This window comes from Mesoplodon mirus (genome assembly GCF_964341445.2).
Source record: "Mesoplodon mirus genome assembly, chromosome: 2".
NCBI lineage: Eukaryota > Metazoa > Chordata > Mammalia > Artiodactyla > Ziphiidae > Mesoplodon > Mesoplodon mirus.
Genome location: NC_138977.1, coordinates 123,573,332 through 123,713,229, shown reverse-complemented (window position 1 = coordinate 123,713,229; position 139,898 = coordinate 123,573,332). Strand labels below are relative to the sequence as shown.

Genomic DNA, 139,898 nt, shown 5'->3' with positions numbered 1-139,898 from the left:
TATCTGCTGCAGGGGTGACGGGGCCTGGACTGTGAGACCCGTGAAGATCCAGTATCTCAGCTCCAGTGAGGCTCTGAGCCCTGTGTCTGAGCAGTCCAGGCACACAGGCCTCCTGCTTCGTGTTCCTGCCTGCAAGGGCTGATGTGGATGTCAAGACGGACACCTTGGGATTCTGAGACCAGCTCTCCTGGGTGCCACCCGTCTGCTCTCACTCTGCTTGTGTCCAGCTGCTGGAATATCCCGGCCTCCTCATGAGCTGGTTCCACATGGAAAGGTTGCTGCTTCCATCTTGTCTTTGCAAGTTTGAAGTGGGAGGGGCCTAGGGCTCTGCCGTCATGGGTAACGCCAGAGGGGGAAGTCTCCTTTTGCTTTGTTTCTAAGATCACTTTCTGGTCTTGTCTTCAGAACATTTGCCATTTCTCTCTGTGTTGATTTTCTAGGGCTGCCATATCAAAGCACCACAGACTGGGTGGCTTGTACAACAGTTTATTGTCTCAGTTCTGGAGGCCAGAAGTCCAAGTTCAAGATGGTAGTAGGGTGGTTCCTTCTGAGGCTCTGAGTAGAATCTGTCCAGGCCTCTCCCCTCGCTCTGGTGGTTGCTGCAAACCTTTGGCCTCACCCTGATCTCTGCCCCCATCTTCACCCAGCCTTCTCTCTGTCCCAATATCTCTTTCCTCCTCTTATAAGGACACCAGTCATTGGATTAGGGCCCACCTTACTGACCTCATCTTAATTTGATTACCTGGAAAGCCCCCTCTCTCCAAATAAGGTCACATTTGAGGTACTGGGGGCACGAGTCAACCCATAACAGACTCTATTACCTGGAACTCAACGAATGACTCCCAAGTTCCATGTTTTTACTGAAGTCACCAGTGTGACCTGTCTCAAGAGGAACTCTGCGCTGGTGGGACACTTTCTCCCTGAACGCCCAAGGTCACATCCACACACTCACCAGGAGAGCCTTCTCAGGGCTGGCAGCTTGGCAGGGAGTGGGCCCTCCATGCGTTCCCCAGCCCCACACATCAGGGCGTAAGAAGCAGCCTTCAGGTAACGTGTTTCATCGAGTCTTAGCCAGCCTGCTGGACAGGCGATTTTTTATTCCCTCTTTATGATCAAGGAAACTGGGACCTGGTGGGGGGCGTGGAGAACAGCTGCCACAGCCCCCCTCTACCTCCCCACCCTGGGAGCACTTCATAGTCTGCAATCACCTTGAAGGTAGATGTCATTATTCTTCTCATCTTATGGCTGAAATCCTGAGTGTCACAGAAGTTATATAAGTTGTATGGCAGTTTTCAGTCTGGATAACAGTTATTGTAGGTATTTGTCCATTTCTGTTTCAAGTGCACCTGCGGGTGGTTTTGTTGAGCAGCCGTTTCTGGCCGTGCGTCCGGCTGGCAGCCGGGTGCTCTCCTTCAGCACCTCATCACAGTTTCCAGGCCCTGCGTTTGTGGACCACGACAAGATGCTGAGACTTTACTGACCAGGAAGCCTGAAGCCTGGGGTTGAGTGATGGGCACTGGGTAAGGCGCTGACCCTCAGCCTCAGAAGCATGCTTGGGCAGCGGGAGCTGTGGATGCAGCGTCCCTCCTGGTTGGTCCCAGCGTGAAATGACTTGGAACGGAGCACGGCTCCCACACATGGCCAGCACGAGTATTTCAATTGAATTCAAGGCCACAGACGCGGGGCCCCATGAAGAACACTTGTTTAATCAAAACGCTCGCTTCTGGCTCCTTACGGATGGGATGTGGTTTCCCCAAGCCCCACTGTTCCCTGGTCACGGCTTCCCCACCCAGGTGACTCTCCTGGGCCTCCTGTGCTCAGGCACGTGGCGGGCCCAGGCACAGGAGAAGGGAAGGGGAGCCAAGGCGGCCGGCACACACGCCCCGTGCACACACACACACGCGTGCGCGCGCACACACACACACGGCGTCTGCTAGTCCCAGGCCAGAAGGGGGGATGGAGGGAAGGACGCAGCGGGAGAGCCGGAGCAGACCTGCACTGCAGGAAGCAGGGATGCCCTCGCGGGCCACGCAGTCACATCTTGGGGCACGTGGGGGAGCCACAGAACTTTGTGGCTGGAGCCCCAGTGCCAGAAGATGGTGCTCGGGTACACCGGGACAGGGGTTGGGGCCAAACAGGAGCCGTGGGAAAGCACGACGCAGCTGCGGCGCTGGGCTGGGGGAGAATCGCTCAGTCTCAGTTGCACCTGTGAAGTCCCTGGCGCTTGCTTTTGCTACAAAATGAAACTGCGGGTGAAAGGGAGCCTAGAAAGGAACTTTAACTCTGCCTGGGATGGCCTGCTTCTGGGTGGTCCCTGGTGGAGTCCAAAGTCCGACTCAGAGTGTGAGAGCTGTCCAGGCCTTCTCCTGGATTGCCACATGGGGTCCCTGCCCTGTGCACCCCACCATCCAGCAGTGGGAATAGAAGCCCCTGCCCCTGCCCTTGTGAGCCCACAGTCTCCCACCTCTCCTGGCCTCGGCCCTCTGTCCCCCTATCTCCTCCAGGCCTTAGAGTTTGCTTCTCCCTTTTCTGGAATGCTCTTTTCCCAGATCTCTGCAGGGCTGCCCCTTCCCCGCATCAGGACACTGTGCCTTTCCCCTCCTCCGGGACCCCACTGAGCCCACCGTGGGCCCATCGTCTCCCAGGTTCTCCCCTCTGCGCAGCCCACTGGCATGGGGAAGCCAGCAGACCCTCAGCACACCAGCCCCAGTGGTGTGTAAGTGGGGAGCAGCCAGTGCTCCCCGATGCCGGGGAGAGCCTCGGAGCCCCTTTGTTCAACCAGAAGCTGGATCCCGAGGCCACTTCTCAATGCCCGCAGGAGAGACAGCTTTCCTGGGGGCGCCCACGTTGAGCCCTCAGGGACCCGCTAAACACAGGGAGAGTGAATGTCCCACAGCAACTGATGAGACCAGGGAGCATCGCTGGATGCCCGCACTGACCATTGTTTCATAAATTATGCAGGTATCTGAGCACCGGTTCAGAATAAAGACAAAGGATTTTTCTTGTCCTCGGAGAGAAAAGTAAAACATTAACTTCTGGCATTAGAAAAAATTCTCGCATTCCTCAAGAAGCCTGTGCTTCAGGGGCAACACCTCTGGTGACCTGGGGCGGGGGGGCTGGTCTCTGGAGCAACATATTCTGGTCTTCCTGGGCTCAGGGCCACGTTCTGCCGTCCGCAGAGTTAGGCTAAGTTCCCAGGACGTACTTTGGATACAAACGCGGGTCCAGCCCAAGAGCGAAGGGCTGGGGTTCCTCCAGTCCTTCCTTCTGGGTGGCGAGTCCTCCTGGGAGGGGGCTTCGCCGGGAGGTGGCAGCATAGCTGGCCGGGCGGGGTGGGCAGCTCTGTCCTAGTCCAGGCCCCCGCCTCCCCCGGTCTGTGGGGAGACGGGGATGAGCTTCTCTGGGCCTCTCGTCTGCCCGCCCAGCCCTGGTCTGCAGGCCAGTAGTTCCCTGAGGGTGATTCAGGGTCTTCAGAGCCATGTGCGAAGGCGCGGGTTGGGGAGCGGGCATGGAGGGCAGCAGAGGCGGCAGCCTGTGGCCTGGGTGACTCTGAGCAGTCCCGAGGATGGAGGGGGCAAGCGTGGGACAGGCACATTCGGAAGGCGGATCAGTCCTCCCACACCTCCGCCGTGGTTCCCACCTCGGATGCACGAGGGCGGGGGAGCAGATGCCCTGCCCTCAGGGAGCTGAAGGACGCCCAGACAGAAAGGTAAATCCTAGAGCAGGCACAGGATAAGGAGGAGAAAGTGGCCACAGGAAGAGCTGGGGAAGGCAGCAGAAACGGCAGTGCAACGGCCTGTGGCAGGTGGGAAGAAGGGCTGGAGCATGGGGGGTGGGGGAGGGAGGGGCGCCTGGCCGCGGAATGGAAGAGAGGCTGGGGGAGATGCAGGTGGCCCGGGCCCAGGGCTCTCTGACTGGCCCAGTGCGATGAGAAGCCTGCAGGCTTTGAGCAGGACTCAATGGAATCTGATTTCTGTTCTACCACTCACTGTGCTGCTCACAGGGATGGAGCGAGGCAGGTGACCCTGGGCTGGGGGCTGGGTGGGGGAGGGAGCAGGTATCAAGGGGCACCTCAGGTCTCAGCACTCGAGATGCTGAGACAGGACAGGAAGGGCTGGAGGAGCTGGTCCAGGCCACGTCAGGGGCTCTGTTCCCGGACAACGTTAACTCAGAAAATGAGAGGGGTGTGTGGGCAAGACACGCGCCCAGGTCCGGAATTTTCATCTTTCCCTTGTGACTGGTTTTGCGTCTGTGTTTAGGAAAGTTCTCTAAGAGATTTGCTGAATGCTCATTTACAACCCATTTTCTCATTTTCCCCATATGTTCTAATTAATCCAATTTGGGAGGTATTTTCACAGGTGAGTACCAACTGAGAATTTAAAAGCATTTGTTTTGCAAATAGACACCCAGTTCCCTATCACCCTTTATTGAAACCACCCACACTATCTCACTGATTATGGATTTTAAGGATATATAGATAACACAGTTGATTTCAGGATGGTCCATCATGTTTCACCAACCGTACCAACAGTTTAGTGCTACCCACTGCTGTCGTGTTTAATGATGTGCTTTTTACCTAAGAGGACAGTTACATCGCCCATCCTCAGGGTCACCTGACAGCGTTCCAACTCCCAGGACATCCCTGCTCTGGGGATCAGGTTCTCCCAGGGCTGGCCTTGGCCCTTCCCCATAACCGGATCACCTTGCCCTTGAGGCCTGGCTAGCTCCCACCCTGGAGAGCCCTCATGACCCTCGGGTGCCAGGTCCCCTCTGGACTTCTGGAATTAAGCACAGGTGCTGTCTTTGGGGCTGCGGCGGTGGTCAGACTGACACCCACTTCAGCCACACCTGGCCACCTCTCAGGGACCACCTGCACTGCCCCAGGCCCAGGGAAGTCCCTGCCGCTGGCTTTGGGAAGCTGTCCTGGGGGCTCCTGTGTAGGCCGCCCCGCCCAGCATAAGGGCGGGTTTTTCCAGAAAAACCCTCCGGGGTTTGCGCCGCTGCCTCCCCCGATCTTGCGGCCGGCCGGACACTTAAACCACCGGTGCCCAGGAGTCCGCTCGGCGGCCGGAGGGTAGGTGCGGGATGGGTGCGGCCGGAGGGTGAGGGTAAGGGGACGGTTCAGCCCAGCAGTTAAGGCCCAGGGGGTTCCAGGCAGGTGGGGCCTGGCAGGTTCAGAGCAGGTGCGTGTGCATGTGTAGGGCAAGTGGGGCCTTGGGGGTTCTCAGCAAGTGCGTGTGGTCATTCGGGCAGGAGGGGCCTGGTGTGTGCGCGCAGGTGACTGTGCGCTTGCCGGGAAGGTGCGGCCAGCGGGGGCGGGGGAGCCTAGCGGCCGGGCGGGGCGGGGCGGGCGGGCGCGGCTTGCAGCCGCCCGCGTGGTCCTGCGCGGCGCCCGCGCTTGGAAACAGGAGACCGCCGCGCCGGAAGCCCCGCCCGCGCGCGCGCCCTGTCCCCGCCCGGTGGAGCGGCTGCTGGCGCGGCGCGGCGGCTCGGCACGGCGGCGCCCGGGCGCAGGCGAGCGGGCGGAGCAGCGGACGGCGCTCAGGCCGCCCCACGCGCCGGGCTCGCGGCGGAGCGCTCCGGACTCGTCGGGGCCCGCGGCCGCCCGCGCCTTTCAATGGGCAGCTCGCACTTGCTCAACAAGGGCCTGCCGCTCGGTAAGGCCGCGCGCGCGCATTTCCGGCCGCGGGGGCGGGGCGGGGCGGGGCAGCGGGGGCGGGCGGGGCGGGCGCGGGCCCCGGCTTTGTGTGCGAGTGCGCGTGCGCGCCGGCGTCCGCGCGCCGGCGCCCGGGGGCGGGGCTGGGGGCGGGACCACGGGAGCGCTGTGCGTGTGCGCGTGCTGCTGCGTGCGCGTGCGCCGCCGCCCCGCCCGCGCAGGTGACACAAAGGGGCGCGGGGGCCTCGGGACCCCCGCAGCCGGGACCTCGCACTCGGTGCGCAATTCCCCCCGGCCCGTCCGTCCTTCGGGCCGGGCTGGCCAGGTCCCCGTTGACGGGGCCTCGCAGGGAGGCCGGGCGCGCCGGTGACCCCGCGTCCTTCGGGGCCGGACCTCGGACCGCAGCCTCGGACCCGAACCGGCCTCTCTGCGGGTCCGCGGCGCCCGGTCTTCCCGCAGTCGATCTTTACTCGTTTTTGAAATGAAATGACCGTTTTGAGATTTTTACTCGTTTTTGAAATGACCGAAGTGATGCGTCAGCTGGGAGGCGCGCCGTTCCCGCTCATCCGGCAGAGGTGGCGGCAGGGCGCCCTTTTCTGTATGAGTCCGTTTCCACCTGAGTAACGGGACAGGTGTGACCCACTTTTGTTTGTCCCCAGGCACCTGTGCCCTTCCTGTTTTGAAAGGTGTCAGGAACAGGCATTCTCCGTGCCCCGGGTAGCTCTGGGGGCCCCGAGCCTGGGGCTGGGGGGCGCAGGCCGGGCGGGGGGCGCCACGGGTGGTGTTGGTTTGCTGGCCGCTGCCCTACGCCCCCGTCAGGCCACTTCCGTGTCATGCCCACCTGTTTTTCCACCCTTGCACAGCCCCAGCTTCTCCGGGCTTCCAGCCACCGGGCTGGGGCCTCCTCGTGGTAGGGGCGCATCCTGTCGGCAGGGGAGGGGCCCCACCCTCAGCTTCCAACGCCACCACCCTGCCCCTGGCGCCTGCAGATCGGGGCCCCAGGCTCCGAGGCCTGTGGAGGGAGGAGCTGCCGTGGCACCTGAGCCGCGGGTTTGGACGGAGCTTCCTCTGTCTGGTGCCTGCCTGTCCCGGAAGGGTGCAGCGGCCCTGGGCTTGCCAGGAGGACGGCCTTTAGCTGGCAGCCTCTTAAGCCGGGAACCTGGCCGGGGCAGCCCCTTTCTGGTGATGCTCTTCTTCGTGGTTGGTTAGGACAGGTTTGCTCTCGGGAAGTGGGATGGGGTAGGTTTTCTTCCAGGTGCTCTAAGTTGAGTAGTCAAGAGGGTAAGCCCCTCACCCAGCTCCCACTTCTCTGGGTGGCTGGAGAGTTGGCTTGCACAAAGGGTATCCAGAGCCGGGACTGCCGGTCGTATCCCATGGGGGCGTCCTCCACCTCTCCAGCCCCCCCCCCCACTTTTCAAGTGGAGCAACTTTATTTCTATAAAAACATACACAGGCAAATAAATACTCAGGAGAAAGCCAGTTCCCAGCAGTGTGGACATCCGGGGTGCCCTGGGGGTCAGTGTAGCCTGTCTACTCTTGAATGGGGCAGCATCCTTCAGCCTCTGGGGCAGTGACCACAGCAGCCAAGAGCACAGAATTGTCCCTGGGGGAATCCCGGCTGAGCCCCTGACCAACACATGGTCATGGGCCCCTTACATGACTTCTCTGTGTCATGTCTGTAAAGTGGGGATGGAGCGTGTGAAGAGGTGAGATCACATGAGATCACATGAGTGAGTGTGTGCCAGGTGTTGGGGATGGAGGGACAGGGCCGGGGGCAGGGCTGAGGGACAGGGTCTCCACGCAGCAGCTGTGAAACATCACTCTGGAAGGTAGGAAGGTGACATTCCCTAAGTTACGGGTGGCATCACGATGAATCCGCCCCAACCTGCGTTCTTTTGACGTGGACAACGTTCTTGTTTCTGGGATTCTGAGCATCACGAAGGTAGCAGAACACATGCACATACGTGGGCGTAAATGAAGATGGTGAAAGAGGTGAACACGCGTGGGGAAGTCTTGGTGACGCATTCTCGCCTTTTGTCACAGTTTTTATCTAGCAGGTGTGTGGGGTGTCTTGGTTTCTGAGGAGTTGAGAAGTTGAGGCTGACTCTGGCCGGTGGTCCTGCTGGAGGTTTTACGCGGCCACGCGTTGCCTCCGGGAGCGCCCTGGCCTTGGCTGCAGGGGCTCAGCGCCCACCCCAGCCAGACTCTGCCTGGGGCAGCATGGCGGACCCCGGCCAGACGGCTGGGCTGCGGGGCAGCGGGGCGAGCTGGAGAAGGCTGGCTGCTGCTGGCTCTTCAGGCAGAGTGCGGGGCCGCCCGGGGTCCTCAGATTCCTATCTCAGGAGGTGGCTTTCCGGAGGGCGTGCCTGGTGGTCAAGCTGGAGGGCCGGTGCTGGCAGAGGGGCTGGCTTCACGCAGGAGGGTGGGGAGGTGGCAGGGGCAGCGGCCGCCAGCGGTGCCAAGGAGTTTGCCTTTCCTGCTGCTGAGCCGTGCGCGTGACAGGCCCCGGCTGCGGTGACTGGGGCTCTGCGGCGTGCGGGCCAGAGGCCTTGTGGAGCGAGGAGAGCACACCCTCGCCGTGGGCCCGGGGAGACGCCGTTGGACGGGCCGTAGGGCCAGGGCCCTGTCCGTGGCTGCCGCGTTTGGGGCCTGGGTTGGGGGGGCAGTTACTGGGGCTGGAGAGGAGCAGAGGCCGTTTTGGGGGCAAGTTCTGGGTGCGCTGAGCTTAAGATGTTCATCGGTGCTGCAGAAGGAGGCGAGAGCTGGCCCGGGACACTGACCCGGTGCTCAGGGCGTGGTGTGGCCGAGGGCCGGGTTCTCGGGAAGCCCGGGCTTCCTGCAGGCCCTGGTGCCAGGGATGCACTGTGATGGGTCTGGGGGGCTCAGCGACTTGGGTGAGCCCAGAGTGTGCCAGCTGCAGCCCCTGGACCCGCCGAGGGTAGCCCCACACTGGGGAGCCGTGGCCGAGGACACGTCTTAGGTGCGTGGGGGTGGAGTGGGGAGGGAAGGAGTGGCCGCCCGGCAGGAGGGCCACGCGGCCAGTGCGTGGAGCTGGGCAGGAGGGAGCGTGAAGACGGTGCCAGAGTGTCCACGTCCCCCCACGCAGCTCCCCGTCGTTGGCGTCTTCCCTTAGCGTGAATGCAAGTCGCAGCTTAAGTCCCCTTTCGTCCTTTCCTGTCCCCTCTTGTTCCCTCCCGTTCTGCCGTCCCCTCTTGTTGCTGGGTGGCGAGGCTCAAGGGAACCATCTGCCAGTCCTAGGGTCTGGGCGGGGTGTTAGGGCAGCCGCCTGCCGGGCCTTCATCAAGCGCCCTCCTGTTGGGCCCAAGCTGGGTGGTGGCTGGCACGGACGTCCACTTCGGCCCTGCAGGTCTGGCCACCGCCCGCTCCTGGCGTTTGCCCGGGAGCCGGGGCAGCCCAGGGCCGTGGCGCTGCCAGCTTTTGGCACGGGCTTCCTCTCTCGGCAGCCGCGCTGGCCCCTGCGTTCCCCTCCCCCCTTTACTGAGCCGCTGGGATGAGGGCACGCACTGCCTCTCCCCATGGCCGGCACCTGGCGCCTTTGTGACGTGGGATAGAGCCGTCTGTGCGTCAGGCTGGTCGTCAGAAATCCCTCCCTCCCCACGTACTCGCTGAGTGCCCGGAAGCCTGTCCTGGCAGAGCTCGTGTTCTGGCTGTATGGCCCCAGTGGTCAGCCGGCACCCACGTCCATCCCTGAGCAGAAATGGGGCAGGCGGGAGGGGACCAGGGAAGCTGGCTGGGGGTGGTGGGAGGAGGTGAGGCCCGGAGGAGAAGAGAGCCCGGGAGTGTCACGTGTTGGAAGTGTGGGGCTGTGGCCCCCGGCAGGTGCTCCCGGCAGCAGGTGCGGCCCCGCGGGCACACTCACCCCGACAGCACCTCCGCGTGGTGAGCAGGTGCGGGGAGAGCGGTGGGTGCTGGAGAGGGTCCACGTGAGGACAGGACGGGCCCTCCTGCGCCCAGAGCCCCGGGTCTGGGGCTGACCAGGGAGGGCGTCTGGACACCCGGGAACCTGGGGCCAGCCTCACACCATCGGGAGATGACCCGTCTGCTCCTCGGCTGTCCCATCGCTGAGGGGACAGAGTCTCCGCCCTGACAGGTGTCCTGGCTGCCAGCCACCCGCTCCCCAGGGTGGCCCCTCACCACGGTCACTGAGATCACCAAGGGGCTGGGGCCCTCCCTGTCGTATCTGGTCCCCAGAGTTTCTTTGCAAGGAGCTGGCCCTGCGTCCCACCCTCCTAGATGGGGTCCAGTTTCTGGTAAGGGGGAGGGGCAGGTGTGTCTGGAATCTGGCCGGGGGGCTTCCGGCCAGAACCCCATCCCTGCCACGCCCCCGACCACGAACCAAGCCCCTGGCTCACCTGGCGGGGGAGGAGTGCAGACCCTTGTGGCTCCCGAGAGACAGGCGGGTGAGCAGAGGGCCGGAGCCCCTGAGACTCGTCCAATCAGCGCAGGGTGGGGGGGGCCAGGCTGGCCGCACTGCACCCACCAGACGCGTGGGACATGGCCTGCGTGCCACCCCCAGGGTCCACGCCTGCTGGCCACAGGCCTTGCTCTCTCCAGCCATCCTTCACTCCCTCTTTAAACATGGGGCTGTTCCCCCGGAGAGCAGAAGGCCTTCTGTAGGTTCCCGTGCAGGGTGTTTGGGGCAGCGGTGGCTGTAGAAGGTGGTTTGGTGGCCCTGGGGTCCCTGGGGCTACTTGCTGGCCTGCTCTGGGCTTGACCATGACCCTCCCCTCCCCTGGCCTGACCTTGTCAACCCTTCAGCGCACCCCCTGCTGCCCTGTGCATCCAGAGGCTCTCCCATCGGTGTCTTGAGCAGTGAAGTCACTTACGGAGCTTCTGTTTGGCTTATTTCTAGAAACAAGGTGCACCTTAGTGTTTTCACCCATGAGCGTCCCCAGCACGAGCCCAGAAGCTTCCTGCGACTGTGGTCTTGCTGTTATTTCAAGCACAATTGGACGGTTGAATCCCTGTGTCTTGGCCACTGCTGGACGCTGCCGTCCTGCCCACAGAGCACTGGGGCTGGAGAGGGGAGAGCCAGACTCACCCTGTCTGTCTGCAGTGCCCACCAGAGGTCGCCTCCCGTCTGCACGTTGGGCCTGAGACCTGCCCAGGGCCCTCCGTTTGTCCAGGCTGGCCTCCGAGGCCCGCCAGCCGCTCCTCTGGGCGGGCACCCACCACCCCCACGGGGTAGCAGGGATGCATCTGGCTCCTTTTAGGCTGCTCAGCATTGGCAAAGCAAAGCTTCCTTTTGAGACCATTTTCACAAAAGGATTGGTGGGCGGTGGACACGGGAGAGCCCAGGGATCCAGGTTGTTTCACCAGGGCTGGGAAGACACAGTGCTGGGCCGCACTTGAGGCACGTGAGCCCCGGGCCCTCGGGGGACAGGGAACCGTCGGCATGTAGCGGGCGTGTAGGGACGCTGCTGACCGGTGGCACCGCGAGTGAGCCAGGGAAGGCCCGGCTGGGTGCTGTCCCGCTTTCCCAGTGCAGCTGGCCCTGGTTCCTCCAGGGTTTAGAGAGGGGACTGAAGAAAGCCTCGTGACCAGACGGCTGGCTGTGACTTCTCTGGGGTCCCCATCACCTGCACACACCGATATCCTCGTGTGTGGTTCCCGGGGACCCTCGGGTAGGAGGGCAGGGCACCCAGGTCGGCCCGACTCGGCTGTGCGGAGGTGACTGATGTGGTGCCTTGCCCAGTGCTGCCACTGCATCTTGGAATGAGCTTGGGGCCAACTTTGGAAGAGACGATGGGATCAGTGGGACCTGGGTTGCAGGTGTTGGAGGTCCTGGAGCGCGCTCTCCTGCCTCTGCCCGGTCGGGGCCACGGCGGGGGTGCCCACTTGCAGTCGGCAGCATCCATCCCGGCTGCAGTGTGGTCGGTCAGCGGGAGCGAGGCTGGGGCCCCAGAGCCGGCGAGGCTAGCGTCCTTGCCGCCCAGCCTAGGCACCCCACCCCCCGTCACTGTCCCCGAGCCCCTCTTGTGAGGATCAGGGTAGGAAGGTGAGGCTGGCCTCCAGGTCGGCCTGGAGTGAGAGGAGGGCCTGAGGACTGGCACTGAGGGTCCCTGAGGTTCTGGGGGTGTCATCCTGTCCTGGGGCCGCCCCCGGGGCCGTGTCTGGGGTGTGGGGTGACACCTGCTGCCTTACGGCTCGTTGAGTACGTTTTTCACCGGAGGAAGTCAGATCAAAGGAGCCTTCGCTGTTTGCAGCGTGGAAGCCTTTTGCTTTCTCATGTTTGGTGATTCCGGAGGAGCGTGGCTGCGTGGGGGGGGCCCCGGCGAGTCGCAGGAGCTCTGGTAGTGTGACCCCTCGGGCACGGAGTCCCTTCGCGGTGGGGCTGCTGTCCACGCTGCGTGACCCGGGAGGCGGAGCGGGTGCGGCGGGACGGGGACCGGGGCCGGGGCGTCATGACCCCCACCTGTGGGAGCGTGGGGGGCCTTGGCGCACGTGGCCGCATGGGGCTGAGAGGGGCCGAGACCGCCTGGGAGCCGGTGGTGAGGTCAGTTCGGGTGCTGGGCACCCACTGGGTGGCAGGCACTGAGGGCTGCCGACGGCCCGTGGCTGCAGGCTGCCCCCTGGCCCTGCTGCCCGTGTCCTGGGGTCGTGGGCTGTGCCTGGCTGGCTGGCTGGAGCTTTTTAGGAGCGGCTGGCCAGTTCCCGCAGCTGAGCCAGATCAGGGAGGACTCGGGTGTGCCCGAGGTTTGGGTCATGACCAGGTCGTCCTGCCCGCTGGGAAGGGCTGGGCAGCTCTCTGGAGAGGACTGCACCTGAATCTAACCCCGGTCCCGGGACACCGCCCGCGGGGCTTGCGGGTGGGATGCAGGAAGCATCCAGGTCAGGGTCTGTGTCCCGGGGCCCTTTCCCCCTGCGGCCTGTCAGAAGTCCAGTCACCTTGCCCCGTCATGGACCCAGGAAGCGATCGGCCCCATGAGATAGGAGCTTGCTGAACTGGCCACAGACCCGCTTTCTGGGCTGTCCTGTCCCCAGGCCTCCCAGCTAGTGCACGTGGTGGCATCCGGGCGGGGTCCCGGGTACGTGGCGGCGACCTTCAGGGTGAGCCTCTTGCCTCTGCGTCCGAGCTGTGGCCCCGCTGGTCACTCCCACGCAGGGCCGGGCCTGATTCCAGGTTGGTCCCAGCCCGGCAGCCACAGGCCTGGGGTCAAGGTGCAGGGAAGCCCCTCCTCCATGGACCTGAGGTTCGTGAGTCTAGTTGACCCTCAGTGGTGTTTAACGTGTCTCTTGTGTTTAATTTTTAGTCAGACTTTGACCCGGCGTGGGCTTCAGTGGTCGCCGTGGACAGGAGCCTAGGAGCTTTGGTTCGAGACAATTAAAGACGTGGGATGAGGATCCAGTGACAGGACGCGGTTCTGCAGGGGGATTCTGAAGATAGACGCTTTGAACAGTCGAATTCATGGTCGTGGAAGCCGAGCCCATATTAAGAGATGTCAGGTTGGTCGGGGCTCGGGAGAGTGAGGCCGCCCGAGGCTGGTGTCCCCGCGGCCGCAGAGGAGGCGCTGCTCCTGGGCTCCCTGCGTGTGGTGGGGTTAGGACAGGGGCGTCCCGAGTGGGCGAGTCGCCCGGGCCAGCGAGGCCTCGGTCGGGCCTCACGTTTGCCGTGGGGTTTGCTTCTGTCGAGGGTCTCGAGGGAGGGGCGCCTGGCCAGGCCACAGGTCGGCGCGGGGTCCCTCTGGATGTTCCCGTGGCCTCGCTGCAGTTGGGAGCCCTCCCGGTCGCGGTGTCTCCCATTGGGGGTTCCCGTCCTCTCTGACCGCTGGGCGCTTTAGACAAGGCTCTGCAAGCACCTTTCAGCTAAGACACCTTCGCAGACCCGGAGGGCTCGGTTTCTTGCAGTCGCGTGGATCAATGTTGGGCAAAGTTCCAGCTGAGCGAGGCTGGGAGTGGGCGTTTGTCACACGCTAAAATGAGTAACGTCTTTAAGTGAAACGCCGCTGTTCTCCCAGTGGAGCTGGAGAGACCAGGGCACCGTCTGCACAGGACCGCCACCGTCGCACCGCAGACAGAGGGGGCCTGGACGCTCTGCTCGTGACGTGGGGGGAGGTGACCAGGGAGGTCCTGTCCTTTGGACCCCACGCCAGGAGCCCTCCCGGCAGTCCTGGTGCCTTTGCCGCCTGTTCTGACGGCCGTGCGCTCTCGGGAGTGGTGGGCGCTGGCGGTCTCGTCCTGCACCCCGCGCGCCGGCTGCCACGTCCCAGGGCGAGCCTTGCGGGGCCGTGGTGAGGGGGCGGGCTGATGCGGCCACCGCTGTCTCGCGTGTCACCTGTGAAGCCCTCCCGTCTCCACCTGGGCCTCGTGTGGAAGGAGTGAGTTTTTAATCATTCTTCGCTGTCTCATTTTGGGAAGGTGAGGGGTTCTGGCCTTCTTCCGGTGTCCTAACCCTCTTCTACCTTTACACTGTTTCTTGCTTCTCAGACCTACAAGCAGAGGCGATGCTGGTGCTGGGTGGGTCCCTGTCGGGTTTTTGGGTGGCAACACCACAGCATCGAGTGGAAGAGAAGCATTGGGTGCGTCCCCGAGCCCGTCGTTCCAACCTGCGTGTCTGGACGTCAGCTGGAGCGCGGGGCTGCCTGGGGCCCTGCACCCCTGAGGCCCTGATCCGTGGAGGGGGGCAGTCACCACCGTCGGTGTCCACTCAGGCGGCAGTGAGCTGTGGCAAACACCAGTGTGTCTTCCTTCCTGATTTTTAACTTATTTTTGACAAAGATCCTCGTGGCTGGACACGTAGAATTGGAAGTCCTTGGGGTGGGCTGAGGTTTCAGCGGGGGCTGTGCTGCCGCAGGAAGCTGAGCATCCGGCCCTGTCGTTACAGGCGTCCGACCTCCGATCATGAACGGGCCCCTGCACCCCCGGCCCCTGGTGGCACTGCTGGACGGCCGGGACTGCACGGTGGAGATGCCCATCCTGAAGGACGTGGCCACAGTGGCCTTCTGTGACGCACAGTCTACACAGGAGATCCACGAGAAGGTACCACGGGTGGGGGCGGGGAGGTGGGGAGCCATGTCCTCGCCAGCACTGAGGCAGGTGTCCCAGGGTTCCTGCCGGAGTGGGCAGGTGCGGCGCTGCCCTCACCACCTGGCCTGTCGGGAGGCGGGGGTGGGACGTCTCCATTACAACCAGTTCTTTCCCAGAAAGTGGCGTCTGGGGATGTGGCTGCAGTGGACGGTGCTGGGGGCGGGCAGGCTGCATCTCCATCACCTGACGACTCAGGCCGCGGCAGTCTCCAGGACACCCCGAGCCTGTGCCACGTGGTTTGCAGCTCTCAGGTTCCCTGGGACAGGTAGTATGTTAATCTGGTTTCTGTTTGTAGTCACAGCCAACCGGGTACTTCAGAAGCACCTTTCCCCTGAGTCAGCTGAGGAAGCTGGACCAAGGTTTATAAAACCTAGGTGCTTCGGAGAGCCAACAGGGTCAGGAGAGGCCCAGATGCCGCAGGGGTGGACAGGTCCTGCCCGCTGGGCCGGCGCATCAGCTGTGCTGGAAGAGGTGGCTGAGAGGCCGGGGCGGCTCTGGCAGCCTCATGTGCTGGTGAGGTTGGAGCCCTGCTGGACCCTGGCTCTGGGCTGGACCCTCGGAGAAAGGACGAACTGGAACCAGATGCACCCTCACATGTCCACCCACCGGCCCAGCAACGTCCACATCAAGCCTTGAACTTGGGTTGTGGGTGACCCTGTGCCCTATGCTCAGGTGGCTGGCAAAAACAAGGGAGAACAGTACTCTTTACGGGAAGAGACCGTAGGCCTGGGCCCCAAGTTGTTTCTGCAAATCACCTCCTAGCACAATGTTCATCGCACAGTCGAAGATAACAAGATAGTAGGATAAGAAAGAACTGAGCGAAAACCAGCAGAGACAAAGGACTAGAGCGACCCACGGGGCTGGTGGGGTGTCTGCTGCTACAACCACAATGTGAAAACCAAGCCTGAGCACTTCAGAAGGAGCCGAGAGCAGAAGACGTGACGACAGCAGGCTTCGGGGGAGTTTTTAGAAGATCTAGGAGCTGAAACAGAGCAAAGCTGAAAGTGAGAACTCACTGGGCAGACTTGACAGCCACTTGGGTCAGTGGCAGGAGGGAGGCTTGGGGTGAGGGGGCCACGGTGGGGAGCCAGCCTCCAACAGAAGTCTCAGGGACTGAGGGGATGGGATGGGCCACGGGCAAAATTTGATGAGAAAAAGGCTGACGATGGTCCAGAGCCGAGGGAAGGGAGCAATAAGCGGGTGAGAAAAGTGTGGCAGCGTGCACGCCCAGGCGGCCCCTCCGGGAACTCGGGCTGGCAGTTTCCCAAAGCTGAGCAGGCTTGGGCCACCTGCCTGGCCGTCCCAGTGCTGGTATTTCTCCCAGAGAAGCAAAACACACGTCCGCTCAGAAACCTGCCCGCGAGCCCCCCAGCAGCTTTGTTCCTCGTGGCCGGAACCAGAGGGAACCAGGTGGTCTTCAGCCAGGGCATGGGTACCGAGGAGCCCCACTGGGCAAGAGAAGGAAGGGTGAGCCACGGGCACCGGCGTCGGCCGGGCCAGAGCAGCCAGCTCGTCAGGGTCACGTGCATTGTCACTCTGGCCAGCCACCATGACGGGGACAGCGAAGGAGACAGAGGTGCTGGGTTCAGGTGCTGCTAACACGGGTGTTTCTTTGTGGTGACGGCAGTCCTGCGTTCTGTGTCCTGTTGTGAGGCGGCTACTGGAACAGACTCACAGTGAAGTTACACAGAACAGCACACATGAGCAAGGACAAGATGGCCAAGGGGACGTGGGTGCACAGATGTACCTCACCGGGCACAAGCTCGTTGCCCACCACAGGGGCCGGGCCAGGGGACACGGGATCCCTCTCGTTGGCAGCTTCTTGTGAATCTTAAACTGTTTCAAACTAAAAAGATACTTTTTAAAAAAGCAGTAGTGGAATGAAAAAGAGATATACTGAGAGAAATTTTTAAAAATTGTAAGCAGTACTAAAACAAGTTTTGCCAGTAAATTTGAAAACTAAGACAAAACCTGTTTTTTTCCAGAACTGTGACTTACCAAAACTATTTCAACAAGTTAATATAAAACCCAGGGCTTCCCTGGTGGCGCAGTGGTTGAGAGCCTGCCTGCCAATGCAGGGGACACGGGTTCGAGCCCTGGTCTGGGAGGGTCCCACATTGCTGCGGAGCAACTAGGCCCGTGAGCCACAACTACTGAGCCTGCACATCTGGAGCCTGTGCTCCGCAACAAGAGAGGCCGCGATAGTGAGAGGCCCGCGCACTGTGATGAAGAGCGGCCCCCACTTGCCGCAACTGGAGAAAGCCCTCGCACAGAAACGAAGACCCAACACAGCCATAAATGAATGAATGAATGAATGAGTGTTAAAAAAACAAATAAGTTGACAGACCCCTGGGGAGGGGCATAGGGCCCTCAGAGCCCCACCCGACGGGCAGGCGGCGTCCCCCCCGAGCCCTATGCCTCCTGACACCCACGGGAAGCCACAGCCAAGGCCTTGCCTGCCAGAGAAAAACAGGTAGAAAAAGTGTCCTGGGGACAGAATTTTACGCTCCTGACAGAAGAGACGTTAGGACTGTGTAATTGGTGTCCTTAGGCCTGAGGTAACGCCTGATTGTACACCGAGCAGGATGCAGCGAGAAAGGAATCACAGGAGAACTAGAGGGAGCTCCTGGGAACTAAAATGGGAGCGGAAGATTTAAACTTTAATAGGAGCTCAGAAGACAGTCAAGGGAAGCCCAGAGGAAAGATGGAAGCGATGAGGAACGAGGAGAGATTCGCAGACTCCCCAGGGGTGCTGTGCTCAGCTGGCCAGTGCAGCCGCTCTCAGGAGCCTCCCGTTTCTCATCTGGGACAAGCACTTCCTTCCCCCCTCTTTGCTGCCAGGGGTGGCCAAATGACTAAGTCCAGCCAGGGAGAGGACAGCAGCCTTTGTGTGCAGAGCCACCTTCTCTTTCTGCTGGCTGGAAACCAGATGTGATGGCTGGAGCCTGGGCAGCCACCCAGACCACAAAAGGAAACCATGTGGAGCCAGGGGAGCCTGGTAATGGCAGGGCAGCAAGACCAGGAGCCCAGGACCGCGATGGCTCTGGAGCTGACACGGGGTCCGTGGACCGCCTGGCTGCAGGCTTTGGCCTAGAAGGGAAATATCAGCCTGTCTTCTGTGTCACATCTGATCAGGGGTTTCTACCTCCTCACAGCTGGTTGGATGTCCGTCCAACGTTATTTGAGCTTTAAAGAGGAGAGACTGACGTTTTCGTCACAACATGAGGAAAATTACCAAAGCTGAACGGAGGCTCCCATGCTCCTGCCACGAACCCAGGACGAATGTCGGGGGCCCTGCCATTCAGGATCCAGATTTCACCAGCGCCAGGGGTGGGGGACAAGAACCAGAGCAGCCCTAGCTGGGTGCGTCAAAGCTCCTGAGAGGAGGGGTTTAACCAGGCTCGCTCGCCCGCCCACACGTGGGGCCGGCGGAGGCGTTTCTCCCCTCCGCTGCTCTCTCTGAAGCTCCTCAGCGAAAGTCAGGTGCCCATGAGGTGGGGGCAGCCGTGGAAAAAAAGACCTGGGGTCCCGTTGAGGGGCCGGGCCAGGGTGGGAGTGACGCGGGGACGCGCCTGGGGTTCCAAGGGCACCAGCGGGGGCCTCGGAGTGAAGCGCCCAGTCCCAGGAGGGATGTGCCGAGGCCGGGTAAGACATGAAATAAAATCCAGGGAAAATGCAGAAACAGGCATTGTAGCCAGTGGTGGGGTGGCTCCCGGTCGGTGGGACCTGAGGACCCTGGAGGCAGAAAGGACGGGTCAGCCCATGAGCCCTGGGGATGCTGGCCGGCGCCCTCATGCGCACCCGCTGTCACCAAGAGTGAGGGGGCGTCTGCAGGGAGCGTGTTTGCCCCTGGTCAGGACAGAACCAAACGTGGGCAGTTCTGCAGAAAGCACGGGGTGGAAAGGAGGGGTCATCCGAGTACGAGGCAATCAAAACAATCTCCCTGCAAGAGAAATCACACAAAACAGGAAAATAGGGGGGCAAAGGAGACGTGTCTGCAATGCACATAACAGTCGGGGGGTGAACAGTTGAAATACTCAGACTTCTCAACCAACAGGAGAAAGACAAATCCCAGTAGAAAGTGGGCGAGGGAGGGGGTGTGTGGACAAAATAGCGACCGCGGAGCAGGTGACACTGCCCCCACCTCCAGGGACTAGCAGACACCCAGGGGCAGCCGGGCTGTCAGCTTGCAGGTCTGGGTGGCGCTCCAGCAGGCCTGTGAGATCCCGTCTGTGGTCTTCAGCCCGCTGTCCCTCCACCTGGGCCATCTGCCATAGGGAAATCCCTGGAGCCGTCTGGGAGTGTCACCCTTGGGGCCTCTGGCAGTTTTCACAGAACATGCCCATCTGGAAAGATAAGTCGCTGAGGGTGTGTGTGTGTGCGCGTGTGTGTGTGTGTGTGTGATGCTGGAAGAGGAGACTCGGGCCGAGGAGGTGCCCTGACGGGTGGCCTGCCTCTGGTGTGGTGCCCAGTGAGTACCCCTCAGGCCCTCTGCTCTGAGCTCCTGACCAGGTGGGCCGCATTACCCCCTGTGGACCTGAGGACACCAGGTCAGTGACTAGCTAGTTACACAGCAGGTAGAGGCTGGCAGCAGTGGACGCTGGGAGGTTGGTGCCATACCGGGGGTGTCACGGCCACTTTGCAACCAGGAAAGGGGACAGGAGCCAGCAGGAGCGTGGACCTGGAGTCTGGACAGGGCAGCGTGTTGCCCCTGAAGTGGTCTCATCCTGTAGCTGGTACAGGGTGGGCGCTGCTCTGAGAGGAGCCCGGGCTCCCCTCTGAGAACACTTCGCCTGGTACCCTGGGATTCGAGAGATGCTCAGTAGAAAAAGGACCAGGTGTGAAAAAAATAATTTACCCAGAAACGTACCTGGGTGACTGAGTCACACCCAGAAATGCAAATGAAAAGTAAAATAACAATTCCAGTTTGCATGTGTCAAACGGAGTATCTGGAAGTTGGGAATGCCTGGTACTGGGCGGTCGGTGCTGATGGGCAGACTGTGCCCCGGGGGCAGTGGCAGCAGGACTGGAGCCTGAAGAGGGTTTGCAGGGATCCACTCACTTCTCACCTCAAGGAAACAAGCAAACACGTGGGTTTTTGCTGCGGCACAGCCGGTGCTAGAAGCCACACAGTCTCTCCAGCTTTAGAAACGTTCAGACCATCGTGGACCATCCCTGCTTAAAAGTGCAGCCCGGGACACTTAAGGACCACAACTGGGGGCAATGCTCAGGAAAAAGCCGGCCCTGCGCATGCGCCTGAGTCGCAAGGACCACCTGCCCCGTCCCGCCTGCCCACAGCCCATCCGCACGCCCGTTGTAGCCAAGGGCCCTGTGGGCGTCCAGCCGATCCATCTGCCCCTGCGTCCGGGGCTGCCCCTCCCAGTGCTGGCAGGGATGTGTCCGTCTCTCTGGTTCTAGCACCCAGTTGTGCCGGACACCGCGGGCACCGACAGATCTCTGTCTACATGCAGCCTGCCCCCCGGCTCCTGCCCACCTGCCCCAGGGGGGCCCTCCTCACCAGCTCTTATCCACACAGCACAGGGCGGCCAGAGGGGCCTTCCGGGGGAACCGTCAGCCGAGCCCTCCCCTATCCCCTGCACCTCCCCGTGGCCTTCGCCATGTCCACTGCCCTGTCTCTTCCTGCCCACCCTCCCCATGTGCTCCCGGTTAATGCCCTCTGCCGCCGCGCTGCGGTCACACGCCGGGCCTCACCCCGTCCACGTTGGGTCCCGTCGAGTCATGGCACCGGAAGTCTGCGCCTGCGTCTGTGGCCCTCCCAGGAGGCCGGGGAAGCTGTCAGGACTTGGGCATGATCCAGCCAGTCCATTCACGCGCCTGCTGGCAGCCCCCTGCTCCCAGAGCTGAGGTTCCTAGATCTTCCGAGCTGGGGCCAGAGCAGGGCTGGCAGCACCCCGTCTCTTACTTGCAGGATCAGGAACCCAGGACCCCTCTGCCCTGCTGCCCAGCTGTCCTTGCCTTGGTCCTTTCTGTGAGGTCCCCTGTGGCCGTGTCCTCCAGGCCACCTCAGGCAGCAGGAGGGGAAGGGAGGCCAGGCCAGCCTCAGAGGAAACTGCGTTCCGGGTGGCCACGTGTCCGGCTGGGACCAGGACTCAGTCATCGTAGAAGGGGCGAGCCTGAGGCCGTTAGCAGTATCCCCGAGGCTGCAGTCCCCTGCCCTGCGTCCCACGCTCGGAGCCCGCTCCACTCTGCTTACTGCATCTGCCACGGGCCAGCTGCTTCCTCAGCTCTCGTGTGGCCCCTTGTGGTCAGCCTCTGTTGCCCCGGGGGACCTATGGTCAGCACTGGAAGCTCAGTCCAGAGGAGAGGGCCGCAGACACATCACCACAGGTTCCCAGTGGACTCTGTGTTTCACTGAATTCGAGACGTCATCGATTATAACGTCCCGTTAGGGAGGAATAAACCTCGTCCCCAAGTATGGCAGGTTTTGGATTACATGATGCGTTGGAATGGTGTCAGCCCGCTCCGCAGCCCCTGCGTTTGGGCCCAGAGATGGCAGGTCATGCGTCCCTGGCCTTGGCCAGACTGTGTCCCGGTGTGGACCCCGGCTCACAGTCCTGGGCTGGGGCCCCGCCCTCCTCGACCCGCGCTCCCCGCCCCCAACCCCCAGGAGCGAGGTGCGTCGCATGTTGGTGGGCCCGGCCCTGGCAGAGCTCATGGACTTAAGCTGGCGGGTGTGTGGGGGGCCTCCTCGAGGGGGGCCGTGAGCGGGGCTCTGCGTGGGGCGGGATGGTGGGCAGACGTCGCCCACGGCAAGGTCTGTGCGCTTGGCACCAACCTGCCCGTGTGGGCCTCGCCTGGAACGGACTCACCGAGACACGCGGGCCGCCCCCAGGTGTCCTGGAGCCCCGCACTTGGGGGCGACGGCCCTGGCCACGCTCCGAGGGGTGCAGAGACAGAGCCGGTGGTTCCCTCCTGCGGGCTGCAGCTGGCGAGGCCCACCTCAGGTGCAAGTGCACCCAGAGCGCGTGCCCGACCTTGACGCCCCTCCCAGTGGCGGGGGGTGGGGGGGAGGCGGCCCCCCAGGTCTGCGGCACAGTGGACAGTGCTCAGGGGCGGCTGCTCCCTGCCCCTGTCTGGGGGAGTAACCCTCCAACCCTGGGCCGTGCAGGGCTGACCTGGAAGCCGGGCCTTGTGCATGGTGACAGCGGGGGTCGGCACATCAGCCTCCTCCCTGATTGAAAGGGGTGCCCTGCTCACTGCGGCGCGTTCACCGTCCCTGGGGACTTAACCGACGCTCCAAGCGCGTTGCGCCCTTGCGGCTGCTCTGTTCTGAGAGCGGTCTGTCAAAGTGGCCGCTGGCTTCTCATCCTGTTGGCGGGGTCTGGAGGTTTTGGGTGAGCGGGGTCTGGAGGTTTTGGGTGAGCCGGGTCCTCCCAGTGCCCGGCGTTTCTCGTCTGTCGTAGCCTCTGGTGCCCAAGGAGAAGGCAGCCCCCGCCCATCCCCTTGTCAGGCAGGCAGAGCACCGTCCCCTGTGTCGACCGGGGCAGGGACCTTCGGTGTGCTTCACGCGTTTGCTGATCTGTCACATTCGGGTCACTGCAGACCGCTCACACGGGGATGGGGCAGCTTCCCCCCTGAGAGGGCCTGCCATGCGCACTGGAGAGAAGTCCGCTCGGGTGGGAACCTGCTGGAGCCCTGGGACGCGCCTAGCGGGGGCTGCCCTTGGGGGGAGTGCCCGCGTGGCTTCTCCCGCAGCGACACCGGCTCACGTGCCCCTTCACTGCAGGTGCTGAACGAGGCCGTTGGGGCGCTGATGTATCACACCATCACGCTGACCAGGGAGGACCTGGAGAAGTTCAAGGCCCTTCGGATAATCGTCCGAATCGGCAGCGGCTTTGACAACATCGACATCAAGTCAGCTGGGGACTTAGGTAGGACGGTCTTGGATTCTTCTCTTTGCAACTTTGCACACTGCTCCCTTGCTGTGACCTCATCACGTTTTGTCCGTTGGTTTTACCGGAAAGAGGAGAGTCCTGTTGCAGCCGACTGCCTGGTTGGAGGTGGCCTGGGGGCTGGCAGTGTGTGGGCCCCACGCCAGGTCCCCTCAGGCAGGCGCAGGGTGGCAGCAGCGTCCCTCAGAAAGCCCGGGCGTTGTGGGCGGCGTGTCTGCCGCCCTCCTGCACTGCCTCCTGGGGACTGTGGGGAAGGGACAGCAGCCCGGGGCGGGCGGGCGGCCAGCACATCCATGTCGGGGTTTGCGCAGCCCTGTGCACGAGACTGGCTGGGAAAGGAGGTTTGTGTTGTGATTTAGGACACGTAGGAGTGTGTACGCACAGGTGTGTGACTCACACTCACGGAAACAGATCGCAGCATGCTTCTCCGGGTACAGTGTTCAGCCTCTTGTGACGTTCTGGTCTAGTCTCTCCTTATCCTTTGTGTTGGTCACGGCTTAAGGGCAGCTGAGGACACGCCCCGCCACGGCCCGCGGTCACCGACGGCAGCCTCAGACCTGCAGCGTGAAAACGGCTCCCGCTGTCGGCTGCCACGCATCCCAGGGTTCATTCTGCTCTGCCAGCCCAGCTCTCTCACCCCGCTATCACCTGCCCCCAGGAAGGCACCGCAGTGTCAGGCTGCGGTCTGGGCACTTTTCAAGCTGGGACGTCCTCCGGGCCTCATCCCTGTTCGCGGAGCGGGTCCTCATTGCCTTGCGATTTCACGGGCTGGGGCTCCGTCCTTCGTCCAGGGACAGTCTGGGGCATGCCGTGCAGTCATCCCTGCCAGACCTCCGCAGGGCCTGGTCCTTTGTCAGGCGGCAGCCTTGTTCCCGAGTCTGACAGGGCCTCCAGCTCTGTTCTCGCTCAGTCTCCCCTGCATGACTTCCTGACCCTGTCTTAACGTTTTGTCGCAAGTCGAGCTGGTGAGGGGGTGGGGAGGGCAGGGCCTTGGGGAGGTGTGGCCTGCCCAAGACCCCTTTCCAGAAGGTCCAGTGGCAAGTGGTCCAGGAGGGGCAGAAGCAGGTGTGGGCATCTGCCCAGGCGGCCTCTCTTTCTTCCTGTCCCCCACCCTGTCTGCCCACTGGACCCATGGGTGGCTTTCCCACGCGGCATGGGGCAGGTAACCTGAATTTGTCTCCTAGCATCCCGGGGCAGGGACGTGTCCTCTGGCCTGTCCCAGGCGAGGCCCAGGACCGTTCTAGTGACTGCCCCACGTATCTCACGTCCGCAGGCATCGCCGTCTGCAACGTGCCGGCCGCGTCCGTGGAGGAGACCGCCGACTCCACCATGTGTCACATCCTCAACCTGTACCGCAGGACCACATGGCTGCACCAGGCGCTCCGGGAGGGCACGCGGGTCCAGAGCGTCGAGCAAATCCGAGAGGTGGCTTCTGGAGCCGCCAGGATCCGCGGGGAGACCTTGGGCATCATCGGACTAGGTGCGATGGCTTTTGCCCCCGTGCGCAGGCTCTGCAGACCCTGAGGCTGGGGCTGTGCTGTGCTGCTGGCAGGTGCCCCCACCTGGCATGGTTGCCCAGCCAGGGGGCAGCACAGGGGTGAGGGGTCTCTGCCCCAGAGACCGTGCTGGCCCTTATCTGCCCCGGGAACACATAGTGGGGCCCACGCACACACACAGATGTTAAACAGGTGCTCGTATGGTCACGCACATTCACGCACGCTCACTCTGCCATTCCCCCGCCTCGTGACTGAACGCACAAGACCTTCAGGTGATGGCCAGCCAGGCTGCCCTGAGCCCTGCTCTGGGTGGATGGAGGCTGCTCACTCCACTCACCCGCTCACTCGCATGCCCTGCAGGCCGGTGTCCTGGGCCAACCCTGGGCCCCTTGCGCTCAGACAGCAAACCAGGGAACAGAGACATGGCGGGTGGGGGGCAGGCAGGATCCGGGGGGCAGAGGTGCCGGGGTGGTGTGGGCCTTAGCGGTTGGGGAAGCAGGGGAGGGCAGTGTGGCGGGAGGGGCCTGCCCGTCCACCTGGGCCACCCAGCACGGGCGGGACCGTAGCTCCCTGCGGCCCCATCAGCTGTCTCACAGAGGTTCTCCACGGCAAAGGCGCCGCCTCGTGCAGCTGTGGGGGAATTGCAGGGCAGAGACGCGCCTGCAGTAGTGCAGGGGGTCGGGGTCATGGGCGTCCGTGGGGCACAGGGGTGTCCCTCCCCAACACGACTTGCTGTCCTGCTGGATGTGCACACACAGACGCCAGGGCTGGCCGGGGCCCCGTAGCCCTGTGAGTGCCCTGCACCCAACACCTAGGCCCCCAGTGCCCTCGGCGGGTTCGAGGGCAGAGATGGCCTGGCCCGTGCGGTGTGATGCAGGCTGGGAGGAAGGAGCGAAGATGGTGAGCGGCTGGGCCTGGCCAGTGCCTTTGGGGCAGCCACCTCTAGGCAGTGTCGGTCAAGACGCTCAGTGGGGTGGGGATGCCCCAGAGGCTGCATCTCAACGAGCGCCCGACGGCCCTGGGGACCACGGCCCCTGGGCATCTGCTCCGGCCCTCCCCGCGCCCCTCGGGACTCCGAGAGTCTCTGTCTTGGTTCCCCACTGCCCCAAAGCAGAGTGGTCCCCTGAAACCTTCTGTGGCCCAAGTGGTGTAAAGGGAAGAAGCAGCGACCTTTGGATCCATGTCACTTGTGGAGGCCAAGGTCACGGCAGCTCCACACTGAGACACGGTGTGCGGTTCCCGGGAACGGAAGGGGCTCTGTAATGGCACCTGCCAGGCACACTGGACGCAATTTCGCTTTTGCCTTTTTTCATAAAAGTGAAAATTCTCTTCGGGTTTCTTTTGGTTCCTGGAACTGGGGACTGACGTCATAGGTGAAGTGGCTTAAGGCGAGGCCAGCCGAGCGGGGGCTCCCGTGCCAGCGTTGCCGCCCGGGCAGTGTGAGTGACTGCTCCGAGGCGCTGGCACCGTGGTTGGTCGGCAGGACCGCTGGGTGCCCGTCCTCCCCGGGCCCTCTGCGCTGGCGCCTCACCAGCCTCCACGGTGTCCCGTGGCCTCGAGCTCAGGGCCCTGGCGTGCCTGCCGCCCCCAGCTCCTGGCCTGCGCTGCTTCCCTGCTTTGTTTTCTTGGGAGCCGAGGACAGAGGGCTTCAGCCTCCGGGGCACTGGGGCCTATCCTGACACTGCAGCCCCTGCCTCGCCCCCCGTGCATCTGCGGAGCCCCCCGTTGGTGCTCCCCAGCTCCCTGGAGCCCCGTCCCTTCTCTGCACAGCCTCGTCCTGTGGACGTCCTGCCGCTTGGCCTCTGGGAGCAGACGCCTCAGGGTCACCCCGCGCAGACGGGGAACCTGAGGCGGGGCGGCCAGAGAGGTGCCGTGGTGACACCCTGTCGCCCCCCAGGTCGCGTGGGGCAGGCGGTGGCGCTGCGGGCCAAGGCCTTTGGCTTCAACGTGCTGTTCTACGACCCCTACCTGGCGGACGGCACGGAGCGGGCGCTGGGGCTGCAGCGGGTCAGCACCCTGCAGGACCTGCTCTTCCACAGCGACTGCGTGACCCTGCACTGCGGCCTCAACGAGCACAACCACCACCTCATCAATGACTTCACCGTCAAACAGGTCTGCGGCCCGGGGACCCGGGGGACGGCGTGATCTGAGCGGCGGGGCCCAAGCCGCTGCCTGCCTGCCCGCCACGCCTGCCAGTCACCGGCCACCACGCAGGCCCTCCCACGGGGCCTTTTCTTCCCCGAACCGCGGTGTAGGGCCTTTCAAGTACCTGTGTGCGCAGAGACCTGTGTTGCAAGCGTGCACAGTGTATATATGTGGGGGTGGGTCAGTTTCAACGACAGTGCCCTTCCCACGTGTGTGTGTGCACGTGGGCTTGTACACACACGTGTGTATACATGTATTTAAGTGTGGGGTAGCCGCTTGCATTGATGTGTGCACGTAGGTGTGCACTCACATGCACGTATGGTTACGTACACGTCCACATGTGCACGTGTACGTGTGGGTGGGCATGCTTGTACATTCAGTGTGCCCACCTGGGGCCTCAACTGCTGTCTGCCCTAGGCTCCTGAAGCCCTGTAGAGAGTGAGGCCAGGCACCTTACTTGGTTCTCACCCAGTGGGTCTGGGCCTCTGGGGGACAGGGCGTGGCCAGGGGCGCTGATCAGAGCTGTGTGGTCCCTGAGGACTCAGTGAGGCCCGGACAGGCACAAGCTGCCCCAAGCTGGTGGACGGCCACCTGAGCCCCACGACGGGGTGGGCTTAGTTGGGGTGAAATAGGGGTCACAAGGAATCCCTCACCGGGGAGCAGGGGAAGCCACTTCCCTGAACCGGCAGGGGAGTGTCTTCAGGCCGCACTGTCTCATGTCTTCCCAGATGAGACAAGGGGCCTTCCTGGTGAACACGGCCCGGGGCGGCCTTGTGGACGAGAAGGCACTGGCCCAGGCCCTGAAGGAGGGGCGAATCCGCGGTGCGGCCCTGGACGTGCATGAGTCGGAGCCATTCAGGTGCCTGCGGTGGTGCCCTGGGGTCCCCGAGCCGGTGCTCGTCCAGCTTACGGCCCGCGTTAGCCTGCGGGTCTGACCCTGTGGCCACGGCGCCACGAGGGAGTGGGGCCCCAATACCCACACACAGCCTCCAGGCCCCGGCCTCGGGCAGCTGAAGGTCCGAGGACAAGGGAGCCTGAGATACCACATTGGTCAGACCTTCCTCCCTGGCCAAATCTCAGAGCAAGGGGAGGCCACCACTGTGGGCCAGGACGACCCAGTCCCCTGCACCTGGTGGGAAGGGCTCAGACCAGGCATCCTGCTGAGTGCCCGGGGGCACAAGGCGGCTGGCCCCCATGTGGCCACGTCAGAGGCCTCACGGCTGAAACGCCCGTCTGGGGCAGCAGGACAGCTCCAGGTGGGTCTTCACCCTTCCGGGACGGAGCAGTGTCCGGAGGGCCTGGGGTCTAGAGCTCACAGCCACTTGCAGGGAGGGGCGGGCAGCTTCCCCCCCCCCCCCAGTGAAGGCCCCTCCCCACTGCAGTCAGGAGCCCGTGGGCAGGTTTATCTTTCAGGGGGAGCCACCGAGTCTGACGGAGGGTGGGTTGTGGCCGCGGGCAGGCGCGGGGCCTCTGACCTCCTATGTGCCGCGCAGCTTTAGCCAGGGCCCCCTGAAGGACGCGCCCAACCTCATCTGCACCCCGCACGCGGCCTGGTACAGCGAACAGGCCTCCATCGAGATGCGTGAGGAGGCGGCCCGGGAGATCCGGAGAGCCGTCACAGGTGGGCCGGGTGGGGGCCCTGAGGCCGCGGCATCTTCTGCGGGGTGGGTAGGGAGACGGGCCCTCCCAGGGCCAGGCATGGCAGACCCCAAACACGGGGCCGAGCACAGCCCAGGCCCTCGCGTCACGTGTGTGGCGCTCGCTGGCTATCCTGCTTGGGGTGCCAGCTCGTGGGGTGTTTCCTCCACCTTGTAAAAAGTCACTTACACGTGTAAGCCTTCCGGGCCGGGCCCTGTCAGCTTCTGTCTGAAATCCCCGGGCCAAGCAGATGGGGTTGGGGGCACTGCTGAGCTGAGGTCGGTTGCTTGGGGTTGGGAGTCCCTGAGCTTTGAGGGCAACACTGCCCAGACAGGACCCCGCCGTGCCTAAGGGGAGCGAGTCTGTGGAGACTGCCCGTGTCCCCAGTGGAGCCCCTGCCTCTGGGGTCCCCTTGGTGGCAGCTGCCTAACGCAGGCACCGTCCCTCCCATCTCCCCGGCTTCCCCCAGGCCGGATCCCCGACAGTCTGAAGAACTGCGTGAACAAAGACCACCTGGCAGCCGCCACTCACTGGGCCAGTGTGGACCCGGCCGTGGTGCACCCCGAGCTCAACGGGGCTGCTTACAGGTGAGCGGGGGCTTTCGGCCTGGACGTGTGTTCACGCGGCCTCCGTGCACACGGACGGTTGGGGCGTAAGCGCCTGAGCGGGGGCGACCTTCAGGGCCTGGTGGACATGAGACTGTCTGTCCGGGTGGTGGCCACACAGGGAGTGGGATGGCGTCTCCCAGCAGGCGGCCTTCAGGAGCAGCCTGGGGTCCTGCCCTGCTGGCCTCACCTGTTTCCTTCCTCTCCCAGCAGGTACCCCCCAGGCGTCGTGGGCGTGGCCCCCAGCGGCATCCCCGCTGCAGTCGAAGGCATCGTCCCCAGCGCCATGTCCCTGTCCCACGGCCTGCCCCCCGTGTCCCACCCACCCCACGCGCCTTCTCCTGGCCAAACCGTCAAGCCCGAGGCGGATAGAGACCATGCGAGCGACCAGTTGTAGCCCGGGCAGAGCTCCGCAGCCTGGGCACCGGCCAAGCCCTCGGACAGGCGTGTGCAGGGGCGGCGCCGCAGGTGGCCACGGCCTCCGGGACGGTCCGAGCGCCAGGGGTGAGAGGTGGCACCCTCTCCCCGCATCAGCTGTAGTTGTCCCGTCCCGAGGGCTGGCCGCTGCCGTGTCCTTTGTGTCCTCGTTCAGCAGCGGAAGTCAGTAGTTAATTCTATCATGAATGTCCCCGTCTGTGTACAGTCTTTAGAACATCACAAAGGATTTGTTTGCTTAGCTGTCGGCAGGAGAAGCCCGAGGCAGGGCTCAGCGGGTCTGCTTCAGACGTTTTCCCTTTTGTGTGTGGATCGCATCCCGAACCAGGCAGTTGGCAAACTTCTCAGGACAATGAATCCTTCCCGTTTTCTTTTTACGCCACACAGTGCATTGTTTTTTCTACCTGCTTGTCTTATTTTTAGAATAATTTAGAAAAACAAAACAAAGGCTGTCTTTCCTAACTTTGGCATGAACCCCCCTGTCCAAGCGAAGACGGCGTCGCTAGCGGTGCAGAGAGGAGCGCGTGGGCCTCCGTCCCGGGCGGCGGGGCTGCGGCGCCTGGCCGCGCGGTGCCGTCCTGCTGATGTGGTAGGCTAGCAATATTTTGGTTAAAATCATGTTTGTGACCGTAACCATTTGTATGAATTATTTTAAAGAAATAAAAGTCCCAGAAAGAGCCGGCACGCCCAGCCTTTGTTTTATCGGCTTCGTCTCACCGGGACACAGGCGGGGTCAGTCCTCTCCTCTCCTAGCGCTGGTGGCCTTGGGGCTGGATGGACGGCCCAGTGAGCCCCGCTGTCACCACAGGAGGGGCGCTGCGGCCTGAGTGCTGGCCTTTGCCACCCCCGCCCTCCACCCTCGGGCAGCCTTGGACCCGGGCCCCTGGGGGCTGCAGAGACCGCTGGCTCCAGGCTTGCAGGGACACCACTATGTCCTCGTCACGCCGCTGTCTCCGGAAGCCCCGCCACGCCCGTGGGTCAGACCGCACCGCGTGGCTGGGATGCGTGGCTGCGCTTGCTCAGCAGCTGCTGCCAGACGGGGGCCTGAGGGCGGGGAAGGGGTGTGTTTTTCCTGCCACCTGCCGCAGCAGGTCCCCGGCCCCTCGGCCTCTCAACCCTGGACTCCTCCCTGGGTCCTACGAGGGCAAACACTCGCTTACGGGAAACTTCTGGGAAAAGTGCCTTGGTTTTGCCCACGTCCCCGCCTGGGTGTGGGCACGGAACCCGGGGCGGGAGCTGTGTTGCACTCCACACTCGCCACCTGCCACGTTCCCCGCGGCCACCGTCCCCCACCACTGGGGTCCATGCGGGTTTTGATTCATTACTGCTTCTGGAGCCGCTTACCCTTGAGTCGTTACTTGATTGTGGAGGGTTCTCAGCTGTTCTGTCTTCAGTGGTCCCCCTCGGGAATCCTAAACAACAGCGAAAGTACAACTTGCACAAAGTGGGCAGCAGCTAACGTAACTGGGAGCTGGCGGAGTAGTGACTTAGAAGAAAACTGAGAGGCGGTACGAATTTGAGAAAAGAATATAAAGGCTGGAATAAGGACATATTTATATGTATCTTAGCAACTAGAAAAAACACTGAAAAAATAAACTTTTAAATTATAGATGGATGTACATGATAAATATAAGATTGGAATTAATCAAATACAATACAAATATAGAGTGTCAAGAAATTCACTGGTTGGTTCTTTAAATTAGTAAAATTATTAAATTCAGATAAAGGACTTTACCACCAGGAACAGGACTGAAAAGGAGCCTGTTATAACAGTTGGCGATGTCAATAAATGACAGAGAATGTGATGACATTTTCTGATGAGAATTTAGAAAAAAAGGAAAATACACTTGCTAAAACAGACAAAAAGTAAAAGATCTGAATTGCTCTATAACTTAAAGAAATTGAACTTAAAAAAAAACTTCCTGAAAGAAAATTACAAGTGGCATCAATGGTTAGTTCTAAAAAATATTTAAAGTAGAAAAAACACTAATTACCAACTGATTCCACAGGACAGAAAGAAAGGAGGTGCACCTTCCAATCATTTTGTGAGATTAACTCTGATTCAAATCTCCTAGGAAAAAAAAAAAAATCCAGCCTCATCTTCAGGAGTGAGTGCAGGTTGGGGCGACTCCTACACCATCAGCCCAGGTGGTGCACGGGGCCACCTCCGGACACCAGGGCCCCCAGGTCTCCCTCAGGATGAAGGGTGGGCTCTATGGGGACCAGGGCCCCCAGGTGTCCCCTAGGAGGAGGGGGGTGCTCTATGGGGACCAGGTCCCCCAGTTCTCCCTCAGGATGAAGGGTGGGCTCTACGGGTACCAGGGCCCCCAGGTCTCCCCCAGGATGAGGGGGGGTGCTCTATGGGGACCAGGAGCCCCAGGTCTCCCTCAGGCTGAAGGGTGGCCGTATAGGGACAGGTCACCCAGGTGTCCTCCATAGAGGACAGTGTTGATGGTTGTCCCAGCCCTGAGCTCCCGTAGAGACACCAGCCCTCTGCCCGGGCATGTCCCCTCCGGGCCTTGTAGGGGTTGCTGAGAGCACTAGGTGTACGTCTGCTGTGTGTGGACACATGCCCTTCGTCCCTTCCCTGGGCCCAGTTATCACCCAGTCCCTGCATCTCTACTCTTGGTATCGCCACAGAATTGCGACATGCAGAGGCTGGGAGACGCGTCCAGGAATCTTACAGCAGCGTCATCATAATGATCAGCACAGGGACCTCCTGTCCGTCAGCCCTGGCCTGGACGGGTCAGTGTGGGCCTCGCCCAGTGGGGGTCGGAGCCAGACGCTGGGTGTGCGCACGGAGCTCGGTGGGACTGCTGCTCACAGCGCACATGCCGGTCGGGGGTCCGGTGACGGGGGTGGCGAGGCTTCTTTCCTGGAGGCGTCATCTCTCTGGCCCGCCCTGCCCCCTGGGACGCTTCCTACCAGGTTCTGCTCCCATGGCCTCAGCTCCAGGGGATCTGCTCTCGGCTGGGATGCTGTTGTCAGCTGTCCCCCCAGATTTCAGGGTGGCGCTTTGCCCTGTGACCTCGGTTCTGGAATGGGTCCAGGAAACCCTGTTGATCTTTCCTTGTTGTAAGGACAGGGCTTACGCTTCTGAGCTCTTTCCATGTCAGAGCTGAAACTTGATATTTTAATTTGAGCCCTTTTTTGGTCTAACATCCTTTGCAGAAGTGTGAGCTTCCGGAGGCCGGCCCTTCGTCCACTTTGTTCTCTGCCCCGTGCCCAGTGTGTGAGGGTGGAAATGAATCAATGAATCTGGGCCTTTCCTCAGATTGGAGGCACGGGTCATCCTCGGACCTCCCCGTGTTGGCGGCCCTATTTCCCGAGCCCATGACTCCCTCTTCTTGGGTTTTCACACTCATTTTGCTGAAGCACATCCTTCAGTAGCTTCCTGACAGTGGGCTCAAGGGAGCTGATTTCATAAAACCTCATGTGTCTGAAATATTCTCCTGTCACCCACACACTGACTGGTGGGGAGGCAGGAGGTCAGGCCCAACGTGCTGCTCCAGGGGCTCCGGGACCCCTCCCCAAGTGCCCTTCCCAGCTGGGTGGGGCAGCACCTGGTGGGGAGGAGGCCTTGCAGGCATGGCCACTCTGCAGCAGGTGGGACAAAGTTCTGGACCTCAGCCTGACTCCACTGGGTGAGATCTGGACCAGTGCCCACTGCAGACCATCTTGCGAGGGTGACGGATAGGATGGCACTGCCACTCTGGGCCTGGCCTGCACCTGCTCTGTCCAGTGGCTGGTTCCGGGCCTGGAGGCTTCTCAGCGCTCACCCTGGGGCCTCTGATCACCCCCATCTTTAAAGAGAAACCTCTCCTGCCCCCTCCCTGCTAGCCCTGCCCCTCCTGACCTGGTGCATGGTCTCAGGGGACAGTACCCCACCTGGAGCTCCCGTCCCCAACTCCTCGGAGGTCACTGGCAGGTGTGGCCAGTGCCTGAGGTCTCGAGGCCAACCCCGCAGGTGGCCCCTGTGACACGTCACTGCCTCATGGAGCAGCCCCCATCGGCTCCAGGGCCTAAGTCAGGAGCCCAAGAGTCACCAGGCCCCATGTCCTCAGGCCCTGCACCAAGTCCTGGGATCCCCTCCCACAGGCCCGCACCCTGGGGCGGGGATCCCTCACCTCATCACCAGCAGCCACAGGAGCCCCCTTCCAGCCCTGCCTGGCTGCCCAGGCTACTGAGGGACCCGAGAGCCCGAAGGTGGCTGACCGCAGTGGGAAAGGGGGTGGCTTCCAGATGTGTTTGGAGAAAACAGCCGCCAGCCTTGCCGGTTCGGGGTGTGGGCTAGAGAAGGGGGTGGTCAGGGTGACTCCAGGGTCTCGAGCACAGGCTGGAAGGGGCTGGGGGCTGCAGGGAGGGCGGTGGGGAGACGAGGAGCTCCCCTCTGACCTCGGGCCCCCCTGGGCCCCAGCTGCCCCTCAGCGCCCAGGGCAGCTCCTCTGCACACCCAGCGCCTTGCGCTGCCCTGCACTGCCCTGTGACCTCAGCGGGTCCCACCCTGGCAGCCAGGGTTTCCCTCTGGGAATGGAGGTCGCAGGGTTGAGACTGGCAGTCACAGCCGCAGCTGCAAGGCGGGAACATGAAGGAAGGGGTCGGGCTACGGGAAAGGAAGACACAAGCCTGCCGATGTTTGCCAATAGGCATCGGCACAGAAATCCCGACTCCACCAGGACCCATCAGAAGACGGCAGGGCCATTTCACACCAAGAGCTCTGCCGGCGACTCACAAATGGCTTTGATGAACCCACGGAAAGACATGTGAGCAAAGGTTCTTCAACAACCTCCCTTATCTTAAGATCCAGAGTGTGTGTGACACACTGCGCTGACTCCAGAAGAAAGAAGCTTGATGAGCAGCCTGGGAATTAGCAAAGGCCACCAGCCTTTGGGGAGACACTGACCCATCAGGACGACCACCAGTCTCTGTTGGTGGGTGGCGTCAGGGGAGTAACAGTGAAACACACATTCTCTGCATAGGAACACAGGTTCACTGCAACCTGGTCAAAATGCCAGCTGTTTATTGTCAGCAAATTCTTATCTCCAAATGTATATGGACTAACAAGGGTCTGTGAATTTGGGATTATAAAACTTGAAGGCACTTTAAAGAGACAGAGACAGAGATGGGGCCAAACGGAAGAGAACCCAGAGAGAGCTGGCTCGGGGTGCATGTGCTTGTGTGTGCTTGTGTGTGTGTGCGTGGAACCTTGAGATGTCACGGGGACACGAGTCAAGGGGAAAGGACACCCTTTTGTGGACGGCATCTCCCGTGTGGCCGGAATGGGGGTGGAATGGCTTCTTAAACATCAGGACTGCAAAAGCACAGCCCACGAGGGAGAAAACGGCTGGATCTGCGTGTCCCCGTCATGGGCTCCATCCAAGGAGGGGCCGGGACAACGGGGGGTCAGGGCACACCCCGCTGGCGGTCCTGTGATTTGCAGAGCAAAGCAGAACCTGGCGCAGGAGTGGGGGCCAAGGTCAGACTGCCCGTCCATCTGCAGGCCCAGCCATCTGGCCTCCCCTCCATCAGGGCTGCCCCCACTGTGGGCCTTCGAGGAACCCAGTGGTGGCCACCCTCAGGCCTCTGCCCTGGATCTGGGGCTCAGGGCCATGGGGACAGTGAGTGGGCGCCCGTTGCCAGGGTCTGTGGATGCACCGGGCCCTGGGCCGGAGCTCAGGGGACATTTGTCCTGGGGGTGGCCTGAGTAGGACACGGGGTGGGGGGCAGGCTCTCTCCCTGCGGCCTCTGAGTCTATGCCCAGCTGGCCCCCCCTGTGCCCCGCCTCCCCACTTTGGGCCCAGAAAGGGCTCAGAGGAGGCAGGAAGAGGCATTGGGTCCACATCTGCCAAAGCACCGGCTACACCACCCCCAGCTGCTCTGGGCCAGGGCCCAGCTGGATTTGCAGAATTGATTTTCCAGCAAAAAACAACATCAGGGAGAAGCATGGAGACGAGGGCCAGCTGCAGGCTTTTCCGGGCTCTCTGCCCCCGGCCGCCAGCGCTCCCCTCGTAAAGAGAACCATCTGGTCCTCTGGGCCGGCGCCCGGCACCCGGAGGAGGACCTCAGTCCCCCGTGACCAGCCCTGCTCCCCGGGCTGCCCTGCCGGCCTCTCCCCTGGCACACGGCATCCAGGCCTGCCCAGGTCATGGCACGGAGCCCAGTCCGCCTCGCCCAGTGGCTCTGGCAGGGACACACTGACCCCATCTGTGTCCCTGACCCTCTGGCCTCAGACCTGAAGCACCGAGGCCCAAGCACGAGTCTACCTCTGCTCCAGGCTCCCGGCCCCCGCGGGCTACCTCCGACAGAAGCCAGAGGGGCTTCGTCATAGAATTAAGGGATGTCTCTGGCAGGCATCCCAGACGGCTTGGAACCATCTCCGAGAGGCTCAGAGAGCGAGAAGGGAGGGGCACAAGACCCCCAGCCCAGCAGCCACCCCCCCACCGGGGCACCCATGCTTCCTGCGTCCCTCTCACATGGCCAGGGATCTGGTGATGTCTGTATGGGACTCCAGCGTGGGGATGAGTCACTGTTTATTCCCCATCCACGTGCCTTCCCCTCTTTTGCGCTTACAAACAGTGGCTCAGCCTGGGGTTGTCCTCGGTCATTGTCCTGGGTGATTCCTAGGAGTGGAATAGCTCCCGCAAGATACGCCCCTGTGTAATCTGGGGAGATATTCCCAAACTGGCCAATTTACACTCCCAACTGCGTATACGAGAGCTACTTCCCCACAGCCACCCAGACACTCTGGTTATCAAACTTCACAATTCACGTCAATGTCACAGTGAGAAATGGCACCTCTGTGTGTGCTTGTCTCCTGGTACTAGTGAAATTGCACACTGCCCATGGCTCCATGTCCTGGGAGGTATCTTTGTTCATTTTCTATTTGGGAAATTATGGCTGGCCTTTTTCTTATTGATTTGTAAGAGCTCTTTATATATTAAGGAATTAGACTTATCTACAACATGAGTTGTAAATACTTTCCTCATTTGTTGTTTGTTTACATACACATTTCCTGACTTTCCTTGGGAAGGTCAGCCCTGGGTGGGGAGTGTCTTGGCTGCCCCGGCACCATGTCCTCTTCACCCAGAAGCCTGGCCTACCCAGACCTGGTGCCCAGGCTCAGGTGAGACTCTCCTTGCCCAGTGCCCTGGACTTTGCCAGGGGTGGAGGCCAGGGCAGGGCCCAGATCGAGAGGCTGGCGGGCCCCTCGGGGGTCAGGAGAGAAGTGCACCCCCTAGGAGGCCCCCACTCAGGAGGACAGACTCCCTCCTCACTCTGATAAAGGCCTTCGGTCCAGGGCAGCTGATGTCTGATGGTCCTAACTGGGTCCAGAAACTAAGATTTCCCACGGAGAACAACCCCAAATCAACATCAGGGTCAGAGCTGGTGTGTGGTGCCCAGAGCACAGAGCCCTCCGTCCTGGAGGTGGGGACGGGGCAGACCCCCTCCTTCCTGTCTTTGAGGATGAAATGCATTGTTTTCGGCAAATGTCCAGTCTCACAGGGCACTGGAGGTCCCCACCTGCCTTGTATCTCCTGGCTGTCCCAGGGCATTTCCTCCAAACCCACACCCACAGCCTCTGATCGTTCTAGAGCAGCCTGCCCCTGCCCCATGGCCCTGCTTCAGGAAGTAGCTCTTCCCAGACACTCTTCCTCGCCTGCCCCTGGCCCACAGCTGACCCCGGTGCGTCCCATCTGGTGTGAGCTGAGCCTGTCCCCTGGGTGTGGAGCTGCAGCTGGGTGGGGGGGACAGAACCGGAGTTAGTCCTGTCCCCTCCCACCCAGGCACAGGAAGGAGGCCTGGGGCTAGGTGGGCAGAAGGCAGGCAGAGGAGGTCCCTCTGGTGAGGGCCAGGCCGGGCCCTTGGGGACGCGAGGCTGGGGAGAGGGGCCACCTCCATCCTGCTCTTGGGACACATGGATTTCCAGGAGCCAGACCCGCCCATGTCCACCCCCACCTCCCGCAAGTCTCGGTGTCCCCATCTGAGCAGTGGGTGGTCACTGCCCCCTCAGGGCCGTGGCAGGCTGCCCAGTGCACCGTCCCCGGGGGACCTGGTACCCGGGTGGGGGCAGGCCAGGGATGGCAGCCCGAGCTCAGGGCTGGGGGCCAGCTTTCCAGTAAAAGCAGTGAGTGTTTTGACAAATGGAAGGTCCTGGAAATTGCTGAGGAAAAAACCAGTCCTTGGGCCCATCAGGCTTGGCTGGGACAACCACGGAGAGGAGCAGCCGCCCTGGGCTCCCTGGACTCACAGGAGAAGAGGGGTGTGCAGATGGCCGCAGATAGGACGGGGCTGGCCCTTGCCCCTACCCCAGGCCACGTTGTGGACACTGGTTTTCTTTGGAATGGAATCCCTGGGCCCGGCAAGCTCGGACCCTGGACGCCCCCAGCTGGAGCCAGGAGTGGGGCTGGTGCAGCCGTTCCCCCTGGGGCCCCGTTCAGGGAGCCTGGGATAAGCAGGTCTGTGCTGCTCCTCAGCTGTGCCCGACGCTCAGGGCCCACCTGCCCCAGGCCAGCAACGATGACCCTACAGACCTTCACGTCCTCTCTCGGGCCCTCCCCCAACTGACCTTGGCCAACAGTGCCCCTCCTCCCCTCCGCCTCCCCTCCCCCCCTCACTCTCCACCAGTGGCCCAGCCACCTGCTCTCACCCCCACACCCAGGGCTGGGCGTCAGTTTGTGCACCCCCTGTGCTCCTGGCGGAGCTCCACCCACCCACCTCGTGGGATGCCCCAGCCCTTCTGCCCCGTGACCAAGAGCCCCCCAGGCCAGGCCTGCTCCCCCTCAAGGGACCCTCCCCTGCTCTCCGCAGAGCTAGGCCAAGCACTGAGCCCAGAGGCGGGGCTGCTGGGGGGCTCCTTCTATCCTGAGCCGCCGTGAACGCTGCTGGGGTCCGTCTCTGAAGGAGACCCCTCTTACTCCGAGACCCCTGTCGGCAACAGGTGCCCCCTCCCCCAGGAGGCCAGCAGCCCTCCACTGGGCAGACTGGCCCCCACCCAGGTGCAGGGCTAAGGTGCCTGCTGTGGGTCCCAGGCCTCAGGCCCCTCGTCACCTGCTGACTCTCATCGTTGGTCTCTGCCCCTGGGATGTGGTCCCCACTGAGGTCACCCTGGGTGGCAAGTGTGAATGGACAGATGGGGACGCCCAGCAGTCGGAGGGGTGGGCGGTGGCTGTGTGACACACTGGCCAAGGTCACACACTAGCCAGGTGGCCTTGGCTACCGGCCCCTCTGCCCTGGCAGAGCTGTAGCAGCTCCACGTGGGCCCATGGTCAGCCCAGGGGATCTGGGGCCTGGCGTTGGTGGACACGCCGCGGTCTGCGGCTGGGCCCTCCACGGGATAAGTGGGTGGGCAGTGCCGATCCACCCTGTGCTGGGCCCTTTTAGTTCCAGAGGCTGGACTGGACCGGCCCTCAGGCAGGCACCCTGAGAGATGGCCGAGGTTGGGAGCTGCTTGCCGGCTTGCATGGTGGGACACGGGGACACCAGAGAGGGACACCTCCCACTCAGGGCCCTGTGCCGGCCCTGGGCAGAGCAGGGTCACCCTGGTGGCCCCCAGTCTAGGGACTGGGGGAGGAAGACTCTGGCGGGAGGCACCATCACCTGACATCAAAACCACACGCTGGGGCCTGGCCATCCCCCAGGCCATCCCCGTGCTGCATTCCTGCTCCCAACCCCTCCCTGGCCGGGGCGCGGGGTTTGGAAGGAGAGAGGGGCCGGGGAGGACCTTCAAGTCCACCTGGTGCCCCCGGGAAAGCTCAAGGTGGGGCCAGGGACCAGGCTGCTTCCTGCTACCCTGCCTCCTGGGGCCTGCGGACACCACTCCTGCTGGCCGCTGAGCCCCGAGCCTCCCCAGCCTGTGAAAGGCTACCTGGCTTCAGAGGTGGGAGCTGCCCCGCTGGACCCATGGTGACAGGGGGAGGGGGCACCTCGCGGGGGCCTGGGTGGTGGGCAGCCTGGGGCTCTTACGGAGGAGGCATCTGGGTGAGTGAGGATGCACGGCCCCCTGCGGCCACCCCACCCTCTCTGAGGCCACCATCCCTGCAGGTGACACCTCAGGATGCCTGGCCAGGCAGGGTGAACCCAGCAGGTGCTGGTGGGGGCCCTGGGGTGGTGGGTGCTGGGCTGTGTCCTGGCTTCGCCAAGGGAGTCTCAAGTTCCTCTTAGTGACCCCAAATCCTGACACCCATCCAGTGCCCCCAAGTGCCAGGCACTCTCGGCAACAGCCACAGACGCACAGACGACGGCAAAGACGGCAGAGACGGCACAGACGCACAGACGGCACAGACGCGCAGACAGACGCACAGACAGACGCAGTTCTCCTCAGAACGAGGGATGAGGAGCAGGATGAATGGGGCCCCTGCCTGGCGGCCCCTCCCCCAGTGATGACAGCTCGGGCCCAGGCCTCACCTGGCCTGTCCTCCAGAGCCCACCATGCCCCGTCCACGTGCCCCCCAGACCACGCGCGTGCACACGCACACACACAGGCCCCACTGCAACTTTGTGCCAGCCCTGGAACAAGCAGAAACCACAGAAGCCACAGGTGAATTCAGGAGGGCAGCTGTGCACAAAACCAATGTTCAGAAAGCAGAGCAGCTTCCAGTTAGAAGAGATGATAGGGAGAACACGGCATTTACAACAGCGATAAAAGCTGTCATTGTCTAAGCTCAAACTTCACTCCCGGTCTCCGTGGAAAACCCCTGGAAGGCGGCCGGCAGCACCACCCCTCCACCCTCCACCCGCACCCACACTGCCCGAGGTGGGGAGTCCCAGCATCCCTGAGATGACATTTCACCCTGAGCTCATCTAAAACGTGACTCGGGCCATTGAGATCACCAAAGAACTTCTCAGTTGCTGGAAAACAAAGGGAGAGTAGGTGAGAAGAATCTGGAGGGACCGGGCAGTGGGGACTCTGCCTCTGCCAGATGTTAACGCCCATTCCCGGCCCGGGAGAGGAGGTGGACCTGATACACGAGGGACTCGGGCGGCGGGGCAGCTTCTCCACCCGGTGGGGGGCAGGCGACCCCCTTCCCGGGCTCTAACCCAGTCGACACCCCTAAAACATGCCCTGCGCCCCCTTTGAGCTGGGTTCAAGAGGTCATGTGACTATTTCTGGACGGAGGCAATGTTTGTCACCCCAGGGTGAGGCAGTTATAAACCGACGTGCTAACAACCTCCTACAAGTCAACGGTCAAAAGATGAACAGCTGAGAGAGGGAGCGGGCAAAGCACACGTGCACACGGGTTCCTGATAATTTATAGGAATGCCAACAAACACGTGAAAAGATGCTCAGCATCTGTGGTCATCGAGGAAAGCAAATCAGTGAGTCAGGGCTTCACGCCCACCTGGACGCGGCCTCTGGGGGCCCAGGTGGGCACTTCAGAATGTTAGATGGTCGCTACCCAGCCCACCAGTTCCACTCCCCGGCACAAACCCGAGAGAGTCTGAACACCTGTCCACACAAGCAGATGTGCACGCTAGTACGCAGATGTTCACACAGGTGTTCACAGCAGCTGGAAGGTAGAGACAGCCCAGTGGCGTTGATGGATGAAGCGATAAACGTTGGATGAAGTGATGAACAAAACGCGGTCCATCCACACAGGGAGGACTGTTCAGCCCCCAGAAGGAAGCCAGTTCTCACACCTGTAGGGACAGGGATGAACCTTGAAGACGTGACGTGACGTGAAGGGGCGGCTCCTGAAGGCCACACCTGTAGGTTCCTTGCGTGCAAACACCCAGCACAGACAGATTCCAAGAGGCAGAGGTGGACTCCGGGGGCAGCTGGAGGGAATGGGTGACTGCTAATGGGCACAGGGTTTCTCTGGAGAGTGGCGGAATGTTCTGGAATTAGAGGTGACGGTTGCACAACCTTGTGAAGAAACTAAAAACCACTGAATTGCACCCTTTAAAAGGGTGAATTTATGTCATGTGAATTATGTCTCAGGAAAGGTCTCGTTTTTAGAAAATCCAGCGTGCTTCCTCCAACTGTCTTCGGGGGCAACGGCGGGGCCCGAGCTGGGTCAGCAGGAAGCCGCGCTGCGTCCCGAGTTTGGCCCCCCTTCCGTGAGGATGGCGTGGAGGGTGGCTTCCCCTGAAGCTGTGTGAGCCCTCTGCCCTTCTGCCCGTCAGGGCTTCCCCTCTTTTCTTTTAGGGCCTCCATCCTCCCCTGTGGTTTTGCTAGGTCATCCCATACTCTGCCTGGACTGTGGGGCCCAGGCCTGCTCACCCCCTCACCGGGGCCCTGTCTGTCCTCCCCACAGGGCTGCTTGGAGCAGGGCAGTGGCAGGAGGGGCGTCCACACCCGGCCCGCAGCCGTGGGGCCCCGGGCTTCCTGCTGGGGGGCTGGTGGGGAGCAGCTGTCAGCCCCGGGCCCAGCAGGAAGCACACTCCCCTGGCAGTTAGCTCGTGGCTACACGTTCTCCGCAGACCAATGAGATGTCTTGGGAGGGGACGGGTCCCGGGGTGCTGAGCCAGCGCACGCCCCCAGAGCCTCCTCCTCAGACCGGGGCCCTGGCACAGCCGGGGCTGGTTTTTCTGAGGCCACACCTCCTCTCGGTGGCCTCGGCCCCTCATCCGGGGCCCCTTCAGCACCCCAGCCCTGTTGCTGCAGGACTGCTCTGGGCTACTTCACCAAGAGGTTCTTTATGACTTGATCAGACCACCGTTTTCTGCACCGACTATCTACCTGGTTTTGCTCACATATTCCAGAATCCTATTCTGGGCTCCATTCTGGGAAGCAGACGACTTACTCTGCGTCTCACTAGCGCACGGACGGGGCTTCCGTGGTGGTAGGTATGTTCTGAGTCGTGCAAATACCGCCACCAAGACGAGCTGACCTTCGCCCAGCGCTTGGCAGGAGCCATGTGCTCTCGCGGGTCCCCATACTTCACGTGGAACAGCCCACCGCCACACCCCCCTCAACAGCCATGGAGCCCGGGCTCTGGAGGCGCAGTGGCCGCCCCTGCCCCTCGGCCTCCATCTCTCCATGTGTTCTACATGTGCCCTCCACGGCAACTGTAAGTGTCCGTCACGGGAAAAGCTGGGATCCCACCGGGAGCATGTGCACCTGCTGCATCTGGGTTTCAAGCCCTCCGAGAGCCTGAGTTTTTCCATCTGTTCAGGTCTTGTTTGCTCTGCACTCAGCGGTGTGGTTCTGCTCCTGCCGTTTTGTTCTCGTGGGGAGACTGCTGCTTGACACGCTTGGTGCCCCTGCGCGGCATCGTGCCCTCACCACACACACGGCGAGGCTGCACGCGGGCCCCTGGCAGCCAGGCAAGGCCTGGCCAAGCAGTGGCCACGCGGAGCAGATGGGCTGACGTGGACCTCCAGATATGGCCTCGGAAGAGGTGGCAGCTGCTTCCTCCCGCAGGCTGGATCCCGCAGCCCAGAAGGCAGCCCCCGGAGGCCAGTGGGGAGACATGGTGGAGGGGCGGGTTCCTAGGCCTGCGGGAGCAGAGCGGCCGTCAGGGGGAGAGCTGTGAATGCCTTTGGCCATTAACGTCACCTCTACTCTTGGGGCCGCTTGACCACAGTTACTGCTTTGAACGGAATCTCTGCTGCCTTGGCTTCTAGGTGCTCATTGCTCGAGAAGTTACTCGCTTTTGTACATTTATCTAATATCATTCTCTTATTCATTTTTAATTTTTTTTTTTTCTTTTTGCGGTATGCGGGCCTCTCACTGTTGTGGCCTCTCCCGTTGCGGAGCACAGGCTCCGGATGCGCAGGCCCAGCGGCCATGGCTCACGGGCCCAGCCGCTCCGCGGCATATGGGATCCTCCCAGACCGGGGCACGAACCCGTATCCCCTGCATCGGCAGGCGGACTCTCAACCACTGCGCCACCAGGGAGGCCCCCATTTTTAATTTTTTAAACTAGGGGCTATGGGGGAGTCTTTAGATTTATGATCACGTCACCAACACTAAAAAATTTATCTATTTTTTCTAAGGTTGATGTCATTTATTTTTCTTCTCTTGTTGCATTTGCTAGAACCTCCAAGAAAATGTTGAATTACAACAGACAAAGGGGAGTGCCACTGCTCTCTCCTGCATTTTTGAGACAGTTTTGTGATTTCCATGTAGCATGATCTTGGCCTCTGTTGTGGGCAAAGTCTTCACTTTCTCCTTCTATTTTAATTAATGTTGCTATTAATAATTGCTGAATTTTGTCACATTTCTTTTCAGTACTTATTGATTTGGTTTTATGAATTTTCTGTGCTAATTTGTCCATTAAATTATTTAGGTGAATCATTGAGCCACCCTTGGAAGCCTGGCCTAGACCAGTCGTAGTACATAATTCTGCAGACTTTTTACTGGGTTCTCTTTGCTACTCTCTTATTTAGATATTTTCCTCATCTTCATTTGTAAGTAATATTTGTCTATAGTTTTCTTTTTTTGTACTACATAAGGTTTTTGTATTAAATTATACTGGTTTCATGAAGTGAATTACAGAGTTTTCCATCTTTTTATGTGTCTCGGAAAAGTTAAAATAACACTGGAATAACTTTTCTTGTAACTTAAGGTTAGATCTTACTCAGCTGTGAACATCTGTCCCTGGTGCTTTTCCCTATTTGTTCATTTTAAATCACCTTCCCAGGTTCTTGTATTCGTCTGCTCATGTTTTCCCTATTTTAAGTTATTTTGGTGACTTACATTCACTAGAAAATTACCAGTTTGCTTCAGGTTTCTGAACAGTTGTCCCAGATTTGAAAGTTGTGGTGTGTGTCATCCTTCCCACCTTTTCTGTCCCTGAGTCTCCTTCCTCGTTCCTAATTATAGGCAGGTTTCTACATTTCATATGTAAATTCTAAATCAAGACCGCCATTCCTTCATCAGGCTTTTGGGCAGGGCCAGGCAGCTCCATTTTATTTTCTTTTAGAAAAAAACACTTTTATAATTTCTCTTTTTTTCTTATTTGTGTTCTACTCAACTAATTTCTGGTTTTACCTTCATAATTTCCTCTCTCTACTTTCTAAACTGTATCTTATTGCTCTCATTCTAATTTCCTAAGATGGGCACGAAATCCCTCACTGTTATTCTTTCCTTGGAGCGCCTGAGCACTGGTCGGTTGAGTCTGTGAGCTCAGCTGAGATGCTGAGCTTTCCAGAGAGCCTGCGCGTTCAGATTTGACTTCCCACTTTTATCTAAGTGTTACCTAGGAATGTCTTAGTTTCTGAGTGGTCAAGATTGGGGCTATGTATGTGACACCTTTTAAAATTTATTTTAAATTTTGTTGGATTATAATAAGATCATGTTTGTTAACCTACTTTTTGCTCATTGAGGTTTCCTTTGTGGGTGAGTCCACGTCACGGCCTCATAGAAAGTACAATGTTTTCTCTCTGAGGAACATGAAGATCTGTGTCTACACCCACATCTGCTTGTTTTTCAGTTGCCACGAGACCTAACTATGAAGAGGTCCGGGGAGAAGTCCCGTGTCTGCCTCCACAGTCCTTGTTTTACCTTTCAGCTGGCTTTATGTGTTTAGCCCCTGTGTTATCTGGCACATATGTTTACGGCTTCCTGCCATCTGCTTGCTCGTCGAACGCGTGTGTTAGTGTGTCCAGTGCTTACGTCAGCCTCCGTGCCCAACCTGCTTCCTGTCCTTGGCCGCGTCTGGACATCAGCTTGTACCCTCTATTCTGATCCATGGTCAGTGCTGGTCTGTTTCTGGAATTCTCCTGGGGGGAGATGTGTGGATGCCACGCTCACAGCCACTGCTTCTGGGCTAGTGTGCGATGCTGGCCGGTGTCCTCCTCCCTCTGAGACCCAGGGATGACATTTCACTGTCCTCCACTTCCAGGGTTGCCAATGAGAACTGCAGCCCTCCTTAGCATTTTCTCTCTTAAAGTAACATGTTCGTTCTGACAGCAAGCACGGAACCTTCCCCGCCTGCGAGGTCTGGGAGGGTGAGGAGGGCGCCGGGGCTGCTGCGGCCATGATCATGGCAGCAGCTTCTGCGAGCCCCTGCCTGGCGCCCGCTGTGCTGCCGCCACCCCTGCCTCCGTGCTTGCAGTTGGCGACCCCGTTGGACACCTGTGGGTTTGCCCAGTACAGTGGCAGAGGTGAGAGATCAAGACAGAGCCCCACAGCCCTTCAGTGCCTTGCAGACCCTGTGCTCAGACGGAGAGAGGCGAGGCCCTGAGAGGCACAGAACCTCCCTGGGGGCTCATGGCTAGTGAGTAAAGGCTCTCCATGGCCTCCCCTCCCCGGAGCTCAGGGCCTCCTGCGGGCATGGCCCAATAGGGAAGCGGGAGAGGCTGCTCCTTCCCTGGGCACATCCCCTGGCCTGGGCTCCCTCTGGGTGCGGCTTCCCGGCCCACTGGGGTTGAAGGGGGAAGGTCGGTGGGAGGGCGGGCAGCCTCCAGCCTCCACACGCCTCCTAAGAGGCCAGGGTGCCAAGAACTCCCCAAATTAGCCCCCTCTCACAGCAGTCACAGGACCCCAGCTCAGATCACCACAGCAAAGGGGAAACTTACTGCCTTAAGAGGGGAGGGGTGGACAGCTCCCGCCAGGCCCTGCGGGACCCAGGTGTACCCACTTCCCTGCACTGCGTCCCCCAGGGTGGGCTGCCCCCCAGACAGCTGACGAGGGGCCGAGCCAAAGCCCACACTGCTTGGCACCCTCCCAGGCCCACTGCGGTCAGGACGTCCAGGACATCAGGGGTCTGGTTGCCAGCCCCTCCCCCACAGAGGGCAGGACCCCCAGGACAGGGGGAGCCAGGAGTATGGAGACAGGACACGGTCGCCCTGCAGAGAACCTGGGGAAGGTTGGCCAGAGCTACCGTCTGTCTCCCCACAAATCCCATCTGCACCCTCAGGGCCTGTGCCTGGCTGGGGGCCTCACCCCAGCAACTTGGGGCCCAGATGCCGACCCCTGGGGACTCTCGCCCCGGCCTGAACACAGGGATCTACACATTAGCACCCCGACCTGACCCCTGAGGGGGACGACCGCCCTGCCGCCCCCATGGGACTCCTGCCCAAGCCAGCCTCCGACGCCCGATCACGCCCTTCAAACCACCCAGGACTCACAGGTCCGCAGGGCAGCACAGGGTCCGGGAGGGGGTCCTGCACGGAGGAACGCCAGCAGAAAGCTGCTGACGTTTGGGCGGGTCTGCGGCTTGGCTAGCAACAGGTGTTAAGTGTTAGTGTCCTGGTTCTGACCGCTCTCTGGGACACTTAAAGCCTTAACGGTGGACGGGACAAGCAACTAGACTGTCTCGGCAACTTTTCTGTCAGCCTAAAGTTCACAAACAAACGTTTCCTTCACAAGTGTCTCTGCAGTCGGGGTGGTGCGGGGCAAGGGCTCGTGGTCTGCCTGCGGAAGCCCGCAGCGCATGCTGGCTCCCCAGAGGGTGGACGTTCGTCCCCACCCCCGTCCTGTCACCCGACCGAGGCGGGCTCTGTGCCCCCCCAGCCGATGAGCGGCTGCTGGGCCCCTGCCCATTCCTCTCCTCTGTGGCTGGGGGCGGGGGCAGCTGATGCTTTCTTTAAATCACTTAAGAACAAGGCCCACTTTCCACGTTTGTAAGACGTCCTTTGGGAAGTCCCAGAAGGAGGGGGGCATTGCACAAGGTGCACGTGATCCTCCGAGCCCCCCACCGTCTCTGCTGTCCACGGTCTGTAGGGGCCACAGCAGGCGCCATGCCAGGGGCGCCCTCCCAACTTGGGGTACTCCTCTCCCCGCGAGCAGAGCTATTTGGAGGATCGGGGCCCTGTAGTAGGTGCTGCAGACCCCCTGCAGGGGCGGTAGGGGCACCCACGGGGCAGGCAGGCCCCGTCAGGTGCCCCTGGGGGAGGAGTGGGCCCCAGGGCGGGGTGCAGCACCTTCTTTTGGCAACGGGCCAGCCTGACCCCCAACACGCAGCCTGACCCAGTCTGAGCAACGGCAGCAGGAATGCACAGGGCAGGGGCCCCGCCGGCGGCCAGGGCTGCGCCGCATGTTTTTCCTGCCAGTGGCTCTGGCCCCCAGCCACGTGAGCTGACACTGACCCACATTTCCACCGCGCCCGGCAGAAAGCAGGCCACCGCGAGGCTGGAGCCGGGGCGTCTGGCCGCAAGGCTGTGGGCTCAGAATTTCTAGGCTGGGAAGTGGGTCCCGAGGAGGAGGGAGGCCTCCCCTAGTCCTCGGGGTGCCGGCCCCGCCAGGCTTGTGGGGCGAAGCGGGGAGGCCGCCCGGGCAGGGGGAAAGGGACAGAGCCTGGTGCTCTCGCACTCCGCCCCGGCAACCCCTCCCCAGCAGGGCTGGTCCGGGGGCCCCCACCCTGGGGCTGGCTCCTCCGGTGATGTCCCCCGTCTGAAGGCGGCCCCTTGACCGGGCTCCCTCTGGTTGAACCTGACACCCTGACTAGGCAGGACAGGTCTGGATGCTGCAACACAGACCCCAAGAGGGGCCATTCCCCATCTTGAGGGAGGGGTGGATGGAGGCCAGGGGGCACGGCTTGGGGAGGGTTCTTTGCCCTCCGGTAGCCCTGCCTGCTGTGCTCAAAGACCAGGCGGTGTGTCTCCCCAACGATGGGGAGCCCTAACTGTCGCTTCCCCCCAGGACCCCCCAGCAATGCTCAGGGCCACAGCGAGTGAGGCCACCAGGGGTGTCACGGCTTCACTTGCCGGCTCCAAGGCTGGGGTCGCTGGCACTGCAGGGGCTCTGGGGAGAAGGGCCAGGTCCCTGAGCTGCAGTGTGGTCTCTCCCCACTGGACAGACGGGTGGACCCATCTCAGGACAGCTACCCCAGCAAGGTGACAGGGGAGAGGGGGCGTGGGGCAGGTGCGTCCTCGAAAACAGCTGCAGGGTCAGCCTGGGACGCGGGCTGCGATCGCGGGGGCGCAGGGCTGTGCGTGGAGTGTGTACGTGTGTGCCGCCCCGTGCCCCGGCGCAGGGGGAGTGAAGCAGAGCCCCGGCAGCCCCTGTCCCGCCAGACACTGAGGCCTGCGGCCCACGGATTCTTTCCCCGGACACCTCGGCCCCCTGCCTCCCTCCCCCGGTGCTGGGCCGGCTCTGCTCCGCAGAAGAGCCCAGCCCGAGGGTTCAGCCCCGGCTGTCACCCACGGTCTGCGGCTTCAGCCAGCCCCTTCCCCGTGGCTCTGTCTCCTTGCTGACAGGATCAGTGTGTGGCGTGGCTCCTGGGAACCTGCTGGACCAGGTGAGGCTGCGGCACAGGGAGCGCTGAGGCAAATGCCCTGGGGTCGGGGCACCCTGGACAGCGGGACATGCCCAGGCTTTTAGCAGCAACAGGCTGTGCCTCCCCCTCTACGTCCCACCCCTCCCCAGCCTGTAACCCAGACTGTGAGTCCTGTGAACCTGGTAGACAAGGAGGGAGGAGACGACGGAGGTGCTCTCTGCCTCAGGGGTGAGGCGTCTCCTGGGGCCCCCTGCTTGGCCAGAGAGCAGCCCTCTGCTAGGAGCACCCCCTCTGCTGGGAGCACCCCTCTGCTGGCTCTCTCCAAAGCTGCCCCTCTCCCCACATGTCCTTCCAAGGAAAGATGCTTTTCCTGTGGAGACTCAGCTCCCTGAGACCATCAGAACTCGGCTTCCAGGTTCAGATATAGCAGATGACTTCACAACCCCGTGGAGAGCAACAGAGGAAAATCCAGGGGGCGGAAGAAAATGTGAAAATTAAAGCGTAAATCCCCAAATCCCAAAACTCTCTGCAGGATCCACGGCCAGCCTGGCTGCCAGGGAGGGCCTCTGACTCAGGGCTTGTACGGAGCTCCATTCCTGCACAGCCGCTGTGCTGGCCTGTGGGGTCATGAGGACAGGGGTCGTCTCTGTGGGAAAGCACTGGGCGCCAGAGGGGCTGGAGGGCCATCAGGGAGCTGGTCACACCCCACACTCTGCAGAGACACCGAGGCAACTCTGGCTCGGGGATCCCTCAGCCCAGCTCACCCCCAGGTGTGGAGCGTCCGCCACCCCATCAGAGCCCAGAAGCCCAGGGCCACCACCCTGGTGCTGGGCGCCCAGGCCCAGAGGCAGGGGCTGCTGTCCTAGGGGCCCCGCCCCCTCCACCTGCCCTGGTCCAAACCCCATCGGGAGTGTGTGTTGGGATTCTGCCCATGGGTTCAGCATCCCCTCTGGGCTGTACACACATTCAAGCACCGTCCCCTGCTGCCCACTCCAGCCAGTGCTCCCCTCCCCCGACCCCCAGGCCGTCCCTGCAGATCTCAGAGCCCTTGCCAAGGCCGAGCTCTGCTAGACAGGGTCCCAGAGAGGGTGTAAGAGGTAGCGGAGCACACGGCCCGGGAAGAGGCCATCGGGCCAGGTGTCGGGTGAGAGCAGTGAGGACCCTCCTGGCCCTGCTGGGTCCTTCCCGTGTGCGACCATTAAGCACTGTCTGTCTACACTCGTGGCCGAGACCCAGAGCAGATGGGGAAGCACAGCCTCAACCCGCCCCATATCCTGCTGGGTGGGAGCTCACACTGGGCCCCCTTGTCGTGGGCCTGGGCATGAAGGGAGCATGGGGTGGGGTCCCAGCCCTCGTCTGTATCTCAGCCCCGCCCCCTTTGGGTAAACTTCCTACAAGGCTCTCACCTGCTCTCTGAGCACCTGACCTTCGGCCGCTCTGCAGCTGCTTCCCTGCTCGACGCTGGTCAGCTGGTCACTCAGCGTCACCTTTGGAGCCCGCCTCTGATTGGTGGGTTGCATTGGGACCGGGGTCTGCAAAGAAACCTGGGGCACTTGATCCTCTTCAACACGCCACGCTTTGGCCCCTGGGTGCGATGACCCTGTAACTGGTGTGTCCCTGCAGAGACCTGGAAGCTCCTGAGAGGCATGAGCCACAGCAAAGACCCAAGGGCAGCTCGTAGGTCCCACGAATGTCCACAAGCCCTCCAGCCCCACATCTTCCAGAACAGCACCACTCCCCATGAGAGGTGGGGTCTGCTGCCTGTCCCGTGACCCGGGCCTGTGGCTCCATGACTCACGAGGGCAGGTTGGGAATGGCCGTGCAGCTTCCCCCTGGCTCGTGTTCCCAGGGCACCTGCCCGGGAACCAGCCACCGCGCTGAGAGGAAGCACGGGGCACGCAGAAGCCACGTGCAGGAGCTCCAGGCCCCGCCAAGGTCCTAGCCCAGCATGAAACCCCTGGCAGTGAGCGCAAGGGCCTCTGGATGACTCCGGCCGTGGCCTTCCAGCCACCCAGTGACACCAACAGGAGCAGGGACCAGCTTCCCACTGAGCCCTGCCCACGTGCAGGTTTGTGGGCAAAACAGACGGTGCGGTGGTTTCCAGGCACTTGGTCCTGGGCTGGCTGGTTAAGCGCCGGCCAATGACCAGAGCAGACCCCACGCGGGGCCCTGGGTGCTGCCTGCTGGCAGCGGGGCTCCTTCCAGACCCTTCTGAGGCACGTGGTCCCTGCAGCGCTGGGGTCTGAGTGCTCACGGGAGCCCCAAAAGTCTTCCTGCCCTGAATCCAAAGCCCCATGACTGCGTCTTCCAGAACACTCTGCAGGGACGGTGCAGGCAGTCGGGCCTTCCCCCAGGACTGTTGCTCACGGGTCTATTGGGTTCCTTCTCCTCGGGGTCCACGTATCCACCAACTCCCCCACCCCTGAGATGTCCAGACTCTCGGTTACTCCTGGTGGGCACCACTGTGTGAATCTGCCCATCCAGAACTTCCTTCGCTGAAGGAGCATTTTCTTCTACACTAAGTCCCCTACCTACCAACCTTCAAGTTGTGAACTTTCAAAGATGCGAACATGTGTTCCCATGTCCAATCACGCAAGTTAGTCACGTGCCTGGCATACATTGTCACGTGTGTTCATCCTTTGCCAGTGGTTGTGCTTTTGTGTACTTTACTGTATAGCACTGTATAGAGTATGGTAGTAAAGTATCTTTATTTCAGGGCCAGGATGGCCGGTAGCAAGAGTAAAAGCAGCAGTGATGTAGCTGGTACTACTGTACTTTTCAAGGTGCTGTACTGTAAGATTAAAAATGTTTTATTTATTTTTTTTTATGTATTATATGTGTGAAAAGTATAAACCTATTACAGTACAGTACTATATAGCTGATTGTGTTAGTTGGGTACCTAGGCTAACTTTGCTGGACGTACGAATAAATTGGACTTATGAACACACTCTTGGAACAGAACTTGTTCGTACGTAGGGAACTTACTATACTGTATCTTTGAGACAAATTTCCCTGTGTCTTATTCTCTCTGAAAATACCAGCAGTTTATTGTGAACACGTGTGCTTGTCTGGTTTCCTCTGTTTTTTCTCCTTTGCATCTCGTCTTGAATACCAGGCTCCACCCGGGCTGGCATCTTTGCTCTACCCCTTGACATGTCTGGTGCTGAGGACTGTACCTGGCACACAGGAGTCACTGATTGTTTTGACTGTCTTTTCTTCTTTTTTTTTTTAAATAAATTTATTTATTTTATTTATTTGTTTTTGGCTGCGTTGGGTCTTCGTTGTTGTGCGTGGGCTTTTTCTAGCTGCAGCGAGTGGGAGTTACTCTTCGTTGCTGTGTGCAGGCTTCTCTTGTTGTGGAGCATGGGCTCTAGGCACAGGGGCTTCAGTAGTTGTGGCATGTGGGCTCTGTAGTTGTGGCTTGCGGGATCTAGAGCACAGGCTCAGTAGTTGTGGTGCAAGGGCTTAGTTGCTCCACGGCATGTGGGATCTTCCCGGACCAGGGCTTAAACCCGTGTCCCCTGCATTAGCAGGTGGATTCTTAACCACTGCATCACCAGGGAAATCCTTGACTGTCTTTTCTTGATGGTGTCTTTTGAAGAACAAAGGTTTTTCATTTTGATGAAGCATAATTTATTTTTCCTTTGGTTGTTTGTGCTTCAGGTGTCAAAGCTAAGAAATCATTGCCTAAATCCACGGTCACAAAATTTATACCTAAGATTCCTTTTATTGTTTTATAGTTTTAGTTTTACGTTTGGGTCTTTGATCTGTTTTGACCTAATTTTTGTATATGGTGTGAGGTGGGAACCAAGTTCTCTCTTCTGCATGTGGACGTCCATTTGCCTCGGCACCATCTGTGAAGACACTGTTCTATTCCTCTAGCACATGGTTTTGACACCCTTGTCAAACAAAGATCAATTGACCATAAATGTGAGGGTTCATTTTTGAACTATCAGTAATGTTCCATTGGCTTCTATGTCTATTCTCATGCCAGTGACACATTGTCTTGATTCCTGTAGCTTTGTAATAAGTTTTGAAATTGCTAAGTGTGAGTTCTCCCACTTAATGCTTCTTTTATAAGGTTATTTTAGTTATCTAGGGCCCTTTGCAAATCCAAATGAGTTTTAATATCAGCCTTTCCATTTCTGGAGGGGAAAAAAAAGCTGTTGGAATTTTGATAGGGATTGTAATGAATATGTAGATGAATTTAGGGAATGTTTCCATCTTAACAATACTAACTCTCCCAATCAATGAATGTGAGATGTCTGTACGTCTTCTTTAATTTCTTCCAACAACGTTCTACAGTTTTCAGTGTACGACTCTTATACTTCTTCGCTTAAATTGATTCCTAAGTTTTTTATCATTTTTGATGCTATTGTGAATGGAATTGTTTTCTTCATTTCACTTTCAGATTGTTTCTTGCTAGTGTATAGAAATACAACTGATTTTTGTGTATTGATCTTATATCTGCAATCTTGCTAAGCTCATTTATTAGCTCCAATATTTTTTGTATGGATTTCTTTTTATTTTTGTATACAAAATCATGTCATCTGCAAACAGAGATAGTTTTACTTCTACTTTGTCAACCGGTTGCCTTTTGTTTCATTTTCTTGCCTAATTTTCCTGGCTAGAACCTCCAACACAATGTTGAATAGAAGTAACAGGAGTGGGCAACCTTGTCTTGTTCCTAATTTTAGGGGGAAAGCTTTCCTTTTTCTTTTCTTGCAATGACTTTATCTAGTTTTGGTATCAGGGTAATACTAGCCTTGTAGAATGAGTTGGGAAGTGTTCCCTCTTCTATTTTTTCAGAAGATTTAGAGAAAGATTGGTGTTAATTCTCCTTTAAATATTTTGTGAAATTCACTGGTGAAGCCATATGATCCTGGACTTTTCTTTATGGTAAGTTTTTTTTATTACTAATTCAATCTCTTTATTATAGGTCTATTCAGATTTTCTATTTCTTCTTCAGTCAGCATTGGTAGTTTGTGTCTTTCTAGGAATTTATCCATTTCATGTAGGTTATCTAATTTATTGGCATACTGTTGTTCATAGGATTCTCTTATAATTCTTTTTTGTGTCTGTAAGGTCATTAGTAATGTCTCCTATTTCACTCCTGATTTTAGTAATTTGAATCTTTTTTTTTTTTTTTTTTTGGTCTAGCTGGTCAATTTTCTTGATCTTTTCAAAGAACCAACTTTTGTTTTCATTGATTTTTCTCAATTTTTGAAATTCTCCATTTCATATATTTCTGCTCTAAGATTTATTATTTCCTTCTGCTTGATTTGGATTTAGTTTGCTCTCCTTTTTCTAGTTTCTTTAGGTGGACGGTTAGGTTACTGATTTGAGATCTTATTTATTTACTTCTAAGTACTGCTTTGCTTCATCCCATAAGTTTCCATATGTTGTGTTTTCATTTTCATTTATCTCAAAAGTATTTTCTAAATTATAATGTGATTTTTTTCTTTGACCCATTGGTTACTAAGGAGTATAAGGTTTAATTTCAATGTATTTTTTAACTTCCCAAATGTCTTCCTGTTACTGATTTTAATTTCATTCCGTTGTGGCAAGAGAACATATTTTGCATGATGTTAATCATTTTAAGTTTACTGAGACGTCTTGTCACATGGTCTATTCTGGAGACGCTCCATGTGCTGAAGTACACTGCTGCTGGGTGGAGTCTTCTCAGACACCTGCCGGGCCGAGTCTACACCGGGTCTACAGAGTAGCTCACGTCCTCTGTTTCCTTTTGATCTGCTGTCTTGTTGCTTTATCCGTCATTCAAAACAGCTGTTGAAAGTTGACAGTCCCCAATGATTATTGTTGAATTGTCCAATTCACCCTTCATTTGTCTGGTTTGCTACACGCATTTTGGGACTCTATTGTGAGATGCATATACTTTATAATGGTTATATCTTCTTAATGGATTCGCCTGCTATCATTATAAAACGCCCTTCTCTGTCTCTTGTAACCATATTTGCCCTGAAGCCTCTTTTGCCTCATATGGTAGAGTCACTCTCACTTGATTTTGTTTACCGTTTGGTTCATCTGGTTCATCCTTTTATTTCCACCTCTTTCTGTCTTTGAATAGAATGCCGGTCTTTTGCAGACAGCATGTAGTAAGATCAGGTTTTGTTTTTGTCCACTCTGCCATTCACTATCAGTTAATTGATATTTAATTCATATTGAATCTTTAACTGTAAGGTAGGATCTGCCATTTGCTACTTGTTTTCACCTGTATTATATTTTTTTTGTTCCTCTATTCCTCTATGCTGCCTCCCTTTGTGTTAAAGGGATATTTTCTAGTATCTCATTTTAATTCACTGTTGTTTCTTTTCTTTTTAAATTTTATTTATTTATTTATTTATCGCTGTGTTGGGTCTTCATTGCTGCACGCGGGCTTTCTCTAGTTGTGGTGAGCGGGGGCTACTCTTTGTTGCAGTGCACAGGCTTCTCATTGCGGTGGTTTCTCTTGTTGTGGAGCACGGGCTCTAGGTGCGCAGGCTCAGTAGTTGTGGCTCATGGGTTCTAGGGTGCAGGCTCAGTAGTTGTGGCGCACAGGCTTAGTTGCTCTGCGGCATGTGTGGTCTTCCCGAACCAGGGCTCGAACCCGTGTCCCCTGCATGGGCAGGCAAATTCTTAACCACTGCGCCACGAGGGAAGTCCCCACTTGTTTCTTTTACCATGTTTTTCGGTTATTTTCCTAGTGGTTTCCCTGGGATTTGTTGCTGTTGCTGCCTGCTGTAGTTTGTTTAGTGACATTTCTGAATTAATTCTGTTGAATCGGTATTCTTTGCCATGTGTGGTCACTAAGTCTCAGCTTCGTCAGCTTAGTGGTCAATGACTGGACAGAGATTTCCTTAAATGCCTGGAACCAAAGAGTCTCCCAGTCTTTATTGCGGGACTCTGTGGGTCTTGGGCCACATTTCCAACATGCAGCCAGGCAGTCTGAATCCTCAGGTTTTCCTTCTAAGCTCCTTGGTTAGTCTCTTATTTGACCCCATGGTTATCCATCACCTCGGCTGCTGCAAAGTTCATTAATCGTCTGTAACCGTTTTCAACAATCAGCCCTGGGGAAAAGGCTTTTCATCCTGGGTGGGCTCTGAATCAAGTCAAATACAGACAGCCTTGCAAATAGGGGTCTTCCAGGAAACCACCAGACAGGTGAAATAATGACAAGTTTCTGGGGGACACTGCTTTGAAAGTGCTCGGCTCCATTCTGATCTCTCCAGTGGCGCTGAGTTGTTGGTTTTCACCATGAATCTGGGTTGTCAATTTTCAAGGCTACTACAGAGCTGGAGGGTGGGGCATGGGCCTAGGGCAAATTAAAACACCTCACAGCTTGGAGAGGATGCAGGGAACCTGGAACCCTGTGCACTGTTAACAGGAATGTGAAATGGTGCAGCAGCTGTGGAAAACAATGTGGCTGTCCTTCAAAACATTAAAAACAGAGCTACCAACTATACTTCAACAAAAAAAATTTTAAAAAAGAATTTCCATATGATTCAGCAATTCTACTTCTACCCAAAAGACTTGAAAGCAGGGTCCTGAAGAGATATTTGTGTCACCTTGTTCGGCAGCATTAGTCAGAATAGCCAAGATGTGGAGGTGTCCAGTGTCAGATGAATGAATAAGCAAAATGTGGTAAGTACGTACAGTGGACTATTATTCAGCCTTAAAAAGGAAGAGAATTCTATGAAGGAAGTCAAACACCAACAGTACATTATGTGACTATTTGTATCAAGCATAAAAGGAGGCAAAAATAACTGATAAAGTTGGAAATTAGGACAGTGTTCACTTTGGGGATGGTAGTGACTGGAAGGTAACAAAAGAGGAGGTTTCATGTGTTCTTAAATTTCTATTCCTTGATCCAATTACTGATTACATGAATGCCTTCCATTTCTGAAAATCCACTGAGCTATATGCAAGGAAAAATATAATTTTCTTTATGTACATTACACTTTGTAATCATTGACTTACAAGAAAAAAAAATTACAGGGACATTAAAAAAACAAAGGAATTCTGACACCTGCTACAACACAGATGAACCTAAGAACATCATGCTGAGTAAATAAGCCAGATACAAAAGGACAAACACCGTATGATTCCACTCAGATCATGTCCCTAGAGTCATCAAAATGACAGAGACAAAACGCAGAGTGAGGGTTTCCGGGGCTGAGAGGAGGGGACCGGGAGCTATTGCTGGAAAGGGACAGAGTTTCAGATTCAGAAGATGAAGAGTTCTGTGGACGGATGGTGGTGATGGCGGCACAATGTGAATATGCTTAATGCCACTGAGCTGTCACTGAAAAATGGTTAAGATGGTAAAAAAAACCTCACAGCTGCCCTTACCAAGATTCAGCTAATTTTCTTGATTGAAAAACAGAAAACAAAAAACAGCTCTCCAAGGACTGCTGCAAGCTTCTGGTTAATTTCCAGAGTACAGAAAAAGTTGGTTCTGACCTTTTTTGCCTATTTTCTTGTTGCTATTACAACAGACAGTGTTTTCAGAGGTCCTCATTCTGCCATTTTTGCTGAGGTCCTGGCATCTTAACTGGGATGGAGACACGGCAAATTTTGCTGCACAGACAGTCCTGTGTTTCTGGAAGCCGGCTGCTAAGCAGAGGAGGGAACGTTCATGTTTACAGCCAGGTGGAGGCATATCTCCCCCCAGGCCTGCGGTCGGCGGCCATGGAGGCCTCCTCTGTGAAGGTGAGGCTTGGCGAGAGCCCTGGCTCCCCTGGCCCTTCTGCAAGCCAGGCTTGCTCGCAGGGGTGACACCCCCAGAGGCCGAGCCAGCAGCGGGGCCCCCACTGGGCCTCCCTGCATGAGCGCGGGGAGCCGGGTGCCGTTGGGGGCCTCAGCTCGCCCAGCACACATCCTAGTGCCTCCCGGACCCAGGGTTCCCTGACCTGACTCAGGCCCCACCAATCAGAAGTGCTAAGAGACCTGAACCCAGGATGGAGTGAGGTGAGAAGGAGGGAGGGAGCAAGGTCTCCGGGCAGGTGGGCAGCAGCTCACAGCTGCGTTCCTCAGACTCTGGGCTGCAGGACTCCCGGGGCAAATCCCTGTCTGCTGGGGCAGAATTACTTCTCTGCAGGAGCCAAGACTGTAAACAAGGCAGGGCCGACCAGGCCTTCCGGGGCCCCGTCAGGAGGGGCTCTCCCTGAGACCTGAGACCGGAAGAGGCTGGCCTGGAAAGAGCTCTCCAGATAGAGGGAGCCGCAGTGCAAAGGCCCTGGGGCACACGGGGAGGAGGTGCTGGGACAGGAGGGCGGGCGGGCAAGGGGCCAGCAGGGCTCTGGCAGGGCTCAGCTCAGAGACATGGGAAGCCCCTGTGTGCGGGCTGTGGCGTCTGTCAGGAACTTGGCCCTCGGTCAACGTCTGGTGAGGGTACAGACCAGCAAACAAACGCGTGCCTGTCAGCTGGCCAGCCCCTGAGGAGCCAGACTCCACGCCAGGTCTGGGTGCTCCCAAGGAGATGGGCGTCCCCACACACTGGGCCCCACCTGAAAGAGCCCTTGTTGCCCCAGCCTCAAGAGCCCCTTGGCCAGAATACAAATGGAAGGTCCCACTGGAGCCCAATGCCCCTCAGGCCCCTTGGGTTCTGGGCCGTGGCAGGGCCCCAGCCCGGGGCACGGACGTGACCACTGCATCCCCCGCATCCCGTGTGCCTGGCCCATCCTCAGCGGCTCACACAGGAACTCCTGCTAACTCCACACCCCACCGGGGCCAGTTGGGGCAGCCCAGACCCCGCCCCAAGTGCACCATGAGCAACACTCAGCTAGAAGACCGCCAGCCCCTGGGAGGACAGTGTCAGCGGCTCGTCCTGCGCTGTGCACTCATTTGAGCTACAGCGGCCTGGGGTGGGGGTCTGGGGTCGGGGTGCCTGCTGCAGCCATCGGAGTCGTGGGTGGGCGGGGGATGCAGGCAGGCCTGGGAAGCGGGGCTTGGACAGGGCTCTGCCACTGGGGCAAGCGGGGAGGGGCAGCAGTCAGCGAGTGTGGAGTCTACAGAGGCCTGACCACAGCACAGCCCTGAGCCTCGGTCCCCCGAAGCCACCTTGGGGTGACTGACCATAGACTGACTTACGGGAGGGGACCCTGGCCTCAGTGTTGGCCAAAGAACCAAGCAGTCACGGAAGAACAGAATTCCACCCACAAATGCACCCAGGTCCCCAGCCCCACAGCCTTGGGGAGCAGGGCTTCTGTCCGTTGGGGTCACTCCCGTGTTCCCGGCGCTGAGACCCAGGAGGTGCTGGACATGCGTTTGCAAATGGATGACTTTACCCGGTGGGGGGCACCTGTGTGCAGAGGAGCCTCCTGTCAAGTGCTGCCCAGATGCCACCTCACCTGGTGCCTGTGAGGCACAGGGCACCGCATCCTGCTTGGTGGAGGAGCCCGAGGGTCAGAGTGGCTTGCAGTGCACCCGGGGCTCAGAGTGTAAGCTGACCCCCGACTGGCCAGGCTGCCCCGCCGGAGACCCAGCCCAGGCCAAGGGGTCACAGGCCGCCGGCTCCCAAGGCTCCCTCTGCATCCCTCTCTGAGCAGGGCACCCCGTGCCTCGCTGTGTCCCAAGGACTCCTCAGGCATGCTCTCAGGGTCACTACAACACCAAAGGAAGTGCCTCCCTGTTCACCCTCCCCCCGGCCCCTCCCAGGGGAGCCCTGAGCCAACAGAAGGTCCAGCCTTCAGTCCCCACTGGCCGCATGTCGAGGTGGGGCCCGGGGAGGGCAGAGCTGTGGGTGTGATGGGTAGGAGGGGAGCCTCTGTAAAATGGGGCAAGCCCTGAGGCCCCCACGGCCACTGGACGGCGGGCCAGGGCTGCCCAAGCACGTCCTCACTTCCCAGCATGAAACGGCCCAGGCCCACCTCCCACTTTCTCTCCTCAAACCCGGATCAGCCACTTCTCCAAGGACACAGTGTGAGCAAAGACACCCCTGCCCATTCTGCTGGCGCTCACGAGGGTGTGGGGACGTCTCCAGGGGCCACGTGGCACATCCACGCGTGACGACCCTTCCGAGCTCCAGCTGCGTCCCCGCACAGCTGGCCTTTCTGCGCGGACGCCAACTAGCTCGACATGCACCTTGGAGAGACCGCAGGGTGGCAGTGACCGTCCCATGTCTCCCAGGAAGCCAGAGAGAAAAAGATCTGCACTCCCCACTTTTTTCACAAAGGTTTTCTTTTTGAAAAAGAGTTGTTTTTCATAAAGCATTGCTATTTATGTTAATGTGCAATAGGTTTATTTTTGTTATTTTTAAGTGAATTGATAAGTATTCCAAGCATTTCCATTCGGGTCTCAAACATGGTGAGATCGATGGATGTCACCCACACAAACAGAAGCGCCTTGTGGGTCTCGGTGACTTTTCAGAGTGCAAGGGGTCCCGAGACCAAAGTGTTTGAGAACCACTGCGTTGGGCTCTGTCCAGAGCCTGAGGACCCGCAGTCTCAATGCGGTGTTCACAGCCGCTTCCCGGCGGTTGTGTTGTTTACTTGAAATACAGGTTAGATCATTTGTTTTTGTTTGCGTTCTATTCTTGTGGATTCTGTTTATTTTTCCTCTCTCTTTTTTGGAATGTGTAAGACATTAACATGGTTTCAAAACTCCGAATGCTTCCTTTTAAGCTTTAAAGCTCCCTGGGCGGTTCTTACAAGCCAGACCATCCCACTGTCCTTGTCCTTCCCGGCTCCCAGGCCCTGTGATGAGGGTTCTGGAAATGTTCTCCTGACAGGGAGCAGAGATAAGAATTTGCTGGCATTTTCTTCCGTATGCCAGGCATCCTTGGAGCTCTTCCCCATGGAGGAAAGTTGGGGGGCCCGGTGTCACCTCCTGGCCCTTGGGGAAGGTGGCCTCATGTTTCCGACTCCCCTCGGGGGGACGGTCCAGATGCCCTGGCCACGGTGTGGACAGCATGGCTGCTCCATGCAGCTCTGTACGCGGGAAGAAGGCAGCTGTGTCCGCTGAACCCAGGGCCCCTGCTTCCCCACCCGTCCCCAGCACTCGGACAGACGGACAAATGGACAGATGTCAGGCCTGACCATGGCCCCCACGTCCCACCCTGCCCTGCGGGCAGTGCACGCTGGCGGCCCTGGCCCAGCTCTCTTCCCAGCCGCTGGTTTTGGCACCCCCTCCGGGGAGACACCAGGGAGGGCCTGATGGGAAAGGAGAGAACTGGGGGGGAGGGGGGGGTGGGCGGGAGGAGAAGACAAAGGAAGGGGTGCGGCGAGTGGCCGGCGCCCAAGGGAGGAGTGACCTCAGCTCTGGAGCAGCATCTGCTCGGCGTCAGAGCAGGCGGGCGGCCAGGCCAGCTCCAGCACTGAGGTCCCTTTCTCTCCCTCTCCCCCGCGTCCTATCTGCCGCTCGCTCTCCGGCGGCCGTGGTGGAGGACCTGGGGCCTCATTGGCCGGCTGGGTGCCATCTGCAGCATAAATTGGAGCTCTGGGCTCTTCGGCTGCCCACAGCCTCCGGTCGCTCTTGCTGGGTGAGTACTGCGTGTGCTGGCCCCGGCCCCGCAGCCGCACTGGCCTCCTGGCACTGTCCCCCCAGAAACCCGCAGCACTCCAAGAGGGGCAGCACCCCAAGAGGGAGGCCCATCTAGTCCGGGGCATGGTGACCCTCCTGGTTCCCGGGGTTCCCTCAGATGGCAGCGCCAGAGGTGTGTCCCTCGGGAAAGCCGCAGAGCGCTGAGCTGGCTGTGAGCTCCATGCCAGGTGTAACCGGCCAGGCACCCTGGGTTCCTGTAACCCAACACGGCTTGGCTTTCCAGCCACGGGGTCAGGCCCAGCCGGAGCCTGGAGAGGGAACGTGGAGGGAGGTGCCCGGCGTCCTCAGGGGCCTGTAACCAGGGGCCGTGCGCAGGGCATCGGGGACCAGCGGTGCAGCATGTGGCTCCCCCTTCTCGTAGGTGATGGGAACCCCGAGTCCAGCTACTGCCTGGGGTGGAGCCCTCTGGGCCCTCCTCCTGGCCACACTTGGCTGCTCGGCCGGCCAGCCGCTGGGGGGAGAGTCCATGTGCACGGCCCAGCCCCCGGCCAAGTACAGCATCACCTTCACGGGCAAGTGGAGCCAGGCATCCTTCCCCAAGCAGTACCCGATGTTCCGCCCGCCCGCGCAGTGGTCATCCCTGCTGGGTGAGTGCAGCCCCTGCCGTCCCGTGCCCGGCCTGGCGGTGACCCCCACTGCTCGGGAGGGGACGGTCACCTGACCGTGGCCCCGCACTTCACAGTGTGGAGGGGACCTCACCCACTTCACTTCAGTGCAAGAGGTACTGGCTGAGTGCCTACTGTGTGCCGGCAGCAGTGTCCTGGGCTTCGGGGACGTGGCGGGGCAGGGTGGCCTGGGTCACGGGAAGGGCCAGCCGGTTGCCCGTCCTACCAGCGATGTGCCGCGCAGTGTGAGGCCACCTGTGGGACATCCCGCCCGGCCCCACGAGGGGCGGGACGGTGTCCAGGGGTGATGCTTACACCGGTGGGTGGTGCCCAGGGGCAGCGCACAGCCCCGACTACAGCCTGTGGAGGAAGGGCCAGTATGTGAGCAATGGGCTGAGGGACTTCGCGGAGCGCGGCGAGGCCTGGGCACTGATGCGGGAGATGGAAGCTGCCGGGGAGAAGCTGCAGAGCGTGCACAGCGTGTTCTCGGCCCCAGCCGTGCCCAGCGGCACCGGGCAGACGTCCGCGGAGTTTGAGGCCCACTCCAGGCACTCGCTTGTGAGTGGGGCGGCGTGGACGGGGGGCGGGCGGGCAGGAGGGGGGCGCGGGGGCTGCCGCTGAGCCCTCGGCCCCCAGGTGTCCTTCGTGGTCCGCATCGTCCCCAGCCCCGACTGGTTCGTGGGCGTCGACAGCCTGGACCTGTGTGACGGGGGCCGCTGGAGGGAGCAGGTGGCGGTGGACCTCCACCCTTACGATGCGGGGACCAACAGCGGCTTCACCTTCTCATCCCCCAAGTTCGCGACCGTCCCGCAGGACACGGTGACCGAGGTGAGGGGATGGCAGCTCCCGGGCGGGCGGCGGCGCTCCCCGGGAGGACAGCCGAGGCTTGGGGGCGGGGCTGGCCCTTCCTGACCAATCTCCGGACCGGGCCCCTCCTCCAGATCACGGCCTCCTCTCCCAGCCACCCCGCGAACTCCTTCTTCTACCCGCGGCTTAAGTCCTTGCCTCCCATCGCTACGGTGACCCTGGCGCGGCTCGCGAACAGCCCCAGGGCCTTCCCGCCCGCCCCCGGCCTGGGGGGCGGGGGCAACGAGGTCGCCGACAGCCTGCCAGGTGAGCCCAGCTCCCACTCCTCCGTAGCGCCCACGGCCACCCCCCACCCCCGCTCCACACGCGTGATCCTGGGTTGCAGGCGCTCGGGCTGGCGGGCAGCCGCGACATTCACAGCTGGCTGCGTCGGAGCAGAAGCAGCACTTGGGTTTGGGGGTCAGTCGGGACTTGCTCAGACACCACCTGGTCCTGAGCTCCCGCTCCAGCTCTTACCTCTCACCCTTAGAATAACCCTCGAAGGTCAGTGCCCGCCCCAGAGGGAACGCCTGTGAAGTGACACCCGCTGCTTTCACAGAGGCAGCCCCGCCCCCGCGTGCGCCCCGCCCCCAGGGGCCTTGGTCCAGGGCTCAGCCCTGCACCGCCGGCCCGCCCCACGCAGAGCACCCGCCGCCAGGCCACAGAGCTGGGTTGGGTGGCCGCGTGGAGTGTGAGGACGGGTCAAACCGGGAGAGGCCGCTGGTGCTCAGAGGGCGGCGCAGCGCCGTCGGGGCTGCGTGAACCCGCGTCTCTGAGTGGCTTCAAAAGCAGGACAGGAGCATTTGGTTGGGGACGCTGGTTCTGAGAGATTTGGGATTTGGTTCATTCAACTCCAAACTGAAGAGTTAACTCTTGCCCAGCATTTTCAGCTGAAAGCCTTTCACACTTCTACAGCCCAGAAGCGAGTCGGAGAGGCCCCAGGCCCCGCCCAGTGTCCCGCTGACCCCTGTGTGCCCTACCGGCAGCGGGTCGGTGGGGGCGGTGCTGCCCGCGGGGGAGGGTCGAGCTATGCGCAGGTGCCCGGAGAGCGAGGGGGCCGCGCCCGCAGTGTGGCCAGCCTCCCGAAGGGTCCGTGCCTGGAATAGCAGAGCAGGCGGTGGAGACCCTGCCGGTCTGTGCCCACGTCAGAGAACGTTTCACGACAGGATCTCCGCTCTCCCCCCGCCCCACGCCCCCCCACCCCGGAGAGCGGGGGTCCAGCTGGCATCGGGTTCTCAGGGCAGAAACCTTCACCCAGTCGCTCGGGGGTGGCTTTTCGGGGGTGTGCTTGGTGGCGTCGCATTGGAGGCCGCTGGAAAGCGCGCTGATAAAATCAGGAGTTTCCTGGCCAAGTTCTGAGGCGGTCTCTGGCGAGGACCCCCTTCCTCTCCCGCAGCCCCGCCCCGCTCACCGTCCTCCTTGCTCCCCCAGCTCCGGAGACGCCGCTGGACTGCGAGGTGTCGCTGTGGTCGTCCTGGGGGCTGTGCGCAGGCCCGTGTGGGCGGCCCGGGGCCAAGAGCAGGACGCGCTACGTCCATGCGCGGCCCGCCAACCACGGGGAGCCCTGCCCGACGCTGGAGGAGGAGGCCCCGTGCGTCCCCGACAACTGCGTCTGACGCCGGGGCCCCCGAGTCCCCTGAGCCCGGCCGCCGGCGACCTCCGCGCAGAGACTGGCCCCGGCCCTGCGGCCGCGCTGCACGAGAGCCACACCCCGGCCGTGAAATACCTCAGACCTGGTCGCCAGGCAGCCGCCCGGGGCCGCTGGGTCACCGGCGCGAGACCAACACCTGCCTCGTCGCGTTCCCATCCCAGCTCTTGAATAAAGACCAGCGTCTCCTGACACCCGGTGCTGTTGTCTGTGTGTCCTGGGCGGGCGCCGGGTGAAGGCGGGGCCGGCAGATGGGCCACCAGACTTCCCTGAGGAGCAGGTGTCACCCAGCGGGGAGGAGCCGGTGGACCACCGCGCACACACACACACACACGGCACACACACACGGCGCACACGGCACATGGGGAACTCAGGACCATTAGTACTGCCCCCCCAGACCTCTGATCATCGAGGCCCCTGGCCTCGCAGGGGGGCCCTGAGGCCTCACTCCTGACCTGCCCTAACCCTTGTCTGAGGTCGGAGTTCACGACCTCGTCCTGCTGGCGTGGATCCCGGCTGGTCCCTCAGGGGACTGCCTGCTCCCTTGACGCCCCCAGACCGCTCTTTCTCCGGCTTGGCCTCCTTAGACGCAGAGCCCACGGCCGCCCACCGCCCAGCGCCACGCCCTCTGCCCGCCTCAGCCTGCTCCGGCCAATTCTCGATTCTCAGCTCTCGGGCCCTTTCTCTCCCACGTGGAGACCCACTCGCCCACCCTCTCCATTCCCTTAGGGTCACCTGTCCCCCTGAATGTTGCTCTGGGCGGCCCCCTGGGCTCCCCACGGCCTCCGTCCTCGCTCAGCACAGGTGACCCTCCGTGTCCCGTCCAAGCAGCTTGCTCAGGCCCCCCCACCAGCTCCACGCACCTGCCGCGAGGTCTCCGTCACCAGTCTCCCCTCTGTGCCCCCTGTCTCTCTGCCCCAGCAGACGTGCTCCCCCTTCCACCGGAGGCCACGGTTCTCTTGGGCCCGCCCCCGCCGGCTTGCAGACATGCCTGGAAAGGGCTCTCACGTTTCCCGCCAGCGCCTACCCGTCCTCGCAGCTGCCCCCCTCTCCCTGCTGTCCAGGGCCCTGTCTGCCCGTCCCTGAACATGGAAGCCCGTGACTTTGCTCCTGTTCCTTGCCCCGCATGTGCCCTTGACCCCCAGGCCCCCGCCCCAACCCCCCACTGGCCTCTCTGTCTCCTCTGATGGCGCCCCTCCCCTCCCTGACAGCCACGAGCTCGACCTCGGATCCCCCCCAACCCATCCTCTCCACAACAGATTTCTATCCCCCACGGTCACCTTGACCCTTGACCTCAGGGAGGAAGGAGTGAAAGCAGCCACCCCCAGTCAGGGGTTGGAAGCCCAGTGGAAGCCCTGCTCGACAGACGGCATGTGTGCTAGGAGGGAATTCGTGTGCCCGAGGTTCCCAGCAGACGTGCTCCGTGGACTTATGGGCACAGGGTCTTCGGGCACAGCACTCACCAATGGGGGTGCCAGCCCGCACTCCACCAGGCGCCACACCCGCATCCCGCATACCTGGCTCCCTGCACGTCACTGGAGCGCCACCCGGGCCAGATTCCTGGGAGTCCAGGGGCACAGATGTTCCTGCCCCCGGGCAGCAGCTGCCCCGCAGGCACCCAGCAAGTGGCCCTGGGGTGCAGGGCAGGGGCAGGGTGACTTTGAGTGATTGAGAAGCTTGATTTGCTTCATCTATTTGGCAGGAGTCCTGACACTGAGTACCAGACAGAGGAGTTGGCCTTGTTTTGCAGAGGGCGGCCACTGGTGAGCAGTGGTGCAGGAGCCAGACTCCACCCTGAACAGCCCCTCTGACCTCTGAACCCTCTGCCTGGTGTCTGAGGCGCTCGCAGCGGCAGCCCCAGCATGGGAGCCAGCACACAGCCGGCCCTGCAAGAGCACAGCCTCCGGCACAGGGCTCTGCACAGAGAACACGATTCCCAAGCGCACCCCGACGCTCGCCGGGGCTTGCGGCCTGAGACCACAGCAAAGGTCTGAAAACCCCAATTAACATCCTGAGGCACTGAGAAGAAATAAGCATAGGTGCTCCCTGCAGACCCCACTGTGGACTCCAGACTCAAAATCACTACCTTGACATGAACTCAAATCAAACCCACCGAACACGGAAAAATGACACCCCTAAATTGGAGGAGACCTCAAGCTCCAAAATCAGACCACAAAGCCACTGACATTGGGATGATCACGTGTGAGATACAGTGAAGCAGGTCGACTGTGTCATCCACACCTGAGCTCAAAACTCAAGTGTACCACTGAACCGAGCATGTAACACAATTACAGATTTCAACCTGAATCAACGGGCTAAACGCTCTAGTCAAATGAGAGACTGTAGGCTGGACTCACAAACCATGTGCCGTTTATAGGACAGGGGACATCCTGTGAGAACACTGAAAGGCTGGGGAAAGATAGTGGGGGGCACCCCTGGGACACCCATGTCCACCTCCCCCTCCTTCTGGAGCACAGGCTTGGGTGGGGCCTTGGGGGGAGGGTGAGTGTCATCTTTGGGGCCAGAACATCTACTGCCCATGTGGGAGCACAAGTCAACATGGAGGTGCCTTTGCAGAAGCCTCCCGGGCCAGCACCCGGAGGGCAGTGCCCTGGAGAGTGCCCAGGACTTAGAGCGGACTCAGAAACGAGCTTGGTGTGTTCAGGAACGAGGTTTGAAGGAAGCACATGATGAAAGTAAACCTGTAAAGGAATCCTGCACTAGGTGATGCTCAGGCTCTGACGAAGAGGGGCTGGGACGCTGCTGCTGCTGGTGCTAGTGATGTGCGTGTGGGTGTGGTGGTGCTGGTGGTGGTGCTGGTGGTGGTGCTGGCGCTGCTTGTGCTGGCGCTGATGGCGCTGATGGTGCTGGTGCTGCTGGTGTTGGTGGTGGTGCTGGTGTTGGTGGTGGTGCTGGTGTTGGTGGTGGTGCTGGTGGTGTTAATGGTGGTGGTGATGGTGTTGGTGTTGGTGGTGGTGCTGATGGAGCTGGTGCTGCTGGTGCTGGTGGTGGTGCTGGTGGTGTTAATGGTGGTGGTGCTGGTGTTGGTGGTGGTGCTGGTGGTGTTAATGGTGGTGGTGATGGTGTTGGTGGTGGTGCTGGCGCTGATGGTGCTGGTGCTGCTGGTGGTGCTGGTGCTGCTTGTGCTGGCGCTGATGGTGCTGGTGGTGCTGGTGTTGGTGGTGGTGCTGGTGTTGGTGGTGGTGCTGGTGGTGTTAATGGTGGTGGTGATGGTGTTGGTGTTGGTGGTGGTGCTGATGGTGCTGGTGCTGCTGGTGTTGGTGGTGGTGGCGGAGGTGATGTTGATGGTGGTAGTGGAGCTGGTGCTGCTTGTGTTGGCGCTGATGGAGCTGGTGCTGCTGGTGTTGGTGGTGGTGCTGGCGCTGATGGTGCTGGTGCTGCTGGTGCTGGTGGTGGTGCTGGTGGTGTTAATGGTGGTGGTGATGGTGTTGGTGGTGGTGGTGGTGCTGATGGTACAAGATGCTCTTTCAGGAAGGTGGTTGGGGATGCCCTCCTGACAAGCCCCTCCAAGCAGAGCTCTGAAGGAGGGAGGGAAAGCCTTGCAGAGATATGGCAATGAGTGTCTGGGCAGAGGAACAGCGAGAGGCAGAGGACACAACCAGGGGGCCTGTGTGGCCGGCACAGAGAGCGGGCGTAGCCCGGTAGGAGGCCAGGGCAGACGGGCTGTGAGCTTCTGCTCCTGGTGAGGTGAAGAGTGGATGGGACGTCACAGGAGGACTTTGAGTAGAGAAATCACTCATCAGTGCATGTTATAAATGGTCATCTGGTCATTTTGAGAGCAGAGTGTAGGGGGGCAAAGGCAGAAAAAGAGAGAGTTAGGGACCACTGCACTAACCCAGAGAAGAGGGAGGTTTGGGCCGCAAGGATATGGTGGAAGTGGTTGGAAGTTAATGAATTCCAGGCTTACTTTGATGTAAAGGCAATAAAGGTACTCACAGACTGGAGGCTAACAGTACGTCCCCCAGTCGGCTACGTCGGCCCATCCTACCTCAGAGCATTAAGTTCAGGAAGGTCTTGGCCTGGCTGGGTCGGCCCGGGGATGGGGGGGACCAGTGCGGACAGGCTCCCTCCTGAGGCTCCTATGGGTTCTGCAATGCATCACATGTCAAATAGATGAGGGACACTGGGCCAAGCAAAGTGATCCCAGCATCTATGCTAATGCCTGAAGGCCCTTCACACGGGCTAGAATGCGTCTGCTGGGATTTCAGGGGGCTGCTGGTGGGGCCAGACACAGCCAGCAGCCCTCTGTGTGGGTGGCCGGACACAGAGCCAGCCCATTGCAAAGGAGGCAGAAGTGGTCAGAATGTCCACTGCTGGAGAAGGAAGGGGAGATCATGAGAAAGCAAGCAGGTAACGGGGATGGGGTGAGCAGCTGGTGGCACTGGGGGGAGGAAGGCAGAGGGTAGGACATTGAGAAGTGACAGAAGGGGTCTTCCTGGCAGAGATGGTGGGCTGAAAACTCACATCTAACTCTATTCCCACCCAAACCCCACTGTTTGGATGGCATAACCCAGATGCCTGCCTTGGGTGCTAGGTCTGCTCATACACCCTGAGGAGACTTCTTCCACCACCACTGTATAACTAGACCCCGCACTCTGGATGGAAACACCACTTGAGACACTGCCCTTTTCATAAGAAGTAGGAGAGAACTGTTACCTCCTCGTCCACTTTTACAAATAATCAAACAAAAAACTGAACGGGGCCTGGAGCAAAGAGGAGCTGGGGTTAAGCCACATTAAGTAAGCACATGAGCGGCGGGGTGAGGGCTCCCTGAGGGCTGTGGCTGAGCTTAGGTCAGCGGCAGGATGGGGAAGACAACAAGTCTCCTGCACCAAGTTCAGCCCTCAAGGTCAGCAGCAGCCCCTTGAATAAGGGAAGAGCAGAAATTAATCTCTCTGTAGAAAGCGTTCCCAACTCCCACCAATCAAAACCAAGCAGTGAGTGCAACACAAAAATCACCAATTAAACAAGAAAACAAGTCACTAAAATTGAAGGTCAGCAGAAAAAGACCCAAGATTACAGGTAATGAAATTGTCAGAAATAAAATATAGAACAATGACAACAAAAAATGACCAATCAACACGGGATAATTAGAAACAAACGTAAATCTGGAAAGGAAAAACTGTGCAGAATGACAAGTCCTTAGCGGGTTGAAGAGCTGAGCTAGGCATAGCTGGAGAAAGAATTAGTGAACTGGAAGATATATCACCCAGAATGCAGCACATAGAGACAAAGAGATGGAAATATTCAAAAAGATATGGGATATAAAGTTATAAAATGTTTTAAGTTAAACACTCTGAAGGATATAATAGGGATAATGGAGAAGAGATAATATTTAAAGAAAAAACAGTACAAAAGGTACAGAACTGGCTAAAATAAAAAACACCTTTGAGACCACATGCTTTCGTATTTAAGAACCAGTGCTATTCTGTCCAATGGACACAGGAACCAAGAGACGGGGAAGATGGCAGAGTAGGAGGCACCTGTGAGGTGAGACTCCATCTCCCACCCAGACAACAACTGCAGGGGCAACCCTCTGATGTAACCATCTGGGAACTCTGGAGTCTGCTGATGGCTTCCAGGGGAAGCCTTGGATGGTAAACTGCAGTTAATTTTGGTCAATTTCAGCTCTTAGCACTGTAGAAGCTACCCACCCCCCCTCCCCCAGACAGAAGGCCCGAGGCCAGGAGGCCATGCACCTGTTTCTGGAGCAGCCTGCTCACAGCCTGTAGGAACTGGTGGGGCAAAAAAGACCCTGTACAGATACTGGGGGCCTCTGCTCTGATCACTGATTGCTGCTTCTGATCACAGACGTGCAGATGAACAGGCCGGCAGCCATTGTTGTTGCACCTCCCCCATTGCAAGACCCTCCCCCTCGAGCTGAAGTGACTTCCAGAGGACTTAAAGGGTTGGCAACCTTCCCCACCCCTTCATTTTTTACTTTTTCTCCCTTTTGGGAACCAAACATTAAAGACAAGGACATTAAAAAACAACTGCAAATGCAGGGAAAATTACTGATAGAAACTGACCATGCATGCCCAGAAATGACCTAAGAAGACCTTAGGTTTACACCTTAGACTGATCCTCAGCACAGAGACAGACTACAACTACAAACAACAGTAACACCAAACAGCAAACTCTGGGGAAGGGGGATAATCTGATTTGCAGAATTACTACATTATTAGATCCAACTGTCCAGTGTTCAACAAAAAAGAATAATCACAAGGCATACGAATAAATAGGAAAAGTATGGCCTACACAAAGGAAAAAAATAAATCAACAGAAACTGTTCCTGAAAAAAGATCTCATGGCAAACACACTGGACAAAGACTTTAAAACAACTGTCTTAAAGATGTTCAAAGAAGTAAAGGAAGATATGGAGAAAATCAAGAAAACAATGTGTAAACAAAATGGAAATACCAATAAAGAGATGGAAAACCCATAAAGAAACCAAAAAAGAAATTCTGGAGCTGAAAAGCGTAATAACTGAAATTTTAAATCCACCAGAGGGATTCAAAGGCAGATTTTAGCAGGTAGAAGAATCAGTAAACTTAAAGCTAAGACAATGGAAATTATCAAGTTTGAAAAACAGAATGAAAAAGATGAAAGAAGAGTGAACAGAGCCTAAGGGCTGTGCAGGACACCATCAAGCAGAGCAATATACACACTTGGAAGTCCCAGAAGGAGAAGAGAAAGGAAAGGGCAGAGAGAATATCTGAAATTTGATAAAAGACATCAATACAAAAATCCAAAAAGCTCACTGAATTCCAAGTAAAATGAACTCAAAGAGACCCCCACTAATACATATTATAATCAAACTTTCAAAAGACAAAGAATCTTGAGAGCAGCAAGAGAAGCAAACGGCCACATACAAGGGATCCTTAATAAGACTGTCACCGGACTTGCCCTCAGTGACTTTGGGGGCCAGAAGACCAATGTATTAAAAGTGCCAAAAGAAAAAAAAAGCTATCAACCAAGAGTCCAATATCTGGCAAAACTGTCCTTCAAAAGTGAGGGAGAAATTAAGACATTCCCAGAAAAACAAAAGCTGAGGGGGTTCATGACTACTAGACCTGCCCTGCAAGAAATATCCTTCAGGTGAAATGAAAGGACATCAAAGCTGTATGGAGAAATAAAGATCCCAGTAAAGGTAAATGCATGAGCAATTATAAAAGCTAGTATCATTATAACAATGGTTTGCAACTGCAATTTCGTTTTCTACATGATTTAAGAGACTAATACATTTAAAGAAAAAAATTATTAGTGTAAAATCTAGTAATACTGTAACTTTGGTTTGTAACAACAAATCTTGTTTTCTACATAATAGAAATAAGAAACTAATGCATTTAAAATAATTATGAGTTTATGTTTTGGGGCATACAATGCATAAAAGTGTAATTTTGAGGGACTTCCCTGGCAGTCCAGTGGTTAAGACTCTGTGCTTCCACTGTAGGGGGCACAGGTTTGATCCCTGGTCAGGGAACTTAGATCCTGCATGCTGCATGGCATGGCCAAAAATAATAATAATAAAAATAAAATTTCAGGGGCTTCCCTGGTGGCGCAGTGGTTGAGAGTCCACCTGCCGATGCAGGGGACACGGGTTCGTGCCCCAGTCCAGGAAGATCCCACATGCCGTGGAGCAGCTGGGCCCGTGAGCCATGGCTGCTGAGCCTGCGTGTCCGGAGCCTGTGCTCTGCAACGGGAGAGGCCACAGCAGTGATAGGCCCGCGTACCACAAAAAAATAAAATAAAATAAAATTTCAAAATGTAATTTTGTGACATCAAAAACTGAAAGGGATGGGAAGAGTGCTGTAAAGGAGCAGAGTTTTTGTATGTTTTTGAAGTTAAGCTGATATAAATTCAAATTAAGAGTGTTATAACTTTAGGATTTAAATGTAATCCCTGTGATAACCACAAAGAAAATAGATATAAAATACACACAAAAAGAAATGAGAAAGGAATGTAAACATTCCTCTACAGAAAAATCAACTAAACACACAAAAAAGACAGTAATGTAGGAAATCAGGGCCAAAAAAACCCTCTAAGGCTTATAGAAAACAAACAGCAAAATGACAGTAGTCCCTCCCTATCAGTAATTACTTTACATTTAAATGAATTAATTTTTCTCATCGAAAGATGCAGATTGGCAGAATGGATAAAAACACATGATCCAACTTTATGCTGCCTGCAAGAGACCCACTTTAAATCCAAAGACACAAATAGAGTGAAACTGAAAGGATGGAAAAAGACATTCCTTGCAGAAGACATTCCTTCCTGATATTCTGCATTACTGTCTTTTCTGTGTGTTTAGTTGATTTTTCTGTTGAGGGGTGTTTACATTCCTTTCTCATTTCTTTTTTTGTGTACTTTATATCTATCTTCTTTGTGGTTATCACAGGGATTACATTTAAATCCTAAAGAGAGCAGGGGTGGCTATACTAATATATAAAGCAAATTTTAAATCAAAAATAGTTGTAAGAAACTAAGAAGGACATTATATATTAATAAAAATTTCAATACAACAAGAAAATATAGGGTCTTCCCTGGTGGTCCAGTGGTTAAGACTCTGTGCTTCCACTGAAGGGGGAGTGGGTTCGATCACTGGTCAGGGAACTTAGATCCCGCATGCCACGCAGTGCAGCCAAAAAATCTTTTAAAAAAAAAAGAATAAAAAAAGGAAAATATAACAATTATAAACATTTACACACCTAATGACAGAATATCAAAATATATGAAGAAAAAACTGACAAAATTGAAGGGAGAAATAGACAGTTTTACAATAATAGTTGGAGACTTCAATACCCCACTCACAATAATGGATAGAACAACCAGACAGAAGATAAGTAAGGAAACAGAGGACTTAACCAATACCATAAACCAACTAGATCTAACAAACATGCACAGAACACTCTACCCAATGACAACAGTATACACAATCTTCTCAAGCGCACATGGGACACTTTACAGGATAGATCATATGTTAGGCCACATATTAAGTCTCAATGGATTTTAAAAGGTGATATCATATAAAATATCTTCCCCAACCACAACAGGATGAAGTTAGAAATCAACAGCAGAAGTAAAACTGGAACATTCACAACTTTCTGGAAATTAAACAACACACTCTTAAACCGATGGATTAAAGAGGAAATCACAAGGAAATTAGAAAATACTTAGAAAGGAATGAAAACAAAAACACAACATACCAAAACGTATGGGATGCAGTGAAAATAGTGTTGGGGGGTGGGGGGGTTATAGCTATAAACACATTAAAAAACAGGAAAGATCTCAAGTCATCAATCTACCTTTACAATCTAAGGAACTAGAAGAAAAAAAAAAAAACTACACCCAAAGCTAGCAGAAGGAAGGAAATAATAAAGATTAGAGTAGAGATAAACAAAATACAGAATAGAAAAACAACAGAGAAAAGTCAATGAAACCAAAAGCTTGTTCTTTGAAAATATCAAAAAAAATTGACAAACCTTTATCTATATGGACTAAGAAAAGAAGAGAGGGGCCTCCCTGGTGGCGCAGTGGTTGAGAGTCCGCCTGCCGGTGCAGGGGATACGGGTTCGTGCCCCGGTCTGGGGGGATCCCATATGCCGCGGAGCGGCTGGGCCCGTGAGCCGTGGCCGCTGGGCCTGCGCGTCCGGAGCCTGTGCTCCGCGACGGGAGAGGCCGCGGCAGTGAGAGGCCCGCATACCGAAAAAAAAAAAAAAAAAAAAAAAAAAAAAAAAGAAAAGAAGAGAGAAGACTCAACTTACTAAATCAGAAATGAAAGTAGGAACATTAAAATCAATACTACAGAATAAAAAGGATTACAAGAATACTATGAATAACTGTACACCAATAAATTAGACAATTTAGCTGAAATGGACAAATTCCTGGAAATACAAAACCTACCAGGACTGGATCATGGAGAAATAGAAAATCTGAATAAAACTATAACTAGTAAGGAGATTGAATCAGTTGTAATAATAATAATAATAAATCTCTTGACAAAGAAACTGGACCTGATGGCTTCACTGGTGAATTCTACCAAACATTTAATGAGGAACTAATACCAATCCTTCTCAAACTTTCCAAAAAAATTTAAGAGGAGGGGACACTTCCTAACTCATTATTTGAGGCCATTATTACCCTGATCCAAAGCCAAACAAAGACACTACAAGAAAACTACAGACAAATATCCTTTATGAACACCGATGCAAAAACCGTCAATAAAATATTTGCAAACCAAATTCAGCAGCATATTAAAAGGATTACACACCACAACAAAGTGGGATTTATTCCTGGAATGCAAGGATGGTTCAATATATGGAAATCAATCTATGTATTGAATATTACGACACATCAATAGAATGAAGGCAAAAAAAAAAAACAACACATGATCATCTCAAGTGATACAGAAAAACCATTTGACAAATTTCAAATTGATGCAGAAAAGCATCTGACAAAATTTCATGATAAAAACATTCAAAAAACTGGAAATAGAAGGAAATTACCTCAACATAGTAAAAGTCATTTATGAAAAACTCACCACAAGCATCATACTCAATGGTGAAAGAAAAAAGCATTTCCTCTAAGATCAGGAACAAAGCAAGGATGCCCACTTTCATCACTTCTATTCAACATAGTACTGGAAGTTCCAGCCAGAGCAATTAGATAAGAAAAAGAAATAAAAGGCAACTAAATTGGAAAGGAAGAAGTAAAACTGTCTCTGTTTGCATATGTTCTTAAATGTAGGAAATCCTAAAGATCCCACCAAAAATCTGTCAGACCTAATAAATGAATTCAGCAAAGTACCAGGGCACAAAGTCAACACACAAAAATCAGTTGCATTTCTATTCATGAAAATGAAAAGTCTGAAAAGAAACTTACAAAAACAATTACATTTATAGCAGCCTCAAAAAGAAGAAAATACTTAGGAATCAATTTAACCAAGGAGGTGAAAGACTTGTACAGTGAAAACTATAAAATATTGCCAAAAGAAATTAAAGAAGACATAAATAAATGGAAACACATTCTATGTTCATGGATTGAAAGACTTAAAGTTGTGAGAATGCCAAAACTACCCAAAGCAATCTAAAGATTCAATGCAATCCCTATCAAAATCTCAATGATGTTTTTTCAGAAATAGAAAAACCCATCCTAAAATTCATATGGAATCTCAAGGAGACTCAAATAGTCCAAACAATTTTGAAAAAGAAGACCCAAACTGGAGGACTTAAACTTCGGGATTTCAAAACTTACTACAAAGCTACAGTAATCAAAACAATTTGGTATTGGCATAAAGGCAGGGATATAGACCAATGGAATAGAATAGATGGCCCCAAAATAAACTCTCGCATATATGGTGAAATGATTTTGACAAGGGTGCCAAGACCATTCAATGGGGAAAGGACAGTCTTTTCAATTGGATATCCATATGTAAAAGAATGATGTTGGACCCTTATCTATACCATATACAAAAATTAACTCAAAATGTATCAAGAATCTAAATATAAGACCTAAAACAATAAAACTCTTAGATGAAAACATAGTAGAAAAGCTTCACGACATTGGATTTGGCAATGATCTCTTGAATATGATACCAAAGGCAGAGGCAACAACAACAAAAAATAGACAAATTGAACTTCATGAAAATTAAAAAATTTTATGCATCAAAAGACACTAGCAACAGAATAAAAAAACCATATATCTGATAAGGGATTCATATCCTGAATATATAGAGAACTCCTAAAACTCAACAACAACAAAAACAAACAACACGATTCAAAAATGGGTAAATGACTTGAATAGACATTTCTATAAAGAAGATATCAAACGAACAATAAACACATGAAAAGATACTCAACATAACTAATTATTAGGGAAATGCAAATCAAAACTACAATGAGATACCACTTCACACCCAATAGGAGAGCTACTATCAAAAAACAGAAAAAAATGAGTGTTGGCCAGGATGTAGAGAAGTTGGGACCCTTGTGCATTGTTGGCGGGAATGTAAAATGGTACAGCCACTGTGGAAAACAGTATGGCAGTTCCTTGAAATGTTAAAAGTAGAACTACCCTATGATCCAGCAATTCCACTTCTGGGTATATACCCAAAAGAATTCAAAGCAGTCTCAAAGAGATATCTGTACACCCATGTTCATAGGAATATTATTCACAATAGCTAAGATGTGGAAGCAACCCAAGTGTCCATTGATGCAAGAATGGATTAACAGGGCTTCCCTGGTGGCGCAGTGGTTGAGAGTCTGCCTGCCGATGCAGGGGACACGGGTTCGTGCCCCGGTCTGGGAGGATCCCACATGCCGCGGGGCGGCTGGGCTTGTGAGCCATGGCCGCTAAGCCCGCAAACCATGGTCGCGGAGCCTGCGCATCTGGAGCCTGTGCTCCGCAACGGGAGAGGCCACAACAGTGAGAGGCCTGCGTACCGCAAAAAAAAAAAAAAAAGAATGGATTAACAAAATGTGCTACATCCATAAAACGGCTTAAGGAAAGAAATTCTGCAATATGCTACAACATGGATGAACCTCAAGGGCATCACGCTAAGTGAAATAAATCAGTCACAAAAAGACAAACACAGCATGATTCCTCTTATCTGAGCTACTCATAGCAGTCAGAATCATAGAGACAGAAAGTAGAAGAGTGGTTGCTAGGGGCTGGGCAGAGGGGGGAAAGGAGAGTTACTGTTTAATAGGTTTCAGCTTCATGAGATGAAAAGGATTATGGAGATGCAAAGTGGTGATGGTTTCACAACAGTGTAAATGTATTTAATACCACTGAACTGTACACTTAATATTGGTTAAGAAAGTAAATTTTGTTATGTGTAATTTACCACACACACAATAAAAGGACATAGGAGCCAAACTGAAGGGACTGCCAATGGCCAAATGTGGGGTCATCTGAGCATCCAGAAGAATAACGACTGCAATATATGGGGAAAGCATTAAATATGTAACAACTCATGAGTTCATGATGATACATGACGGAAGCCCCATTGGTCACCACAGGAGGTTACTGAGGCACCGGTGTCTCACTTTGGAAGTTGATAATTACAGGGAAAGAGTCAAGCATGCAGCCTGCCTCTGCTGTGCAGACTGTACTTCAGGGTAACCAACTAGCTGATGAGGGAGCACTAAGGAGCTTGTCCGAGGTCACACAGAGGTACGCACAGAGGAGGCATTCCAGACGGGCCCACATCTAGGCTGTGAACACCACCCCATAGCGCTTCTCAAAGGGAAAGCATGGTGGCTGCTATGGTCTAAATGAGTCCCATCAAAATTCGTATGCTGGAACCCTAACACCCAACATGATGGTGTTAGGAGGTCAGCCCTGGGATGTGATTAGGTCACGGATGGGACCAGTGTCTCACAGGAGGCCCCACAGAGCCCCTTCGCCCATTCTGTCACATGAGGACACAGTGTGAGTGTGGCCCTCTGCAGCCCGGAAGCAGGCCCTCACCAGAACCCAACCAACCTCCAGAACTGTGAGAAACAAACATCTATTGTCTGTGCACTGTGCGGTCTGTGGTGTTTGGTTGTAGCAGCCCAAACAGACTACGCCAGTGGACAGGGAGGGACATGGTGTGGAGGACACAGGTCAACAGGAAGGGAAAGGCTGAAGCCCCCGATAGAGCAAGGTCCCTGACGACAAGGAGAAGGAGGGCTCCAGTGCCAGGAGGGCTGGGGGCATGGTCACAGGTGGAGACAGAGACAGAGGACCTGTGCCTGGTGGCCACTGCCCCCCACGAGGAATGCACCCAGCAGCCCCCCCACCCAGTGCCAGAAAGGCCACCGCGCACATCTTGTACTGAAGGCCTACTGTGTGCCTGGCACAGAGCTAGGACCTCCTACTACCGGCCTCACCTAGGCCCAACCACGTTGCTGGGAGGTCAGTGCTACCACTAGCTCCCTGCTTTACAGATGACAACCCTGGGGTCTGCTGGCCTGTCTGTGTTCTCACAGCTAAAAAGCAGGTCAGTGAAACAACTCAGCCATAGGAGCCTAATCTCTTAATCCAAAAGCAATGCTGCATTTCCCCCGTTTTTCTACTTGTTTCAAGAGTGTTTATAATTACTTGCTGAAGCATTCTTTTGACAGCACACTCACATTTTAAAAAAATGAGTGTGTGCAAAAGCTGATGAAATCCATGTAAGGTCTGTAGTCTAGTTAACTGCACTCTGCCAATGTCAAAATCCTGGTTTCCTTGATGGCTGTGCAGTCCGTTGGTCATGTAAGATGTTACCCCTGCGGGGATCTGGGTGATGGGTACGATTTCTGCAACTTTTTGTGAGTCTGTAAATACTTCAAAATAAAAGGTTTAAAAAGAAAACATTGTTGCATGCCAGAGCTGAAAGAACATAATAAATCACACTGGGCGACTTTAACTGGTTTGTTTTTTAATGAGAAAACGGAGACTCAGAGAGTCGTTTGGGGTGAGGACTCTGTTAGACTCCGGTTCTCACCCCTTCCCAAGCCCGGCGGACTTGCGTTTCTCTCCCCCACGAAGCAGCCTTCACTCCCTCCTCCCCCCACCTGCCGCCAAGCAGTGGAAGCGACCAGAGAATGGCCATTTGGGTTCGGTCACTCCCGCACAGCTCAGGCCATCTCTGGGCCTCTGCCGGGTGCGGCACTTCGGGGTGTCCATGGCTTGTCCCTTGGCCTCACTTTGTCTTTCATTCCATTGGAACATTTCAAAATCCTTAAAAGGAACCGATCCAAAGGAATTCTGATGTCATCACGCTTGGCAAGGTCCCAGGGTCCAGGCATCTTTTATCTTGTTCTCTGGGACCTGCTGCAATCACCTGCCCAAGTGTAGCCACCATATGTCACTTCTCACAAAAATCAATTTACAAAGCTATCCAATGAAATGTAAGCACTCAGTAAGTAAGCAGTATCACCTGCAACTGATCCATTTCAAAAGAAGTAGAACCAGAAGTGGCAAAAGCAACAGAAATGCAAATGTTAACATTTCTTTTGAGTTTTTGTTTTTCACTTTCAGCTGCTTTTTATTTCCACGTGGGGGAAAGAGAGGAGAAATGCATAATAGAAGACATTCCAAGTGACACCTTGATAACAGGTGGGTTAGATGAACTCTGTTGAATGTTGAACTCAAGATGTCATCTTACTGTGGTGTCGTGCTAAGCTCTTTTGTTTCTAACATCTTTATTGGACGTGCTAACCTCTTGACGTGCATGCTCTTTGGCAGAGAGCTTCATGCTGTGCGCTTTTCTCTTGAGACACGTTAGCAAATTATGCAGAACTGGCTTGAAAACAGCCTAAAGAGGGAATTGCATAATTCATAAAACAGGAAACCCAAACACAAGACCACAGGATCCAAGCTTGATTTGTTTTTCCAGTTGTCAGGTTACCTTAAGTAAAACAATCTCTGATGCCGTTAATCATGCTAATTGTGGTTGAATTCTCAAAAGACAAGCGAGGTCTCTAGACTCTGGTCCAGTAACACAAGACAAAACAGCAGAAGTCAGTGTGTCTTCTGAACTTCAGCTTCCAGAGGCTGATTTAATCATCAGCCTGCTACTTACATGTACCAAATACTATAATAGCATACCCTCGATACAATTCTTAAACATTTCCTTTTAAAGTCCTTTTTATAGGGGCTTCCCTGGTGGCGCAGTGGTTGAGGGTCCGCCTGCCGATGCAGGGGACGCGGGTTCGTGCCCCGGTCCGGGAAGATCCCACATGCCATGGAGCGGCTGGGCCCGTGAGCCATGGCTGCTGAGCCTGTGCGTCTGGAGCCTGTGCTCCGCGGCAGGAGAGGCCGCGACCGTGAGAGGCTCGCATACCGCAAAAAAAAAAAAGTCCTTTTTATAAAAAATGTCATTGCACACTTACTCTCTGCTTTTTGTTCACTGTGTGTTGCAAGCCCCTAAGTCTACAGCCAGGACCTTAGCTCAGCCCATCTGCTCTGAGCGTGAATACATTCCCGACCGCTGTGGGCTCTGCTTGCTTAGGCTGCCTGCACCCCAAATAACTCTGTTTCTACTCCTGTCTCACTGAACTATCACTAAACCTTCGCTGCCTGTCAAATCCCTGACTTTAACTTAGTGATGCTTGATCATAAATGCATGTGTCAAACCCTGCCTGGTTAAGAAGTGTCAATCCAGAATATGCTATATTTAATGTTTAGATCACCATTAAAATGGAAAAACAAATGTTAAAATTTCTGTGGATCTGTGGGGACCTGAGACCATGCCTGGTGGCGCAAGTCCAGGAAGAGTACACGGCAGCTATGCCTTTTCTCTTCACATCTCTGAGTTCCTACGAAGTCCGATGAAACACACCATCTCGAACGTCCAAGAGAGATGACCTCAGAGCCAGTCATTTAGTCAAATCTACCTAAAAGCGTGTTTTTGCTCCTCTGGACTAAAAGTAGGCTGCCGCCTTCCCCAGGTGGAGGCCGCGCAGGGCACCGCAGGAGGACAGAGGTGTGCCGGCCATCGCCGTCATCGCCAGCAGCTTGGTGACTTTGAGCTTCGTCCCCTATCCATGAGCTGGAGGCAGCACCTGCCTGGAGCACCTGGCAGCCCCGACCAGCTGCAGGTGTGCGTCCCACTTTCTCCCAGCCTCTTGGACTCTGTTTCCAACCTGTCAACTCGGCCTCCCAGGGTCTGTCCGAAGGTACCAGAGAAGCAGGTGTGGCCCTGATTCTGGCTCCAACCCCTCCCTGAAAGGAAGGAAATTCCTGAGAAGCAGAGGAGAGCCTGGAATCTCTCTGCTGGAGGCTGAAAGGGAGACAAACCCACCTGTGCACCTGTGAACCGTGCCAGTGCAGGGCACTGCAGCCAAGCGCAGGACTAGAAATCCTTGCTCTGTAAATTTGCTTGGAAACTTCAAAGTCAAATATATTGTGTACTTTTATACTGTTTCTCTGAGCTTCTCTTAGTAATGCTCTTTAATGATAAATTCCAGGTTGTTTTGAATGAACACAGGGGGCAAGGTTTTTAGGAGGAGAGGGACGAGAGGGACGAGGGAGCTCTGGGGGGCTGTGGGGTAAGTGACCGCTGCCGGCCCGACGAGCTTTATAACCACCTACTTGCTGATCCTTGGAAACACTTTTTTAAAAAATAAATTTATTTATTTTTCATTTATTTATTTTTTGCTGCGTTGGGTCTTCATTGCTGTGCACAGGCTTTCTCTAGTTGTGGCGAGCGGGGGCTACTCTTCGTTGCAGTGTGCAGGCTTCTCATTACGGTGGCTCCTCTTGTTGCAGAACACTGGCTCTAGGCACATGGGCTTCAGTAGATGCAGCACGCGGGCTCAGTAGTTGTGGCTCGCGGGCTCTAGAGCACAAGCTCAGTAGTTGTGGTGCACGGGCTCAGTAGTTGTGGCTCGCGGGCTCTAGAGTGCAGGCTCAGTAGCTGTGGCACACGGGCTTAGTTGCTCCACGGCATGTGGGATCTTCCCAAACCAGGGCTCGACCTGTGTCCCCTGCGTTGGCAGGCAGATTCTTAACCACTGCAGCACCAGGGAAGTGCGGAGACACTTTTTTTTTTTTTTTTTTTTTTGCGGTATGCAGGCCTCTCACTGTTGTGGCCTCTCCCGTTGCGGAGCACAGGCTCCGGATGCGCAGGCCCAGCGGCCATGGCTCACGGGCCCAGCCGCTCCGCGGCATATGGGATCCTCCCAGACCGGGGCACGAACCCGTATCCCCTGCATCGGCAGGCGGACTCTCAACCACTGCGCCACCAGGGAGGCCCCGGAGACACTTTTTAAACAAGGCTGTCAGTTCTTATAGAAAGCAGGCGCTGAGCGAAGGCGAGAAGTGCCGTGGAGCACAGTGATCACATGTGGGAGGCGGTTCATTAAAAGGAAAAGAATTAGAATTCAGAAGCAATGAAGTCTCGCTCCTGCTCGCTCCCTTTCAAAGGGTCCTTGGATATGACCCTTGCACTCAGCCGAAGTCTCCAGGGTTCTGTAGTTCTTTTTCTTCAGAGTGCAAACCTTCAGCAAGACCAGGAGATGGAGGAGGAAGAAGCAAAGCTGAACGAGGATCATCGCTCATCACCGCACCTCAGGGGGTCAAGGGCTGGGTGCCCCCCGAGCCAAGGAGTCAAGCGCAAGTGATTCATTAAGGGGGCGTCCCCCAGGAGAAGGAGGCAGAGAGGCCAGGCGAGGGGAGCCTCTGGGTGAGGCTAGGCTCAGACTGAGCCCAGGGAGCTCGGGAACGTGAGCCAGCACTGCAGATGCCCACCCAGTGCCCCCACCACCGAGAGGACACCTGGGAGTGAGGCTGGGGACACAGACAGACCCTCAGCATCGGGCAGCATCATTCACAACAGCCAAAGGAGGCAGCGACCCGTGTCCGTCAACAAACGGATGCATGAACAAAATGTGGTGCATGGCACAGTGGAATATTATTCAGTCGTGAAAAGGAGTGAAATGAATAAAAATGAAATTCGGAACCCACTGTAGCATGCAACAGGACAGATGCTGTGTGGTTCCACTTGTATGAGGTCCCTAGAGGAGTCAGATTCAAAAATCAAAAAGTAGGAGTGATGTGACCAGGAGCTAGAGAGGGAGGGGAAAGGCAGCTATTGCTTAAACAGGTGCAGAGTTTCTGTTTGGTGGAGAAGTTCTGGAAACGGATGGTGATGGCTGCACAGCAACGTGAACATCCTTAATGCCATTGATTTGCACACTTTAAAATGCTTACAGTGTTAAATTTTGTTATATATGTTTTACCACAATTTTAAAAAATTAAAAATTAGTTGGCTAAGAAGCCCCCCAGAGTTTTCCCACCTCCCAGCAAAGGAGCTGGCGGCCGGGCTCCACCCCACACGCTGGCTCTGACGCTCTGGACCCCTCCCAGGCCCTGCTCCAGCCTCGGGGCGCACAAGCCACGAGAGTCACAGCCGCTCTTTCTGCCGCCTCAGAGGCACCAACGTCTCTGGGTGCCCCGCCTGCCCCAGGCCCTCCCTCTGCAGACACCCCGGATTCTACGGACACGGGTTCGGGAGATGTGTCTGCGTGTCCGGCCTCTCCTTGGTGACACAACTTTGACACCCAGAACGAGTGTGCAACTAAGATGCACACCTCTGCACGGAAGGGACCAAAGTGGAGGACCATCCATGGGAGGGAGACACGAGCTGATGAGCAGCAGACACTTCACAGGAGGGGGAACCCAAATAGCCAGGAGCGGGTGGAAAGGCGCTTGACTCCGTGTCCACCAGGCAACACAAAGCCCATGAGATGCCGCCACGCATGAGAAAACCGAGTGTGCTGGTAGGTGTGCACCATCACCCCCGCTCCAGGCTGCAGACTTCACCCCCAAAATGGTGCCCCCCCGAAGATGAACACAGGCCCAGTCCACAGGCTGGGTAAATGCAGGACATGCCCAACAGAAACGCACACACGTGCTCAGCTGCACAAGAATCTTCAGAGAGGCACAACCCAAAATGGCCCAAACCAGGCCTGTCCAGTGCCCATCCACAGACAGATGGAAAATAAAGTCAACCGTTCACATAACGAGGCACTCAGCAGCAGCAACAAGGGACGGTCTCCATCTGCATGTGACACGGACAGATCCCCAACACACGCTGACGGTGTTCACAAGAGGACATGCACCATATAAAGTACAAAGACACAAAAATGCTGTGTCTTCACAAGCCAAGAGGGCTGGTGGCCTCCAGGGATGGATGGTGAGGGGCATGGGGGTGCTTGGGATGTCAGCAATGTTTTGGCTGGTGAGTTGGTGGCGATTACTCATTGGCTGTACCCTGATGGCGTGTGTGGCATAGGCAGTGCGTGCTCATGTCCGGTCAGTGACATGTCACCTCCTGCGCTCCCTCCACACAGGAAGAATCTCAGAAAGGCTCACAGGTCAGAGGGAAACCAAGGTGCTCGGGGAGCCCGGAGCATCTGGAAGAGGCCACTCTGTATTCACAGCGACTCTTGGAAGCAACTGCTTTCTGTGCCCACGTTGCACCCGGGTCAACAGGACGAGCTGGCTTTGAACCCCCTCCTGCCAGGCGGCCGATCCCAGTTCCTTCTCTCGTTCCTCAGACACTGCATGGTCAGTTTGTCTGTAGAGCTCTGTGCTCAGCACTGGACAAATGACACTGGATCTTTCTTCAGCTCTCTGAATAGACCTCAATTAGGTTACAGAAGAACATTTAAGGACATAGAAACATGGTCACAAAAAAATTGGGTGGAAAAATCAAATCAGAGATGTACAGTATGATTTCATTTTTTAAATAAAATATACGATGTGTACTTACAGGGAAAAGGTTAGAAGGATAATACTGAATACCAAAGACTTCTGGAGGGGATTTTTACTTTCTAAAATTTCTACAAGAGATGCATTTTACTTTTCTAGTATCAACTCAGATGTCCCTCAGTTCCAGGCTCAAGGACTCACAGGCCGGAGCAGAAGACACAGCCACCTCAGGGGTTGCAGGACGAGCTGAGTGCCTGAACGGGGTGCACACAGGGTCCCAGGGAGGCAGGTGGCCTCCTGTGGCACGCGGCTCACGTCTGGCACCCAACAGCTCCCACGCAGGGTCACTGAGTGGAGCCCCCAGGAGGACGGGTCCCTGGGGAGCTAGGTCAGCGCAGAAGTTCTGCCAGAACTACACCTGGGGTTTAACACGTGCGCCACACAGCCCGGGGCTGCGTGCAGAGCAGGGGTGGAGTTTGTGATGCGGGGCCAAGCGCTGAGTTGGGAACCGAGCCTGCGGAGTTTTCATCCGGGCTCAGCCTTTTATTTTCTGGGTGGTGTTAGACAAGTCCCATAGCCTCGTCTGTAAAGGTGGGTATTATTATACCGACTTTCCAGGGTTGTAGGCCCTAATGGGTGTTGACATCAAAAGCCCAATAATAACGTAAGGAATCATTCAAGTTCTTGCATAGTGCTTACAATGTGCTAAGTGCTGCATTAAGCCGTTTACAAATACTAACTGGGTCTTCACACCCCAAGTGGTATACACCGTTGTTATCCTGATGAGAAACACGTCAGGCAGCCTGGCCCGCTCTGGGTGCCCGTCACATGGACTGTCCTGTCCACGCTGGGAGGACCACCAGGCCCATTCAACCGCGAGCAGTGCTACTCTTCTGCCACCTGGTGGTAGCCATAGGGCATAACACCTCCCTCTGGGCCAGGAAACCGGCGCTGTAACCAGGGGCCACGGGTGCGCATCCGTTCAAAATCCTTTATCGAACACGGACAAATCCTCAGCGAGCTCTGCCCTCGCTCAGTCCGGGCCCAGGAAGCCCACAGAGGAAGACGCCGCACGTCCCCAGACTCCAGGCCCTCCCAGAATGCGGGGGGGGGGGCGGGGGCGGCACTGGGACAGTTGGCACGCGGACAAGAAGAGGGCGGATGGTGAGTGTGGGGAGAGTGACAAGAGCAGAGCCCTAGAGGACAGGGAGGGGGAGGCAGAGGGCGGTGAGCTGCCGGAGTGAGGGTGCTCGTGGTGAAACACGGGGATGCTGAGTGCGTCCACGTGGGCAAGGCAAGCCCCGGACGGGCGAGGGGCTGGAAGAGGCTCCCGAGGAGACCCGTCGTCTCAGAGGACAGGAATCCACGCGGGCATTTCCAGGCGGCTGTCCGCCTGCCTGGCTGTGTGCTTTTCTCCAGGAACGTTCGGCGCTTCAGCAAAGGTGCCACATCAGGTTTAAGACTTTGTGGCCTAACTTGGTGAAAGTTCCACGTGCACTTGAAAAGAAATGTGTACCCTGTTGTTTGGGGGCCATCCCAAAAATGCCAAGCAGGCCCTGCTGGTGGATGGTGCGAGTCAGCTCTCCCACGTCCACTAGCCGTGTCCATGGCCGAGGAGCGCTGACGACCCATGGGGTGGACTCGTCCACGTCTCCTTTCAGCAGTTTTACTTCATGTGTTTTGAAACTGTTGATGCATTTAGGATGGTTATGTCCTCATATTGAATTGACCCCTTTATCATTACGTTAAGGCCCCTCTCTGTCCTTGGTAATTTCCTTTGCTGTGGAGTCTACTTTATCTGGTATTTATAGAGCCACGTGAGCTTTCTTTTGACTGTCATAATGATATGCCTTTTCTATCCTTTTAACTTACCTATAGCATTATATCCAAAGTGATTTTCTCAAAGACTGAATAGTTGGTTCATTTTTTAAAAAATCCATTCTGACAATCTTTGTCTTTTCTCCGTTTATACCATTTGCTTGTAATGTAATTATTGATACGTCAGGATTTAGGTCTGCTGTTTTATTATTTGTTTTCTTTTTGCTCCCTTTGGGTTTTGTTCCCATTTTCTATTTTGTACCTTCCTGTGGGTCACTTGAATGTTTTGTAATCCATTTTGTGTTATCTATAGTATTTTTCACTGTATCTCTTTGTATAGTTTTTATTAGTGGTTGCTCTAGGGATTACAATACACATACTTACCACAGTCTACAAAGATCAATATTTTACCATATCGAGAGGAATATAGAAACCGTATGACCATGTAAATCCCTCTGCCCCCTACTCTGTAGTATAGTTGTTGTAAATATTATGTCTACATACTTTGAGAACACCACCAGGCAATGTTGAATTTTTTTTTACCTTCAACTGTCAAATAACTTTTTTTTAAAGGGGAAGAGAATACTCTATTGTGGTTTCCCCGGTGTTGACTTCCCCATTGTTCTCCCTTCATTCCTGCTATTCCAAGTTTCCGTCTTACCGTTTTCCTTCTGTCTGAAGAAGTTCCTTTAGCAGTTGTTTTACAGTAGGTGTTCTAGTGAAAAAATCCTTAGTTTGCCTTGACCTTAACAATATTTTGCCTTCACTCTGAAGGGTATTTTTGGTGGATATAGATTTGACAATGCTTTTTCTTTCAACACTTGGAAATGTGCCCCTTCCTTCTGGCCTCCATGTATCTGATGAGAAGTCTGCTGTTACTCAAATTGTTTTTCCCCATCAGTAATGCAGTGTTTCTCTCTGGCTATTTTTCATAGGTTCCCCCCCCCGCCTTTGGTTTTGAGAAATTTAATCATGATGTATCTGGTGGTAGATTTGGGGGAGTCTGGCCTTGTAGGGTTCACTTAGCTTCTTGAGTATGTAGGCTTCTCTCTTTCACCCAGTTTGGAAAGTCTTTGGCTATCATTTCTTCCAGTGTTTACTCAGCCTTACACTCTTTCTCCTTTCTTCTGGGACTCGCAAATTATAGACCTTTGATTATTGTCCCACAGGTTCGTAAGACTGTTTGAGGTTTTTTTTTTTTAATCTATTTTCTCTCCATTGACCAGATTTGATTACTTCTATTATCTATAGTTTTTTGTTTGTGGTTTTCTTTGTTGTTGTTGTTTTTTTGGCCATGCCATGCGGCATGTGGGATCTTAGTTCCCCGACCAGGAATGGAAACCACTCCCCCTGCAGTGGAAGCACGGAGTCTTAATCACTGGACCACCAGGGAAGTCTCCATTGATCTAGTTTCAAGTTCACTGACTCTTTCCTCTGTCATCTCTATTCTTTTATTGAGTCCATTTGGTTATTTTTCAATTTCAAGTATTATATTTTTCCTGTTCTAATGTGTCCATTTATTTCTTTTTATATCTCTATTCTTTTTCTGAGACTTTCTACTTTTCCATTTAAGGGTGTTCAGACTCCTTGTTGATGCATTTTTATGATGACTTTAAAATTCTTGTCAGATAATTTCAATGTCTATGTCATTTTGGTGTGTCTACCAGCTGTCTTTTCTCATTCAAGTTGAGGCTTTCTTGGTTCTTGACATGGTACATAATTTTGTAACGTATCCTGGACATTTTGAGTATTATAACTCTGGTTCCTATTTAAATATTCTATTTTAACAAGTAGTCAACCCATTTAGTTTCAGATCACACATAAGGTTAGGAATAACCTTATTTTTCTGAGACTCTGCACTACTATTCTGGCCTACCCTGCTTGCGTACTACCCAGAGGCCAATCTGAAACCTGGGTGTTTTCCACACCATGGTTGGATTCTCAGAGCTTTTGCTGTACTTATTCTGGTTGGTCTCATGTATAGGCTGCTTAGGGGTGTGCCCAGGACACCCCATACACAGGTTTAAAGATCGCCTTCTCCAGCTCCCGCCTGTCATCCTCCCCATCTCTGCCTCTTTATTGTCCTTCACTAAGTGCAGGTCAGGCATCTCCACAGGTCTTCACCCCAATCTCCACGTGAAGCAGCCCGTGGAGAGGGTGCCGTTTCTTTCACAGGGTTCGTCTGGAGTAGGGCGGGTGTAGTCAAAGGGGTTCCATCCTGTTGGGTCACCTTATTCCAGATCCTTTTGCACGAGAGAGCAGACTTCTCCTGAGCGGGTTTTCTTTCCTCCTCCCTGCCTCTCTTTCAGTTTGGTGGGGACTGCTGTTTGCTCCAGCACCCAGGCCAGGATATGGGGGTGGGGGACAAACAGGGAACTCACAGCTGAGTCACACTTTGAGTCCTTGGCAGTCACCTTCTTTTCTCCACCTTTCAGAGTCTTCTGATAGTTGCTTTAGACAAAAAGCCCAGGGTTTTTAGTTGTAATTAGCGGGAGAAATAGGGTGGAATGGGCTTACTCCATCTTTTCTGGTATCACCAATGAAACCTTTTTTAAAGATCCTCTTCAGCTGGAACATTCTAAACAGTCTATAATGTACACTATACAGAGTTAACAAACTTGTGGAGACAAGACAACCAGGACTGCTCAGTGAGGCCTAAACTGAAGTCACTCCAAAGTGTAGGCAGGGCTCAGGGGCGTTGCTGCCCGACCGTCCCAGGAAACCCGTTCTCTCCCCAGGGCTGCCCATGCGGTCGTGTCCAGGGTGAGGTTCCCGTCAGGGATGTGTCTCCCTCTGCCTCCCAGGGAGTCAGTGTGGTTCTGAGCTTCGGGATCAAACCACCTCAGATCTAATTCTGCCCCTACAGCTTATTCACTGTGTGACCTTGGGATGTGACTCTGACACTCAGTTTCCGCCTTGTAAAATAGGAACAATACAGAATCCAATACTTTTTACAACCTCTGCCACTAGCACCTGGTCCAAGCCACCTAGACTACGACAACAGCCTCCCTTCTTCCACTCCTGATCCTTCTTCATTCCTTACTCCATGCGAAAAAAATGTTTAAATGAAAGCCACATCATTTCACTCACCCGCCCAATTGCTTCCCTCCAATTTTTTTTTTGGGGGGGGAATAGGGTCTTTTTTGTTTTGAATTTATTTATTTTTGTCTGTGTTGGGTCCTCGTTGCGGCGCACGGGCTTTCTCTAGTTGCGGTGAGCAGGGGCTACTCTTTGTTGCGGAGCGCAGGCTTCTCATTGTGGTGGCTTCTTTTGTTGCAGAGCACAGGCTCTAGGCACACGAGCTTCCGTAGTTGTAGCACGCGGGCTCAGTAGTAGTGGCTCACAGGCTCTAGAGCAGAGGCTCAGTAGTTGTGGTGCACGGGCTTAGTTGTTCCACAGCATGTGGGATCTTCCCGGACCAGGGCTCAAACCCATGTCCCCTGCATTTGCAGGCAGATTCTTAACCACTGTACCACCAAGGAAGCCTTTCCCCAAAATTTTAAAAAAGGTTTGTAGACCATCCACGATCTGGCCCATTACCCCTTCAGCCTCATCTCCTGTGATTTTCTTCCTGTTAACTTCACTCCAGTACTCTGCTGTTCCTTGAACACTCCAAGCATTCTCCTGCCCCAGAACCTTTGCATGTCCTCCTGCATGGAATGATCCTTCACCAGTGGAGGGAGCATCACGAGGTAGTAAGGAAAAAGGCACTACACTGCCTAGATTGAATCTTGACTCTGCTACTTGCTAGGTACGTGACCTTGGGCAAATTACTTTATGCTTCGGTGTCATCACATGTAAAATCGTCATAAAATGTTATCTACCTACATGGCGCTGTTGTCATGAAAATTCAGATTACATGTGTAAATTTCTTAGAACGGTGCTTGGCACACAATTAGCACTGAATGTGATGTATAGATAGATATGGATGTAATCTGCATATATGCGATAAACAAATATTATAAAAGCGGATATATTTTTACTCCCCTATCCTTTCAGGTCTTTGCTCAAATGTCAGAGAAGCCTTCCCTGACTTCCCCACATAATGCTTCCAAGTCCCCTACCACTCCCACCCTGTCTGTTGCTTCTTCTTGTAGCATATTTAACATCTTCAACATTATATATTTACTAGTTGTATGTTTCTCCATGGGAACGAAGACATTGTCTATTTTGTTCACTGTGTCCTCAGCTCCTAAAACAGTGCTATCCCCTTGGGAGGTGTTTGTTATACACCTGTCAAATGACCTGTCAACTGTAAAAATACAGTTGACCCTTGAACAAAACAGGTTTGAACTGCGCAGGTCCACTTACACGTGGGATTTTTTCTATAGTAAATACTACACTACTACGTGATTCACGGCTGCTTGAATCGGGGGATATGGAACCACAGATATGGAGGGCCACCTATAAGTTATACATGGATTTCCAACTGCTTGGAGGGTTGGTGCCCCATCCCCTGCGTTTTTCAAGAGTCCACGCTGCTATCCTCAGAGCACATTAAATAAGCTGATGCACACTAAGTGCTTAGGACAGTACCTGGCACATCAGGTACTGTTAGCTACTTTCAATAAATGTTAGCCCTTTTTTCATTCCCCACTTAACTTTCAAGGGCACAAGGGGGAAGTTAAGCCACGTGACACTTATCACATCCTAAAGGGATCAAGTGGGAGACTCTCCCAGTGATGCGAACTTTAGCAGGAACATCTGGATGCAGCAAAAGGAAGGATGCAATATGAATACACCTGTTCTTTAGGAAGGAACTGTGCTAGAAGCAAGTAGGTTAAGCCACAGGAGGAAGAAGTGGAAGGCAGGAGATCTGTGGGGGAGATGCTGGAAAGGCCTCTCAGGCCTGACCCAGAGGAATTTTACATTCCAGGTGCAAAGCTTTCATAGGCTACTTTTTATTATTTTCAACAGTCCTCACAACTCTGAGGCTTAGGAGCGATGTGTATTATGCCCATTTTTCTGAATAGAATGCTGAGGCTTGGAGTGGTGAAGCGACTTATAAACAAGAGTGAGAACAGAACCAAGAACTCTATATTGCAGAATCTTCCTTCTCTGCTACATAAGCTAATCATCAAAATATAAGCTGTTCAGAATAACAGTATTTTGTGATTTGGGTAATTTGAAAAATTCATTTATCAGTAATCATATATAACTGTTTCTTAACTTATTTTATAATAAATGTCTTAGGGACTTCGCCGGCGGTCCCGTGGTCAAGACTTTGCCTTCCAATGCAGGGGGTGTGGGTTCGATCCCTGGTCAGGGAGCTAAGATTCCCATATGCCTCATGGCCAAAAAACCAAAACATAAGACAGAAGCAATATTGTAACAAATTTAATAAAGACTTTTAAAAAATAAATAAAAATAAATGTCTTATATTTTTGAAACAGGGACTTTCAAGATACAACAGTGGGACTTGGGCAGACACGATTTCCTTGAATCTGCTCCTGGTTTGGGAATGTTTGTGACTGTTACAACTTACAATGATGAGGTAAAACACACTTTTTGTCTTGCTACTGAAATTTTTTATTTTCTAAAAAGTCATGTGTCATGTACACCCACAAACTTTAAATCTCCACAGCGCTCACTATCCAGCATTTCATTTTTAACATGTGTAGCCCTGACAGGGGCACTGCACCAAGACACAGAAAGTGCCTGGGGCTTCCCTGGTGGTGCAGTGGTTGAGAGTCCGCTGCCGATGCAGGGGACACGGGTTTGTGCCCCGGTCTGGGAAGATACCACATGCCACGGTGTGGCTGGGCCCGTGAGCCATGGTTGCTGAGCCTGCGCATCCAGAGCCTGTGCTCTGCAACGGGAGAGGCCACAGCAGTGAGAACCTTGCGTATCGCAAAAAAAAAAAGTGCCTGCCTTCAATGAGCCTACAGTCTAGCTGAGGAACAGAGACTCCTTAACACACAAGGTAGAAACAATACAAAGGGCAGGCCTCACACTCATCAACCTGAGGTTTTGTTGGTCTTGCTGGGCAGAGGGAACCCACAGGGCCAATGCATCCCTCTGGTCGTGCAGGGCCAGGCTTCACCTGCTCTGCAGGTGCCGCAGCCTCACCCAGACATGAGGGTCGAATAGGCCGCCTCTCCCTCCTCCTGTCTGGTGGGGTTTCTGTAGGAATGCTGCCTCTGGGTCTGTCTGGCCTCACAGGGCACCTCCTCACTGGGAGCTGCAAAGTAGAAAAGGCACCACAGTCAAAGGGAAAAAATGTGGATCTTGGAGTCAGAGCCAGGTGTAAGTGTAGGTGGTCATCTACAAGCTGAACCTTGAGTGGTTACCTGACTGCTTTAACCCATTTTCTCCTCTGTCCAATGGTCGCAGCAGATGTTGTTCCCCACCGTGCCAGCTCAAGGTACTGTGACCTGCTCTGTCCAATAATTCAAACGTGACTGCAGGAACTACTTCCCTTTGGACTTGCTGTCCTGGGGATGTGCTCATGACGCAGCCGGATGGTGGTGGAGCAGAGCCTCACAGAAAAGACAGGCATCTCTTCGGCTGGCAAGGGGAGGGTACTTGATGTAGACGGGCCCAATTTCCTGTCCTCATGAGGGCTGCGCTCAAGCCAGACACTGTGACACCCCCACTCACATGGAGACCAGGAGACTCCATTCCAACTGGACCACTGGACACCTGATTCCTGCCCACTGTAGCAGCCTTCTCCTGGTACACCAGGCACCTCTGTGACAGCAGTTCCACTGGGGCCATTTTCCTAATTCTCGTACAGCTACCCTCTCCTCCTGACACCTCCTTCACTTCCTGCCTTGTTAAACCAATACAGAATTCTCTGCTGTCCTTCCCTGTAACCTTTCATGACTGATCTGGAAATGTCTCCAGAGCTTGTTAAACCCAGAACCCAAATTTTAGTTGGACAAAACACCTTCACAGAAAAACCTGTTCACTGTTTTTAAGACAGAGCTATTTCATTCTCCAAAAAACACATTTACTTGAAACATTACCCCCTTCTAGATGGGAGAAGTGTTTTCATTCTGCAAACATCCAACAAATATTTGCCACAGGCCTAGGAGAGAGAGAAAATTCTCACCCCAAAGGCCTAATTTTCAGGAAGGCTCTCTCCCTTTGGAAGTAAGAGGACCAGACACAGCTCTGGTTTAACATTCCTAACAAGCTAAGATCCTCTTTGAAGATCCTGAACAGCACCCCGCCAAGGACTCGGACTGCTCCTACCCGGGTCGATGTGCCTGGATGCAGGGTACTCTCGGATGCTAACCTGAACACATGTCCCTTCCTACGGCAGGTGACTGGCAGGCCAAGGGGTAACATGGCTGGTAGGGTACGCAGGGCAGACAATGACAATATACATGCACCATTCAAACTATGCATTTTGTATTCCATTGTCTATTATTCCGTGTCCAATATTCCTATTCCATTTTGTAGAAGAGAAAGCTGTGGTCCTGAGAGGTAAAATGACTTATACAAGATCACATCATCAGCAAGTGGAAACACTGAGGTCTAAATTCAAGCATGTCTTTTTCCAACACACCAAACTAACAGGCATTGCTGACTAACATGTTTGCTGACTTGAATATTCACTGGAAGCAGACTATCTAGAACGCGGACACAACATTAAGGCTCAGAAATTGAATTTAACAGGTGATGAGTCATCACCGGATATTTTTCCAGGGAAGAGTACTCTGTTATTCATAAAAAATTAGAAATCAATTGCAAAATCTGATTCTTGAATGCAGTTTTATTTAACAAAGTTTCCCTATCAACACTCTGTTAAGTGAAATTAAGTACATGGCAAGATCCTTTAATTTTCTCCAAATCAAAATTGCAAGATTTAAAAAAAGAATCTTGGTTGCATTTTTCTATGTGTAATACATACCTGTTTTTAAAGTGATTTAATAGACTATCTTTTTGAGCAGTTTTAGGTTCACGGCAAAATTCTGCATAAAGTACAGAGTTCTCTTATATCCTCTGCCCCCACGTGAACAGAGCCTCTTCCACTAGAACTGGAATGGCACAGCTGTTACAACTGATGACCTGCACTGACACTTCATAGTCATTCAAAGCCCATGGTTCACATTAGGATTCCTTCTTGGCGCTGTACATTCTATGGATTTGACAAATGTGTAATGACATGTATCCATCATCACAGTATCAACACAGAGTAGTTTCACTCCCGTAAAAATCTTCTGGAACCCGTCTATTCATCCCTCCCCACTCCCTAACCTTTGGCAACCACTGATCCTTTTACTGTCTCCACAGTTTTGACTTATCCAAAATGGCATACAGCTGGAGTCGTACAGCAGGCAGTCTTTTCAGAGTGGCCTCTTTCACTTAGGAATATGCACTTAAGTTTCCTCCGTGTCTTTTCATGGCTTGATAACTCATTTCTTTTTAGCACTGAACAATATTCCATTGTCAGGATGTATACCATGGTTTACTGATCCATTCACATGCAGTGGGACATCTTAGTAGCTTCCAAATTTTGGCTATTATAAATAAAGCTGCTGTAAACATTTGTGTGCAGGTTTTCATGTGGACATAAGTTTCCATCTTATTTGGGTAAATAAATAGTACGACTGCAGAACTGTACGTAAAAGTATGTTTAGTTTTGTAAGAAACCACCAAACTGTCTCCCAAAGTGGCTGCACCATTCTGCATTCCCACCAGCAGTGACAAGAGTTCCTGTTGCTCCACATCCTCGTCAGCATTTAGTGTTGTCAGTGTTTTGGATTTTTGCCATTCCCATAGGTGTGAAGTATCTCATTGTTGTTTTTAATCTGCAATTCCCTAATGACATACGATGGGGAGCATCTTTTCATGTGCTTATCTGCCATCTATATGTCTTCTTTGGTGAGTTGTCTGTTCAGATCTTTTGCCCATTTTTCAATTAATTTGTTCATTTTCTTGTTGTTTTCAGAATTCTTTGTATATTTTGGATAACAGTACTTTATCAGATACATCTTTTACAAATAGTTTCTCCCAGTCTGTGGCTTGTCTTTTCATTCTCTTGACAGAGAGACAGACAGCTCTCTCTTCTGCAGAGCAGTTTTTAATTTTAATGAAATTCAACGTTTAATGTTAAACATTAATGTTAAACATTAATGTTAAATGTTTAATGAAGTTTAATTTTAATGAAGTCCAGCTTCTCAATTCTTTCTTTCATGGATCGTGCTCTTGGTGTTGTACCTAAAAAGTCATAACTAAATCCATGGTCTTCTAGACTTTCTATGTTACCTTCTAATAGTTTTATAGTTTTGCATTTTACATTTAGGCCTATGCTCCATTTTAAGTTAATTTTTGTAAAAGGTGTAAGGTCTGTGTCTACATTCATTTCTTTGCATATGGATGTCCAGTTGCTCCAGCACTATTTGTTGGAAAAACTACCTTTTTCCATGGTATTGCCTTTGCTCCTTTGTCAAAGATCAGTGGGTCTATACTTGCATGGGTCTGTTTCTGGGCTCTCTGATTCATTGATCTCTTTGTCTGTTCTTTCACCAATACCACACTATCTTGGTTACTGTAGCATTATAGTAAGTCTTTTTTTAAATTAATTTTTATTGGAGTATAGTTGCTTTACAATGTTGTGTTAGTTTCTAATATACAGCAAAATGGATCGGATATACATACACATATAGCTCCTCTTTTTTGGATTTCCTCCCCATTTAGGTCACCCCAGTGCATTAAGTAGAGTTCCCTCTGCTATACAGTTATAGTAAGTCTTGAAATCAGGAATGTCAGTCCCCTGACTTTATTCTTATCTTTCAATATTGTATTGGCTATTTTGTATCTTTTGCCTCTCCATAGAAACTTTAGAATCAGCCTGAAGATATTCACAAAATAACCTGCTGACACTCTCACTGGGATTGTGTCAAATCTATAGATTAAGTTGGGAGGAACTGACTTTTTCACAATATCGAGTCTTCCTGGCATGAACACAGAATATCTCTGTGTATTTTTTCTTCTTTGATTTCTTTCATTACAGTTTTTTAGTTTTTCTCATATATCTCTTAAACATATTTTGTTTTATTTATACCTAAGTATTTCATTTGGGGGAGATGCTAATGTAAATGGTATTGTTTTTGATTTCACATTCCACTTGTTCACTGCTGATAAAGAGAAATTGATTAACATATTAACCTTGTATCCTGCAACCCTGCTATAATCACTTATTAGTTCCAGTAAGTTTTCTGTTTATTATTTTGAATTTTCTACATAGACAATCCTGTTATCTGTGAACAAACACAGCTTTATTTCTTCCTTCCCAACCTGTATACCATTTGTTTTCTTTTCTTCTCTTACTGCATTAGCTAGGAATTGAAGTATGATGTTGAAATGGAATAGTGAGGGACTTCCCTGGTGGTCCAGTGGTTAAGAATCCACCTTCCAATGCAGGGGACATGGGTTCGGTTGGGGAACTAAGATCCCACATGCTGTGGGGCAACTAAGCCCGCGTGCCACAACTAGTGAGCCCGCATGCCACAACTAGAACCCAGGCACCCTGGAGCCCAAGTGCCACAACTACTGAGCCCACACACTCTGAAGCCCGCATGCCACAACTAGACAGAAGGCCACATGCCGCAATGAAGATCCCACGTGCCACAACTAAGACCCCAAAACAGCCAAAAATAAAATAAATACATAATAAAAAAGAAAAGGAATAGTGAGAGAGGAAATCCTAGCCTTGTTTCTGATCTTAGTGGGAAAGCCTCTAGTTTTTCACTACGAAGTATGTTAGCTGTAAGGTTTTTATAGATTTTTTAAATCAAATCAACAAAGTTCCCCTATTCTCAGTTTGCTGAGTTTTTGCCATGAATGGATGGTGGATTTTGTCAAATGCCCTTTCTACGTCTATTGTTATGATCAAGTGATCTTCTTTAACCTGTTGATGTGATGAATTACATTGATTTTAAAATGTTGAACCAGCCTTGCATATCTGGAATAAATCTGACTTGGTCATGGTGCGTAATTCTTTTTATACATTGTTGGATTCCATTTGCTAATATTTTGTTGAGGATATTTGTATCTATGTCCGTGAGAGATAATGGTCCATAGTTTTCTTGTGTCTTTCTCTGGTTTTGGTATTAGGCTAATGTTGGCCTCAGACATGATTTAGAAAGTATTCACTCTACTTCTGGAAGAGATTGTAGAGAATTGGCCTGATTTCCTACTTAAATCTTTGGTAGAATTCACCAGTGAACCCATCTTGGCCTGGTGCTTTCTGCTTGGAAAGTTATTATCAATTCAATTGCTTTACTAGATATCAGCCTATCCAGATTGTCTATTTATTTTTGTGTGAGTTTTCACAAATTGTGTGTTTCAAGGAATTGGTCTATTTCATCCAGGTTACCAAGTTTGTGAGCACAGAGTTGTTCATCGTATTCCTCTACTACCCTATTGATGTCCATGAGACCTGTAGTAAGACTCCTCTTTCATTTCTGATATTATTAACTTGGGTCTTCTTTTTTTCTTAGTTAGCCTACCTAGAGGTTTATTGATTTTATTGATTTTTTCAAAGAACCAGCTTTTTGTTTTATTGGTTTTCTCTACATATTTCCTGTTTTCATTGATTTCTGCATTACCTTTTATTAGGATGGATCTTATTTCTTTTCTTATGCTTATTTTGGATTTAGTTGCTCTTCTTTTTCTAGTTTCCTAGGCTTAGATGATTAATTTCAGATCTTTCTTTCTTTTTAATATATGCGTTCAATGTTATAAATTTCCCTGTAAATACTTATCTCACTGTATCCCCCAAGTTTTGATTAAGTTGTATTTTAATTCAGTTCAAAATATTTTTTGAGATTTTTAAATTGTGGTAAAATACACATGAAATTCATCATCTTAACCATTACTAAGTGCACAATTCAGTGGTATTAAATATATTCATAATGTTGTATAATCATCATCCTCATAACTCTTTAAATCTTGTAAAACTGAAACTCTATACTCATTAAACAATAACTCCCCTATGACTAACTACTCTAAATACCTCATATAAGTTGAATCATACAGTGTTTGTCTTTCTGTGATTGGTTTACTTCACTAAGCATAATTTCCACAACGTTCATCCATGTTGTAGCATGTGTCAGAATTTGCTTCCTTTTTAAGGCTGAATAATATTCCACTGTATGTATATACCACATTTTGCTTATTCATTAGTCAATGGACACGTGTTGCTTCCACATTTTAGCTTTTGTGAATAATGCTGCCATGAACATGGGTGTACAAATATCCTGATACCCTGCTTTGAATTCTTTTGGGTATGTATCCAGAAGTAGAATTACTGGATCATATGATAATTCTATTTTCATATTTTTGAAGAGCCACCATAATGTTTTCCACAGCAGCTGCACCATTTTACATTCCCACCAACAATGCACAAGGGTTGAAATTTTTCCACATACTTGCCAGTATGTTTTTTGTTTGTTGTATAACAGCCATTCTAATGTGTGTGAGGTAGTGCCTCACTGTAGCTTTGATTTGCATTTCCCTAATGATCAGTGAAGTTGAGCATCTTTTCATGTGCTTGTTGGCTTTTTCTGGTTGTTTGGGTTTTTTTAAGCACTTTGAATGTACCCACCCACTGCCTCTGGTCTCCAAAGTTTCTGATGAAAAATCTGCTGTTAATCTTACTGAGAATCCCTTCTATATGATGACATCAAAAATCCCTGACATTTGGAGGACAAGGTCTTTTTGCCTACCCTGGCTTCTAAAAGATGCATGCAAGCTGCTCCAGGAACACCTGTGCAGCTGCCTGCCATGTGGCTGGCAGGGGGGTGGAGGGGTGGGAGGTAGGTAGCTGCTACTGTTCTAAGAGCTGATATTGACCAAAATTAACCACAATTTACCATCCAAGTCTTCCCCTGGAAGTTGCAAGCCTTCAGTAGACTCCAGAGTTCCAAAACAGTTCCATCAGACAGATTCTTCCAGTGTAATTGTTGCCTAGAGACAGATTCCTGGTGCTTCCTATTCCACTATCTTCCCAGAATTCTCATCCAATTCAAAATACTGTTAGTTTCTCTTGAGATTTCTTCCTGGACTCATGTGTTATTTAGAGGTATGCTGTTTAATCTCTAAATATTTGGGGACTTTCCAGCTATCTTTTTGTTATTGATTTCTACTTTAATTCCATTATGGTCTAAGAGCATACATTGTATGGTTTCTATTATTTTATATGTGCTAAGGTGTGTTTTATGGCCCAGAATGTGGTCTATCTTGGTGAGTGTTCTATGTGAGCTTGAAAAGAATGTGTATTCTGCTTTGTTGGATGAAGGAGTCTACAGATATTTATTATATCCAGTTGGTTGATGGTGCCATTGAGTTCAACCGTGTCCTTACTGATCTGCTGCTGGATCTGCCCACTTCTGATAGAGGAGTATCCAAGTCTCCAACTATAATACTAAATTCTATTTATCCTTGCAGTTCTATCAGTTTTTGCTTCATGTATTCTGACACTCTGTTATTAGATGCACACACATTAAGGTTTGTCTTCTTGGAGAAATGACCTCCTTATTACTATGTAATGGTCCATTATGTAATTATCCCTGATAATTTTCCTTGTTTTGAAGTCTACTCTGTCTGAAGTTAATATAACTATTCCAGCTTTCTTTTGATTATGGTTAGCTGAAAGTTGGCATATACATCTTTCTCCATCCCTTTTTTTTAATTAAAGATTTTTTTGATGTAGACCATTTTTAAAGTCTTTATTAAACCTGTTACAATATTGCTTATGTTTTGGATTTTTCGCCATGATGTGGGATCTTAGTTCCCCAACCAAGGGATCCAACCCACACCTCCTGCATTGGAAGGCAAAGTCTTAACCACTGGGCCACAAGGGAAGTCCCTCCATCCCTTAACTTTTAATATATATGTGTCTTTATATGTAAAGAGGGGTTCTTGTAGACAATACATAGTCGGGGTTTTTTTTTTTTTTTTTCTGGATCCACTCTGACAATCTGTTTTAATTGGTGCATTCAGACCACTGACATTCAAAGTGTTGATATAGCTGAGTTAATATTCATCATATTTATTATTTTCTAGTTATCATCCTTGTTATTTGTTCCTATTTTTGTTTTCCACTCTTTTTCTGTCTCTTGTGGTTTTAATTATTTTACGATTCCATTTTATCTCCTTCCATAGTTATCAATTATACTTCTTTTAACTTTTTGTTGGTGGTTGCCCTAGTGTTTGCAGTATACATTTACAACTACTCCAAGTCCACTTTTGAATATCACCATGTCACTTCACAGGTAGTACAAGTACCTTATAATAACAAAGTAATCCTAATTCTTATCTCCCATCCCTTGCATCTTTGCTGTTGCTAATTTCATTTATATATAAACTATAATCATCAAATACATTGCTGCTATTATTTTGAAAGACGTATCTATTAACTCAGTTAATAAGAAAAATAAAAGTTTTAATTTTACCTTCACTTATTCCTTCTCTAATGCTTTCTAATCTTCACGTAGATCCAAGTTTCTGACCAATATCATTATCCTTCTCTCTGAATAACTTTTAACATTCCCTGTAAGACAGGTCTATCAGGGACAAATTCCCTCAACTTTTGTTTGAGAAAATCTTTCTCTTTTACTTTTGAAGGAGAATTCTGCAGGATACAGAATTCTAGGTTGGTGAGTTTTTTTCTCTCAACACATTAAATGTTTACTCTCTCCTTGCTTGCACGGTTTCTGAGGAGAAGTCGGGTGTAATTCTTATCTTTGCTCCTCTATAAATAAGGCTTCTTTCTAGATTTCCTCTTTATCTTTGATATTTGCAGTTTTAATATGATATGCCTAGGTGTAGTTTTTTTTTTTTTTTTTTTTTTTTTTTTTTTTTTTGCGGTATGCGGGCCTCTCACTGTTGTGGCCTCCCCCGTTGCGGAGCACAGGCTCCGGATGCGCAGGCCCAGCGGCCATGGCTCACGGGCCCAGCCGCTCCGCGGCATATGGGATCCTCCCAGACCGGGGCACGAACCCGTATCCCCTGCATCGGCAGGCGGACTCTCAACCACTGCGCCACCAGGGAGGCCCCTAGGTGTAGTTTTATTGGCATTTATCCTGCTTGGTGTTCTCTGGGCTTCCCGGCTCTGTGGCTTGGTGTCTGACACTAATCTGAAATTCTCGGTCTTTATTTAAATATTTCTTCTGTTACTTTCTCTTTCTTCTCCTTCTGGTATTCTCATTATGTGTATGTTACACCTTTAATGGTTGTCCTGTAGTCCTTGGATATTGTTCCTTTTTTTCCCCAGTCTTTTTTTGCTTCGTAGTTTTGAAAGTTTCTGTTGACATATCCTCAAGCTCAGAGAGTCTTTCATCAGTCCTGTCCAGTCTACTAATGAGCCTATCAAAGGCACTCTTTATTTCTGCTACAGTGTTTTTGATCTCTGGCATTTCTTTTTATTCGTTCACAGAATTTTGATCTTTCTACTCACACTACCCATTTGTTCTTGCATGTTGTCTACTTTTTCCATTAGAGACCACAGACTATTAATCATAGGTTTTCTAAATTCCTTATATGATCATTCCAATATCCCTGCCATAACTGAATCTGGTTTTGAGGCTTGTTTTGTCTCTTCAAACTGCGTTTTTTGCCTTTGAGTATGTCTTATTATTTTTCTGTTGTTGTTGAAAGTTGGACGTGATGTGCTGGGTAAAAGGAACCCATACTGGTTCCCACAGAGGTTTCTGCTCAGGTAAGTTGTGACTCTTTGTATTTGCTTGCCTCTCCAATTTTGGTGGCAGCAGTTTACCCTGTGACCTCAATTCTCTGACAGATCTAAGAACTGATTTTCTTTCTATGCAGCTTTTTACTTGTTAAGACAAATGGACAACTTCCAAGCTCCTTATATGCCAGACTTGAAGTCCTATACCTGTTTTTAAAATGCCAAACAATATAGAAATGTACTAAGCAGAAAAGTCAAAGTTCCTCAACAAATATAACTGCCTAATAACTTGGTATATATTCTTTAGAATCTTCTAAGCACGTGTAGTTTTACAAATGATACTTTCTTACAAAAATAGGATTCTATACAGACTATCCCTGAATACTGTGGACACCTTTAGTATAGATATGGGTGTAATAGTCTCTTTTACTGCTACCTAGCATTTCTTCATTTGCCTTTGCCTAAATTTAATCAATCCACACTAAAAGGTATTAGTTATTTCAAAACACAAATTTTTAAATAAATAACATCACACTGAGTATCCTTTTACATATAACTGTCCATTTGGGCATTCCCATAGGATAAATTTCTATATGCAGCACTACTGGGTGAATGGTTTTATACACTTGGCCAAAGCACTCTCTGAAACGGGTGTTCAATTTACATTCCCCAGTGTTTAGAGATAGTATTTCTCCATACTATCCCCGCCCCAGGTACTTTTAAGTCTTTGCCAATCTGAAAACCAACAAGGAATATCTTACTGTGGTTTGTATTTTTTTGATTACCAGCAAGAATGAATATTTTTCATGTTATTGGCCATTTGATTTCTTCTTTAAGAATTGCACAATTTTCACTAGATTACATGGGGCTGATTTTTTTTTAATGGAAAGTAGAGAATAATAAACTTAAACTATGGAAATCCTCAATCCTAGGTATTACTGTCAAAGTTATATGGCCCACAAGGAACATTCTATTTCACTTCACATTCACCTGGCGAACACATCATTTGCTTAGAATCTAATTCTACAAGGCTTGTGTCATTTGGAGGGAGTAAGCTGGTAAGTATGTGCCTCCGTGTACTTGTTGATGAGCAGCGTCAGCACTATTCAGGCGTGACGGTGATATGCAGAACCATTATACCCAGATCTCAGCACAGCAACCAAAGAGGGAGCTGGAGAGCTTGGAAGGGGTTCAAAGGAGAGCCACGGAGTTGATTAAAGGGCTTGAAAAATGAGAACTGGGAGGGAAGCTTAAGAGAACTGTGATTATTCAGGCTTGAAAACAATTGAAGGCTGAAGGGTGAATTAATAATGGAATTCCAATAAATAAAACTCTTACATGGTAGATGGTGATTGGCTATTTTCTAAATGTGCTGAGAACAGATGAAGAGAATTTGTACTTCAGCATCAGAAATTTAGTTATATGTAAAGAACATTCTCCTGAGAGTAATCAAATTCTCTCAGGGCCAAAGGCTCTTGACTAAGTCTATAGTTAATATAAGTACTCTTTCAGGTCAGCAGGTACTATTTAATGCATTATTATTACAAAGAAAGACTACTGGGTATAACAGGGAATAGAGTGGCGGTGAAGAAAAATAGAGAGCTCGAGAACGAAGTAGTGTTTGCTCTCAAAAAGGGAGAGTGGAGAAAAAGGAAGGAATGGGAGGACACAAGGAGGGAAAAAGCAAAGAAAAAGAGTGAGCCATGTTAAAAACATGTTTCTTCCTTTTTACTGTTTGCACAGCGGATCCACTTAGATATTCGAGTTGGAGAACATGCCCTTGATGCAGCCATTGCTCAAGCAAAGGACAAAGTTAATGAAGTTAGCTTCAAGCTTGAACATCTAATTGAGCAAATGGAGCAAATAGTCAAAGAACAAAACTATCAAAGGGTCAGTTTGCCTATTCAGCTTATGCTCCCTCTTCCTGCCCAGTACGTAATTCTCCACAAAGCCCCCGAACCAAGGGAAGAGTAAACTGCCTGTTCCCCGGGCTTTCTGAGCTAGGACTGCGTGGACATGCAGGGGATGGGGGGACAGTGCTCTTTCACTGTTCACTGGACCGTGAGCTCCTCTAGGAAGGGGACTGTGGCTCACTTGCCTCTGGGGTGTGAGCTTACAGAATGAATAAATAAGCATTTCCAAACACACCCCACATAGCCGCAGAGCCTCAGTGTGCCCACTTTCTAAATCACTATTTTGTTCTTGTGACATTATGTGTTTCCTGGGTCACTGTGCTCACTGGACCCTGGTCAGACGTGGGCTCAAATCTGCCCCCCCACTCACTAACCTTCTGTCATCTCTAAACTTCTGTTTCTTTATCTGGAAAATAAAATGAGCACAGTGCCCAGCTTAAAGTAAAGTAAGAACCTGAATGATGAACATCTGTCAATTAGGTAATGTTCACTTTGTTTGATGGTAACAAAACATATAAAGTAATAGATCAAATACCTGATATTTTACAACAAAACACAAAAGTGTGTTTTATAAGGTTGACTCTTCTTCCTTGTCTTTGACTAACAACACCCCTTGGCTTAGAAAATGATACTGCACTTTGGCATAAGAGATTACCTGGGTGACATTAAGTACCTTGAATGCATACAGCACCTTCCCCTCAAATTCATGCATGAAGTACCTTAAGAAACTTAACCTATTTCTCTTCTGTGTAGGACCGTGAAGAAGAATTTCGCATGACCAGTGAAGACACAAACAGCAACGTTTTATGGTGGGCCTTTGCACAAACACTAATCTTTATCTCAGTTGGAATTTTCCAAATAAAGTACCTTAAAGACTTCTTCATAGCTAAGAAACTTGTTTAAAAATATTAATAAAGGCAAATAACTACCTTCTACCTTGCATGTTTGAGTTAATATCAAAATATATTCATAAGTGTGCATAACTTTTCTGATTCAAAGACATCAGAGGTTGGAATTGATGTTATATCATTGTAACACTGATAAAATGTCACTTTAACAATGTGGCTTCTGAGTTTGATAAAATAAATACATGATCCAGTTCTTATTTTAAACTTGGTATAGGTCAGCACTGTCCAACGGAAATAAAATGTGAGCTATATATGTAAATTTTAAGTTTTCTGGTTGCCACATTAAAAAGATTTTTTATGAGTAAAACTAACCCTAGTGACCTATATTGAATCCAATAGATCAAATATATTATCATATTAACATGTGATCAATACATAATTATTAATGAGGTAGTTTACATTCCTTTCTTGATAGGAAGTCTTAGAAACCCAGGTGTATTTTGCAATCAAAGCACATCTCAATTTGGACCAGTCACATTTCAAACGCCAATGGCCCCACGAGGTTCATGCCTACAGCACGGGACAGAGGGAGCACCTCGTTTCCCCACGGCGTTCCACTTAGAGTGGTCCTGAATCTCTGCATTTCTCTATTTCCCTGAAAGATGGCCACTTTTCTCCACACAAGTGAATGGCCCAGAGACTTTCTCTGAACCAAGTTTTCTCAGTGGGACGCACTCTGATCCACCTCCACAGGCGGATGGAAACTGCTCTTTGGAGAGGATGGGGCATCCCGCGAGGAGCGTAATTATATGAAAAGCAACTTCCATTTATTTCCTCTAAATTTTAAAATAAGCATAAGCTCACTAGAAGTTGCAAAAAACAGTACAGAGAGTCCCTTCCACCAACTCCCCTATCCACCGTTTTTAAAAGCGAAATAACCTCCCCCAGGTCAAGCCTTTTCACATGTGCGTGTTAGAGGCAAGCAACGGCGCCTGGCCCGACCCGGCCCACCTCGACCATGGGGTCCAGCCAGTGGGCCCTGGGCCCCACTCACACCCCATCCTGATCCTGACCTCCGTCCTGGGCTACCAGGTCTCCTAATGCCCCAGCTCCAGAGCTTCCCATCCCCTACCTCCGACTGCCCAGACCCCCTTGCTGTTCCTCTGGTCCCTCCTGTCTCCCGGCCCTCATCCTCCGGGGCCCCAAGGACCCTATGCCTCCCACTTCCAGTATGGCGAGCACTGAGGGCCCCTCCCCCTGACCTCCCCCCCCCCCGCATAATGGAGGGCACGAGGGGCCACCTGGTCCACCTAGCCGGTCCGCTCAGCACACCGTGTCTCAAGGTCGATGCACATCCCGCCTCCATGCGATTACTTCCACCCAGCCCTCAGGAGCGGCCTCACCTGACCTTCTCGGGCCGCTGTCGGTTCGGGAGGTGCAGCGGCCTCCCACCGCTCTGCGCCGGCGCCGGCGTCCCGGCGCACACACCTCGGCGCCGCCCGGGGGCCCACGTAGGTCCTGGACTACAACGCGCTGCCCTCAGGAGAATCGCTGGAGATTGCAGCGTTGGAAGGAGCAAGGCCAGGCCCTCGCCTGTATGTTCCTCCTCCCCGACGTCCAGCCAAAACAACCCGCAGAGGGGAAAGTCTAATTCTAACCTCCCTCTCTTTCCGTGTTGGTACCTTCCAACACTTGAGTTTTGGCGGGATCAGCGCCGCACTCTGGTGCGCAGGCGTGGAGTCGCAGCCCTCGGGCCACGCCCAGATCCCGCGTCCAGGTCTCGCGTGGGTCTTAGGACGGCTTCGGTTGGGCCTGGGCCTCGCGGCGGTGGTGGCGGCGGCGGCGGCAGCGGAAATCACTGCGGAGCATGGCTTGCTGGGTGTTCTGTAATCGCTGTTTCCAGCCACCCCAGGGGACGACGTGTTTCAGCCTGACTAACTGCGGCCACGTGTACTGCGATGTCTGCCTGCGCAAAGGTCAGGGCGGGGTTAGGGCGTTGAGGGCCCTCGGGCCAGGCCCACACCTGGACCCCTGGGCTGGTGGGGGGGCGGGGGCCTTCCAGGGGGTGGGGCTTCTGGGGGAGGGGCCCTGGGGGAAGAGAGTCAGCAGGCCTGGGGGGTGGGGAGAGGACCTCCGGAGCAGTGGGCCTTGGGGGAGGGCGGGGCGTGCAGGGGTGGGGGGGGCACAGGCCGAGAGGCTCCCGGTCACGACTCTTGGGCGCCTGCCTTTAGGCTGGGGGGGGGGGCAGGGCCTGTAGGGGGCCACAGGGAGGGCAGGCAGCGCCCCGGCCGAGTGTCTCAGTTCTGGCACTGGCCCGCCTGCCACGTGGGCAGGTAGGTCCCTGTAAGGACAAGCGCAGCCGGAAGCGGGGGGTGGGGGGGCGGGGGATGCAGAAGTGTCCCCAGCAGAGGGGTGGGAGGAAAGGGGAGGCCTGAGGCGGGAGAGGACTTCGAGGGAGGCCCCGGCCCCGCCTGTGGGCAGACGGGCAGTGACGTGGTCGACGTGTACTTTTTTTCTTGTGAAATGTTTTTATTGACGTATAGAGTTTATACAGGAAAAAAGCCTAAATGGAAACGCAGTGAATTCTCATAAAGTGACCTACCTGTGAAACCAGCTCACAGGTTAAGACTCAGAACATCTCACGCACACACACCCCAGGCCTCCTCAAGGAAAACTACTGTCCTGACCTGCGTTGGTGTCCATCTCCTTGGACTGTTTAACGCCGGTGAGCGGGTGGTCCAGCGGGCAGCAGGCTCCCCACACACACACCCGCCCCGGGTGGCCCCTGCCTGGGCCTCTCGCTGCGGGATCCTCGGTGCACACTTGCCCCTGGTGCCCCTTCCCTGCTGCTCGGGACCGACGCCGTGTCCTGGTGTATTTACCAGCTCGCAGCTGACCCTCGGGCTCTTCCAGGCTTTGGCTGTCACAGGTGGTGCTGCAGGCATGTTCATGGTGGGGTCTGGGGGCGAGCACCGTCGCGTGCCCAGGGGTGGTCTGGCTGAGTCTTGGTCTGCGTGGCTGGGGGAAGTGGAACTTGGCGGGCGACAGGACTTGGGGAAGAAGCGGCGCCCTGCACAGGGGAGAGGTTTCAGAGGAGGACAGCTGCCCGCGGGGCTGGACAGAAGCAGCGGGCAGGTTGGGCAGACCTGGGTGCAGAAAGGCATCTCGGTTTCCAACGTGTGGAGCTCGCCGGGGTTGGCGGTGGGGTTCCCGTGGCCATCCAGGACGCTGCGGGGAGACAGCGGGTTTGAGGTGAGGCTCAGGACCTCACCTTTGGACACGGAGGTTCCAGGGAGAGCCATGCAGGGAGAGACCGAGGCGGGCTGTGAGGACACATGAGGGTCTAGGAGTCCGGGCAGCTGGAGCACAGCAGGGAGAGGTTAGTGCAGAGAGGAGAGTGGAGATGCTGGGGTGACGGGAGGACTGAAGGCAGGGGATGCAGGAGCCTGTTCTCACCTGGGGAAAAGCATTTCCTAAAGAAGGTAGGTGGAGACGGGAGGTGGCTGTGAGGGGAAGAGAAAGCAGAAACGTCAAACCAGGCATCCCAGCTCAGTCAGCCAGCGCATCAGCATGTGGCCCTGGCCTTAGTGGGTGGGTGACCTGCGGGATGCTGTGGGGATGGTGGGGACAGGCTGGCCTGGCTCGGGGCTGGGAAGCGCCAGGGAGGGCTAGGGGCGGAGCTTAGTGGGAGGGCGTCTGAGCGAGGATGGGAGCCCTCGGGCTGTGGGAAGGAGAGGAGGTGAGCACAGGGTGGAGGGTTAGGCCTGGCCTGGGGGGCTGTGGCCACCGTGTGGTGCAGGGGGAGAGAGGTGCGCATGACGGGCCTCTTCCTCAGTAGACGACACCGGGGCTTGTTTGAGTACCCCCTGCAGGGAACTGGGGGGAAATGACCCAGAAAAGCAGAGAGGTGCCCAGCAATGCTGCAGATTCCGCAGTGTTGGAATCCTGCTTCTCAGCCGCGTTGAACTGCGGGGTGAGGGGGAGGCAGCCCCGGGTTTGGGCTGCTGTGCTGCCTGGAAGGACCCGTGGCGGGTGGATGTGGACCTACAGCTGGTCTCCAAGCTGCCTAGTGGAGAAGCCAAGATCAGAGGCTGTGAGGACCAGGCAGCGCCGAACCAGGAGCTGGAAGCGAGGGGGACGGAGTAGGGGGAGCCCTAAGGGGTGTGGGGCCAGCCGGTGGGGGAGGAGCACGTGGAGGCGGGCATCCCACGGGGAGGAGGCCTAGCGAGGGAAGGTGGCGGCGAGGGGGACGTGACATCTCCATCCTCAGCCCCTCGCACTGCCTGGCCTGTCTCAGGAGCTCAGTAAATGCTCCGACGCCCAGTGAGCTGTCCCAGTTGCCACAGGGGGGAAGCCGAGGGGCAGAGCAGAACACTGTAGCTGCCAGGTGGGTGGGAGGGGCTTTTCATTTTGTAGAGTTTAAAATTTTAAGTTAAGTTATTCCTATAAAACCTGATTGTAAGAAATATCTGGGACTGATCTAAGTTTGTGTTGTTGATCTTTATGGCCACCATTTTGGAGCATATTTGCAAAACAAGAAAAAAAAGATTGTTACTTACGTAAGTCTTTTCAGCTATGTGCACGCCCACAGGCTTGTCCACTGCAAGTGCTGTAATCCTGTGTACTTTTGCAAGAAGGTCTGCATTTATGTATGTTTAAAAGCACTACTCACTATAATAGAGTAAAATTTGCTCTCTATTATAGGTAAAAGGGATGAATGCTTGATTTGTAAAGTTCCATGTCGTACAGTTCTGCTTTCGAAACATGTAAGTTGAAATCTGTAGTATCTGAAAGTTAATCACAGTGTTTCTTTTTAAATGTGACATTCAATTTTTAGTCATTTGCGGTGTCTAAAACTTTTGTTTGTTTTGCTACGTGCAGTAGGAGATCTTACAAGCTTTCTGCATAAAGTCCAATAGCGTGGTTCTGAATACCTTGCACAACTTTCTCCTTAGCCAGAGCCTGGCCCCATTAGGAGGTGTGGTGCTCCTGGGAACCGAAGTCGGGTGCCTGTGTTTCTTCAGTACAACATCAGCTCCTCAGGAAGGTGGTGGAGTTTGGTTTTCCTGGGGTCATTTCCAATTAAGAGGGCTGAGGGAAAGTCGGTGAAGTTGATTCCTTCACATTTAGGGTCTAAGATGTGTATTTGATCTGATGTTTAATCTATAAAAATTGCTTTTCTGATTACAAATATAAAATTACACAAAGCTCAAACATAACAGAAAATCATAACAGAGAATGTGAAAGTCCCCCAGGTCCTACTTCCCGAAGATGATGACAGCCAGGAGTGTGGCTCCTTTTCTGGGTGTTAGTGTGATTAATCTTTTATAGGGTGTTTCCCAGTTGACACTACATTTTCTAAAATGTACACACCCACATTCTCTAGAAGTGATTGCGTGGTATGACAGTATCTTCCTATTGGTAAGCCTTTGGGTTTTTTCAGTCTTTTTACTATTTCAAACAATCTTAACAGTGAACTTTTTTTTTTTTTTTTTACCATAGTTCCACATACTTGTAAGGCTATTTCTAGAGCATAAATTCCTAGAAGTGGGAAAGCGAGGGCTTTCTGTTGGGGTCTCCATGCATGTGGAGTGCAATCACTCCCCCGCCTTCTGTCCCATTCGGGGACTCTGTCTGTAATTCCCCTCAGGAAGGCCCTGGGCCCTAACTACAATGAGGTATCACCTCACACTGGTCAGAATGGCCGTCATCAAAAAATCTACAAACAGTAAACGCTGGAGAGGGTGTGGAGAAAAGGGAACCTTCCTACACTGTTGGTGGGACTGTAAATCGATACAGCCACTATGGAGAACAGTATGGAGTTCCTTAAAACACTAAAAATAGAACTACCGTGTGACCCAATAATCCCACTATTGGGCATATACCCAGAGACAACCATAATTCAAAAAGACATATGTGGCTTCCCTGGTGGTGCAGTGGTTAAGAATCCACCTGCCAATGCAGGGGACACAGGTTTGAGCCCTGGTCCAGGAAAATCCCACATGCTGCAGAGTAACTAAGCCCGTGCACCACAACTACTGAGCCTGCGCTCTAGAACCCACAAGGCCACGACTGCTGAGCCTGCATGCTACAACTACTGAAGCCCACATGCCTAGAGCCCGTGCTCCACAACAAGAGAAGCCACTGCGATGAGAAGACTGTGCACCGCAACGAAGAGTAGCCCCTGCTCACTGCAACTGGAGAAAAGACCTCACGCAGCAACAAAGACCCAGTGCAGCAAAAACTAAATTAAATTAATTAATTAAAAAAAAGACACATGCACTCCAGTGTTCATAGCAGCACTATTTACAATAGCCAGGACATGGAAGCAACCTAAATGTCCATCGACAGAGGAATGGATAAAGAAGATGTGGTACATATATACAATGGAATATTACTCAGCCATAAAAAGGAATGAAATTGAGTCACTTGCAGAGATGTGGATGGAGCTAGAGACAGTCATACAGAGTGAAGTAAGTCAGAAAGAAAAATTTCGTATGTTAATGCATATATGTGGAATCTAGAAAAATGATATAAATGATCTTATTTGTAAAGCAAAAATAGAGACACAGACGTAGAGAACAAATGTATGGATACCAAGGGGGAAAGGGGTGGGGTGGGAGGAATTGGGAGATTGGGATTGACACATATATACTATTGTTACTATGTATAAAATAGACAACTGATGGGAACACACTGTATAGCACAGGGAACTCTACTTAATGCACTGTAGTGTCCTAAATGGTGGAGATATATGTATACATATGGCTGATTTATTTTGCCGTGCAGTAGAAGCTAATCCAACATTGTAAAGCAACTATACTCCAATAAAAATAAATTAAAAAAAAAAAAGAAGGCCCTGGGCCCTGACAGGTCAGTGCTGACACCCTCACCTCCCTCCTGGCCCATGGAGGTCTTGGTGTAGGACCGGGTTCTCTGTGGGCGTCAGTCTGGTCTCCACTCACTGGGGCCCCTGCCCCTAGTGTGTAGGCCTCACCCAGGCCTTCAGGGGAGGTGTGGCTTCTGTCCTGTTTCCCTTGGAAGACGGGGCTCGAGGCGTTGGGTGCTGTCCAGGGTCTCGGGTAAAGGTCAAGCGCAGGGCTCACGTGCACGTGGAGCCCTTGCCATGGGCCCCTGCCCTCCTGGCGCCGTGCTCACCCCTCCTCTGAGCCGGCAGTGGATTCTGGAGCCACTTCCCCTGCAGCCGCCCCTCCGCAGGGTCCTCCAGAAGCTCCTTGGGGGGCCTGGCCCCTCGAGTGCATTTCCTAGTTTCTAGCTCGGATCTCGCTTTCCCTAAGTGTGGTGTTACTGTCATTTCAGCGGAGATGGGGAGCGGCTGGGCCCGTACACTTGGTACAGACTGGGAGGGGCGCAGGCTCCTGGTCTCGTTGGCCTGTGTGTGTCCTTGTCCCGGCCCTTCTGTGCCTCTCGTGCTGCTGTGGCCGGGTGGTGGGTGGGGGTGGGAGGCAGGTGTATCTGCACGAGGAGTGTACGTGGGCAGGTGCCAGTTCGTAAACCCTACTTTTTCATGTTTACTTTTTAAATAACACGGGGCTTTCCTGGTGGCGCAGTGGTTAAGAATCCTCCTGCCAATGCAGGGGACATGGGTTCGAGCCCTGGTCCGGGAAGATCCCACATGCCGTGGAGCAACTAAGCCCATGTGCCACAACTACCAATCCTGCACTCTAGAGCCCGCGAGCCACAACTCCTGAGCCCGTGTGCCACAACTACTGAGCCTGTGCTCTAGAGCCTGTGAGCCACAACTACTGAGCCCGCATGCTATAACTACTGAAGCCCGCACACCTAGAGCCCACGTGCCACGGCGACTGAGCCTGTGAACCACAACTACTGAGCCCGTGCGCCACAACTACCGAGCCTGCGCTCTAGAGCCCGTGAGCCACAACTACTGAGCCTGCGAGCCGCAAGTACTGAAGCCCCCACGCCTAGAGCCTGCGTGCCACAGCTGCTGAGCCCATGTGCCAAAACTGCCGAGCCTGTGCTCCGCAATTAGAGAAAGCCCATGCACCAACAACGAAGGCCCAACGCGGCCAAACATAAATATTAAATTTATTTTTAAAAATAAAATAAATAACACATACTTGTGAGCAGTTTGAAGTCGTGCCCATCGCTCTTCCCACTTCTGATTTCACTGTTTCCTTTGTATGCGGCTCCCCCCAGCAGCCTGGAGCCCCTCAGTACTACCCTTGGTCCTCGAGGAGGTGGCACCGTCCCTCACCCGCGCCGTGGAGTACTCGGTGCCCCTTGGACGCAGCCGTGACGTCCTTGTGGCTGAGTCTGGGCCCTGAAGCACATAGAGCCCTGGCCCGTGGAGGCAGTGGCGATGGAAGCAGCCTTTTCTCTTTCAGACGGACTCCGACATCCAGTCACTCTTCATGGGCATAGACGGCCTGTGCAGGAAGTACGCAAGGGAGACCTCCCAGGTGAGTCCTAGGCTTTGCCCTCAGCCCTTGGAGACTTGGTGTTGTGGAGACCAGTCCACTCTGGACACATGGTCGGCGAGTGTCTCCCACCCGCACTGTGACGAAGCCGTGCTCTCTGTCCTGTGGTCTCTGTTCCTTTGCTGGGCGTCAGGACACAGTGGTCCCTTGATCAGGACGCCCCACTGAGCCTCATGATTCGAGGGACGGACCTTAGATCTGGGGTTTGGAAGGTGGGGCTGGGGCTGCCTGGACTCCGGACAGTGGGCTGCTTTGTGACGCTGTCCTCTCCTGAGGGTCACTTGTGCAGCCCTTGCCCACCCTGTGGCCCCTGTGGCATCTGTGCCTGCCCGACCCTCCTCCTCGTCACCATGCACGTCCCCCCCTTTGCTGCTTCACACACTCGCCCCTGTGCCCAGCCTCTAATGCTGTGCATCCGTGCCCTCCTCACGTTCCTCCCTGGACATCACTGGACAGCCTGTGGTCCCCCCAGCTGTCCTTCTGTTAAAGGCGGAGCCCCCACTGTTGGCCGCCTGCCACCTGCCCTCGGAGGCCGTGTGGAGGAGCGGCCAGGAGCCACCTGAGGCCGAGGCCCTTCCCTGGGGCAGCGCCGCTTGCCCGACTGTTCTTGCCCTTTGGCCTGCATGTCTGGAGGCCATGGTCAGCCAGCCTGCCGAGACCATCCCCTCCCCTGGGAGGCTGCTCTCTGGCTCCGACATGGCCAGAAGCACCGGTGGGGCCATGGCTGTCCCCCATCATCCTGGGACTGCTCCAGGGGGACGCAGGGGTGCCCCAAGCCTCAGCATCAGTACAAGGTGAGTGCTGGGGTCGGCGGTTGGGGACTGCCCGCATTGCCCCTTTTGCAGTGGGACCCTCTTTCCGGCCAGGTCCCCGGGGCCAGAGCTGCCTGTGTTGGGAGGTACACAGGTAGCCCTGCGCCTGGAGGAGTCTCACCAAGGACAGCCCAGCACGGGGCCTGGGGCCGCCCCTCCATCTCAGGCCACACGCCCCCGGCGTGGAGGGAGGACCGTGGTGGGGGCAGCCCAGCGGCCTTGGGTCCGCCATCTGGTGGTTACGTGCCCGTCTCAAGTGCAGAGTGGCCGCACGACAGAGGACGTTGCAGCTCGCTCTACGTGCTGGCCTGTTGGGTTTGCTGTTACTTTAAATGAATTTAATAAACATCTTAAATTTCTCTCAAGATTAGTTTCTTGCAGGGTAAACGTTGGCAGGTAAGACCCACATAACAGCCTCTGTGGGTCCTCGGCGACCCGAGGAGTGTGTGGCCGGCCTGGGACCGAGGCTGTGAGCGCATGGGCGTGGGCCCTGGGTGTGCCAGAACCGGGCCAGTTCCTGCACCGGGACTGCCCACTGACCCTCCCGATCTCGTTCTGCCCCTGAAGCCTCCTTCCTCTGACGCCTCTCCCCCACCAGCCTCTCCCCTGAGACCGGAGGTGGGACGCAGGCCAGCGTACTGGGCAGCGCCTCCTGAGCGCTCGGCACGGACGCCCGCAGCCTGTGCTGCTCCCAGGCCCACGACCCCACGTGAGGGCCCTGTGCTCCTCCTCCGGCCCCGGTCCTCCTGCCGCCCGCTGGGCACCAGCACAGAGCGGCTGTGCGAGTCAGCCGCTCCTTGGTTTCTGAGCAGAGCTGGAACGGCTGCCGTCTGGCGCGGCCTCTAGGCTTCGTGCAGTCTCATCAGGCCTCGCCTGTGTCTCAACCCAGATGAGGACTCGAGCCCTTTTTCATTTTGTTTTGTTGGAACCATCTGACCCCTGCCGAGGCCACAGCGATCAGCCTCGGGCACCCCAGCCAGTGCAGATGGCGTGTGGCCGCAGGGTCCGGGCTGCCCTGAGCCCGCATGAGCCTTGCACTCTCAGTGGGGCTGCTCTCGCCTGCCGCTCAGGCACCCCACCGGCCGGCCCCTCTCCCAGGGCCAGCTTTGCCCGGGGCCCCGCCCCTGCTGTGGCCTCACCTGTCCTGTTGCGTCTGTATCAGCCACAGAGGGCCTGCATGCTTGTCCTCACCAAGGTCCTCATTCAAAAATGGCCTGCCAGAGTCGAGATAGCCACTGGCCTGTCCACAGGCCTTGCTGAGCCCCAGTGCCTGTGAGGCGGGGTCCCATGTGCCAGCTGGAGCGTGGCCCGCTCCCAGCTGCTCCAGAACGGCCCAGGGCTGCTCCCAGAGGCGGTGCTGTCTGTTTCTCAGTTTGGTCCCTGCACCAAGACACGAGGTCAGGGGTCAGCGCAGGACATTAGTCTCTCACCGCAGACGTAGGACACACGGAAGAGTGAGCTGTGGAGACAGGTGACTGTCACTGTGTCTTGCTGAAGGTGATTGGGGAAGGCGGCTTGAGAAGTGTCTGTACAAAACCCCTCCCAGCTGTGCATGGCCGCCCCTCAGTTGGGAACCTGATGGCCCTGCCTCAATGCCCTGCACGCTGTGAGGAAAAGGCACCCGGTCACGGGCTGATGGGGGCTTCACCTCGCCCGGAGTGAGGACCCAAGGGTCTGCCTGCTGAGGCCCGGGGGCAGCAGGACTTGAGAACCGTTGGTGCGGTCCAGAGCCTTTCTGGGACAGGGCCTCGTGAATCACGAGGACTTGTGCAGCGGCGGCATTGGGGTCCCCTTGGGGCACCCCTTCCACAGGCTGACTCTCTGGGCAGAGCCTGTGTCTGTCGACCCTCCTCTGGGTGGAGATACGCGTCCCTGGTCTCATGGAGGGGGTGGGCTCGCTGGAGCACTGTGGAGCATGTCCCCTGCCCCAAGGGCTCTGAATCCCTCAGGATGTAGGAGCCAGGAGGTCAGGAGACTCTGAAGAGGGTTTGTCCCTCCTGACCACAGCCCCGCCCTCTGGAGGTGGGCTGGGCCAGCCTCCTTTCCACAGAGGGATTTTTCTCCCTCAGTTTGGACCAGACCAGTGAGCGCCAGGGAAAAGGCCACCGTCCCTGGATGTTTGCACGCATGTTGGCAGATTCCTGGGGAGGGGATGAAGTGGGTGATGCGTTTATACAACGTGGACTTCAAATCCCAGTTTGCCCAGCACCCGGTTCTGCTGTGTGTCAGCTGTGCACTGACGGCGACAAGAATTAGGTTTAAGCAATTCAGTTTAGTGTTTTGAGAGAGTGGGTGTCGTTGTCTGAAACTCCAGTGGTGAAAATAGCTCTCTTTCCTTGAGGAAATCACAGTCGCCATTTTCTAATGTATGTGGGCCCTCTCAGGGACCGGCCCAGGCTCTAGGCACCACAGACATGGAGGTTGGGGCTCATATACATGGAGGACCAGGGAGGGTGCTGGTTCCAGGCGCTGCTGGCCCTGGATGTCCAGTCAAGGTCACTGGGCTCCTGGAATGGCATGGCCCTGCGTGTCTGCCTGGTGGCGTTCTTGCCTGATGCAGGCCCAGTCGGGGTGGCAGGTCAGGGGGTTCCTGGTTGGTCTGTCTGGTCAGGAGGCCATCTGTGATCCAGTTGCTGTTGCCTGAGGGACAGCACACGGTGATCGGCCCTTGTGGAATGTGTCCCATTCCATGGCCTGGGCCCCAAGGGCCACTGAAGCCACACGGAAGGGAGGCACAGCAGCCCTCTTGCCCACGCAATCCTCACGTGGAACCTGTGGCCCTCGCTGCCTCTGGCTGGCGTGCGCCTGGCCGTGACCATCCACTCAGCCTGGGCTCTGCCGGCATCTGCTCTGGCTGCCAGGCAACAGCGGGGCCACGTCTTGGGAAGAGCTGGCGGTTGCAGGAAGTCCCCACCAACCTCTGCGGCAGCCACTATGCACACATCAGCAGCTGACACGTGTTGTCTTTGCAGGTTTCAGAATTTCAAGAAAAGCACAGGAGGAGACTGTTAGCCTTCTACAGAGAAAAGGTAAGTCCAGTTGACTGGCAGCGAGGAGAACAGCGGTCGCGTCACCCAGCGCTTATTTCCTACACACGTGATGATCTGGACCTGGTGCACGTTCACTCATAAATAGCGTGAGGGGCGCTGCCACATAACTCACGTTCTGATTTGTGGTTTAAGAAATTGAGGATCAACGTGTTCCGTCTAAACCGTCACTTGGTGTAGTGCGTGTGGTAACTGGAAGTCGTTCAATTGTGTTTAGATTTCTCATTTGGAAGAGTCCCTCAGGAAGTCAGCGCTGAGGATGGAGCAGCTGCAGAGGTGAGTCCCCGGGGCACGAGGGCAGCAGTGGGCCTTCTGTGGTGACTGGTCGTCTGTCTCAGCCCTGTCATAACCAAGGGTGCAGAGGAAAGAGCACTTCCGTTGGCCAGGAACTTCTGTCAAAGCAAAAATGCAGGAAACTAGAGGGGAGGAAAGGGAGACAAAAAAGAAGAATTTAAAAAAACATGAGTGGTTCCCCTTGGGGGGGCCCTAGTGATTCCTGGGGTGACGGGAGGGAGCCTGGGAGGAAAGTGAACCCCGCCTGCAGTTCCCCAGAGAGCACATGCAGCACACCCATCCCCTGGTCCGGGTCCTGTGGCAGCCCTGGGCCCATTGGCCCCCGGGGGTCAGTATGGCACCACCCGTGTTCAGCCACGTTCTCGGTTTTATGAGACACGGTATGAACGCAATGAACGTTCAGAAGTCCCAACTTGGGGGCCACAGGTTAACCTGCGGGGTTGCTGTCTGCCCAGCGATGACCCCCCTGCCCCAGTGCGTGGACTCCCGCCTCCTTGCTGCATTGGGCAGCCGAGGGCAGTATGGGTGCCCAGGGACCACCAACCAGAGTCAGAGCTGGGCGCCTGCCAGTGTGGACTCAGCCTCGTCTGGGGTGAAAAGGCCTCCACCCACCCGCCTTCATGATGGGGCATGAGCTGCCGGTGCCGCCTGTGAAGGTGTGTTTGGGGTCTGCGAGCTGCGGGCCAGCGCAGCGGCAGAGGAGGCCTCTCCCTACCCTGAAGGACTGCGGGGAAACAGCGCAGCCGAGACCTCCTGTGGCGGGCGAGGCCTGACCCTGACACAGGGACAAGAGGCTCACGGGCTAGTCCCTGGGATCTGTCCTCCTTGGTGTGCAGTTTGCTTTCTTTCTGTGGAATCATGTCTTTCCTTAATTCTGGAAAATTTCCAGCCCTTACCTTTCCCATTCTCCCTCTGTGGCTCTGTCCCCACCTGGTGTCTGCACGTGGCGACCTGCTCCTTCAGACCCCGGTACCTGCAGCGCCCGCTCAACCCCACCGTGCACGCCTTCTCCCCGCGTCTGTCCGGCTGCTCTGTCTCGCCCTTCCAGCCCATCCCTGTGGCCAGTTGTGGTGCCGTATTCTCGCTCTGCCTCACAGGCACTTTGTTTCCCACCTGGTGTCTTCAGGGTCCAAATCTGCCTGTTTCCCTCGGGCTCCAGGTGGAGCATTCCTGGCGCGGTGGGTTCTGTGCCAGGCCCACCCACTGACCACTCTGCATGCACCACATGGCCTGCGTCTCCCTCTTGGGGGAGCCTGTGCCCCCCACGCGGCACCCTTGCCCCAGACCATGCCTGCCCGGGTCTGCCCCGCCAAGCACGGCGTGGTGTCACCGCTGCTGACCCTGTCACAGGGCCTGTCTCGGGGGGGGCCTTGGACACTCGCCCTCTCCACATGCCCAGCGTGGCACCCAGTTTGTTCCACTGAGTCACTTGGAAGCAGGAGTGAGTGCCCTTCAGGGAGCTGGGCCCCAGCACGGCCAGTCCCCCTGCCGGTCGGTGGGCTGCTCAGCAGGCCTTTATTGAATGCCTGCTGTGTTCTCAGCACTGTTTTGGGCTCTGGCGAGTCAGAGGGAGCTCCCTCCATCCCTGTGGGATGCAGCCAGGCATGTGCAGTAACAGGCTGTGGAGGGCGCCAGGGGGCAGCGCCATGGAGAACAGAGGCTGTTTCTGTTTTCTTTACCTTCAGGTTGGAAGGAACTACTTGGAAGTAAACGTTTATGGCTCAATTAATGCCTTTTCTCCATCTATTTAGTGTGAGATTGTCACAACAAACGGCTTTCAGCACAATAAAAAATCCAATTTCAAGTAAGTAAAGTGATGCCTGGCAGGGGAGGGTTGTGACGAGGTGCGGAGTGGACCTGATTGGCTCCAGCACCAGGTTTCTCGCCACAGCTCCTTCGACAAAGCCCAACGGGCCTCTCTTCCTGCCGCCTGACTCGTCAGCCTCTGAAAGGTGTGCACCCCCAGCCCCCAACCCCCGAACGTCAGCGGGCAGTGTTTCAGACGCAGGGGTACGTAGCACAGGCGCCGACAGCTTGCGCCTGCCTCCGTTTCTATCCCTGTGGCCTCAGGGATCGGTGGGGGGTGGTCACGTGACCCGGGCTGGACAGCTGGGTGTTGTCCCCAGGACCCTCCTCTGACGCTGGGACAAGAGGGACGTGGAGGAAACAGGACGAGAGAGGAGTGGGTGTTTCTCTTGGGAGGTTGGAGTCGAGCCCACGGGTAGTAGGTGTGATGAGGGCGCCCGAGGCCCTGTCAGCCTGGCCACCCCCGCCCCAAGCTCGTTCAGGAAGTAGGGAGCAGGCCCTCTTCCCGCCTCCTTGTGCTCCTGCGGGGACGCCGGCCACGTCCCACGCCAGCCTTTGGGCTGATTCATTAGGGAACTGCCGTGGGTCGAGTCCTACCTGCATGAAACGTGGGGCCAGGCAGTAGGGTGGTCGGAAGTAGTGCTCCTGCTTCCGGGAAGCCCAGCAGGAGGCGGAGGAGCCCAGTGACAGCGGCCGGAGGGGGGCAGCCAGCCAGGAGGCGGCCACGCAGGGGCCTTCTGGGGGAGGCAGTGGGAGGGCAGACAGGAGGGCTCGTTCAGGCCAGACAGCGGGGGCTTCCATGTCCTTGGGTGGGTGCGCGGTGGTTTACAGGCCTCGCTGACCACGGCGGGGCTGTGATCACCGGGCTCCCCTGGTGCTCAGCAGCTACAGGAAGGAAAGCCGCCCGCGGGGCCTCGTGTGTTTTTGTTACTTGGTCATAACCAGGCCCGTGACTGTGTTTCACTGTCTGTAACAGGGCGGAGTCCATGGAAGTTGACCTCAGGCCCTCCCCAAGGAGAAAGGTAAGCGCACCTGCTCTCCGCGTGCCTGGTTCTCACATGCTTCGCGTGGATGGTTTTCTCGTCACTGATGACCTTGGAGCACGCCAGCTCCACAGACTCTGGGTGGCCAATCTCCAGGCGGCTCCCAGGAGGGACCTGGGAGGGAGGCTGGGGTGCGGCCGTGGGGCCACTGGGCTCTCGGGGCTGGGGGGGGGTGCCCTCCTCCCACCGCTGGCGTCTGAACTCAGTCCTGCCTGGAGGCCTCGCGCCGCTGTGGTCACTGAGTACACACGACCTGCGAGGTGAATGCCAGCATGTGGGCTGGTTGGCGAGAAGCGGTGCTCATTCCCAGGGAGCCATCCTAGAAGCAGATGTGGAGGAACCTGGGCTGCAGGACTAGGCCATCAGGGGCGGGTGGGCAGCAGAGCCACTCCGGGCTCCGGTGGGGAGACGCTTCCCACCCACTACCCCTCGTCAGCCATCTCCCATCGCCAGAAGGGGGTGTGGGTGCACTTCCGCCCTGCCCCAGACCTCAGCCGCTCATGAGGCAGTCCCCCCAACCTGGAGCTCACAGGTCCCTGCCGGCTCGCCTTTGCCCCAGGAGCTGGACCGCGAGCCTCGCCCCGCATGTGGCCCCATTCTGGAGGTTAAAGTTTCCGGAGGTTAAACGTTCCAGAGATTAAGGCTGACGGCTCAGCGATGGTGTGTTCCTGGGCAGCACATGGGAAATTGTGCCTTGGGACCAGAACGCCACACGCTGATTTGAGATTCCAAAGTGAGGTTCTAGACCAACATCTACGCGGGCTTGGGTGGACCCTTGTGGACCCATGTCCCCATCTCAGCACTCACCCCTCGCGGTGTGGAGCAAACAGGCACGGCCACGTTCCAGGAAAACCATCAGTCACAGGCTGTGGCTGCCAGAATGGGACGCGCATTTTCAGGGAAAACTTGTCCCCCCAGTGACCCACCTCCCGGACACCCCGTCAGCCCTGGGGTGGGTGTGCGCACACCTCTCTGGTGGGGCTGCCCTGAGACCCCGAGCGGGGCAGTGAGGTGTCTCCTGGAAACCCCAAGACCCCCCAGGAGGTCCCACAGGCGGCATGGCTGGGCCCACCCTGTGGCCATGGAACAGAGGGCAGCGCCTGCGCTCCCTGAGGTGACCCCGAAAGGAGTCTGGTCGTCTTGGCGAGGGAGGTCCTGGAGGAGGAGAGCGGGATCCTGCCCCCCCTTCCCACCCCCCTGCACCGGGCCTGGGTCCTAGGAGGGAGGGAGAGGCAGAGCCTGCCACCTGCCCTCAGCCGCGCCTGCGAGCAGAGAGGGACCTACCGGTGAGGTTCCGCGTGGGGACTTGGACCGTGGATGCTCGAGGGCTAGCTCGGCAGGTGCTGGTTCCCCGGAGGGGGTGACCCACGTGTACAGTGAGGGCGTGCTTGAGCCCGTGGACCGTGGGGAGGCGGTGCTGCGGGCAGTAGGCGGGGGCCTCCCAGTCGTCCCGTCCAGGATGTGGCCTCCAGTGAGGACGTGGACCCGCAAAACCCCGAGGGGCTGCACACACGCACGGCCCCACCACGCCTTCCTGGCACGGGGCCTGGGCCTCTCCAGAACGCCCATCCTCTGGTGGCAGGAGCTCTCCGCAGAGTGAGGTGTGTGGAGGAGGCCGTGAAACAGCGTGTCAGTCACGTCCCACAAGCCAGCCCAGTTGCATTACGAGGACTTGGTGGCTGATGGGCCGGTGGAGGGCAGGGGACCCACCCCAGAATGCAGCCCAAGGTTGGGCCCGTCCCTGGCCCTGGCTGCCCGGATTGGGTGTGGTCCCGCTCTGCCACATCAGCTCAACCACCTGGCCGTCCACGCGGAGATGTGCTCGCAGCTGAGCCCGGGGTGACCGTTGAAATCCTGAGGGCAGCCGAGTATGGTTGCCAACAACCCAAATCCTCGACAGCAGCTCCCAGGCGTGCTCGAAGAAGCGGGTCCTGTGGGGGCCTGTCTCAGCACCTCCACTTCCTGGAGCTGCTGCGTCCACTCCCTCCCCCGGCCTGGGCCAGGGCCAGCGCTCACCTGCGTCACAGCCACCATCCTGGACGTTCCGCATCTTTTAACTCTTTCTGTTTCGCCTGTTACTGGAGCCTCCCCCAGATAGGTGCTAACCCGACAGGAGCGATTTCGTCTCCGTTCTTTGATAACTTTTCAGAGTTGGCCTGTGCTGGGCACTCGTGGCCTGACATGTAGGACGTGCCGGAGGTGGGAGAAGGGGCAGGGGCCGGTGCACAGGCGGCCGCAGAGGGGCCAGGGAGGGTGGCCGAGCTGGAGGGAGACTCTGAATGCAGCCAAGAAACAGCAGCAGCAGGAAGGGCTGTGAGGTCAGGCCCTGCTCACCACGAGCCACGTTAAAGCTATGGCAGCAGTGGGACGAGGGCACCCTGAGCAGTGAGCGTCCCCAAGCCAGCCCTGCCATTCTCGGGGACCCTGGAGAGGCCCTCGCCTTGGGCACGAGCCTGGAGTGGGTGGGCCGGGGAGGGAGGCCAGAGGGAGGGGAAGCTGCTCTGGTGGGTGGGCACCAGCCTGCCAGGCAGTGTGACAAAGCGTTCGAGGGTGGGGGCCTGTCCCTCCAAGGTCAGAGTCTTGCCAGCAGGCGTGAGCCGGAGGCAGGGCCGGGGTGGGGACGTTTGCAGAGAGTGCCCTGAAACGAGGCCACCGCTGAGCTGGCGGGGAGGCTGCTTGACAGGAGCAAAGGACCGTCGTGGGCGCGGGAGCTGGGAAGGTGGGCCCAAGGTCGCAGCAGGGGCGCAGGTGGGGCGGTGGCCGAGTCTAGGGCCCCAGGAAGGGCCAGGACGGGCTATGGAGATGAAAAGACGGGCACAGAAGCAGGGCCAGGCCTGGGTTCCTGGCAGCGGCTGTGTGCCCCACCCCAGGTCCCACCGTGCAGTTACAGTGAGGGGGGCGGCTCCGGGGGCAGAGCGGGTGGGGTGGGGCGCCGCCTGGCGGACGCTACCGTGTGCATGGCGTGGAGCAGGCCTGGCGCCGGGCACTGCCCGCCAGCCCTAGCCACACCCGTCAGCATCTGGATTTCAAGGTGACAACACGCTCCCCAAATGAGGATTTACTCAGGACTTTGAAATTCCTAATGTCGGCCAAGAAGTTGGGTTACTTTTCCGTTTCTGAGACTCTTAAAAGTACTCAGTGGATCCTTCGTCCACTCACCGCCGTGGGCCCTGCCCACTCAGCCACGTTCCCACACAGAACGAGGTCAGACGGGAGTTTGTTTCTCAGGCAGATGAGACTGAGGAGCTGTGTTCTTAGCAGATGAGCAGATTCTTTCCTCCTGAGTGGCAGCGCTGGAACATTAACAATTGTTTTCTTCTTACAACCTAGTGTGAGGTCGCCACTGGCCTGACTAGGATCTCTCTGCTCAGTCCACCTCGGGATGGACGCATGGGTAAGTGGAGACCCGCCACCTTACCCCAGTCCACACGTGCTGAAGGACTTACCCGGTGGGTGCGGGTCCATGTGGAGGCATGTTTCCCCCAGAACGGGCCCCTCCTGGGTCCGTCCAGGGCACCTATGGGGCCCCACCTGACCCAGCACAGGGGAGGCGGGCCCTTGTGGCCTGTCTCCTAGGCTTTGAACAGGAATCCTAGGACCTGCTGTGCTTACTGGTGCTTGCTGGAGTGGCTGCTGGGTGAGCACACGGCCCCTTCCCCGGGGGGTCAGCGTGAGCCTGCCCACCTGCCCAAAGCACTAGGCTCTGGTGCACACCCCATCTCCACCCCAAGTCCCTCCCTCACCAAACTCGGGCCAAGTCCCTGGAAGTTTCCTCGGTGTCATCATGGAAATGTTTACATTTGAGATGAATGCTTATTCATTCTTAATCATCAGCTCCTCTGTTTTCTTTCTTGCCATTGCTTCTTGCATCTCCGTCCTTAGATTCATTTTTTTTCTTGCTGAAGTGGAGATTCTGATAGTTGCCTCTGAGGTGTAGGTTTTCTGAGCCGCATCTGTCTAGGGCCTCTTGGTGCCGCCCTTGCACCTGAGCACCTGGCTGGGGCTTGATTTGCTTCTGCACTTTGGAATCGCTGCTGCACCTGCCCCTTTCTCCCTTCCCCTCCCCTCCTCTCCCCTTCGTGGACACTGTGCTCCCAGCCTCAGCTCACAGGTAAGGCCTGTGTCTTCCTGTCTCCCTTGCCTGCCCTGCCCTGGAATCCCAGGCCGTCTGTCACTCCAGGGCCCTTTCCTCGCATGCTTCCTGCCTCTATCCTCCTGTGCAGCTGGAGTGTCTGCCCATCAGGGTTCCCTTGGTTTTGGAGGTGGCGTTTCCCCTGGGCGCTGGGATGTCCTGTGGGCATCAACGTCCTCTCCGCCCTCGTGCCTGGCCCAGTGTCCCCGCCTTGTGCCCCCACCGTCATGCTGCTGTGCGGGTGTGGGTTTCAGGTCAATGTCTGCAGGCCGGCCTGTGGTCAGAGCCCGGCGCTGGGAGCATCTTTCCCTCAGGAAATGAGGGTCTGGCAGATAATGAATGTAGTTCCCTGTACTGTTACAGTAGGACCTTGTTGTTTATCCATTCTATCAATATCTTGTAACAACCTAAAATGGAAAAGCATCTGAAAAAGAATATATATATATGTGTGTAACTGAATCACATAGCTGTACACTTGAAACTAGCACAGCATTGTAAATTAATTATACTTCAGTTTTTTAAAAAACAAAAATGCAGTTTAAAAGAGGAATTGAAATAATTACATTGAAAAGCATTTAGAAGGCGACACGGGCAGACTAACAGAAAAGAGAATGAGGTGCAGACAGTAAATAGCAGAACGGCAGGTGCAGGTGTGCGTCAGCCACCCAGTACCCATGAGCAACTGGCCACACCAGTGAAGAGATGCCCCGCATGCTCCCCACAAGAGATGTGCTTGAACTACAGCAGCACAGACACGTTACAAGTGAAAGGACACCGTGCGTGTGGCAGCCAGTTGAGGGCTGGGGTGCGGCATGAGCATCAGAGAAACAGACTAGGACAAGGACTGTTCGGGAGACCAGGAGCAGAAGGAACACCCCGTGGTAACAGGGTGTCAGGAAAACACAACAGTTACAAATGTTTATACACCTGACAGCAGAGCAGGTACGCAGAGCAAAAGCTGCCCATGGAAAGAAGAGCCGACCATCCAGTGTGTGGAGCTCGGTGTTCTCCCTTCAGAGGCGGAAAGCTGTGAGGGAAGCAGGAATGAAAAAGACACAAGACATGTAGGGAACAAAGAGCAAAGTGGACACACTGATGTCAGCCACGGACAGCATCGGGTATGAGTGTGTGGCAGATGCACACATCATCTGATGCAGACATCAGACTGCTGCACACTCTCTGCAAGGGACACATCTCGGACCCAGAGGCACAAATAGGCTGAGACAAGATGACGTACAGGGTGCATCAAGCAAGCCAGCCAGTACAGAGCTGGAGCAGCTGTCTTCACATCGCACACACAGGTCATAAGATAGGAAACGTCTCTAGAGACGGAGGGGCATTTCATGATGATTAAAGGTCCATTTATCAGGAAGACATAACCGTTAGTGCAAACACGCCACAAAAGAAAGTCCCCAAATGCATGAGGCCAGAGTTAAAAAGAGAATTAATTCAACACATGATTTGAGCATTTCAGTAGCCCACTATCAGTAGTTGGTGGGACAACTAGACAAGTGATCAGAAAGAAGATAAGAGACTGCTTATCTGACAAATGTGATACCACCAGCAACAGCAGAGTGTACAGTCTTTCCAGTGCACGTGGGACACTCTCCAGAAAAGATCACACAGTGGGACATAAAACAGGTCCTGATACTTAGGACTGTTCATGTGGAGTGTATTTTGGGGCCACAATGGAATTAAATTCGAAATCAACAGAAAAAAAATTCTGAGAATAAAACAAATATTTGGAAATTAAACAATGCAATTATAACTAGCTTATGGACCAAAGAAAAAATGTCACCAGTAATATCAGAAAGTATCTTGAACTGAGTGGAAGAAAATACAGTGTACCAAATTTATAGGATGCAGGTAAAGTGGAGCTTAGAGGGAAATGTATAACTTTAAATGCTTATGTTAGGAAGGAGATCTAAAATCAGTAATCTAAGCTTCCACCTTAAGAAGCTACAAGAGAATAGAGTAGAAATCTACAAAATAGGAAACAAAAACAATAGAGAAAACCAATGGAACCTAAAGTTTATCCTTTGAAAAAATTAGCAAACTCTTGCCTAGACCAAGAAAAAAAGAGAACACAAATTACTAGTATAAGAAATGAAAGAAGGAACATCATTACACATCCTACGGATAATAAAAGAATTATAAGGAATATTATGAACAACTCTGCCAACAAAGTAGATGACTTACATGCAATGGACAAATTCCTAGAAAATATCAAAACTACCTCAAGAGGAAATAGTAAGTCTGGGTAGACCTCTATCAAATAAAGAAGCTGAATTAGTAATTTTAAAATCTTTCCACAGAGAAAAGCCTAATTCTCACTGGCTTCATGGGTGAATTCTTTGAAACATTTAAAGAAGAACTAATACCAGGCCTACATAAACTCTTTCAGAAAGTAGGAGAGGATCAAAGACTTCCCAACCAATTCATTTTATGTCAGTGGTATCTTAATAACACAGCCAAAGATAACATGAGGAAAAAACTGAACAATAATTTTCATGAATATTGGTGCAGAATTCTTTAAAAATATACGAGACAGGGCTTCCCTGGTGGTGCAGTGGTTGAGAGTCCGCCTGCCGATGCAGGGGACACGGGTTCGTGCCCCGGTCCGGGAAGATCCCACATGCCACGGAGCGGCTGGGCCTGTGAGCCATGGCCACTGAGCCTGCACGTCTGGAGCCTGTGCTCCGCAACGGGAGAGGCCACAACAGTGAGAGGCCCACGTATCGCAAAAAAATGTATATATATATATATGAGGCAATCAAATCTAGCAACATATAAAAAGATTTATATACCATCACCAAGTGGGGTTTATCTCAGGAATTCAAGGTTATTGACATCGGAAGACCAATTAACTATATTAGTAGAATGAAATACCTAAAAAACAAGATCTTTACAACAGAAAAAGAATTTGACAAAATTCTGCAACCATTCGTGGTAGAAACTCTTAGGAGACACGTACTAGAAGGGCACTTCCTCAGTCTGATACAGAGCAGCCAAGACCCTAGAGGTGGAACCTTTTCCCTGGAGACCAGGAACAGGGCAAGGATGCCCACAGCTGTCACGTCTGCTTGCCTTGTCCTGGAGGCGCTAGCGGAGCAGAAATTAAGGCGCATAGGTTGGAAAGGAGGAGGTGTAACTACTTTGTAGACAGCTGATCTTGCTGTAGAAGATCCCAAGGGGTCTGTAAGAATACTGTCAAGAATTATAAATGAGCTTGGGAAGGCTACAGGGTGCAAGATCTATATGCAAAACTCCATTGTAATTCTGTATACTGACAACCAACAGTCCAAAATTGAATGTAGCTGATAGATCATAACTGTCAAGGTTTCCTTCTGGACTTCCTGTTCTGTCAATGAGTATATTCCATCCCTCCTTTCATAAATGCCACATTGTTATGATTACTTGTGCTTTACGGTTAAGTTTTGAGATCAGACACTTTGTTCTTAATTTACCAAAGTAATCTTGGCTCTTCTAAGGGCTTTGCATTTCCATATGAATCTTAAGATCCACTTGTCACATTCTACCAAAAAAGCCTGCTGGGGTTTGATCGGAGCTCATCGGTTTCGGGGGAGTTGCTCTCTCAACACGCCTGGGTCTTCCAGTCCATAGACCTGACGTGTCTGCCTCTCCGCTTACCGGCCCCTGATTGACCTGAGGAATCATCGTTTTCAGTGTATGGGTCTTAGGCGTTATCCATAAACTGGTACCCGAGTAGTGAGTTATCTTGATAGTGGAATTTTCTTTAATTTCAGATTGGGTACAGTTTACATGGGGCATCTTTTCGTTCCTTGCTTTCGCCTGATTGTCTTTGAACCCAAAGTGTGCATCTTGTGGACAATGTGTGGTTGGATCCTGCTTGTAATCGCTGCCTCTGACTGGAGTGTTTATGTTTAGTCCATTGAGTCAGCATAGTTACTAATAGGTTTGGATTGATGTCTGCCTCTTTGCCATGTGTTTTTGGGATTTTTTGTTTATCTGTATCTCCTTAACTGCCTTCTTTGGCATTAACTATTTTTAGTGCCCCGTGTCCCCTCAGAGCTGTGACTGCATTCGGAGTCGAGGGTCTCTAGGAGGTCAGCACCGTCCTGAGGGTGGGACCTAATCTGATAGGATTCGTGTCCTCACAAGAGACGGCACACGCAGGAAGAGGTCACGTGTGGACACAGCAGGAAGGCACCGTCTGCAGGCAGGAAGCGGGATCCCCTGGAACACCAGGAGTCAGGTCTGCTGGCGCCTTGATCTTGGACTCCAGCCTCGGGGACTGTGAGAAATAAACGTGTGTTGAAGCCCCAGCCTGCACTGGTGGCGTGGCAGCCAGAGCGGACTGGGAGACGCGACCTTCCGTTGATATTTATGCTGTCTCGTTGTTTTCTTGCCTCAGGGGTAGCCTTGTGCCTCTCATCGGCCACCCAACTGGATCCTGGTCAAATGCAGCAGCTTTGCCCGTGCAGTCCGTTTACCCGCTGCTTTGTGATGCTTTGTTTATGCGTAGTCACTTAGGTTACATAGAACCCCAGCGATAGGCCTGTAATGACTTCCCTTACAGAAACTCCCGTGTCCTAAAGATCAGGAGAGGAAGCAAAAGTACACGCGCCCCTCGCGCTTGTCAGGTTTCTGGGCCCACTTCCTTCCTGTGGAACCAAGTGCTTGTCGGTGGGTATTCCTTTCAGACCCAAGTACCGTTTTATTGTGGGGCCGTTTGGCTAGCTGTGAATTCTCCCAGTTTTTGTCACCTTTGAATGATGATGTCTTCATTTTGAGGATAGTCTCACTGGGCAGGGAATTCTCAGACGCCTGTTCTTAGCACTTCGCAGAGGCATCCTGCTGCCTCTGGCCCCTCCTGTGTTTCTGGTGAGGAGTTGCCACCCTCAGCCGTGTCCTTGTGTCCTGTGTGTGATGAGTCGCTTTTCCCCTTTGATCTGAAGACTATCTCTGCCCTTTGCTCACTGTGGCTTTGGAGGACTTTACGAATTCGTCAAGTGTGAGTCCTTTGACCTCGCCCTGCTCTTCCAGGGTGACCGTGGCTGCTCTGCAGGTCTGTGCGAGCTGGCGCCCAGGCATCTCTCAGGCAGGGCAGCCTCTCTGTGCTCAGTCTCTGCTCCGCACGCGGCAAAGCTGTGCCCTCCCAGTTCCTGCAGGGTCAAACCCGGCCGTGCCCTTTCCTCCTGCTCTCAACCCCCGACACAAAGGCGCAGGTGCACAGGGGCCTGCTCACGGCCCAGGCAAGGAAGCCCCCTTCCCAGGCAGGTGGCAGTGGGTGTCCGAGCACAGACGCTGTTGTCTGTCTTAGACAGTGTCCTAAAATGGTTCTGTCTCATGCTCGGTCTTGGGGAGGGGCTTCGCGGATTTCAGCTCCATCCAGCTGGAGGTCCCTTCTCGGCAAACGCTGCCTGGGTGAGTTGACGAGCCGCGGGTGCCTCAGCCTTGCTCCCCTGCCGGTCTGTCCCACGAGCTTGTGCACGAGGCCAACCCGTTCCCACGTCTCGGGCCGCCCACCCGTCAGTGCCCAGGTCTCGTCCACAGGACGCAGCCTGTCCACCTGGCAGCACAGGGACACGAGCGTCCCCACATTGCCGACCTGGATGGAAACTTACCCTCTTTAAATGTCAACATGTTTTCCATTTAAATTTTTCAATGGAAATCTTTCCAAATGCATTGAATCACACCGCTTTCCTGAACAGAAACTCGGCCCTGACTTGGATGTGTCCTGTTGGCCGTGGAGCCTCATCCGGTCATTGGCTTTCAGTCAGGCTTTAGCACCGGCCCTGGGGGCGGCTCCTTGGTGCTGCCCGGGCCTCCTGCGACGCCTGGGGTCACCGCCCTCAGGACCAAGACCTGCCATGGCCCATGGTTCTCAGGCAGGACCCGAAAGACCCCCTACTGAGGGCCTGGCACCCGCTGTTCCTGTGGTCAGAGCACCGCCCACACGACCCATGAGTTGTTGACTTCCTGAGGCCTCGGTAGCCTCAGCTGTGTTGATAACCGTTGTCCCCATGAAGTCCTGTAAAGCATATGTGAGAAACTGCTGCTGCTGCTGGCCATCGTGGGGTCGAGCATGTAATCACTGAATAGACGATTGTACCCGGGACCCGTCAGGTGTGTGAAGCCAACAGATCAGGAGCCACTGCCGTGCAGGAGGAAGGTGGACTCACGGTCCCTGGAAGCAGGCGGCATGGCTGCCAGGAAGGGTGAGGTGGAGGCCTGGGCCAGAGCCTTGGCCGCGGTTTTCAAGGGAGGAATGGCAGGGCCGCGGGAGAGGCTGGCAGGCTTGAGGTTGGCTGGCTTGAGCAGTCTCTGTGGTTGCAGGTGTTGGGGCCGTCCCGCTTGTCTGAGGTCCAGCCAGGCTGATGAGGGCCGAGTGGGGCAGCAGATGGAGGGGGGGGTTCAGAGCTGGTTCTGGATTGGCCGCTCTTCATATCAGAGGCATGCTGCGCTCGCTCACAGGCAGACCGGTACCACCTCTGGGAGTCAGCCCGCCCTGGGAGGGGCAGTCCCTCCGGGGTCAGCAAGGCCCCCAGACGCCAGACCCTCATAAAGTACAGAAAACAACAAACACGATGAACGTAACTGCTGAGATGGTTTATCCTCCTGGTTCTCAGCTGTTCTCTGGGGCTTCCTGAGGGTCACCTGCAGTGGGCAGTGTCCTCACAGTCCACACAGCCCAAGACAAAGAGATGAGACCCCCATTGCCCACTTCGTGCTGTGCAGCCTTGGGAAAGGCACTCACCCTCTCTGGTCCAGGTTCTTTGGTTATGAAAGGGGTACCATGAAAGGACACAGAGGGAGCCTAACCTAAATGCTGTCTACCCTTCTTTCCCTGGCTTCCTTCTGTTGAAACTCTCCAAAATTTAGATGCAGAGGAATTCAGGTATTGAGGAAGAGCAGTCTTTTCATGTCTGCTCCCTGGTGTGACTAAAGCATATCAGGGATCATTTACGTCTTTAAAAGAAGCTTCTTATTAGCCCAGAAGCTGTCAACAGGCAGAAGTCGAGCTGTGTAAAACTCCTGTGGTCTGGGTGGAGGTGACACGGCGGTCCTGGCGCCAGGGATCGCCCGCAGCCTCACGCCCTCCCTCTTGTCCCCGGAGTGGTTGTCAGAGTGACAGGAGCCAAGGCTTAGAGCACAGGTGTCCAGACATTTATTGAGCACCTGCCGCATACCAGGGGCGGCCCCCAGCGGAGTCCGCGGGCAGTGTGGGTGTGGGCCACCAGCCAGCGCACATGGGTGAGAAGATGGGGAAGAGGGTGGGGTCCGCACCCTCCCGGGGCGGGGGCAGGGCTCCACCTGCGGCAGGGATGGGGAAGCAGCTCATTCACTTCTCACCCGCCCCCAGGCAGCGTTGCCCACTGCCCTCAGCACCTCAGCCTGACACCGCATCACCCCAGCAAGCCCCAGGCGCTCAGGTAGGTCCCGCTCGCTCGCGGCTCCTGGGGGGCGACAGGGTTAGGTGGGGGCGGGAGGGACCCGCCCGTCCTGGCGCCGTCTGCGGGCCCCGAGTGAGGCGGTGCCCAGTAGACCACGTCATGTTCTTGAAGCTAAAACGTAACTTAAGCAGGTGCCCTGTCACGAAAAACCCTGGAAGAGCCATTACGGCTGCAGGGCGTTTTACTCCAGGACAGCCCGGGGTCAGCAGGGTTTCCTGAAGGGCAGGTGGCCGCTCCGGCCGGTGCTGCCCCCTCTGCCTGGCCAGGTCCCAGCGCCACCGTGTGCACAGGAGCAGCTGTGCCCTTCCTGGACGCAGGGCTGCCTCCACGCAGGGCTCTCTCCTCAGCGCTGGGCGCTCAGGTGGTGTCTCCAAAGGTGGACCCTCCCCTGACCCCTCTCCCAAAGCCTGTCCACGCTTTGCCGCTCGGCACAGTCCAGCCACTGGTCTCCAGACTGTGTGCCCGCCGCCCCTCGACTCACAGAGCCACCCACCTACCTCCCTGACTGCAGGCTGCGCCTGTGACCTCTGTGAGGCTGCCTGCACCCCACTCCACGGCAGGAGCCGGCCCCAGCTCCGTGCCCTCTGACTGTAACTTGACTCTTTCAGCGTCAGCACAGAGGGACCCTGTGGGAGGGTCCAACGATACAGGTCCTGGGCCCTGGTAACGGGCAGCAGTTCTCGGAGGCCCTGCCACGGTCACCACGGCCCAGAGAAGCCCCCCTGCGGGGCTACCTGCCGTGCACTGCGCGTGAGCTGCTCCCGCTCTACCAGCGGCCCCGGGCTGGCCACGCCACCTTGAAAACCAAGAAACAGTCCACGCTTGAATGACCTCGTTGCCAAAGGCGCTGGTGATTTTGTCTGTTGAATTTACCACTAGGATCCCAGCCCTGCAGATGCCCTGTGAGTGGCCCAGCCAGAGCCCTGCGCCCCAGGCTGCAGGCAGAGCCGGAAGAGGGGCGGCACCCTGGCAGCCCCTCAGCATCTCGGGGCTGCTGCAGAGGCAGCATTTAGGTAAGTGCCGTGAGGAAAGGCAAACGCTCTGTGAGGAGCCGACACAGAGCTTGGGGTGTCCCCGAGAGCTGTGTTTCTGAGCCTTTGGTAATGGTCCAGAACCCAGCAGTGCTCACCTGTGCGTTCCCTGGGGCTTATGACTCTGCCGCTTCCCGCAGGGTCTGCCGGCCTCGGGGGGCTCATGCACAAGCAATGAGCAAGCTCCCGCCTGTCTGGACCTCGGCTCTGCGCCCGCCCGCAGCATGTGCACGTATCCAGTGTCCTGATTCTGCGTTTTCCTGATGGGGTGACTCAGTGATACGAGTGAATAAAGTGTTTTTCGGACTCTGTTGGGACAGCAGTGTATGATGTGTTTGCAATTAGTACCTTAGAACTTCCTTAGGGGCGACCATCCCCTGCCTTCTCCCTGCTGGGGGCTTCCAGCCTCGGCTCCTGGGTAGGCGAGGGGGGGTCTGGGCGCTGACCACCGAGGCCTGCCTGCAGGTGGCCACGTGGGTCAGACCCGCCCCAGGGCGGGGGGTGCCTCTCTTTGCCCAGGTGGGCCCATCACGTGAGGCTCATCTGTCTCCAGGCGTGGGCTTCGTGTGTGACTTCTTCCTGCAGGCCGATTGCGCCCTCCTCACCCCAGGGTGGCTCTGGACAAGGCCAGCTGGAAAGACGGTTAATTATGACTCTTCCTGTTTCTGTTACGTGAGACCTGCCCCTGCATTCCCGGGTCCTCTCACCTGGCTCAGGCCCACAGCCTAAGGGCGGGAAGCAGATGCCACCCGCTGCGCACTTAGGAAGCCGAGGCTGGGCAGATTGCGTTTTGTAGCTTTGTAGCCCGGCGGGGCAGGGAGGATCCCTGCTTCCCCAGGGCTCTCGGTGTGCAGCCATCCCTGCTGCGAGATAGCAAAAGCCATGGAGCGTCAGAAAATGCTCCCATGTTGTAAAATCCCTGGCCCCGTTGTGTCCCCTGTGTGCATTCAAGTACGGTGAGCATGATGACCTCAAACGGGAAAATGTAGGTACGTGTGCAGAGCAGAGTTCACCTGTTTACCACTCGGCAGCAGGTGATGAGGGGGAGGGGCTCCGAGAGGGGACGGGGTGGCCACCTCAGAGGAGCCCCACGTGGTGCTGCCCCCGGGCTTCCTGCAGATGGAGCCCTGGCTCCGCAGGTTTGGGGCCTGCTCGTCGGTCCGAGGTTCTGAAACCCTACTCTTCCATCACCTCACCTCGCTTTTAAGACAAAAACTTTGATGCCACGTTTTTAGCATTTTCTGTTCTTTATCTTTGCTGTTTTTCACAGTTGAGCTTCAGTCCCATGGGCATCTGTCTGGTCAGCACTTGTGCCACCTGCCCTTTCAGCTCAGTTGACCACTAACATCAGCACATCCGCTTTCCTTTTTCAATTCTCATCGGAGAGGCAGAATTAAATAAAACATCCAAATAATAGCGCACGCCCTGCTGTAGACAAAGGCGACGTCGCAGTCCAGCACCTGGTGTCACACCAGCTCAGACCCTCTGTCTGTGGACGCACAGATGTCCCAATTCAGCCTGGACATTGACCGATAAAGGGGAGTGTGAGCCGCAGGAAAACAGGTGGCGGGGAAGCCCAGGGCCAGCAGCAGGGTGGAGGGTCGTCGTGAGGTGGCACGAGGGGCGGGTCACAGCCAGGGCCTGGGGATGGGGGGGGGGGCGCCGGCCCTGCACGGTCCGTGTCAGGACCTCAGTGTCTCGTCTGCGACGAAATTAAGTGAGACTGTCCCGCCCCACGTGTCACAGAAGGACAGCGGCGGGCGTCTCGACACCTGTAGCCTGGGGGTCGTGTGACCGCCAGATTCACCACCCGGGCCTTTCTGTTCCTGCAGCTGCCGCGCAGACGCGTGGGCCCCGTTCTCGGGAAAGGGGGCCGCTGCCGGGGCTGCCAGGCGAGTCTGTGAGAGCTTTAGGCCAGAAAGAAGAAGGAAAACCAAAACCACACAGACAACGACGTGGGCGACGTGGCTATGCCCCGAGGCTCGGTCTGCAGAGTGAGGACCACGGAGCAGGCTGGCGGGATGTGCCCCCGAGGCGAGGGGTGGGCAGAGCGGCCACAGCAGCAAGGCGCCCGCACAGCCTGGTTCAGTCTCGGGACCAAGAGTCCCGTGCAGAGTGCAGATGTGAAGTCACGGGCCTGACCGCAAGCTCGGGGCGGGGGTAGCACCTTGTTTTCCTTTCCATAACGTGTTCTATTCAGAGGTGCCTTGCTGTTATTTGCATCTTATACCTGATCCATTTAGATACGGTGCACTCAGTGGGTGCTGACTAAATACTTGACAGTGTATCTGCCACTGTGGTTTTATCTTGTTTCTCATCTTTTAATTACAAGGTGATACTTATTCATTCAGCCCCAGGACTGAGTGAGCGGAAGCGAGTCCCCTCAGGCGGGCCCCACAGGCACCTGGACAGGGCATGGCTCGTGGTGCATCTGGCTGCCCTGCCCAGGCAGCACAGCGTCTTCCAGACACGTCCCATCTCTCAGAACCCGGCTCAGTGGGTGGGGTCGTTGGTTGTGGTTTTAATAAAAAATGGGATCCCGCTACGGGGCCCGTGGGGCCGCTGGGCTGTGAGCTCCTCCCGTGGCTTCCGTGGCGGCGTTTGCGCTTGCTGTCCTCTCTACAGCCGTGTGGCTTCCGCGGCATGACGGTCAGCACCACAGCCACACTGCCCTCAGCACCTGCGACGGGGACGAGGCTGGAGAGGGACGTGGAGGCCCCACGGGCAGAGGCACAAGGCTGAGGCCCCAGCAATTTGTGAGCGTCCTCAAGCCCATGACCCAGGAAAGCTGGGGGGTGGGAGCATTTGGGGGATGCAGAGAGTCCAAGGACGACAGGTTCCCGGATTTCTGACGGGGGACTGGGCTGGGGGAGCCGGACTGGACCCCCCCATTAGGACCCCCCTCCCTAACAGGAGACGTGGGCCCAGAGGAGGCCCACAAGGCTGGCGGGTGAGGTGGGACACGGTGAGGGCTGCGTGGGGTGAGTCAGAGGGCAAGGCGAGGGGCAGGTGAGGACGCGCCGCAGGCTGCGGGCACCTGGTGGTCCCTCCTGCAGCGGAGATGCTGGCTGGCTTGGCAGAACGGCCCCCGCACGAAGCAGGAGAGGCCACTCAGGGTAGACACACGGCGCCCCACGGGGACCCCCAGGCACACACGGAGAGGCACACTTGTCTCCTCGGACCCTCTGTTTTTAGGGGGTGCTTTCAATCTGATCTGTTTATGATTGCATCGCATATTTCTGTGCTTCTATAGTCAGACCTACCCAAAGAGAAATCTTCGAAGAGGCCAGCATCTGTCTGACCCCCGCCTGCTCCCCACTCCCCTGGACAGAGCTAGTCTTAGGTTCGGGCTTCCATCTTTACCACCTGGAGGAGGCATTCCTGCCCCTCTTCTCCTTGGATAAAGACGTTTTCACTTCCTGTGCCCGAGGCATCGCGGGCAGTCAGCGCCCAGACCCGTATTCCAAGCTGCCGCCCTTCCCTCGCTGCTTTCCTCGGGCATTTCGGGCCCTTCGTGGGAGGAGAGGCCAGTGCCTCGGACTGTGCAGGAGCCAGACCACCTCAGTCTGGACATCGCCGTCTCTAAGAGACAAAGCTGAGACCAGCTGGCAGAAAGTTCATTTTCAGCCAGAAAATATGCATGGACAAATGGTATCGAGTTACGTATTAATTTACAGTCGCTGGATGTGTTTTTCAAAGGTGAAAGAAAGGGTTCCGAGCAGCACTATTTCCCGGCTCACAAAGTGAACTGCCGCCAGCCAGGGAGCCAGGGGCCAACCTTCCGTGGCTTCTACCCGCCAGCCCACAGCAAGTTTTATAGAATAATCCAGAAAGGCCTCCAGACAGACAGGAAGCCCCAGGAGGCGCTGAGCTCTGGAGAGAAGCCCCCTGCTGCCCCGGGGTCAGCCCTCCCAGGGAGCGTCCATCCACCACCAGGGCCCTCCCTAGACGGGCCTGGCCCCAGGGGAGCGGGAGCTTGGGCGGGGCACCTGGGAGCAGAGCCCCCACCCCTGGACACAGACACACGGCCCGCACGGAGAGCCCGAGGCCCTTCCACGCCCCTCGGTGGGACAAGAAGGAGGTTTTGAAGGAGTTTTCTTTTCAGACTAAGAGGAAATTCCTAGAATTCTTCGGTGGTAAATCCAGGCCCCTGCGTGGAGCTTAGGGAGCCACGGAGCCAGGATGCGCGTGGCGGGAGGAGGCCGGGCATCCAGTACTCCCTGTTTGTGCCTCCTGGGGACTCCAGACCCCTGGGGGTCTGGCCATAAAGGAAGGCACCCCGCGGGTCAGGTCCTGTGGCCAGAATGTCCGCAGTCCTCTGCAGGAGCAGCCTGACGCCACCCTTGGCCAGGTGACCCACCAGGCTTCAAATTTGGGGCCCCACCCGCCATCTGTGTGAGTCAGTGCCCAGCACCCAGGAGAGGCCCCGGGAGGGACGTCCACCAGCCCCGAGTCATGGAAACCACACATCACCCTGTAACAGGGATGCAGCCGGCACGCAGGCGAGGGCTCTGGACACCGCCCGCCTGGACACTGGCCATTCACCCCCAGAGTCTGCTCAGGCCCCATGGTCGAGCCTTCATCCTAACTTCCAACTTGGAAAGAATCTCACGCAGAAAAGTTACAAAGTAACATCGATGCCAAGGACAGGCCATCCTTTCCCCAGACTCGCCCATCGTGGGCAGCTGTCCATCTGCTTCACCACTCGGCTGCACACGTACTCTGCACACGCACGCCCAGGACTGTTTTTCAAGCAGAGTGGTTCTCATTCTGGCTTCATTGACGTTTTCTCATGGCCAGTTGCAGGCGTCTGGACAGAGAACCACTCGCATGTGATTCCAGGCAACGAGGGTCGGCACCCCTGCTGGTGACCAGCACCGCGTGGACACACCTCCACACTCAGCACGGCTCCCTCAGCCTCCTTGGATTTCAGGGACGCGAGCACGATGCAGCGGAATCCTCTGCGGTGGGTGTCCTGACGCCCCTGTGCAGACACGCGCGGGCTTCAGGAAGGCGAGCATCGCCAAGCCCCTGCCCAAGTCTGGCAGCCGGGCGGGAAGAGGCTCAGGAGCTGCCTGGGGAGGCACCTGGTACCCTGAAATGGGACACAGGTGCCCCGCGCTCCCCACACAGAAGGGCTTTTGCTCTGAAACTGCCAGCCAAACTGTCACAGGGCCATACTTGGGTAAATATGGCAAAGAAAAGAATCACTAGAAGATGAAATTTTAAAAGCACAAGCCTGTTTCCTTCTTATGAGATCCAACAGATGTACAATCTCCTGGCCAACTGCGACAGGAGTTTCTAAGCGCAGGCTCACGCTGACCCCTGCACCCCGAGCATTCTCCAGGGACGGTCACCAGTAGCTCAGGGATGAGGACCGCAGCAGCCTCCTTCCCCACCCCACCCCTCCGACTTCAGGAAGCCCTGCCCCCCACGACCCTGTGGTAAGAAGTGGAAAGTCTCTGAGTGTCCTGAGGGAGACTGTGGGCCGGCCGGGAGATGAGGCGGGGCCCCGGGCTCAGCCAGCTCTCGGGGCCTCGGAAGGAGGAGGCCAGGCAGAGCTGGCCCAGGCGTTGCTGCAGGTAACTCCGAGGTGGGAGGCTTTGCAGCCGTCGTGCAGCCACTGAAATCCTCGAATGAGGGCCAAACGTATCCACAGGATTAACCCTCCAAAGCTGATGTGAGGTGGATTTTAAAATGAGAATAGGGCTTCCCTGGTGGCGCAGTGGTTGAGAGTCTGCCTGCCGATGCAGGGGACACGGGTTCGTGCCCCGGTTCGGGAAGATCCCACATGCCGCGGAGCGGCTGGGCTCGTGAGCCATGGCCACTGAGCCTGCACGTCCGGAGCCTGTGCTCCGCAACGGGAGAGGCCACAACAGTGAGAGGCCCGCATACCGCAACGAAGAGTAGCCCCCACTCACCGCAACTAGAGAAAGCCCGCGTGCAGCAACGAAGACCCAACGCAGACAAAAATACATAAATAAAAAAAATAAATTAAAAAAAAAAAGAAAATCTGTTCTTACACAGCACACATTGCTGCCAAGGGAAACGCCCCCCCAGCCCAGTGCCTTCCCCACCTGCGGTCAAGGGCCAGGCTGGTGGCTACGTGGGCCCAGAGGCCAGAGGACATGCAGCTCTCGCGTCTTCTAGAAGCGAGGCCCTTTGCCCGCAGCACCAGGGTCCCACAGGAGCTGCCCCAGCGAGTGAGCACTGTCCACAGCAATGGAAATCAGGTGATGCCACCCCTGGGGGGAGCTGGGGGACCATGTGTCGCTAGTGGTCACTGCTCTGCCTGCTGGACTCATGGACACAGGACTGGCTGTGTCCACAGCCCAGGATATCAGCACTGGGTGGGGGCTGAGGCTCAGGACAGGCACGCACAGCCACCTCCCAGGAGCCCGGCACAGATGGTGGCTGCAGGTCCGGCCTGCTCCAGGTGGGCACGGGTGAGTGGAAGGCACTGGACAGGCTGGCAGATTCCAGAGGCAGCACGAGTCCCCGTGAGACTGCGCATGAGATGGGGCTCAGGCTGCAGAGAAATTGTTCCTCGTCTTTCTGAGTGCCGTGTATTTCAATTATCATCCTCTCCTTTTGGAAAATTGCTTTCAGAAGAGCCTGCCTGACCTGAGAAGCAGGGAACACACTCAGTGACGCTGTCGTTGTTTGGCAGGTATACTCGGTGCTCGCAGTGCAGGACTCAAGTTAAATCGGGCGGCTCGGGCACCGTCCAGAGCAGGGAACAGCCGAGACCCATCATGGTGGTGGTCTCAGGGCCCCCCCCCCTTGGGCTCCACAGAAGATGTGTGGACCCAAAGCGGGCAGGGCCTTGCCCACCTGGGGACCGGACCACTGCCCTCTGGCAGCAGGCAGACAGCTCTGCGCCCTAGAGACATAGGGCGCCCTGCCTTGTTCCCCTTGACCGCCTGCCCCGGCAGAGTCAGCAGCAGGCACTGCCCGCGTGGGGCCGGGGGTGGGCGCCTGCAGACTTGGGTGCAGCAGCGCCAGGAGGGGCTCGGGCAGCTCACTGAGACTTCGCCCGCTCCCGCTGACGTGAGGATGGCGCCCAGTACCCTGGAAGCTCCAGGCAGCGGCCTGGCCCCCAGGAGAGGCTCCAGCATGGGAGTGGGTGCTTGGACCCTCAGAACCTCGGAGGAAGGGAAATTTGGCGCCGCAGAAGTGCAGGAGGAGCGGGAAGAATTCCATGACTCAGGTCATAACCCGTTTTCAGGAAACGTGTTTTCTTCCTGAATCCATGGCACACAGCACCGTCTGCAGGCCAGACTGAGCAGCTCCGGGCAGCGTGCAGACCCCCGTGGCGGGGCGGGGCTCGGTCCAGGCGGCCATGAGCTCAAGGGGACGCCGAGCAGAGTGCCCCGGGCCCAGGCCCAGGCCCAGAGGCCAGAGCTGCCCCACTGGCCTTCCCGCACCCGCCCTGCTCCCGCGGAGGGGCCGGCTGGCGACATGGTGAGCTGAGTCTGTGTGTCGCCATCCAGGTCAGTGTCGCTGGTGTGCCCGGAGCCCCCACAGAGGGTGGGGCTGACTGGGAGGGTGGAGAGCGCAGGAGTCGGGACAGGACTGAGGGTACGGGCTCGGCAGGGGGTGCAGCGCTGCCCTGTGGCCACGGGGCTGCGTCGAGCCCCCGCCCATGCTGAGCAGGGCAGGACCCTGCTCTGGGTGAGGCGCCCCTCACCCTCATGTCCAGAGCGGCGTGCGCCTCCAGACGT

The 139,898-nt window shown here is 55.0% G+C and overlaps 4 protein-coding genes across 7 annotated transcripts; all 4 read left to right on the top strand.

Moving 5' to 3' along the window:
• Positions 1 to 5,468: 5,468 nt before the first annotated feature.
• On the top strand, positions 5,469 to 29,613 carry CTBP1 (C-terminal binding protein 1). Of its 3 annotated transcripts, XM_082635220.1 has the most exons (10): positions 5,490 to 5,657; positions 12,931 to 13,123; positions 14,502 to 14,656; positions 22,452 to 22,596; positions 23,891 to 24,097; positions 26,011 to 26,225; positions 26,987 to 27,117; positions 27,752 to 27,879; positions 28,366 to 28,483; positions 28,712 to 29,613. In XM_082635220.1, exons 2-10 carry the CDS (start codon positions 13,117 to 13,119, stop codon positions 28,896 to 28,898), a joined length of 1,293 nt encoding a protein of 430 aa, XP_082491346.1. In that variant the 5' UTR covers positions 5,490 to 5,657; positions 12,931 to 13,116; the 3' UTR covers positions 28,899 to 29,613. The 3 variants fall into 3 exon arrangements, with proteins under 3 accessions (XP_082491345.1, XP_082491344.1, XP_082491346.1); XM_082635219.1 differs by lacking the exon at positions 12,931 to 13,123 and having other exon boundaries at positions 5,469 to 5,657; positions 28,715 to 29,613; XM_082635218.1 differs by lacking the exon at positions 12,931 to 13,123 and having other exon boundaries at positions 5,470 to 5,657.
• A 29,671-nt stretch (positions 29,614 to 59,284) lies between these two features.
• SPON2 (spondin 2) lies at positions 59,285 to 63,875 on the top strand. Of its 2 annotated transcripts, none has more exons than XM_082606716.1 (6): positions 59,285 to 60,520; positions 60,944 to 61,169; positions 61,522 to 61,745; positions 61,983 to 62,015; positions 62,129 to 62,300; positions 63,465 to 63,875. In XM_082606716.1, the coding sequence occupies exons 2-6, from the start codon at positions 60,947 to 60,949 to the stop codon at positions 63,647 to 63,649; spliced, it is 837 nt and encodes a 278-aa protein (XP_082462842.1). In that variant the 5' UTR covers positions 59,285 to 60,520; positions 60,944 to 60,946; the 3' UTR covers positions 63,650 to 63,875. The 2 variants fall into 2 exon arrangements, with proteins under 2 accessions (XP_082462842.1, XP_082462841.1); XM_082606715.1 differs by having other exon boundaries at positions 59,287 to 60,520; positions 61,824 to 62,015.
• Positions 63,876 to 78,535: 14,660 nt separating this feature from the next.
• Positions 78,536 to 104,166, top strand: LOC309793519 (transmembrane emp24 domain-containing protein 11; the record flags this gene model as incomplete). The annotated part of the gene is made up of 5 exons (XM_082604041.1): positions 78,536 to 78,789; positions 91,101 to 91,201; positions 102,283 to 102,408; positions 103,094 to 103,240; positions 104,017 to 104,166. The coding sequence occupies exons 1-5, from the start codon at positions 78,666 to 78,668 to the stop codon at positions 104,164 to 104,166; spliced, it is 648 nt and encodes a 215-aa protein (XP_082460167.1). The 5' UTR covers positions 78,536 to 78,665.
• A 1,812-nt stretch (positions 104,167 to 105,978) lies between these two features.
• Positions 105,979 to 129,603, top strand: RNF212 (ring finger protein 212; the record flags this gene model as incomplete). Its single annotated transcript, XM_082643263.1, has 12 exons — positions 105,979 to 106,087; positions 108,816 to 108,877; positions 112,478 to 112,552; positions 116,355 to 116,411; positions 116,647 to 116,705; positions 118,475 to 118,527; positions 118,615 to 118,675; positions 119,506 to 119,551; positions 122,903 to 123,074; positions 123,906 to 123,945; positions 128,733 to 128,754; positions 129,466 to 129,603. The coding sequence occupies 12 exons, from the start codon at positions 105,979 to 105,981 to the stop codon at positions 129,601 to 129,603; spliced, it is 894 nt and encodes a 297-aa protein (XP_082499389.1).
• Between the last annotated feature and the right edge of the window lie 10,295 nt (positions 129,604 to 139,898).

Coding starts and splice junctions, on each gene's coding strand:
- SPON2 (XM_082606715.1), top strand. CDS start 60,947: ATGGGAACCCCGAGTCCAGCTACTGCCTGGGGTGGAGCCCTCTGGGCC. Junction 61,170..61,521: donor GCAGTGGTCATCCCTGCTGG/GTGAGTGCAGCC, acceptor GGTGGTGCCCAG/GGGCAGCGCACAGCCCCGAC. Junction 62,016..62,128: donor CGCAGGACACGGTGACCGAG/GTGAGGGGATGG, acceptor CCCCTCCTCCAG/ATCACGGCCTCCTCTCCCAG.
- CTBP1 (XM_082635218.1), top strand. CDS start 5,618: ATGGGCAGCTCGCACTTGCTCAACAAGGGCCTGCCGCTCG. Junction 27,880..28,365: donor GATCCGGAGAGCCGTCACAG/GTGGGCCGGGTG, acceptor GGCTTCCCCCAG/GCCGGATCCCCGACAGTCTG. Junction 28,484..28,711: donor CTCAACGGGGCTGCTTACAG/GTGAGCGGGGGC, acceptor TTCCTCTCCCAG/CAGGTACCCCCCAGGCGTCG.